Below are 144,179 nucleotides of genomic sequence, written 5' to 3'. Positions count from 1 at the left end.
ATATTATAAGTCGAGTAAATAAGTCGAGTAAAGGTTTTTCCTTTACAATGCTTAAGAGATCTATGGAACCCTTCACCCTTCATGCAACTTACTAGAAAAACTTCCCAATTAAAATTTTAAAACTTAAGTGTATACCATAAAGAAAAAATATACCCTTTCAAAATGATAAAACATGCTTTAAAAGTATAACTTTTATACATACCTTTGCTGATTTCATGTTTTATAAAATACCCTTAACACGACGAGGAAATAGTGCTGAAGATTTTTGCCTGCCCGAATGCTGGCAGCAAAACTCGCAAATGATAACTTCACGTGCGGATTCAATGCTGACCGTCTCGAGCATAGGTAAGTGAAGCCGGTTTTTAGGTTCATGTGAGGCTAATCTTGTAAAAACTGCGTTGTGTCCAAAAGGTGGCACCCTTCCTTTAACTTTAAACTCAGAAGGCATTTAAGTTAATTCTAGTATCCAAAAAGAAAAACTTAAAATAAATATTTCAAGTCTATAAATCAAGAAATAATCATGTCGTGTATTTCTTAAAAAAAAAAAATGCACAATCAAAAGGGAGAATAACTCGTATTTGGAAGAATTTCGGTTACGCATCTGCATCACAGTGCTCCATTGATGATATACCTACAAAACAAACGTCATTGAGAGATATATTAATAATTTTATATTTCTGTATATTCGATTTAATGTATAATTCTGCGTACTCTTACCCTCCTGAACAGTGCGTCCTCTTACCGTACATGCAATTCGCGCACAAAACAACCCCGAAACGTTGTGCAAAACTTCGGAAACATAATATTGCACCGCACAGTATTTCCCCAGATAACCTCACAAGTTTCCCACAACAATCACGAAAATGTACCTTATCTCAACTGCCAAGTATCAAAATTATTGTACCATACCATAATAATATCATAACGCTCGAAAATAATATTCATCGCCTTAAACTCAACAGCGTCGCCGCTCAACGCCCACGTTCCGTTGGTGACAAGCACGCACTGGCGGCTTCATGTCACTTCATGAACTCGACAAGCCCGCGTTGCTAAGCAACCGAAACAGCTGATGCGTACTCTTATCGCCCGCGTACTCTGCCGTTCAAAGGCAAAAACGCATATGTCGGGTCAGGTCATGACCCGACATATGTGTTTTTGCCTTTGGACGGCAGTAGGTACTCTTACCCGCCCTTACCCTATGCCAAAAGTACGTACGCAAATGTTCGTACGCAAAAGTTCGTATGCAAAAGTACCTAGTGTATAAAGTACGTATGCCAAAAGTACGTACGCAAATGTTCGTATGCAAAAGTACGTGTATAAAGTACGTATGCCAAAAGTACGTACGCAAATGTTCGTATGCAAAAGTTCGTATGCAAAAGTACGTAGTGTAAAAAGTACGTATGCCAAAAGTACGTACGGTTCGTATGCCAAAGTACGTAGTGTATAAAGAACGTATGCTAGAAGTAGGGTATAGTAGTGTTAGTCGAGCCACTTTTTCTTTATTGCTGCTCTGTTGCCATACTAACAGGGAACTCATGATAAATTCATATACCAAATAATATAGCTTTGTCCATTTCGCCCATTTACTCATCGATAAATTTTGCTGTGCCTTGTAACAAATGCTCATTAAATAAAGAATAAGAAAGGTATTACACGTTGATCAACTTAACCCAAGGGTGGGGTACGTACTTAATACCCTACGTGCATTTGCTATACGTACTTTTGTCCGTGACGTACTTTTGTCCACACGTAGGGTAGACCGGGGCAAGTCGCCCCGCCGAGGTAAAACACCTCACCAAAGTTTCTCGGAACTGGCAGGGTTCTGGGGAAAGATCCTCTCTTTTGTTAAATGTGCACTATATGATCATTATATGGGCAGACTGGAAAGAAATTGTGATAATTCTCTTGGTAGATATAGCCAAAAATGTGTTTGTTGAGTGATTTTTATGTTTGGTTGTCTGATTATACATAATCGCGTTCTTTTGTGGTCCACATCAGGTTAACAACTTTTATGTATTTTGAACAACTGTTGTGTAACGCTTATGATGCTGGGTTGGTTCGTGTTAAATTATGTCTTGCTGGAGCGCAAGGCGTTGTCCGCTGACCGAACTACGTGATGGGGTAAAACGCCCCAGTAGGTCGCGGGGCAAAAAGCCCCGTTGGGCGTTTTACCTCATGTGTTGTTCGGACTACCCACTTCCTAATGTTCGGTAGCTGGCGAACAAGTTTCTATGCATTTATATGTATTTTTCTCAGCAACTGTATGGCAAAGGAAGTATATTGTTAACCCGCGACCTGGTGGGGGGGGGGGGCTATTTTTTGCCCCCCCCCTCCAGACTTTTCGATATATCTCCAGAACCGCTGCGCCGATCGTCACCAAACTTTCAGTACCCTCCCGGACATCAATTTTACACATTGTGACCAAAAATGTTTCCAAAAGCTATGATAGGTTGGCCGGAAATGACGTCAGAGTGACGTCATGTTCTGCCGTTTTCGACCCAAAAAAGGGTTTCGCGGGAAGAGCTGTCAGGCCTATAGCTTTGCAAATAGAGAAAAATGTTTAGGACATAAAAGCTGTAGAATTGACAGGGCTACAACACTGCTATCTCGGATTTTTGATTTTTTTTATTTTGACCCCCAAAAATCAAAAAATAGATTTTTGGGATATAACAGTCAAAAAATCCAAAAAGTTTTTGAATTTCGCAAACACCGGAATATATGTGATAGTCCTTACCACCTTCCATCCACATACCAAATTTTAGATTGATACCTCTTTTTTTGGCGAAGTTATAGCGAAAAAACTGTTCAAAATTGATGACGTCAAATTTTCAAGCTCAATTTTTAGCAATTCTAGACCTCGTAGTGCAAAACAAAGACCACCATTAGACTCCCCGTGACGAGCTGCATCGAATCAATACCCATTTTATGCAAAAATATCAACTTTGAAATTTGACCTTTTTTGACCTGACCTTGACCTGACCTCCACCAGAAAGTGACCTAAACCGTACCTGATGGTCTTATAACCAACACCATTGGGTTGGAAATGAAAAACTGGCCATAAAACATGCATCGCACAACCTTAGTAAAGTTGGGTTCATGTGGTGACCCTTGGTGACCTTTGGTGACCTGACCTGTGACCTGACCTGGTATGACCAGTGACCTCTAATAGCAACATATGTACTAGACAACTGACGTCTTATCGCTGATTTTCGACAAAATGCGTTTTACTCGGTGTTATAGCGCTTTCCCTAGAAGCCCCGTGAACGGTGAAACATTTTATCTTTGACCTGACCTGTGACGTCATCGGTGACCCCGAGGTCAATAAAATTTGGTTTCCTTCGACAAATTTGACAGAGATATCGAACGCCGTTTGAATTTTGCGGATCCGTCCAGTAGTTTCGGAGATACGAGGGGGGGGCAAAAAATAGCCCCCCCCCCCCCCCCACCAGGTCGCGTTATAAACAGACCCCACCAGGGCGCGGGTTAACTGATTTGCATTGCAATAATTTATCATTTGGCCTTATGAGGCAGGTGAAAAACCTGGTAATACCTACAATAGTGTCATAGCTGAACACTTGATAGGATGGAAGGTGTTACCTTCAGTGCCGTGCCTCCAGCGGTCTAACGGACCTCTAATATAAGATTTAGCCAAATACCATGTTCAATCTTTAATCTAGTGTATGGGGCTTCTTGCCTCAGGCGTGGGGCGTTTTGCCCTGGGGTTGGGGCAAAATGCCCCATTTGCAGTTGCTTCACAAATCACTTCCTAGCTGGAAGTCCGATCATAAGTGAATGAATTTGAGGGGTGGAATTTAAAATCAAATGTCCAAAGAACACATTGAGCACAATTTTGGCCTTCCAGGTGATGTGAGACAAAAGAAGGTACCTATGTAGAAAAATAAATTATCTGGGGCGTCTTGCCCAAGGCTACCCTACCTTATACCCTACGTACACTCACCTACTAAGTGATGTTCGCCCCCCGACGGCCCAGCGTTTGACTGGAGTGGTAGACTGCGCCGCCTCACACCCAGGTTCAGCGGTACAGTATATCCCTCTGGCCTCACGCTCGGCACAGACGCGTTGGACTGGGTCAGGGACGCGCCGCGCTGCGCTGGCCACCTTACCACTCATTACGGAGCGAGCGAAGCGAGCGAAGTCTTACGTAGAATAACGGACATTTCTGAGTATGAGCGGCCGGCCGGCCGTGGTCACGCTTTTGCGATGCTTATATCTCAGCAACCACTTGACCGATTTACATGCGGTAATTTTTGTAGGGTAGTTTCATTCCATCTACCAAGTATTGGACTATTTCCGATGCATGTGGATGACCCCTTATGCACGTGGCACGTGCAAAATGTCAGTTTTGTAACAATTGCAATATCTCGGTAACTACTGGGCCGATTGCGCTGAAACTTGGCATGTAGGTAGGCACCCACTAGGCAATGCATTTGCATGTGCCACAGTTGGGGTGCTGCTGCACGTGCGCACGTGCAGGGGTCGTTTCCAGATCTCGAGAACGGCTGGACCGATTGCGCTCAAATTTGGTACGCGGTTAAGGACCGGTTAGCAGGGTGCCGTGCAAAAGTCAGTTGAGGCCCATTTTGCACGTCCGCACGTGTGCAGGGTGCCGCTTCCAGATCTCGAGAACGGCTGGGCCGATTGTGCTCAAATTTGGCACATCGCTAGAGACCGGTTAGTAGGGTGCTGTGCACAAGTCAGTTGGAGATACCCCTCGCGATTTCGCACGTGCAAGGCCCACCCTCTCGCTCGCTCCGTTAGTCGCCCCAAAAGGCGTTATGCTGGTTTTATTTTTATAGGTGGAATGCGTTGGCGGTTGAACCAGCACGGCTCGTCGGAAAGTCATTTCATCCACCAAAGAAACGAAATATACCGTTCGAAAGCTGACGGTGAGCTGATTCCAAAACAGTATTTTATATAGAAATCGTTCGATGGCCTTTTTAACCCACGAGCCGCTGGGGGGGGGGGCATAAAGTTGCCCCCCCCCCCTTTACGTTTTGTGGAATATCTCCGAAACCTGATGAGCTACGAACGTGAAACTTGGCATAGCTTCAAATGAATACCTAGACAATGTTTGGAGAAAGTTTGGTGGTTGTAGCACCAAAGATGACGTCACAGTGACGTCATAAAGTTTTGTCGTTTTCCGATATGGACCGTTTCTGATGACGCTGAGCATAAAACTCAACTGTAAATGAACTAGACAGCACCTGCTGTCATCCTAAAACATCTAAGCACACTTCCATCTAGTTCCTGACCAATAATCGGCTCTTTATATTCGGTCCCATACATCTGATGTATCGTGAGGAAACTGAGAGTCGCAAATCTATAATTTGACTTATGACGTCACTGTGACGTCATTTCAAATGGGATCGACACCAAATTTGGACACAACCTCGGCTAGGTATTCAGAAAGACGTGTGCAAAGTTTCGCTTCTCTATCTCTTCGCGTTGCGACGATATCGTCGCGGAAGTAAAGGGGGGGGGGGCAACTATATGCCCCCCCAGCGGCCGGCGGGTGGCGCGGAGGCCCAGCGTCCACCGGGTTAAGAAATTGCGTTTTTGTAAAATCGTAAAAATCTTTTATTTTATTAAACGAGCTGTCCAGGACAATCTTAAAATCATAGTCATGTCTTTTTTTCGATTACCAGTGAAAGCTGAATGCCAAAAGAACAATATGTAGCGAAAAAGTATTCTGAAATATTAAGATGTGTCTCTCACAGCCGGCAGCAAGGCGCAATCACACAATTCAGTGTCACGACGGATCAAAGTAAGCCACACAAAGGCGTCAAATGACCCTTATCGACGCGTAGACCCGGCGCTCTCAGCTGTCTGACGGGCCACAGAAGAGACGTTCGGCTGTCGCCCTACTAAACAGACGTCATTTTTGTTAGTTTAACAATTCAAGTCGGTACTTTTAAGCTGTTCAGGATACCTGAGAGGAAGATTCATTGCTCTGTCATTTTCACATCATGTATGAATTTGCATTTGTTTTTGTCTACTTTGCTCAACTCAGCTAGGCATTATGCCCATACAAGAAGAGTTGGCCGCGCTGAGCTGTCAGAGGCTGTATCGGCTTCAACTGGTCAGAAGTGGGGGTAGCGCCCGGCGGGGCGGGGTAACCTTCGACCGGTCGCAGGGCCAAACAGTTGTCACTGGTACAACCTCTGACAGTGAAACCCCGCTAACTTTCCCCGCGCGGGCATTGAGCGCAGCGGGACGGAGCAAAACCTCTATAAGAAAATGTAAGTTAAAGCATGTTGTAGGTCAATCTAGCAGAAGAATGAAATTTCTTCACCGGTATCCTGAAAAACTTTGATAGTGATATGGATCGTTTAACCCGCGCCCCGTAGGGCTACCGGCGGACCCTACCACCCGTAGGGGGGGGGGGGCGTTTCGGCCCCCCCCCCCTAAGATCTCGGAAAGTTACCGGCCGATTTTCAAAATTCAAACGGCGTTCGATAGCCCCACCCGGGAACTACCTTGTGACCAAATTTCATTGACCTAGGTCAAACCGATGACGTCACAGGTCAGGTCAAAGGTCAGATTTTCACCGTTCACAGGCAATTCAAGAAATGTGCTGTGAAAGCGAGTAAATTGGTAATTTATTGAAAACCATCGATGGTACATTGTTCGTAAAACACATACTTTGCTATCTGAGGTCACTGATACCAGGTCAGGTCACAGCGAGGTCAGGTCACCGGGGGTCACAATATGAATGTGTCGTGTGATACATGTTTTATGGTCCATTTTACATGACAAATGCGATTATGTGGGTTAGGCAGCCTTTGGGGCCAGCCTAGGTCACGTTTTTGTGAAGGTCAGGTCAAGGTCAGGTCAAATTAGGTCAAATTTCAAAGTTGATATTTTTGCATTAAATGGGTATCGATTCGATGCAGCTCATCACGGGGAGTCTAATGGTGGTCTTCGTTTTGCTCTACGAGTTCTAGAATTGCCAAAAATTGAGTTTGAAAATTTGACGTCATCATTTTTGAACAGTTTTTTCGCTATAACTTGGCCAAAAAACGAGGTATCGATCTGAAATTTGGTATGTAGATAGAAGACGGTAGGCACTATCACATATATTCCGGTTTTTTCGAAACTCAAAAAACTTTTTGGATTTTTTGGCGAATATATAAAAAAAAATGCTTTTTTGATTTTTGGGGGTGAAAACTCAAAAATTTCAAAAATTCGAGATAACAGTTTTGTAGCCCTGTCAATTCTACACCTTTTATGTCTTGATCATTTTTCTGTATCTTCAAAGCTGTAGTCCTGACAGGTCTTCTCGCGAAGGTCTTTTTTCGGTCGAAAATGACAGAACATGACGTCACTCTGACGTCATTTGTGGCCAACCTATCATAGCCTCTGGAAAAATTTTTGGTCACAATGTGTAAAATTGATGCCCGGAGGGGTCCTGAAAGTTTGGTGGCGATATCTCCAGCCGTTTAGGAGATATCGACCAAAAAGGACAGGGGGCCGTTTCGGCCCCCCCCCCCCTACGGGGCGCGGGTTAACAAACAAATACGACACTTGTTTAGTAGGACGAGACTCGAACGTATTCCGTGGCCGGTCAGGCGGACCTAGCGCACAGTGATGCAAATGGGGTTGACGAGTGGCTATAAATACCAAAAAGTCAAGTTTACCAAACCGAGTAAATCACTATATGGCTAACCAAATAAATGTCGCATCTTAATCACATAGTTTTCATATTTTTATCAAAACCGGCCTCGTGTATGATTGTCAGAAGTCGTGACATTTTCTATGTCGTAAAATGACTGTCAGATACTTGCAAGTTCAAACGCCGCTAGCGTGCGTTCATTTAATACTAACTGCAAAAATAATGCATTACAATGATTCCTAAAGCCTGCTGCTTCTCATGCGGGGTCACAAAAAGCCGCATCTGTTTTGGTTTGGTGGTCATCGAATCATTTGTCATCATGTTGCAATCGCAGTTTTTTACTAAAAAATATTTGCTTTCGTTTCACCTACAGCAGTCTACACAGTGTGTGCCCGTTAGTGCACCATACCATAGCATTCTCTAACCATTTCTTCTGAGTCACACCGTGCGTTAGGCGGCACGGGCGGACATCGATAGCAGCGCCTCTATCGGTCACTAGGGAAAGCTGGGCTGTAGGCGACGATATACCGGCTGAGTTGTCACACGTTAAATAGGTTTATAGACATCCGTCTTGTGAAAAAGTTGAACTTTTGCCTTCAATATTTCTACAGGCAATTTTAGAAGTGCCTTCACATATATTACAAACCGTTTAAATTATTTTTTCACTTCAAGCCATCCCTATTGTTCTTGATGATGCGGGAACTATTTCTAATTAGTGTTTCTAGCTTAGTAAAAGAACATATTGTGCAAACGATGAAAAAAGCATAAATGAAAGATTTTAAATGCAAGTTTCTGTAACAAATAATGGTAAATTATCTACACATCAAGGAAAAGGTGCATGCTAACTGATAATTTAAAGTTCTTGGGGCCAGTTGGTTTCTTCTTTTCTTACGTCGCCCCAATGGCCGCGAATACACTTGTGATAACGCCTATCGGAAATAATTAAGGCGCTAGCACAGGGCAGACCGACGCTATTGAAGTTTTTGCCCGTTGCGGTCGGGTGTCGCAGTCGGGGCGGATTGCTTTCACCGCGGATTGCAATTTCTACATACGTTTAACTTTGACCTGCTATAAGTAGGTCAAATATAGACCTTAACTCAAAAGTAGTATGCTCACTCGCGAGATCTTGTCAAGAGCAATCCGTTGGTTTTTGTCGCGAGGCGCTAGGACACTTCGTTTAGGAACAGCAGAGGGATGCACCGACGAAACCCCGCTGTGGCCGCCCGCCCGCGGCGCGGCCGCCCGGGCCGACCACCGCGCCGCGGAACCCGACCGCAACGGACGAAAACTTTAGTAGCGCCGGTCAGCCCTGTGCTAGCGCCTTCATTCTTTCACAATACGGCTCAGAAATGATTAGGGAATGCTATGGTATGGTGCACTAACGGGCTCACACTGTGTAAACTGCTGTAGGTGAAACGAAAGCAAATATTTTTAAATAAAAAACTGCGATTGCAATATGATGACAAATAGTTAAGTCAACGCCAAACCAAAAGAGATACGGCTTTTTGTGACCCTGCATTAAAAGCAGAAGACTTTGTGGACCATTGCCATATATATTTTTTGCCATTTGTATGAAATGAACGCACGCTAGCGGCGTTTGAAGTTGCGAGTATCTGACAGTCATTTAACGACATGGAAAATGTCACGACTTTTGACAATCATACACGAGGCCGGTTTTGACAAAAACATGAAAATCGTGTTTTTTTCAGACACTCCAAACATTTGCCTAACTGGCCATTTTACGATTTATTCGATAAGGTGAGCTTGAAATTTGGGCATTTTCGGTATTTATCGCCACTTGTGAGTCGTGAACCCCATTTGCATCAATGTGTAGCGGTGGGTCGGCGAGTCGATAAGGGTCATTTCACGCCGTCTGTGTGGATGACTTTGATCCATCGTGACGCTCAGTTGTGTGAATGCGCCCTGCTGCCGGCTGTGAGAAGTGCATATTAATATTTGAGGATATTGTATTGCTACATATTGTTTCTTTGGCATTCAGCTTTCACTGGAAAACGAAACAAACATGCATATGCTTTTAAGAATGTCCTGGACAGCTGGTTGAATTAATAAATTTTACGTTTTTACAAAAACACAATTTTTGGAAAAGGCCATCAAACGATTTCGATAAAAAAACACATTTATGGCATCGGCCCACCGTCAGCTTTCGAATGTCGTTTCTTTTGTGAATGATTTGACTTTCCGACGAACCGTGCCAGAGGGTTGCCATGCCGTTCATCTCATCCGGCTAGGCTACAAAACTGCCGGTGCTGCTTCAAAACGGCATCCTTCTGCCTTGCTCTCAGAATCTCTGAACATCTGAACCACTCTCATACTTATTCGAAATTTCCTTCCTAATTTTCCTTCTCTCTTTCTTATAGTATGCCTAATACGAGGCTCATTATAACTATGTTATAACTTATATGTTTATTGTAACTATGTTATGAAGAATATGGAATACCTTGACGGCTAGATTGGGCTGTGGTCCATGTCGGCACTTTGCAGCCCATTCATGGCAATATTTCACATTAATATTATCAGAATATTATCTCTATATTCTCAAAAACCCTCCGTGGTGGTCCGTAAGCGAACGCTACCTGTGGCCTTGACACAATGATCGAAATATCTGGCCGTTGACATTGGTCTAGAGAGAGAGTGAGAGAAACGGTCACGAACAGCTCCTTGGTTCTGTCAGATGCTGGGATTCGCTGACCACCGGCGCCACGCAACCACTGCACTCAGCTGTTTTCTCTGACGCGCCAGTGAACGACCTCGCGACCTTCGTTCTCCCCTGCCCGTAGCCAAGCTGTGGCTGAACAAATCCGTCAGCGCTTGAAAGAACTGCGCGGCAATGGAAAACAACCCCTATTCCGCTAAAAAAAAGAGTGAGAAAAGCAACAAACCCAAAGTCTGCTCTCACTTCTGTGTTGGCCCGTCTCTTGTGTCTTGATTATTTATCTAATTGCTTATAAAACGCATCAGTCATATATGATTGATGCGTTGATGCGATTGATGCAATTGATGATGTATACATCATCACGAGACCCACCACTGCCAGCAGCCACTCGCCAACAAACAAGTGCAGCTTTGTAGGATAACTATATAAACTTTTTAGGTAATATAGACTATAAAAACTTTATTTATATTGTCCGCGTATAAACTTCGGCCCTCGGGACCCTGCTGGTGGTTCAAGTCCCTAACTACAGGCACGTGGTTATGCCTCGGGGCTCCGTATCTCACTCACTACTGGATTTTGTGTGGGTTCCCTCACTTCGAATCGGTCACATGACTTACCTCGCCCGAGACTTGGTCAAGTGACCCAAGCGCAGACTGGGCGCTGCGGTGCCATGGGGTCGCGACCTATCGACACTGCAGCCGGCCGGGCCAGGTCAGCCCGCGGATCCGTGGCGCTGTGGTATGGCCGTCGGGCTGGTCTTTGAATGGTCGTGTGTTCGGATCGCGCGGGAGTCGTTGCTTTTCTACAGAAAGGAGATCTGTGCTATTGTAACTTGACAGCTGATTGGTTAATAGCTTCGTGTTTATCGTTGCGTGCCTTACCTGTTTAGTGTTTATGCGCTGCATTTATTACGGAGCGAGCGAAGCGAGCGTAGTCTTTCTTTAGATTAACGGAAATTTCTGAGTATGAGCGGCCGGCCGGCCGGCCGGCGCGGACGCTTTTGCGAGGCTTATATCTCAGCAACCACTTGACCGATTTACACGCGGTAATTTTTGTAGGGTAGCTTCATTCCTTCTACCAAGTATTGGACTATTCCCGATGCATGTGGGTTAACCCTTATGCACGTGCCACATGCAAAACGAAGAGGTGTCAGTTTTGTAATTGTTGCAATATCTCGGTAACTACCTGGCCGATTGCGCTGAAAGTTGGCATGTAGGTAGGCACCCACTAGGCACTGCATATCCATGTGCCAGAGTTGGGGTGCTGCTGCACGTGCGCACGTGCAGGGGCCAGATCTCGAGAACGGCTGGACCGATGGCGCTCAAATTTGGTACACAGTTAGGGACCAGTTAGTAGGGTGCCATGCACAAGTCAGTTGGAACCCATTTTGCACGTGCGCACGTGCAGGGTGCCGCTTTCAGATCTCGAGAACGGCTGGGCCGATTGTGCTCAAATTTGGCACATCGCTAGAGACCGGTTAGTAGGGTGCCGTGCACAAGTCAGTTGGAGGTACCCCCTCGAAATTTCGCACGTGCAAGGCTCACCCTCTCGCTCGCTCCGTTAGTCGCCCCAAAAGGCGTTATACTGGTTTTAATTATCAAGAATAGAAAATCATACCTATTGCAGCGACTTGCATACCTACTTAGATCCCAGATATTTACAACTGCATAGACATGCCATTTCCTAAATGTTACGTAAATGGTGTCAAAGGTGCCGCCAACATCTCTGCTCGTTGCACCAATGCAATAACAAGGACCATTTTCACTTAAAGGTAGTGTGCCACCTTTGAAAGATTTCCCATTTTATTTTTCCTAGGATAAGAAGCTTCTGTTTTTACCTAATATCGCAAAAAAAAAATCAAAACTGGGCCTGGAATAGTGCCTTTTTCGCCTAAAAGTTTTTCGGTTTTTAGATATGTATAACAACTGTAGTGGGCTCACCTGCAAACAGGCGTCGGGCAACAATCGCGAATGCGGCGCACTTGTGACAATAAGCAAAGGTCATTATAGTGTTACGACCATACGACGTACGGGAATGAGTTATCAGCTGTCTAATCGTAGACAACACAATGTCGAGCCTTAAACTGTAAGCCCGTATTGGTATTGTTTCTTTTATTTGGCTGTCGAACATTATTTATGGTTTGAAATATGATTTTATGTAAAATAATTGATATGAAAAAGCCGTCTTATAAGTTATGACCCCATTTCACCACACGCAAGTGGCAGAAATGACAATGATCAGCTGACGCATTTTTTTGGCCGAAGTCAGAGCGCGCGGCCCGACGCACCACGCGTATTAGGAAATTCCGACCTCGACGAGCATCAGAAGCCACCTAACAGGCGTGTTCGAAACCGCAGGAGATGATGATGAACGGGTTTCTCGAAACTTGATTGGATGAGCATATCGGTAATAGCGATTTCAGTGTGTGCATTTATTGTTCATAGTGGTGTGAAATGTGGTTGGGGTACGACCGACAACCCGTCGGGGCGAATTTCGCACTGGGGTACTCAAAATTTGAAGAATTTAAGACGTTTCCATGAGTTTTGAAGGTATGGATAAGTTCTAAAAATCCGGTTCTCCTTATCTGGGCCCAGAGGTGCAAAAACCTGCCAACTCGCCAACCAGAGTATGTGCCAGAGATAGCACTTTTATCCCATGAAACGTGACAGATTACGGTCAAGTAGACACCAATTAAAGTGTCAGTTTCTATATTCCATATAAATGCGAATAGTAAGATAGCTAGCTACTACGGGGCTCCACTTTTACTCATTTGTCATTTTGCTGTAAGTTTACTTTTTGCAGTAAATTAGCTGTGGATTATAATCGTAACGGCTGCGTCATAACTGTACGCATTTACGGGGGGGGGGGGGGGCTGCAAAAAGCCGGCGGATTCTGTCACGCGGCGGCTGTCTCCATTGTAAATCCCCATTGCCTGGCCGTGGAGTTGGCGAGAGGCCGGCGGATTGTCACGCCGGCTGTGACAGTTTGTGACAGTGTGTTTTGACAGAGGTCATAAAAGTCACCAACTCGTCCACACCCGTGGGTAACCAATTCAAGTCTCTCACTGACAAGCCAGGTAACCACTCAAGGCAAAGCCATTTTAGAAAAGAGGAACAAATCTTGCTAGAATATAGAGCAAACATTGATTTCCTTATCTCTGTAAAAAAGCGAGTGTTTTTTTCATATCTTCAAAAGAAAGGTGCACAGTCAACAAATTTAGTGAAAAGTGATGTCGTGTGCTACATGAGATAGCGCCGGTCTCAGGTAGCACGCTCGGCAACTTTCCTGCCACGAACATTTACACATCTAGGTAGCAAGCAAGTACAAGTACTTGGACTTAGATATGCGGAACCAAAATCTGTTCATCATGATCAGTTTGTGGTAAATTTGGAGTCTATATTTTTGCATTTATTAACGACTTTTCTTCCAAAAAAACATTAAAACAGGGATTTGTCATTCGTTTCGTTGCTCTTTTTGTGGCAATCTTCGAGCAAGTAACAGCGAAATAGAGCTGGGAAAATGCATTACTCCAACCTTCCGGCCACGGGGTAGCCACCCTGGTAGCCACCGAGAGCCAAGGGGGAGCGGCCAATGGGAACCGCCGACAGCGAGGTAGCCAGCGTCTGATTGGCGGACTGAGGCCAGTCTGGCGTCAGCTGTTTGGAAGGGTTTGAAACTACAGGCGGTGACCGTCTAATCCTGTAGCGTCTTCCCTGACTTTCTCTTTGGTGTTGCGTATATGTGCCGTGGAACATTTGAGAGTGAGACGTTGGATATGTGCAAATAAGTGCAAGGAGTGGAAGCCAAAGTTGAAGTATGACTATGCAACGAGCGAAAATAAAGCGCGGCCTTCCATATCTTGCGAAATCATGGAAGGTCTGCAGTTTTATGGCGTGAATTCGAAGAGACATCATCAATTGGTGCACAGAAAATCCTAATATTTTGACTGCTAGTGTCGGTTGCTGGATCTGGATCTGCATTTGCTTCAGGAGAGGCTCATGCTCATTGTTGTCCAGGAAACCAGGTGAGTGTTTAAGTAAATTCATTGAGAGGAGACATAATGTATCGAATACAATTAAGGTGCCTGCCACTTCAACTTAGACCTACCTATGTACCTAATTATACCAACCGAAGTTTCCATACCATGTTAAGAACTTAATTTTAGCAACATAATAATTATTTTTACAGTAGGTGATTATAGGATACCTATGCGTTTTTTCTACATTTCTACCGCAAGTTCTGCACAATTTTATTTAAACTAATTTATTTCCTACGCATGGTACCGCGCGGAGTAGCTTCTAGAATCCGTCGTCTCCCCTACCAGTAACCATGACAACCGGAGCCGCCGGAGGGAGGCCCAACGGTCAGGGGGACGCCGCCGGGCGCCGGCGGCTAAAGTCAACATTCCGGGCACTTCCGAGGCGACAGGGACGCGGGTGCGCGTGGGTCGGCGCACCGGCCCACCCGCCGTGCCAAGGGAGAGCGAATGGTGACCAGCTGACCGCTCCGGACGCTGGGGACCTCCCCGCCGCACACTGGTCGGAAACGCTCCAGCGAGAGGCCAGCGGCCTTTCCGCAAAAGTTTTTTGCTTGTTATTCCACAACTAGTGAAGCAAACTTCATAAAACTTTGCATACCTTCTCTGTCATATGTAAGCTGTCATTTGGATGTCAAGCACTAAATATATGACGTGAATCTGTTAAGTTATGACGTCATAATTGAGTATAATACAGGATCTAGCACCACTATAAGTCAACAAGGGAAATTGGGAGCTGCTATTCGGGCTCCGGGAATGGTTTCATGCACTCCTTGCAAGGTCCAGTGCTTGACTTTAGCATTGTTGACTTTGCGTGACGTCATTTATGACGTCACTAAGGTCATGTAAGTTTTTCGTCAATAACTCCTGGTCAGATGGAGCTAGAGAGTCGGGAAAGCCACCATTGGACTCAGGAAGACCTGCCGAATCGAATGATATGCAATATGACCTCCTTCAACCATTTTCGTGACCTGAGGGGCTCCGACCTGACCTTGACCCGAGGTTAACACCTTAAGTTGACTTCACCCGAACACCAAGTATAGCATTCAACGCGCCTGAGCTAGACAAACATGATTATGCCAAAATCGCGGCAGTGCGACCATTTTTGGCAAAGTAATTAACCTAAAACCGAGCCCGTGCCTTGTGGCACTTACCTGACCTAAAAGGTCACTGGCTGACCTAAGACCTTAAAATCGGGTAGTACCTAATTTTTACGTCTTATAACGGCACACAAGCTTGTTTTTTTCCGCGAGGCTCTAGCTTAATTAGAGGCGAAACGGCGAGGGAGTTGTACCAACCCTCCCCGGTCAATGTAGAAAACCAATCGGTCCGGCCAGGGTTTTAAATACCGGAATTGTGATCTAATGTAAAAAGACGGCCCAAGGTAACCCGACGTCAGTGACAGGTGTCCTATATTTGCAGCGTCTTATATTCACGAAGGTTTCAATTTCCACTTTCTTCAGCCGAGTGATGGTTGTCAATAGCAAGGCTCTCTAAATGCAAGCCGTAATCGCCACGCAATATGTGGAAGGCTCTTGATGTCAATACATACATAAATGCATACATAAAACGCGCTTTTCACAAAATTCATAAACTCAAGCGCATCTGTTTTTAATGACCAGTCAACTACTCATGGATGCGTGCAGGCCACACAGGTCAGCGTAAGCCGGGCGCTACTGTGACGCCGATTTCGGTTTTAAGCGCAATCACGTGACACACCGCAGTCACGTGACCTAGAGGTGCGCTTTCAATAGACAGAGTGCGCTCATATCGAACCGAGAGTTTTACGCAATTAAAGACAATAAACGTGCTCAGTTTAACCTGCTCTCTTCAATAAAGCGAGATAAATGTTTCATAATGCTTCGGTACCAACGATATTGCCAATCCATCAAACATTGTAGTCAGGAGACGATTTGGCATTCGACACTTTTTCGAATTAATTCGGCGTTAGAATTGCACATATTTTAACAAATTGCGCTTTACAACAACAGTCGACTGAGCCGTCCGAGCGCACCCATTCCATCTGCGCCGGCAGGCGACAGAAACCGCCAGTGGCGGAATCAGGGAGGAAGGGGGGGGGGGGGTAAGAAAGTGGGGAAGTCATTTTGTAGTTACTATCATGAAATACTCGGGAAACTTTGCCCTATTTTAGCTACTGTGGCTGTTGACGGCGTTCGAGTGTGAAACCAATGGCGTTAATGACGTAGAAGAACTTCAGTGAAAATGTCTTCCAATTACTCCAGTGACCTTGACTCCAGGGTGGTGTTTCACAGCAGATCGCTGCAGTGCGCTGCGCGCGTCGGCGCGTTGGGTTTCCATGGCAATATCAACAAACTTCACTCTGACGCTAAGCTATGACGACGTCATCGCAAAACGCTAGCGCGCCGCTCCGCCAGCACGCTAGCAGCATTCGCACCCAAACCTCTGTTCTCTTTGTACTTGGTTCCTTAGGACCTCTGTTCCAAACGCGATTCATCATAAGCTAACAGATCGCTCGCAACGTCATTCGAGTGACGTCAGGGGTATGCCTTAGCTCCCAGCGCGCGCAGCGTCGGGCGGTGAGACAGGGGCCAGGGCCCAGGACAATATTTATTAATCGGTTTATCGTCCAAGGCCGTATATTAGGGGGTTAACTCATCAGTAGTTCTGTTTACATTTGCTCAGCTGACGAAATGTCGTCAATGGTCGTCCGCCCCGCAAGGATCGGACGGCCGCACACAGTACGTAGGTGCGTAACGCGGGCACAGGCAACAATCTCATCGACCTTATCTTGATAGAAAACACAACAGTAAAACGCTCTAAGCAGGGGCGCAGCCAAGGGGGGCACACTGGGCTTTAGCCCCCCCCCCCCAAATCTAGTAGGCGCCCTCATCCAGGGCGCCGAAGGCGCCCTGGATGGCGCCTTGGATGGATGGATGGATGGATGGATGGCGATGGATCGTTTCGGGGTGCCGAAGGCGCCTTTCTAATGTCCAGCACTCTAGGCGCCCTCGACGGTTAGCCATTGCGGTACACCATGCGGCACTGGCGCCCAGGTTTACAATTTTATATCTCTTTGTGGGTGAAGATGCACCCACAATCCTGAACTGCCAGACATCCACCCCCAATCTCCTGACCATCTAGCACCCTGGCATCATCTTCAGCGCCCTTCTGTCTGTTCGGCGCCCTTCTGATCTGTCGGCGCCCTTCTCGCCATTCAGCGCGCTTATGGCCTGTCGGCGCCCTTTTCACATTCGGCGCCCTCTGGGCTGACCAGTCGGCGCCTTCATGGTCCTTACCACACAGCATCCTCCTGATCTTTCTGCGCCCTCCACACTTGCCGGCGCCCTCCTGACCTGTCAGCGCCCTCCTTATCGTATTATAGCGCCCTCCTCACCGTACAGCGCCCTTATGGGCCCATCGATAGCGCTTCGGCGATACCTATCGCCTAGAGGCTGCAATGGGGCCCTTAGCGTACGGTGTCAGACCCACCAGAGGCCGGTGTTAGACCCAAGGGTCAGCGAAGGGCCTCAAAGGGCAAAGGCCCAAGGTAGGGCCCCAGAGGCTGATGTGGGCCTTCAGAGGCAAGTGCGTGACGCCCAAAAGTAAGGCTTGAGCCCCCCAGAGATCATAATAAGGCCATCAGTGGCCGGTGTAGAGACCTCATAGGCCAGTTTGGGGCCCCTCAGAGGCTAGTGTGGGGCCTCAGGTGTCGGTATGAGGCACTTAAAGACCGTTATGGGTCCTCAGAAGCCGGCATCGATCCTTCAGAAGCCAGTACGGAGCCCTCAGAGGCACATAAGGGTCAGTTTGGGTCCCAAAGACAGAAATGGGAGTTGGGACCATCAGAGGCCGGTGTGAGACCTTTAGAGGCTGGTTTGGGTCCTTAGGGGCCAAATTAGGGCCCTCAGACCAGTACAGGACCTGCAAAGGGCAGTTTCAGACCATCAGAAACCGAATTGGGCACTCAGAGGCTAATGTGGGTCCTTACAGGCCAGCATGGGGCCCTCAGAGGTTAGCGTGGGGCCCTAAAAGACCAACATGGGCCGGCGTTGGGCCCCAGAGGCCATTAGAGGGCCCTCAAAGGCCAAGATGGGCCCTCAGAGGCCGATGCAGGCACTTAGAGGCCGGCATCAGGTCTTCAGAAGCCCGTGCGGGGCCCTCAGAGGCTAAGGTGGGTCCTTACAGGCCAGCACGGGCCCTCAGAGGTCAGTGTGGGGCCCTAAAAGACCGGCATGGGCCGGCGTTGGACCCCAGAGGCTAACAGAAGGCCCTCAAAGGCCAAGATGGGCCCTCAGAAGCCGATGCTGACCCTTAGAGGTCGGCATCGGGTCTTCAGAATCCAGTGCGGGGGGCCCTCAGAGGCTAATGTGGGCCCATACAGACCGTCATGGGCCCTCAAAGGTCAGAATGGGACCCTAAACGACTGGCATTGGCCGGCGTTGGAACCCAGAGGCCAGCAGAGGGCCCTCAAAGGCCAAGATGGGCCCTCAGAGGCCGATGCGGACCCTTAGAGGCCGGCATGGGGTCTTCAGAATCCAGTACGGGGCCCATAGAGGCTAATGTGTGTCCTTTCAGGCCAGCATGAGGCCCTCAGAGGTCAGTGTGGGGCCCTAAAAGACCGGCATGGGCCGGCGTTGGACTCCAGAGGCCAGCGGAGGGCCCTCAAAGGCCAAGATGGGCCCTCAGACGCCGATGTGGGCCGTAAGCGGCCGGCATTGGGTCTTCAGAATTCAGTGCAGGTGCCCTCAGAGGCTAATATGGGTCCTTACAGGCCAGCATGGGGCCCTTAGAGGTCAGTGTGGGGCCCTTAAAGGCCGGCATGGGCCGGCGTTGGACCCCAGAGACCAGCGGAGGGCCCTCAAAGGCCAAAATGGGCCCCCAGAGGCCGATGCGGGCTCTTAGACACCGACATCGGGTCTTCAGAATCCAGTGCGGGGCCCTCAGAGGCACTTAAAGGCTAGTCTTGGGACTAGAGAGACAGAAATGAGGCCACCAGAGGCCGGCGTGAGGCTATCAGACGCCGGTTGGGCCCCTGAGGCCAGTTTAGGGGCCCTTAACCCGCGCCCCGCTGGGGGGGGGCAGAATCTGCCCCCTCCCGTTTTTCGCCAATAACTTCTAAACGCGTTACGCCAGCGACGTCAAACTTTCAGTACCTTATCATACATCGATTTGACACGTTCCCTGACAATTTGAGCGAAATCCGTCGGAAATTTTTGAGAAATTGACGTTTTAGTGACGTCATGTTCGCCATTTTCGCCTCAAAAACGGCAAAATTTCAAACGCCGCTTACATCTTCATTTTTTAAGGAATCATGGCGTAACAAAAAAGGTTATACGTGATTCTACTTTGTCTATCAAATGGCTATCTCGTTTTTTTTTAATTTGAGTGTATCGAAAAAAACCGGAATATATGTCGGAGAAGTGGTCTATGTGCACCTACATACCAATTTTTAGAAGAATCGGTTCAAAAATGTGGGAGTTATTCAAAATTTTATGTCGTCACGACACACAAAAATTTTGAAAAATGATTTTTTTTTAAGTTCTAGACCTCGTACGGAAACCAAAATAGCACCATTCGATTCGTCGTGAAAAACTGCATCAGATGGACACCTTTTTAGGCCTTAACAACCAACTTCAAAATTTGACCTCACTTGACCTGACCTTGACCTGACCTCGACCTGAAATTCATCCACAGGTGGTCCATATCACTTATTGAGTGTGCCTATTGAATTCTATGAGTAAAATGACCCATAAAACATGTGTCGCACATGCCCTTTTCTATATTTTGTTTTTGGTGACCTGACCTGACCTGACCTGACCTTGACCTTGACCTTTGAATGACATTGTATGCAACGAATATTGTCTTGGTAGTCTAAGAACACATTTTGGGCAATCAGTCTCAGTCCATTCTTCGGCAACTACGGTGCAAGGCCGATACTGTAGAAACTTGCATTTTGTACCCTTGACCTGACCTCTGACCTACTTAAGCAAAAAAATTTGGGCTCTTAAGATCCGCCTTGTTAAGAGCTTTCGATTGCCGTTTTTCCCGTCTTTCTACGACCATCGGTTCGGAAGTTAGACAGGGGGGGGGGGCAGAATCTGCCCCCCCCCCAGCAGGGCGCGTATGGCTGAATAGCCCAGCGGGGCGCGGGTTTAAAGGCCAGTGGAGGGCCCTCAGAGGTCAATGTGGGTCCTCAGCGGTCAATGTGGACGCTTGACCGCCACTGAAGGGCTCTCAGAGGTCAGTGTAGGACCCTCAAAGACTGGTATTGGAGCTGTTAATAGCTGGCGTGGGTTTCTCGAGCCTCGTGACAATCGAATACGGGCCAGGGCCCCATACGGCCATGGGGGCCCATCGGTTGTTTGGGGGGGGGGGGGCAAATGATATGATGCTCCCCTGATTTGCCTTTGGGGGGCATGGCCCTGATGCCCCCCCCCCCCCTGCGACCGCCACTGGAGCCGTCCGCCTTGCATACACCTATGCATTCATATCTCGGCCAACACCGACCAGATGAGCGCCACACGGACACATTTGGCAGCACATAGACCAGTGCGAAGGAAATCCCCTCCGCTAATACTTTACACATAACAGGCCTAATGAAGAGGGGTCCCGCGCAAGCAACAGGTAAGTATGTGCATAGAGTAAATACAACAAAACTGATCTTTAACATCTAAACATGCTAAAGTATAGCATAAAAGGCATTAAATCCACAAAACCAGTGACTGAAGCCGCCTCTGTCAAGTAAATTGTGCCGTCAAGTGTAAGTGCAATGCGCCCAAATCAAACATGAAAGTGTCTGGAAAGGGCGCATATGCGCTCGGATCATACTGCAGAGTGTCGTTAAATGGCGCAGTGCGCTTTTATCTGACTCGGTAGTGTCGTTTTTAGGCTAAGTGTCTGATAATTGCGCCTGAAGTCGACTCGGGAAAATTATTCAAACAGGTATTTCGAGAAAAATACAAGTGTTAAACGCAAAAAAAAGCTGTCGGAATGCGTTTTGCAAACACACCTATCAATTAAAAGTGTTTGGGTCACCTTCAGGTCATTATTTAAAAAAAACTTGTGCACCGAATTCCAGCTCAACATCTAGGTAAGGTATACCACACCCACTCCGTCGTCGCGGCAAAATCCTTCATCTGAAAATTCAAGTACATATGGTTGTGAGTATGATGTACCAAATGTATGCATTATGCATCAGAAATGACGAGCGAGAAAATCTCTTTCAAATGAGCATCATTTTTTAAAGATTGGTTGCGAAATAAACGAATGAGAACAGAAAAACGGAAAGTGCTCGACCACTCAGGCTCCAACAGGACTGTTGAATACAGGCGCAATTTGCCCACGATTTGTCGCGAATGAGCGCAGTTTCACCGCATCGTTTTGCATCGCGTTTTTCTCATTTGTGGCGGAATCAAACAGTGTCCTGATACTATCACATATTCCGGGGGGCTAAATTTACCTCTTTTCATTGCAGCGAGCTTCCTAGAATGCATAAATTTGAAGATTTTGCGACATGAAAGAAATGTCGTATTTCAGCGCAGTTTGTGTGTGCAATTTGCGGCAACTGTCGCTTTTAAGCGCTGTCGTTTTATTTTGCGCAAAGTCGAATTCGAGCGCAAAAAAGTCGAATGAGAGTTGAATCGTATTCCCGGCGGCCGAGCCGAAACTGGGGCGGGGCGGGCGGTAGTTGGGTAGGAAGAGCGGCTCCTGCAAATTTTGCGCAAATATGCGCAGTTAGCTTTTATGTTGCCCTGGTGTAAATTTAAATTCTACTTCATCTCACAAAAAATCAGAGTGGAACTAGATGGGACTACCTGTTGTTTCCTTACCTAAACTTTGCAGTTATATTCCAGAATCACTGTAGGAGAGTCTTCATAAAAAAGCTATAGTACATCTTAGTTAGGAAAAAGTATACCAAACATTTTGCACTGACCAGTCGGCAACTTCATAACGAACATTTTGATGCATAATATGTGGGATTTCAATTTGGTGTCTATCAGCAATAAGACTCTGAATATCCGGCTCAAGAAACCTCTTGCTCCGCGTCAGTTTCCGAATTCTGGGATACCCCATCTTCGGGGGCTGATTACAGCTATTTTTGGTCACCCGGATTAGTTTTTCTGGCCAAGTATAATAATTTGATCAATTTCAAATCGATCTATATAAAAAATAATCCGAAACTCCGGAATCGCCCGTGGCCTCTCGTGAGGGCGTTTCCGACCAGTGTGCGCCGTGTAGAACGTCCACTATGACCGTCTGCCCACAGCAGGACTCTGAGCCGTCCAACACGGCTGTCAACGGAGCAGACGCGGACGGCCGGGTTTCTGGTCCGTCCCAAAATGATCATCTGCCATCTGCACATTATATGGTCGATGACTGCGAAATTGTAACAAATCAACGCTTTCCAGGAATCAAAACAGATTGACATTTTATGTCTGACTAACACACTGCTGACGGAAATCATACAAAAGGACTTTCTAGTTTCTAGCCCGCGCCGGGCCGGCCCGGTGCTCGGCGCCAACCGAGCCGGGCCAGGGGGGGGTAGGCCGTCTGAACACCCCTCGTCTAAACTCGGCTCCTGGGCCACGATACGACGTAGGCGAGGGGGCGGTCGAATGGATCCCCTCGGTGTTTCGCAAATAATTGGCGTAAACAGTGGCCGATTGCGACGAAACTTTCAGTGCCCTCAGGTTAATCAATTCTACATCTACTCTTAAGATTTCATTATCCTGACCCAAATGACCTTTGACCTGTGATCTATTTATCTAGACCATGTTTGACCGGCATTGCGATTCGGCGTATGTCGGCTCGCATTAGCCGCGCGCTTACAGTCCTTTCGTGGTTTCAACTTTCACGCGTACAAACATGTGATATGATGCTGGTCCCATGCATTATGGTGGGTGTCAGCTGTCAAGGTGACCCAGAGGTCAGGTCAGGTCATTGACTTTTGATGACCTCGTTTCACTTTTCGCGAGCTTTACTTGTTTCTAATCTAGCTTTTGGTGCTAATTTCGAATTTAGCAACCATTTGAACATTTACGAGGTAGTTTTGGTGCCTTCGTAACATGCTACGCAGCTGTCAGAGGCCGTTGACACCTACTGCGAATACCTGGCAGGACCGCCATTGGTTGATCTGACCTGACCTGACCTGGCCTAAGTAGATGAAAACATCATTGATTATCAAAACTAACAGGATATTCGTGATCAGCAACCCTAAAAAAGTAATATTCTCACTCAACGACGCTCTAACAGGTCCCGACTTTACCGTCGTTTGGGTCATTGTTCTGACCCGGAATGTCAACCAATGACCTTGGACCTTAAAAATTAGGTATCATCGGCTTCCTCTTGTCACGGACAAGTTCGTTTATACCGCAAAGCTCTAGTTCGATCAGGGGCCAAACAGCAAGGCGGGATCCAACGGGCCCCTCCCCCCCCCCTACCTTCGCTGCTGGCAAGACACCAATACCGGCGAGGGTTGAGTGGCATTCGAAAGAACGTCAAAAAGCAAGACGAAACATTTCGGTCATCTTTAGGTCAGGTCAAAGGTCCGGTCACCAGAGGCCATCAAAGGTAAAATGTTGCCTACTTCAACATTCTTCGAAAATCCAGTGCATACCTAACTTGGGAACCAGTAGAGCTACAGCGCTGCGAGAAATCTCATTCGATAACCTTTTTAACGCTCGATCCGTAATGTGTCCTCATAGTTGACCCCACGTCAAGGTTTAGTCTCTAGAGGGCAAAAAGTAAAGAAGCCGTTTTTACGAACTGTTTTGCTTCAACAGCTTCAATAACACAAAGGCCCAGGTAGCCACCTGGTAACAACAGGAGCGTCGTGGGTAGCCACCCGCCCACTTTTATGACCTTTGTGTTTTGAGTGTCTTAGCCGGGCTAGGGAGGTGAGGTGAGGCAGTATGGGATCCAACAGCATTACTACGGCTGCGCGGGCAAGATGTGCGGGCTGTTTGTATGCCCCCAGCATGCAAGATGTATGCTGTTGATAGTAATATTTATAGTTCAATCAGTCTTGAAGCATGTGGATGTAAGATGAAGACGAGCAATAGCCAATAACAGAGCCTTGAGGTGACATTCAGCTAAAACTCTCAGCATACAAAAACTCAGTCAGAAAATTTGGCATAAGTGTATATTGATATGGGAATCCAATTTTGGCTGTCTACCCTGCTGTCAAAATTGAAATAGATGAGCATTCAATTAGGATGCATTCACATTTTTATTTGAATCATATCAATGAAATATTTTAGATTAAGGCTGGCATCACCATTTTTGTGTGCAAAACCTTGGGAGGAAAATTAATAAAATGTTGGGCAGCTCAAATGCTGCCCCTCCGTCAACCTTCAGGTTATGTTTGCATAATAACCTGCTTTTGTTTATGCCGCAGCCTACACGTTTTACATAATCCAAATTTTTCTAATGATTTTCAGTACCTATCCAAAATGTACTTACCTTCTTTCAACTAGGCCATAGCTTTGACCATATCGTCCTGGCTTCTAGTTAGAAACTTGACAATGCTTTTGGTTTGCAGCATATAGGCACTTACCCATTTTCATGCTTTCTATTGTGTAGGGTGCCGTTGTGTACCAGGCTGTGTGTCATTTCTGCCTCTAAACCAACTTAATTTTATTTATCTCAAGTGAATTATCATAATAGTTTGTCTTATAAAAGTACTAACTATAGTTAATGCACACCTACTTACTGCATTTGCATAATCAGAGTCCGAAGGCAGGTGTTTTAATTAAGGGTTTCAATATTTGAATATTGTTGAGAAAAGAACAGTAGAAATAAAAGTCAGGTCTCAAGGTGCTCAATAAGAAGAGTGCCTAATCATTGGAACCTGTCATAAAATATGTTAAAATTCAAGAAATGATTAAAATTTCAGAGATCAGGGAAAAGTAAGTACATCCAGTCATCTCAACGTAACCTCTGTCAGCTGACATCACCTGGTGGATGGAAGCTGCGTGACAGATTCCGTGTGCCACTGGCAAAGTATGTGACAGCTGAAGAGGTTTTTGCACCTCTGTCTGGGCCATTAACTCCATACGGTCCAAGAAAGCTGGCACACTACCTTTAAGCCTGCATTTGTAAACTGTAGGCCACAAGGGCGGATCCAGCCGGCCGTCTTGGGGGGGGGGGGGGGGGCAACCGGTTGGGACTAGCCAAACCTAGGGTACCCCCAAATCTGGTTTTCTCACCGGTTTTAGGCCACTTATTTTTCACCCTTCGCCTTTTCATCGAAAAAAAAAAAACGAAACGAAAACATTTGCAAAAAGTGAGATATTTTGTCTCAGCTGAGTCAAGGAACTACCTTTTTGGTAACGTAGAATAAAGGCTTAAATCTTCCACATGAGCTGTCAAGCCAGATAAAGAGGGGGATTTTTTCTTAAATGTTTTCTTCCCTTTTCGTTTTCCTTTGTGACCCACAACCGCTAATTCAGGGAGGGCAAGCTGCCCCGACGGTTCCTAGCCCTATGAAAAGTTGTGGGGCAGCACCCCCACGGCCCCAGAGTTGTGGGGGCAGGCTGCCCCCACTGACCCCAAGCTCCCGCGCCCATGACCACAAAGTTCAGGCCCATTTCCCGGCGTCGAGCTCAAATTCAGACTCGGCAATGTTGATGGTGTGTCCGAGTTCAGACAAGCTGAGCTTATGCTGGGTTCAGCTAGGACGATTGAAGAGGTATCCTGTTGGGCTAAATGCCGGACAATCTCAAGCTCTATAATTTTGCATTTAATGCTTAATTATCCTACTATGTTGAGTGAAACCTACCCATGTGTCATTAAGTATAACTTCAAATAGTGGGTTTAGTTAGTGACATATGGTGGAGCATTAGGGGTTTTAGGGGTGCACATGCACCCCCTAACTGAATAAAGCACCTTCTCAAAATGACGCTGGAAACACTTCAAAAACAAGTACAGGTAAGGGGAAATTGTGTCTTCCTCTGTTAACCCTCCCCCATATAGGGGGAGGGGTTGAACAGACCCCACCCCACTCGGTTTTTCGCGAATAACTCGCGTAAAAACGGCTAATCGCGACGAAACTTTCAGTACCCTCGAGTTAATCAATTTTGCATCTACCCTAAAACTTTAATTACCCTGACCCAAGTGACCTTTGACCTGTGACCTATTTCTCGAGACCATGTTTGGCCGGGATCGCGATTCGGCGTATGTTGGCTCGCATTCCCTAGTAAAAAAGTCCTGTAGGACTGCATTGAAGTCCTTGAACTCCTACAGGATCCTGTAGGATTTTAAGGATTTCTCTGAAGGATTGAAGAATCCTATAGGATTTTCATGAAGGACATTTGAATCCCACACCGATGTCCTACAGGATCCTCTAATATGAAGTCGTACATGATTTTATTCCTACAGGATCCTGTAGGATTTCTCCTGTATGACCCAATCCTGTAGGATTTTGTCCAGCAGGATTCTATAGGTTTCTGTCGTTTATGATCCTGTAGGATACTGAGTGCAGAATCCTATAGGTACGACTCATGGTCCTGCAGGACACTGTTCGACTTTCCTTCGCAGTACCTTAAAGGATTTTATCCACAAGGGCCCTGGAGAACCTTTCATAAAAGCTTATAGAAATATGCCCTGTCCACTTAGGCATTATCATGTAAGATGAACGCGTCGACCGCGGATCTGCTACTCAGGCGTACGAAATGGACATAACGTGAGAGGGGCGGCCGGCTGATCATCAGCCAATGTAACGTTCGAGCAGAGTCTGTGCGGTGCTGTGGTTAACGGAAGATAACGTTTGTTAAATGTTCGTTAAAGGGACCCTCCCACCTTCAAAAAAGTTAATGAATTGGCATGAAAGTGATGTCGCTCGGTTCAGAAAGAGCAAAAACGAATATCTACCAAATTTCATCGAAAAATATTCATCGGTTTTCAAGCTATTAGACTTTTACTTTTGTTTACTTTTTGGGATCTCCGCTGTTCCTAGCGACTTTATTTGAAAGTGCGGCATTTGTTGCGCGCAAAGCAGCATATACCACCGCGTGCTACAAAACGTTCTAGTCAAACATTTAACGGACGTTCGAAAGCCTGATGACGTCATCAGATTCCCGTAATGGTTAAGAGATAGGGACCACGCTGGTCCCACCCTGCAAGTAAAGGGAAGAAATTTCTTGAACACCATAAAGCTGCGGGGGTTGCGACCAGGATAAATGGTGGTTTCTGAGCCTGGCCGCAAACTTGGCTATCTCAACTCAAAACTAATGTTAACCCTCGCCCATGTAGGGGGGGGGTTGGTGCAACCCCCCCCCTGAGGTTTTTCGGAAATAGTGCAAAAACGGCGGCGCGCAGCGCCGCCAAATTTTGGGTACCTTATGGGGCAAACCTTGCGCATCTTTTGATAAAAAAATTTGACCGGGTCATGTCAGGTCACGGAGTTATGACGTCACAAAGGGAACAGCCTCCGGCCGGATTTTCACAAACTGAGTGCCAACGCCCGAGGTTTCCTGCCGGTGGTACGGACATCGGTTGATGGATCGTGATGAAACTTCCCATGCATGTTGGGGCAAGTATTGGCTATCATATGGTATAAGAAACTTGACCGGGTCAGGTCAGGTCACGGAGCTATGACGTCACAAGAGGAACAGCGTCCGGTACTATTTTTGAAAAGCGCCCGAACCACTATTTTGCTAATTCTTGTCACCTCAATGGGAATATGCAGCAATATTAGCTTCTATAGGGAGCAAATGGACCTCCCAAATCCAAAAATACAATCAGATTTCAAAAATTTAAATTTTGATTTTTCGAATTTCTGCCGCCGACTGTGACCTTGCCGACTTCCGGCGCTCCCAACGCGCCATTTTTAGAGCTAGGGAAACGAAATACATACCAAACGATAGAGAATTGATCAAGGAACACGATAGTGAAGGTTTCAAGTCGATATCTCCCACCGTTTTGCCGCAATCGCCGCGGAAAGTTGAAAAAAGTCTATTTTTCCGAAAATTTGACCTTTGACCGGTCAAAAGTAGGTCAAATGTTGACCTAGGACCAAAAAATATACCACCAATCGCGAGATCTCGTTGAGAGCAATCCGTTGGTTTTTTCCGCTAAGCTCTACGACGCTCCGTTTTCAAACGCCAAGGGGGGGGTCGCACCAACCCCCCCCCTGCATGGGCGAAGGTGGCAGATCGCCGTTTACGGGCGAGGGTTAAGGTGGGAGGGTCCCTTTAATGGGTAGCGCCGGACCGCTGCGAGACGGTCCTCCGCACAGCCGCGCCGCCGCCGGTGGCGGCCCCGCCGGCGCGGCGGCGCGGCGGCGCGGCGCTCTCGGACGCCCCGGCCTGGCGGGCATAGCGTCTCGCTGTGGGGGGTCAGTGCTGGGTCCGGCGGGGGTGAGCCCCTCGGCCGTCCCGGGCCGGCGGTGGCGCGTCTCGCTGTGGGGGTCTGTCCGAGCGGCCGCGTCCACCTCACCGCATTCCGGCGGAGAGGGGTCAGTCTGGCGAGAGGTTTGGTGCGGTGTGCACGTGAAGTGAACATACTGGACAACCACAGGTTTGCTTTAATTATTTGAAACACCTACTATCATAATATTTTCCAGACAGGACCACACTTCAATCAAGTTGACCACCTAAAATACCATCACATTTCCATCCAAACCGCTGGATGATCAGTAATGTAATGTTGTGCTGGGGGGGGGGGGGTATAATACTCCTGTTTGAGCTGTTAACTTTGAGCATTGTCCTCATGGCTAGACGTACATATGAGGTACTAAAGCGGCGCAATGCCAGACAATTTCTCTTCAAAATGTTTGACATTATACGCTATTTTACTGAAATAATCATTTTTACATGTTTTAAAGTCATCTACAAATTCGTTCAAAGTAAACCACACTCACACGTAAAATGAGAAGGAACACAGAAGCACCGACGTGAAAACAGGCCCGTTTCATTTCACGCGGCAAGTAGAACAGGAAGCCAATATTAAGGCCGCAGCAACGCCAACGGGGCCGAGGTTGCAGCGCGGCCTGCGATGGACCAAGTGAAGCTGAACGAGATGATCGGTAAGTTTAACTGTACGCTTAAATTACTCGGTTCGCATCAGGAATGGGCTGTTAAAAAAAAAAATATTACAAACATCGTGGTTTTATAACGTATGTATCTATATTGTACCCTGGTGATGGGGAAAGTTGTACGGGTGTTAAATCTGAATGAGTCATCTTTTTCATCTTTTTTTCACAGGAAACTTAAACTAAAGAAATCGGAACTGCGTGTCATCTGCAGAGCGAAAGTCAACGACGAAACGAAGCTCCTGCAGCGCAGGACTGCGACGCGCCCGGCACCTGAGCCGGCAATGTACCTAACTAGTCCGACGGTGACCTCCAAGTGTAAAATGGGCATTATGTGGAATACATTTCGCAGTCTACGAATTTTGTTGAAGCCGATAGCTGACTGTGATTACATCATTGAAGTGGGGTGCTAAGTGCTCACGCAGAATGGCTGGTTCAGCTACTGACTGATATCCGTGAGACATACGTATTGTAGGACACCCTGTATAACAACATGTAGGTTTCATGTAGAGCACCTGTAGGGCATTATGTAGGATTCCTGTATGACGGCATGTGGGACTTGCTATAGCATCCCTGTATGAACGCATGTAGGACAACCTATAGGATTCCTGTAGGACATCCTATATAGGATTCATGTAGGATATCCTATAGGATTCCTGTAGGACATCCTATAGGATTCATGTAGGACATCCTATAGGATTCCTGTAGGACATTCTATATGATTCTTGTGGGACATCATACAGGATTCCTGTAGGACATCCTACAGGATTCCTGTAGGACATCCTACATGATTTCTGTAGGACATCCTACAGGATTTCTGTAGGACATCTTATGTGATTCCTGTAGGGCATCCTATAGGATTCCTGTAGGACATCCTATTGGATTCATGTAGGACATCCTATAGGATTCCTGCACGACATCCTGTAGGATATCCTGAAGGAGTCCTACATGAATCCTTGTAACAATTTCGCACAAGAATCATACAGGACTAATCCTTCATGATCCATGGAGGACGATCCTACAGGAATCCTATAGGACTTTTTCACTAGGGTTAGCCGCGCGTTTGTAGTCTTTTCGTGGTTTCAAGCGTTCAAACATGTGATATGATGTTGGTCCCATGCATTTGGATGGGTGTGAAGGTCACCTGAAGGTCAGGTCAGGTCATTGACCTTTGATGACCTCAGTTCACTTTTTCGAGTTTTACATGTTTCTAGGCTAGTTTTTTGAGCTGAACTCGAATTCAGCAACCATTTGAACATTTACGAAGTAGATTTGGTGCCTTCGTAATATGTTACGAAGCTGTCAGAGGCGGTTGACACGTAGTACGAATACCCGGCAGGACCACTACTGGTTGACCTGACCCGACCTGGCCTAAATGCATGAAGACATCTTCTGGGATCAACACTAACACGATATTCGTGATCAGCACCCCGGAAAACCTCAGCCACACTTACGACGCTCAAACAGGTCCCAATTTTCCCGACTTTTGGGTCATTGACCTGACCTGGAAGGTGAACCATGAACCAATGACCTAGGACCTTAAATTGGGTATCATCGTCTTCCTCTCGTCACGGGCAGCACGCTCGTTTTTTTTTCGCGAAGCTCTAGCTCGATCAGCGGCCAAACGGCAATGGGGGCAACGCCCCCCCCCCCCTATACATTCGCGGCTGACAAAACGCCAATACGGGCGAGGTTTAAATCCATATACATTCAGGCATGAGACAAGAAAGCTCCTGGTTAATAGTGTTAATGAACTATGAGGAAGCTTCAGCTATTAAGAAGCTTCTGAAATCTCTCAAGCTGAAGTTGATTATAGGTACTCAGTGTTGTTATGATCATTCCTCAGTTTTCTGACAAGAATCACACATTTGGCCATGGCAAACGTTGCAAATACCTTTTTCTTTAAAAAAGTGCCTAATGACAATCTTATTTTTCAACAAATTTGCAATTAAAACCAACCAGTACACAATACAGAACACGTGCCTATGAATGCGAATAACAATGTGATATCATGTCAATTTCTCCTACACCTTCGCCGGCACAGGCCATTTTGACTCTGGTTGGCAGAGTTTTTCACGTTTGCCCCAAGGTCACCCAATCATCAAAGCAATATTTCAGTTTTTCAGCATAGGAACTTTGAGAATGTTTATTTTTTAGTTTTCTTGACTTATGTCTGGGGGGAGGGGGGGGGCAAAAGATAGTATGGCCCCCCTTTGACCGTCTTGGGGGGGGGCATGGCCCCGTTGGCCCCCCCCTTGGATCCGCCCTTGGTAGGCCAAGGCCCTACCTGTCACACATGATCTGGCACCCCTGACCCCACGGCCGTTAGTTATATCCTTGGCTCCAGGATCTGGCTCCGCCTGTGTTTACAGTGTGGAGTCCTTCACCACCAGTCGGTCGGTCACGTGGCTGACCTAGCCCGAGCCCCGGCTGTCTGACCAGAGTGCGGGCCGCGTGCCGACTGATCGTTTCGCTCACAATTGATACACCTCCGCGGCTTCCGACAAACATATCTACTTTCAAATTGGGAGTCTGTGCCTTAGTCTGCGCGTATTCCGTGGCGTAGCAGCAGGGTGCTGGACTATGGATTGGAGGGTTGTGTGTTCGGGCCACGCTGAGGTGATTGCTTTTGTTAGGAACTTGTTTTTCCTAGCGCGGCATTAAATTAATTCTTGTCCTCCTCGGGACGAAGTCATCATGCTCCTCATGATTCCCTTTCCAGACGGCGGTCACCCCACCACACGACCGGTGCAGGTGACGGAAACTCCTCATTCGATTACACCATTTCCGGGGTGACCGTTTGAGCGGCAGGACGGGCTGTCCTATCGGGACGTTCCCATCCCACTATCGGTACGATCTCTGCCGCTGCGGCACACCCTCGTAGGCCCGCGCAGCCCAGCGTTTTACGCCCGTGGAGGTGCATCGAAGTCAGCGAAACGATCAGTCAGCACGCGGCCCGCATTTCTGTCACCCGGCCAAGCCTCGGGCTAGGTCAGTCACGTGACCGGCCGACCGGTGGTAAATGACTTAACACTGTAAACACAAGGCGGAGCCAGGTCCGGGGCCCACGACCTTTAACTAACGGCTGTGGAATGACAGCGTAGGTATCAATTACAGTTTGCAATTGCAGGCCAAAGCCTGTGTAAATGGTGGAACGTGCGGAGGTGTTGGCGGCATGCCTTGACACCACTCAGCATCCTTGATGACATCTCTCTGCAGACATAAGTAACTGGGCTTTATCTAATGAAGTCGCTGCAATATGCTTCCTTTCTATACACACTAGTAGATATAGATAATTCAAGTAATGCTACGCGTTAACAGGTAAGGCATGCAACGACATACAGGAAACTATGAGTTCATACAGCCAGCTATGAGTTCAATGTTTGTTTGTTTGTTTTGTTTTGTTGGGTTAGGCCCTTTCGGTCTAACAAGACCATTGCAGAGCCGGAAGGATGATAGGAATTAGGGGGAGACATTGGTCTGGGCAGGCACCCTAGTGAGTCGCCGGGGCTGAGCCCGTCCAGAGGACAGGCCACCCAGCCCCAAAGCACTCACTGCACCCGGCTACGGGGTGCGCTCCCCCAGGAGCAGCGGTGCCGCTCCAAGGGAGCAGCCCGCATGAGATAAAGTTGCCTGTCCAGCCCGGAGGGGGTTGCGGCGTGGAGGAGAAGGATTTCAGTATCCTGAGGATAGAAGCAGGGAACGGTGAGTTCAATGGCACGGATCTCCTTTCTGTAGAAAAGTTACGACGTCCGCAGGATCCGAACGCACCGCCTCTCAATTACAAGCCCACCTTCTAACCACAGCGCCACGGACCTGTGGTGGTTTTCGAGTGTTATCGCAGTGAAACTGTTGTTCTGATAGGTGGCGACCCCATGGCACCGCGGCGCCCAGTCTGCGCTTTGGTCACTTGGCGAGCCTCGGGCGAGGTCAGTCATGTGACCAGTTCGAGGTGAGGGCTCAGCCACAGCTTGTCTGCGAGGCAAGGGAGAACGTGGGTCGCGAGGTTGTTCACTGGCGCTTCGGAGAAAACGGTCGAGTGGTTGCGTGGCGCCGGTGGTCGGTGAATCCCGAGCAATTGACAGGTGGGCCTCTCAGCCAACGTTACCATGGTGGGGGGTGAGGGAGGGGGCCACACAAGTATTTGACCACGCATGGTTATCTCGGAAGGTAAGAAAGCAAAAAAGAAAAAGACGCAGTAAAAAGCAATCTATAGCCCACTGTTGGATTTTTCATGGGTTATTATTCCATCAGATTATCGCTAAGGTCACTGCAGGTCACCAGCATTAAAATTATCACGAATTCTGGTTCCCCATTTTGACAACTTCTCACAAGCGGCGCATAAGTCAAGTCTGGAACTGTTAGAGCTACAGCGCCGTAGAAGAGCGCATTGAATAGCTCTTTGAGTTTTTTTTTTGTGTGTATTTTCTCAGATTGGACCTAGAGTAAATGGTTTATACTCCAGAGGGCAAAAACTTTCAAAATTTGACGTTTTGCGGATAGTTTTTCTGTAATAACCTATGGCGTCATGCTTTTATTACGTTGATTTAACCGGAATCGCGTTTCTTTCGTGAAGACGCGTCAAATGAACCATACATTGAAATTTAATTTACAAAAATGATCTCAGGTCAAGCTCATAGAAAAGGTCATGTTGTGCCTATCATTCGATTCCTAGCATTGAGCTGAACGCATCGGTGTTCTTCAGCGTTCTATCATGTGTTATCTAAAGACATTGTCAAAAACTGTTAACCCTCGCCGGCACTGGCCATTTTGCGTCCTTCGACGGCACAAGGGGAGGGGGGGGGGGGGGGTACAACCCCACTCGTGTTTCGCCCCTGATCAAGCTAGAGCTTTATGGAAAAAACAAACGTGTTGCCCGTCACGAGAGGAAACCGATTATATCCCATTTTTAACCCTCGCATGTGTGCGGCGTTTGCCAGCTTCTAAAGTGTAGGGGGGTCGGTTGGACCCCCCCCTTGCCGTTTGGCTCCTGATTGAGCTAGAGCGTCGCTTAAAAAACGAGCGTGGTGCCCGTGAGGAGAGAAGGCCGATGATGCCCAATTTTAACACGCGCAGTGGAAGGGGGGGGCGGATTTCGCCCACCCCTCCTGTTTTTCGCCAATAACTCGCGCCGCAAGTACAATATCAATGTGAAATTTCGGCTACCTGTCCAGAATTGAATAGCGGATCTTCTCGTACAAAAAGTAAGAAAATCGGTTCACAACTTTTCTAGTAATAGCGGTGTAAAGTCAAACATCGTGCCGCCGCGGTGGCGCGGCGGCGCGGCGGCCGGCGCTAGCCGTTACGCGCCGCCTGAATTGTAGACTGTGCCGGGGCGGGACGGTTCCGTCTTTACATCGCGCTCCTTACCGCTGATTATTTTAGATTCGCGTCAAATTCGGTGAGAAGACTGAGAATTGTACAGGCAATCATATGGTCAAAGAATTTTGAAAATCGGCCGGTAACAACTTGAGTTATGAGTGTGTAAACACAAAATTGTGATTGCCGCGTTTCCCGCGTCGGCCGATGCCGCTTCAGCCGGCGACATCTTACCCTTAGCAGGCTTCTAACTGCCATATTTATTGTTGGATTGTCTAGAAATTCACCATACATACTCACAAATGTTTGCTCTTTCGTATAGTGAAAGTTTTAAAAAAATCGGCCGGTAACTTTTTGAGTTATCGGCGTGTAAACGCAAAAAAGTCGCTAATATGGCAGATTTGACCACATTTGACCTCATTTGACCTTGAAGATATTGACCTAGGGTCACGAAATTCACACACAATAGAGTTCCCCATGGCCCCCACCTACCCTCCAAATTTCGTCTTTCTAGCTCCAGTGGGAGCTGAGATCTTAGGGGGGGGCGACATCCGCCCCCCCCTTCCACTGGGCGTAGTACTCGCAACCCTTCCACTGCGCGTGTTAAGGCTCTAGGTCATTGGTTGAGTGTCGCTGCTATGTTTTTTTTTTGGGGGGATGCTGATCACGAATATCGTGTTACTTTTGATCACAGATGATGTCTTTAAGCATTTAGACCAGGTCAGGTCAGGTCATGTCAGGTCAACCAGTAGGGGTCGTGACGGATATTCGTAGTACCTGTCAACCGCCTCTGACAACTTCGTAACATGTTACGAAGGCACCAAAACTACTTCGTAAATGTTCAAATGCTTTCTAAATTCGAATTCATCTAAAGAAAAGGCATAGAAACATGTAAAACTCGAAAGAGTGAACCGAGGTCACCAAAGATCAATGACCTGACCTGGCCTGACCTTCAGGTGACCTTGCCATCCACCCTATTGCATGGGAGCAACACCAAATCACATGTATGAACGTTTGAAACCACGAAAAGCTTGCAAACGCGCGGCTAATGCGAGCCGACATACGCCGAATCGCGCTTCCGGCCAAACATGGCCTCGGAAAGTAGGTCACATGTCAACGGTCATTTTGGTCAGGGTCATGAAATTTTCAGGGTAGATGTGAAATTGATCAATGCGAGGGTACTGAAAGCTTTGTCGCAATCGGCTGCTTTTTACGCGAGTTATTCGCTTGAAGCCTTGGGGGGGGGGGTGCATCAACTTCCCCCCGTGCCGGCGAGGGTTACGGAGACGTATCATGATGTGAGATGACTTCAGGGGCATAAAATGGGTCAAGAGTGGAATTTTGTGATTCGGTGTGCCATTATTCACCTGTATCCGGGTGCCATCGCTAAAAAGAGGAGCATTTTGACCTGACTTTATGATGTGACCAGGTGTCAACAATTCCAGACACGATACGAAATTCATAAGCTGTGCCAAGTTTTGCGTCGCTGTGTGCCGCAGTTTCCGTTACAGACACACACAAACATTGGCAAGTGTGGCCAAACAACCCCCCCCCACACCCCACCCGGGAGAAAATAAACGATATAAATTGCTATAACTAATCTCACTGAGCTAAATGCGATCGTGACCACTTACAAGCATCATATTCGAGTCGACACAGAAAGACCAGCGATTCGCAGCAGGCCCCCTAGCCACAGATATGTGACTGTGAGCGATAAGGCAACCAGCGCGGCGCGTCCCTGACCCGGTCAAACGCGTCTGTAGCGAGTGTGAGGCCAGAGAGATATACTGTGCCGCTGAGCCTGGGTGTGAGGCGGCACAGTCTACCGTTGAGGCCAGAGGGATGTGCTGTGCCGCTGAGCCTGGGTGTGAGACGGCGCAGTCTACCGCTCCAGTCAAACGCTGGGCCGTCGGGGGGCGAACATCACTTAGTAGGTGAGTGTACATGACGAGGTGTCCAAGTGGCTTGATGATGGCTGTGTTACTGACCTCGTGATGTTTGACTTTGCCAAAGCATTTGATGTTGTATCTCACTCTATCCTTCTTCGCAAGCTTCGCATGATCGGCATTGCAGAGCCCCTCATCTACTGGATTGAAGATTTTCTGATTGGTCGATCTCTGTCTGTGTCAGTGAAAGGTGTACTGAGCAAAACTCGTCCCGTGTCCAGTGGGGTCCCACAGGGCTCGGTCCTTGGTCCGATTTTGTTTTTAGTTTTCATTAACCATATTGGTAGCAGTCTCGCATCTAGTCACAAGATTTTCGCTGACGATCTGAAGCTTTACTTGAAAGTTGCCCACAGCTCAGCAGACGCATATGATCATGCCTCCTCGCTATGTCAACAGGACATCACTGCCCTGCACCGTATTTCTTCGTCATGGGACCTTCGTCTGAACCGTGACAAATGTGTGGTCATACGTTTTCAGAGCAAGGCTCAATCTCAATCTCTTCCACCTCCAGTGTATGACATCGATAATTCCCCGATTCGAGTTGTCCCCTCCCATCCGGATCTCGGAGTACTGGTGGACTCGAGCCTCAAATTCCACGACCACATATCCGCTACTGTCCACAAGGCCGCAGGTCTTTCTCAAAACCTCCTGAGGAGCACGGTGTGCCGATCTCCGGACTTTATGCTGACACTTTTCCGTACTCACATAAGACCAGTTATCGAGTACTGCTCGTGTGTGTGGCACACTGGGTACCTGGGGGACCTGCGCGCTCTGGAGTCGGTCCAGCGTCGCTGGACCAAGCATATCGCTGGCCTGTCGAGTCTGGATTATCAGTCCCGGCTCTCATCGCTGAACTTGTACTCAACTCAAGGCAGACTGCTAAGGGCTGATATGATTCAGTACTGGAAGGTGTTCCATGACAAATGTGCGGTGTCCCCCGCTGACTTGTTCACTCTACCTCCTCAGTTAGGCATGCGCGGACATTGCTTTAAGATTTCCCATTCCCGCTCGCAGACTGATGTCAGGCGTAGGTCATTCTCGGTGCGCGGTGTGAGACTATGGAACTCCCTCCCGGAACACGTCGTAATGGAACCTAACTACAAAACCTTTAACCCGGCAGTTGCTGGGGTATTTCGCCACCCACCGTTTGCTGGGGGGGGGGGGGGCGTTAAACGCCCCCAGCCGATAACTCGAGAACCAATAGGCGCAGCGAAACGCACGAGGCGGCAAACGAAAGAACGCGACGAGACGCTTCAGATGAGTACTTTAAAGTTGAATTTTGAGGTCACAGGTCGGGTCAAGGTCAGGTCAAACACCTGAAATTGGGCTTTCAGTAGCATCGACTTCAGGACTTCGCAATGGGCGCCTCTCGTCATAAACTCTGTCAAAACGGTGCACAATCCATCATATAAGGCCTACAAGAGTGTCAGCTCCATGTAGGGGTCAGTCAAGCATAGGTCAAGGTCAAGGTCAGGTCAACCCGGTAGGCACATATCCTCGAAAATCAAAACTGATATTCGCAGCCTGTAACACATGTTTTATGGGTAATTTGGGGCGTAGAACACGATGGTGACATTCATTTTATCATATGTGTACGTGTTTGGCTAAAAAAGTTCAATTTAAGAAATGCATGTATCATGGTCGTGAAGAAGTCACGAGAAATTGCCAAGATTCAGTTCAAGATTTTGAAAAATGCGGAACGATAATCAATAATCGAAGATAGCCATTTGATTGTTCATGGTATTGGCAGTCTAATGGCGTTTACGGCATGTCTGTATGTCTATTTTATGACTTTATATGATTTTTTGAACATATGCCGTTTTTGGTCGAAAAGTCAGAAATCATGACGTCACTAAAACCTCGATATCTCAAAAATTCCGACCGATTTTTTTGAAACTTTGTCACAATAAACTTCAATCAATTCCCTACAGGTACTCAAAATTTGGCGCGCCTGCGGCGCGCCGTTTTTATGCTATGGCCCGGCGAAAAAAGTGGGGGCGTTTAACGCCCCCCCCCCCCCCCAGCAACTCGCGGGTTAAGGGTTTGCTGGCGGAAGCCCTAGGCGACGCTCTGTATGACTTTCACTAACCGCCTTGTTTTGTTCTCCGTCTTGCGAAATGTACTGTACCATGGACACATTTAAAGTAGCATTGTCTTTGTCTTTCTCCTGCATCAATTATGTACAACATAACTACTCTTGTTTGCATCTTGAACCATGCCTGTTTTCGCGCAAACATATGTGCAGGCGCTCCACTCCGGTAGCAGCAACTACTGGTGCGCCTTGTGTCTGCGGGTTCCTACTGTATCCCTGCCTACTCCTTCCTGTCTGCAGACGTGAGATTGGGAACCCCACCAGGTGAGTGAACCAGGTGTCTTGAAAATTTAATGATCCACCTTCAATCCTGGCATGAGGGCACAAATAAAATAGCTCTCTCTCCTCTTGGAATACACAAATTAAAATATTTAATGTCTTTTAGTTGGGCGCAAAATGACCTTGTAGTCGGCGCGCCCTTAAGCCCCAATAAACAACAAAAATGTCTTTTAGTGGATCGACAAGAGCCGTTAGGGTGCAGGCCCCGTGTAAAGGCGGACATTTGGCCAGATGGGGATTAGAAGAAAAAAAAACATGTTCTTGATATTATCAAGAGCTTTGGAAACTGCATACGTTCCATGCGCTTATGAGACATTTGTTGCGCAGTGTACCCTCCCTGTATATTGCCGCCAATTTCTCGGCATTTCCGGCGGTTCAAACGTTTCTTCTGGGTTTTAGGCAATTGCTTGAGTTTCCGTTATTTGAAAAAAAGGTGTTTAATCGCCCGATCAATCTAGTGGAAGGGGTGAGTCGGCCAGTGATTTCGAGGTAAGCCACCAATTAAGTGCAGCCTGCTCTTCAGTCTTCATGGACTAGACTGAGGTCACAACCCTTTCACTAAGCCTTTACGCAAGCCCTTCGTAACCCTTTCGCAGCCTTTTCATAACTTATTTGAAACAACCCTTTCGTAAACTCATGGTAACCCTTTCTCAGCCTTTTATTAGTTTATTCAGAGTAACCCTTTCATAACTTATTTTTAACTATGTGCAATATTTTCATAGCTCATTCAAAATAACCCTTTCGTAAATTATTTGCAACCCTTTCGCGACATTTTCCTGACTCATTCGAAAGAGGCTTTTCATTAACTTATTGTAACCCTTTCACAGCCCTTTCATAATTCATTCAAAGCAAATTTCTCATAGATTATTTGTGACCCTCTGACAACTTTTTCATATCTCATTCGTAAAATCTCTTCATTAACTCATTGTAACTCTTTCGGAACCTTTTCGTAACTCTTTTGAAGGAACTCTTTTGCAAATTCTTCATAACTCTTTCACAGCCTTTACATAACTCATTTCAAACAACACTTTTGTTAACTTGTTGAACCCTTTGGCAAAATTTTCATAACTCATTCGCAGTGTCTCAAAATTTGTCAATTTGGGTGGAACAAGACATCCAAATGAAAATAATTTTCCACACCCACCTCCAACTTTCAATAGCAATTTACCACTCATGAAAGAGCATCTAATTGCATGATCGCATCAGATTCTACCATTGTACAGAAAAGTGTGCAATTTTCCTTCTTCTATTCTTTATTTTTGGGGGGGGGGCGGGGCTAACCTTATCAAGAATATACCACCCTCATCCCTTTTTTGAAGAGGAATTTTCCCCTCTAACACCCAAGCATTAATATAATTTTGTGACACTGCAGTCATTCGACACTGCCCTTTTGTAAATTATTTGGAACCCTTTCACAACATTTTCATAACTTGTTTGAAGTGATTCTTTCATAACTACCTTTGACATCAGCTTCCCAAGTATGTATTGATCTTCCCTATTTAACATTGATGCAACAAGTAGTGCCTACTAAATTTATTAGTACCTATGCCATTACCACCCAATGCCATTACAACATGCTGCTGAAATCAGAACATGTGTCACTCATGTGCAGTTTCAAGAATTGTTGTGGTGGCTCTGTAGTCTGCAACCCACTTCATTAAATGGCCGCTTGTTAACTCCTCAGATAGTAGGCATATGCTTCTAGCCTGCATATATTAATTCAGGCTGCTTTGAAAAATTGACTTACTTTCTTTGAAATTGGTATCCCATTTGTCAAGTACCTAGGTAGTATGCTCTTTTTTTCTGGGCTGATTCATAGTAGTGTCAGTGTCAGTTATCAGTTTGTATTTATTGTTTTACAAATAAGAATATTACCATCAGGCTGCTCACGCATGAATGTGAAGTTTCACTAGTGGGGACCGAAATTCCTCATAATATATTTTTACCTAGGGCTAAGGGGTTTTAAATTTGAGCCTTCTGGTGAATGACAGTGACACTGAAGAAAATGTTTTTGTGACAATTTGGCTTTTCTTTCCAGATGAGTGCGACACCTACGTGCATCAACGTTTAGTGGACCTAAAGGACATCGTCAGCACCGAGATTTGCCAGCTGGAAACGCAGTGGGGCTACACGCAATGGAGGCACGCGTACCACTCGTCCTAGACAAAGAAACGTCCTCCGTGCTTCCGACGAACTTCAATCGGCGCGAAATTCCTAAACCTCGAGTCACGAGTTCATTCAGAGTAAAATAGCATGCCGAGGAAAAATCACTGTTCGGGACGAAAAGAGGAGCTCAGTAATTTAGATAAAGCCGGCCGTCACAAAATCATATTGTTCTTGTTTTTGCCCTCCTGCCATGAATTTCCTCGGCCTCCAAAGCGGGATGCAGCTGCGACTGCTACTTCTAAAGTGTGTAAAAGTCATGAACCTATAGGACGATAAGTCGTGATCTCGATTAACTTCGCCACGAGGTTGCGAACTTAATGAAAATGTTCCTGTCGGTGTTCTTGTTGTCCATGATCGGCCCGTTTTTTTCTTCGTATTCAGTTATTTCATGTTTGTGATTTAACTACTGGGCGGGCAGAATCTATGCAAGTGTTTACCCAACAACCTGTTGAAAAACAGGACGGAATGCGACATGCCTTGACGCAGGACGGCCGCCGACTGTTGAAGGCAGCTAAAAATTGTTATGTGACTTGAATTGCGAGCGAATGTGCACCTATCAAAATGTTGGCGCATCAGAATCTGGTGCGTGAGCGTGCGTGTCAAAATGTGTTTATGTGACTGCATTAGATTTGTGATAAATGTATTGATATGCTACTTGCGAAGAATATACATTCTATATTTACGCGACGTTGATTGTGTCAATATGAAGAGATTGAACATGAAAATAACTGGCCCGCACCCTGACAGGTATCTCCCATCGCCGCCATGCCTAGGTACCTACATGTTTGGATCATGCCTACTGACACTTTGATTAGGTAGTCAATTTTTAAGATTAAGTAAATTATGTTCAGGTAAGTGAAGTTCTCCAATTTTACTCTTATTTGAAACGCTTAAGTAGCCTCATTTGAAAGAAATAGCTTTAGCGTATGTCCCCTCACCCTAAAAACATTTTTGCCCGGATAAGGCCTGAGACCGCTATTGCACCCAGTGATTGGCAATGAAGACAGGGGGTAAAAGCAGCTTAGGCTAGGCGCAATGGGGGTATGGGTACCATCATTCGAATAGCAATTAATTGCTGTTTGATTATCTACTGGGGCATTAACGTAATATTCAAATTTGACTGAGTTGTAAGCATTGAAATATAGTAAAAGTGTATGTTATATCGACCGATAACGAAAACAATCGCGTCAAAAGTAGCATAAGCCATCACTGACTTGTGGCTAATATGCATTTTTAGAAAGCTTACTTTGTGGGCTTTCGTATTCCGGTGGGGCATTTATCGAAGGTGTTATTTATTCATTAATTTTATTAGTTAATTATGGTGATACCACAATTTTGCCTAGTGCTTGCTTATCAAGACACGAGAAAAAAGTAGCTTAGGGTAGGCACCATTGAGGCATGCGTAACATCATTCGAACGGCAATTAATTGATGTTTAATTATCTACTGGGGCATTAACGTAATATTCAAATTTGACTGAGTTGTACGCATTGGAATATAGTAAAAGTGTATGTTATATCGACCGATAACGAAAACAATCGCGTCAAAAGTAGCATAAGCCATCACTGACTTGTGACTAATATACATTTTTAGAAAGCTTACTTTGTGGGCTTTCATATTCCGGTGGGGCATTTATCGAATGCGAAATATGTGCAATGATATTATTAGTTAATTGAAGCGATGCAATTATTTACTAATCAAATTATCCATTAAAATACCTATTTACATCGCGAGATGTATCATGAAATTAAGCTATAATATGAAATGCATTTTTCTTAAATTTTCAGTTAAGGTTTCGTTGACGCACAACGTATCGTTACTAAATAATTTGAATTAACGTGCGATCCGTTGCGATAGTTCCGACCGGCCGCCGATGGTGGCGCTGGTGTCGCTCCGGCCGTTATGGCCGCGGCCGCCGCCTATCGCAATTACCATAGCTTCCCATCAAGTTAACTTCTGGCACTGATGAATTACACTGACACCTCTGATCCAAGATAAACTTGGAAAACCTGCCTAGTCAATCAATCATGCAACAGACGAACTTGACGTCAACATGATATTTTGCGATAGGTACCTAGGTATACATCTTGGTATACATCAACGTACTTTGCAGTTTGGAACTTTTTTGCTTATTCGCTTCATATTTTGTAACAAACGCGCAAAAACTGCAATATAACAGCACTATATGCTTCTTGACAAAATGCAATAGAAGTAAAACTTAACCCTGATGGCATTCATTCTTAACCCTATTCCTGGCGGGGGGGGGGCCTCAGGAGCCCCCCCCCCCCCTGAGGTTTTTTGGTTATATCTCCAAACGCGTTGAGCTAGGAAGCTCAAATTTTCTGACTTTTCCTAAAAGGTTTCTACGCAACATGTCTGAAAATTTTGAGTTGATCTGACCTCAGGTCAGGTCACCAGAAGCGGTTTGGTGACGCTACCTCAGAAAAGTTTGCAATCACGCCAGAGCTAGAGTTTTTGACCGATCAATTTCTTCTCTTCAGGGTTTAGTTAGGGTACCAGTATGTGCAATTTGTATATCTCGGAATTTTGATATCGGTGACCTAAGGTCAGGTCAATTTCGCGACCTCCCCATTATAAGTCAATGGGGGAAAAATCAACTCCCTGTTTTTACCACTAAAACGGGTCGGAATGGCCCCATATACCATACATGACTTCATATACGATCAACCTTCACTACCCTGAGGTCTGTTTTGCTGTTGGGCAGCTGTGAGGTCATGTGACGTCATCAAAGGTCACCAAAGGTTTTTGGCCAATAACTCCGTACAGGAACAAGATACAGACGCGTGGATGGTCTCATTGTGTTCAGCTCGTCAAGACGCATCGAATGATATACATGATGACCTCGAGGTCACGTGACCTGAGGTCAACCTTTGACCTTGACCTTTCGAGGTCAACATATATATCATTCGATGCGGATTGACGAGAGGATCACGATGATGCCCTTAGTTTGTTCCTATCTTGCCTAATTCGAAAGTTATTCGAGAAAAACTCTCTCCATATCTAGTGCCGCCATTTTGACTTTTTCGACCCCTGTGACGTCATCTTTGACCTGACCTGAAAATGACCTTAGTAAAAATTGTAGATCTTGGCCGTGCGTATCCGATGCCGTTTACCGCTTGTCGCTATCTTGCTTTGTTCTCGAGATCTCAGGGGGGGGGCCGAATCGGCCCCCCCCCCCCGCCAGTTTCTTGTCCCGGCGGAGCCCGCCAGGAATAGGGTTAATGGATATGTAATTACAAAATATTTTGTAGTAACTTTTAAATTTCGGCTGAAAACAGTGCACGGTTTAAAAAAGAATCATTCCCATGACTGTCCATTCTTGCGGTCCTGAAATCGCCACTATTTCCGTCCTCTCCAACGCAACTCGTTGTGTAAACGTAAATATGCTCGTGCACATGCAGAGCTGCGTCAGGTGCGTCAGCTGCCCGGCGAAAACACGGAAGCGTTCGCTAATCGCGCCCGTAAGCTCACGAACACTGCAAACCCAGGACTGTCCAGCAAGTATCGTGAACAACTGGCATTGGATTATTTTCTGTGCGGCCTGACCGATCTCAAACTCCAGGAGAGGTTGCATGATGACGATGCGGCGTCAACTCTCCATAAAGCAGAGGAGGTCGCTCAAAAACTGTTGGAAAAGGATCTCACTCTGACTGCTATACGGTCGTCATCTGGACAGGACGCAGCAGCGGTCGTTTCCACCAGAGAAACCCAGCACGCAGAGGAAGGCCAGACAGCAATGTTGGAGAACGCCGGTAGCAGCGGGTGGCGTCGGTAATTCGAGCACCCCAAGCAGCAGGTTCGGGTGACATGCCTGAATTGCGGGAAACAGGGCCACTGGGCTGCCGACTGTTGAAAACAAAATGACGCAACGGGAATCCAGCCTTCAAGCCACAACACAGCAAAGTGCGCATCAGGAAAGCGACCGTTGACTGGTGCTGCTAGGCGGGCATCAGTGAGAGAGGAGAAAGAGTTAAGCAGCCCTAAACGAGCATCAGTAGTCAAAATCGAGGTCGAAGGAAGAGGGGTGTGGTCCCTTGTCGACTCAGGCGCGGATGCGTCCATGATAAGCCAGGATTTCACCCAGACAGCGATCCAAGAAACTTCAATCCGTAAAGGGGCTTTTGGAGCCATCATACAGGCAGGTGGAGGGAAGATAACTGTTTGCAGCCAGGCCGAGGTCACGTTCCAGGTCCAGGCAAGGCAGTTCATCCGAACCATGATGGTTATCCTCGGTTTGATCTACCAGGTGGTGCTGGGCAGATACTTCTGCTGTCAGCACAAAACGGTTCTGGACGACAGATCGGGAGTTTTGAGGATCGGTGACCTGGAGATTCCTCACCCTACATACGCAGAGTTGCGACCACATCGATCCCGAGTGGTTACATGCACTGCGATCACGGTACCCGCCAGATCAAAACGGCTCGCTCCGATGATGGTCGAAATACCAAACGGTGGCGTAAAGATTACTCGTGAGACCACCTGGCAGGGGGTGATGGAGCCCTTACCTGTGGGAAACAATCAGGAATGGAGGATTCACCGTATCATTGGATCAGTGTCCGAAGATGCGACGATACCCGTCCAAATAACCAACGTCGGAACGCAAGCGGTCACGATCCCACCTGGCACTGAGATCGGCACTCTGTTCACAATCGAGGAAATGGAGAAGGTGTGTACGACGTGCCCAGCGCCGCTACCGCCTCAGCGGAGCCCTGCGCTGGGACGCTCCATGGTCTCATCTCCAACCTACACATCGACGCCACAGTCCTGTCTGAAGATGGAAAAGCCTCACTGAAGCGTCTGGTGACGCAGTACGGTGACATCTTCAGCAAAAATGACTCAGATATCGGGAAGACAACGGTGCTCCAGCAATGTATCGAAACTGGCGATGCGGTGCCAGTGCGTCAAAATCTTCGCAGGATTCCGATGAGACTCCGGGAGGAAGTCGAACGGCAGAAAAAAAAATGCTCAAAGAAGGAGTAATCGAGGAAAGTTCGAGCCCCTGGCGTTCACCAATTGTTTTGGCCAAGAAGAAAGACGGCAGCTTCAGATTCTGCGTCGACCTCAGAGCAGTGAACGCAGTCACGCAGGCAGAGCTTGCCGGTCCCACTCCCACGCATTGACGAAAGTCTCGACAGTCTCTCAGGAGCAAAAATTTTCTCCACACTCGACATGGCGTCAGGGTACTGGCAGGTTGAACTGGCCGAGGAGGATCGCGAGAAAACGGCCTTCAGCACAGGAAGAGGACTGCATCAATTCCGAGCCAAGCCCTTCGGTCTCAAGAATGCTGGAGCCACGTTCCAGCGACTGATTGAGTTGGTGTTGGCCGGAGTGGACTCCAAGAGATATCTCGTGTATATAGACGACATCATCGTCTTCGGAAAGACAGAGCAGGCTCATCTGAAGAACCTGGAGGAAGTTTTTGAATATATATTACTGACCGGGCCGACGAAATTATTTGGAAACGAGGTTTGCAAAATTGACGTAGGCCCGAGTGCGAAGCACGAGGGCCGGAGTCAAATTTTGCAAACCGGGTTTCCAAATAATTTCGTACGGCTGAGGTCAGTAAGATTTTTCCTACATGCCGCATAGCTAGGTTAGTTTCGACAGGTTTTGGTGACACTTTTATACAATTGTTTTGTCCATATTTTCCTAACAGTGATTGCGCTACTGCTGTGGATAAAGCCTTAAAGGAAATTTATAGAAGAAAATGCATCAAAATACCTTACTTCAAAAAGAATCACGTCTGAAAATATCAACTCAGAATGGCACAACAATTAGATATCCAAGGAACATAATACTTGAATGATTTACCACGACATAAGAACAAGAAGAAGGTATAATATTCCTAGTGATTAAACGTGAATTTACCCAGTGCTCTTGCAAGAATCTTTGCTTCATTTATGTAATCGTACTTTGTTGATATGCCCTATGGCTAAACGTTCGTTAAATACATTATATTTTCCATATTTTACATGTTTGTTTCGAAGAAAGGACTACAACTGCCAAATAAAAACGCATTAACTTAGGCCCAAGGTATCAGTGGACATATCAAACGAAGATAAGACAACAAGCGATAACGGATTTCGATTAATAGGCGTACCTACTATATCTTACCATAATTTCGGCTTTGTAACCAATACAAAATATTTCAAAACCCTTGATAAGCAGAGCAGATATTTACCAAAAAATGTTAGTTTTCTAATTTTACGCGGCAAATAATATGCAATAATGATGTCAATTATACATTCCCTGTCAATTATACCTCTGGACTAATGCGATAAACTGTAGTTTAGAGGTCATTGACCTGGGCAGTAAACTCGGACAGTAAACTTTTGTTTCCTGCCCGGCCCAAGGCCCGGCCTATCAAATAACATGGCATTTTGACACCGACAGTTTCTTGGTCATAGTTTTACTGCCCGGCTCGTGCTGTGCTTAACCCTCGCCGGCCGAGGGGGGGGGGCGGGTGCCGCCCCCCCCCCATAGGGTTTTTTTCGCGATAGCTCCGAACACGCTGGCGATAGAGAGCTGAAACTTGGCATACCTGACCTTTGATCCAAGCCGCATCTTTTGACACCAACCGCATTTTTGGGTCAGGTCAGGTCACTGACCTATGACGTCATAAGTGAACCTCTGCACGGTCTTCAGATGTCGCAACTTCGCAACGCCCTCACTGCCAGAGGAGATGTCACAGGGAAATGAAACTTGCAGGATCTAGTATCCATTATGAGTCCCACAACTTGTATATCTCGGATTTTTCCTAAAGGTCATATGAGGTCAGGTCATTTTCGTGACCTCACCATTATAAGTCAATGGGGAAAAATTCAAACTGCTATTCTGGCGCCGGGAACGATCTCCAATTATCTCAAGCACACAGAATCGTGATTTTATGCACTCCTTGCAAGATAAGATGCGTCACTTTTGCAATGTTGACCTTGCGTGACGTCATTTATGACGTCATCAAGGTCATATTAGTTTTTCGTCAATAACTCTTGATCAAATTGAGCTAGCGAGTCGGAAAAGCCACCAATGGACTCAGGAAGACCTGCCGAATCGAATGATATGCGACATGACCTCTTTCGACCAACTTCGTGACCTGGGGGTGCTGACCTGACCTTGACCTGAGGTCAACACCCCAAGTTGACCTGACCCGGACAAAAAGTATACCATTCGACGCGCCTGAGCGAGACGAACACGATGCTGCCAAAATCGGCGCTCTGCGGCCGTTTTTTGCGAAGTTATTCACCAAAAACGGAACCGTACCTTGGGGCACTTGACCTGACCTCAGAGGTCACCGGTTGACCTAGGACCTTAAAATCGGGTACCAATCTCTGCGTCTCGTAACGGCGCACACGCTCGTTTTTTTCCGCGACGCGCTAGCTCCACCAGGGGCGAAACGGCGAGGGGGGGTCGTACCCACCCCCCCCCCCTCGGCCGGCGCGTATGTAGAAAACCAATAGGTCCGGCGAGGGTTAAGACATACCCCGTCATGTAGGAAAGGATAAGAGCGGCGAAGATGAAACTAAAGCCACGAAAATGTTGCCTTGCACGAGATGAGGTGGTGTTCCTTGGACAAAAGGTCGGGAAGGCTGGCGTGCAACCCGACCCAGGAAACGTCGACAAGGTGCGTAACTGGCCGCGACCACAGAAGGCCGACGAACTGAAAAGTTTCCTGGGACTCGCAGGATACTATTCCCGATTCGTCCCCAACTACTCTGACCTCGTGAGACCCATTCGGGAAGCTGCAGAGAAAAAATGTGACATTAAATGGACCCGAGAGCTCACGGAAAGCTTTAAAAGCATCAAAGAGAAACTGACGTCTTCCCCGATTCTGGCTTTGCCGACATGCAAGGGAGAATTCAAACTCTCAACCGACACGTCGAACTCTGCAGTCGGAGCGGTATTGACTGGAACGGTGGACGGTGAGGAAAAGGTGGTGGCTTATGCGAGCAGGGTGCTGAGCAAGAGTGAACGCCGATGGCCCACTTACGACAAGGAACTGTGGGCATCCCCTGCTCGATTAATGTCGACGGAGATGCCACAGGGCGGCGGGGAAGATGGGCTGTTGAGCTGAGTAGTTACTTATGACTTTGATGTGCTTTACCGAAAAGGCAGTGATAATGGAAATGCTGATGCCCTGTCCAGGCCAGTAATCGACTTGAAGGCGGAGGAAGTCAACGAACTCATGGCCACGACACGTGACGAAGCCACGAGCGGAATAGCCGTCGAAAGCTTACGGCGTAAGCAAGAGCTCGATCCGGTTTTCGGTGAGGTCCAGAAGTGGCTAAAAGCAGGTCACCTCCCTTCAAGGAAATCTTTGAGAAAAAGAAACAAGAATCTGCGCACGATGGCTCGGTTGTTCGACCATCTGACAATCGAGCACGGTGTCATGAAGCTACAGCGTCGTGGCGAGGGAAACGAACCGGTTTTACTCCTCCCTCAAACGTACCGCGTCGCTGTATTGAAGATGCTGCATGATGATGAGACCGCTGGGCACTTGGGAACCGCTCGAACGCTCGAAAAGTAGAAGCGAGGTTCTTCTGGCCGTGAATGGCGAAAGACGTCTCGCACTATTGCGAGTCCTGCGAGGTCTGCAACGCCGGGGTCGCCCGACACCAAAGATGCAGGCTACGCTGCGAACAGACAGCTATTCGAGGCCATTCGAAAGGGTGGCCATCGATATCACTGGAATGACCATGTCTGCGCGTGGGAACAGGTACGTCCTAATAGCAATGGACTACTTTACCAAGTACGGTCTTCACCTATGCAATGCCGAACCAGACCGCCGAGACCGTGTCCGAGTGTCTCCTCGACATGGTACTAAGGCAAGGAGTACCAGAACGACTCCCCAGCGACCAAGGGCGGCAGTTTGAGTCTGCAGTCTTTCAGTCTCTTTACAAGCGTCTTGGCATAGAAAAGACGCGGACATCACCGTACCGACCGGAAAGCGATGGCATGGTTGAGAGATTCAACCGCACGCTCAAAGACGTGACTTCAAAATTCATCAAGCCACTCGGATCAGACTGGGACGATCACATAGCGTCCCTGACTTTTGCGTATAACACTTCCAAACACTCGGTGACAGGATTCAGCCGTTTTTCTTGGTGCATGGACGCGAAGCTCGATTGCCAGTCGACGAGCTGTTCAGTGCACGCCGCGACCTGTCAATGGTCGATACCTATGTCGCCAACAAGCTTCGTCAACTCAGGGTTGCGTACGCAAGGGTAGGTGAGAATTACAGATGAAGCCGCTTCCGATATGACAGAAGCACGGAGCGAGTCCTCACGAGAGATTTCATACCTTCCAGGTCAAAAAGTGTGGGTTAGAGACCATACTGCCAATGTTGGAGGCCAGCAGAAACTGGCACTGTACTACAAAGGTCCGGCGACGGTGGTGCAAAAACAAGGTACCATTGAAGAGAATGTCACTGACAGGATCAGAATACCGGGAGGAAAGGAGACAAACGTACCTCATAACCACCTGAAGCCTCTAAAAGCGAGAGAGCCGCACGTCCCAAATGCTCCTCCTGCGATCCGAGGCGCCAGCAGGGAGCAGTCTGGTCAAAACAAGCAAACTGAGAGCGAAGAACCAAGTATGATGTTAGAAGCGGACGGCTCGTGTCCGACCTTCGCGTGGATACCGGACGAGACAGCCAGCGCACAACAACCAGGACGAACTTCGAGTCCATATGTCACACGATACGGGAGGGTATCCCGGCCTCCGGTAAGGTACCCCGACCTGTGAATACGCTTGTGAGCGATTGCATTTAATGACATGTTAATCCTTTATCCTTTAGCATCTCTGTTCAACTTGCCGTAGTAATATTCATAAATATACACACGTCAGACTTGTTCGGTTGTGTGTGATCAAAGTGTGCGACATGTTCTGAGCTAATGTGTCATCGGCAGGCCTAAACCTCGAGGGGTTGAAGTGCGAGTTGGCGTCCCAGCGCCGAGATGCAGATGCGGCGCTCGATTTTTGATGCTGTCACCGGCGCAGACATCACCAGCGCCAGATGTCGCCGACGCAGACGTCACCGACTGCAAGCCCGCAGCCAGGCCGACCAGCTGATGCCACAGCTGCAGCTGAGCGCGGCCTTGCCGGTGGTCAAAGCAAGCGTTCCGTCGCGGTGCTTTACAGTACAGAGAATGAGATGCATTTTATTTAGGGGGGAGGTGTGTTAGGAAGTGTTAGTGCACTGTGCCCGGTGCCTCCTCTCGGCGCGCTGCTGGGCGCGCCACTGCGGACCGCCTCCCGCTGGGCGCGCCGCTGCCACCTGTGGCGTGTGGTCACGGCCGCAGCCGGGGGCGGCGGTCATTCTGGACCGGGGAGCCGCCATGCGCGGGTGCTGCTGTTGCTGCTGCTGCTGCTGCTGCGATACCACAGCTCCAATACACAACAGATCGAAACGCCGCCTTTCTGCCTAACAGGTCTATAGTAGCAATAACATCGAGTAAAGCACATTTTATTTAAAATCAGCGATAGGGCGTCAGTTAACTGGTACATATGCTGCTAATAGATGTCACTGATAAGTGATAATACCAGGTCAGGTCACAGGTCAGGTCACCAAGGGTCAGCACATTAACCCTATTTTACCAGGGCTGTGTGATGCATGTTTTATGGCCAATTTTGCATTTCCAACTCATTGGTGTTGGTTATATGACAATCAGGAAAGGTTTAGGTCACTTCCTGGTGGAGGTCAGGTCAATGTCAGGTCAAAAAAGGTCAAATTTCAAAGTTGATATTGTTACATAAAATGGGTATCGATTCGATGCAGCTCGTCACGACGATTCTAACAGTGGTCTTCGTTTTGCTCTACGTGGTCTAGAATTGCCAAAAATGGAGTTTGAAAATTTGACATCATCATTTTTCACCTTCCAGGCGGTAGGGGGGGGGGGCATTTTTTGCCCCCCCCTTTAGTTTTTCAATATATCTCAAGAACCGCAGCGCCGATCGTCACCAAACTTTCAGTACCCTCCCGGGAGCAGCTAGCGCACATGGTGACCAAATATTTTTTCCAAAGGCTATGATAGGTTGGCCGCTAATGACGTCAGAGTGACGTCATTTTTGCCATTTTCGACCCAAAAAAAGGTTTCGCGGGAAGCACTGTCAGGCCTACAGCTTTAGAGATACAGAAAAATGTTTCAGACATAAAAAATGTGAAATCAAGAGGGCTACAAAACTACTATTTCGGTTTTTCGAATTTTTTTTTTGGATTTTAACCCCCAAAAATCAAAAAATTGATTTTTTGAATATAATAGCCAAAAAATCCAAAAAGGTTTTTGAATTAAAAAAAGGGAATATATGTGATAGTCCCTACCTTCTATCTACATACCAAATTTGAGATCGATACCTCTTTTTTGGCCAAGTTATAGTGAAAAAAAAAAACTGTTCAAAATTGATGACGTCAAATTTTCAAACTCAATTTTTAGCAATTCTAGACCTCGTAGCGCAAAACAAAGACCACCTTAGACTCCCCGTGACGAGCTGCATCGAATCGACACCCATTTTATGCAAAAATATCAATTTTGAAATTTGAACTTTTTTGACCTGACCTTGACCTGACCTCCACCATAAAGTGACCTAAACCGTGCCTGATGGTCTTATAACCAACACCATTGAGTTGGAAATGAAAAACTGGCCATAAAACATGCGTCGCATAACCTTAGTAAAGTTGGGCTCATGTGGTGACCCTTGGTGACCTTTGGTGACCTGACCTGTGACCTGACCTAGTATGACCAGTGACCTCTTTTAGCAACATATGTACTAGACAACTGACGCCTTATCGCTGATTTTCGACAAAATGCGTTTTACTCGGTGTTATAGCGCTTTCTCTAGAAGCCCCGTGAACGGTGAAACATTTTATCTTTGACCTGACCTGTGACGTCATCGGTGACCCCGAGGTCAATGAAATTTGGTTTTCCTCGACAAATTTGACGGGGCTATCGAACGCCGTTTGAATTTTCCGGATCCGTCCTATAGTTTCGGAGATACGGGGGGGGGGCAAAAAAATGCCCCCCCCCCCACCGCGCGGAAGGTGGCTGGTAGGCCCACCGCCTGCCGGGTTAACCAGCGCCCGGCTGGGGGTCCTGGATTTCCACGCCCTGCTGGGGGGGGGGGGGGGTGTTTCAACACCCCCTTCTAACTCGGCTCCTAGGCCACGTAGCGATACGCAGAAGGCGGCGTTCGAAAGAGCGCCAAAAATAATGACGAAATCACTTCAGTCACTTTTTTGGTCAGGTCAAAGGTCAGGTCACCAGAGGTCATTGAAGGCAAAATTTCGCCGATTTTCAGGTCGAGTGTCGACAATTTCCAAGAAGCCAACGAATAACTCAGGAATCAATAGAGCTACAGTGCCGCGGGAAAGCGCATTCGATAGCCCTATTAACGCCCTTTCTGAGTAATTCTCTCAGATTTGACCTATCTTCAACGGCTTTGCCTGCAGGGAGGCAAAAACTGCCAAAATAGCCGATTTTTCGAAACCAGTTTTTCTGCAATAACTTTTGACCCAAGCATTGCACGAACTTATTTTTACCAGCATCGTGTTCCTCTCGTCAAGACGCATCGAATGAACTGTAACTTGACCTTGAAAGGTCAACTTGAAAATTTGACCTCAGGTCAAAGTCATGACCTGACCGGAAATGGTCATGTTGCACATCAGTCGATCCGTATCGTCGAGCTGAACACATCCAAGGCGTTTTCATCGCTCTAGCATGCCTCTATCAAAAGTTATTCGCGAAAAACTGTTAGATACCATCCGTGACCTGAGATGACCTCAGGGGCATGAACAGGGATCACGGATACCATTTCCATGTTCAGTATGTCTTAGTTACTTGTTATTCAGTGTTTGGGAGTGTTTATAATACCTTTCGTCCAAAAAAGCGCCTTTCAATTTTCTCCCATTGACTTATAATGGGGAGGTCGAAAAATTGACCTGACCTTAGGTCATTGATATCAAAATTCTGAGATGTACATGTTGTACATACTATTGCTCTTAGCAATCGCTGAAAGTTTCAAAGCGATCGGTCACTCGGTGTAGCTATGGCAGATATTGAAACTTTTTATGAGGTGGGGTCACTTCAAGTGACCTGGTGACCTGACCTTGAATGACCTTGGTCTGAAATTTTACAACGTCTGTAGAATTGATGCATGATAAGGTGTGCCAAGCCGCCGTTTTTTTAGATATTCGCGAAAAACCACAGGGGGGTGTTCAAACACCCCCCCCCCCCCCAGCAGGGCGCGGGTTAACAGTTTTTTTTCGCTATAACTTGGCCAAAAAGATATATCGATCTGAAATTTGGTATGTAGATAGAACATGGTTGGAACTATCATATATATTTCAGGTTTTTTTGAAGTTCGAAAAAAAACTTTTTGGATTTTTGGCTTATATTAAAAAGAATAGTTTTTTTATTTTTGGAGATCAAAACTAAAAACTTGAAAAATCCGAGATAACAGTTTTGTAGCCCTGTTCATTCTACAGCTTTTATGTCTTTATCATTTTTCTGTATCTTCAAAGCTATAGGCCTGACAGCTCTTTCCGCGAAACCTTTTTTTTTTTTGTCGAAAACGGCAGAACATGACGTCATTTCCGGCCAACCTATCATAGCCTTTGAAAAAAAAAAATTATACACAATGTGTAAAATTGATTCCCGGAAGGGTACTGAAAGTTTGGTGACGATCGGCCCAGCGGTTCTGGAGATATATTGAAAAGTCTGGAGGGGGGCAAAAAATAGCCCCCCCCCCACCAGGACGCATGTTAAGGTACTAGGTCATTGGACAGTGATTGACCTTCCAGGTCAGGTCACTGACCCAAAGGTTGGGAAATTCAGGACCTGTTAGAACGTCGTAAAGTATAGCTGCTATGGGTTTTTGTCGGGTTGCTGAACACGCATATCATGTACGTTTTGATCACAGATGATGTCTTCATGCATTTAGACCAGGTCGGGTCAGGTCAGGTCAGGTCAACAAGTAGGTGTCATCAGTCATGCCGAGTGTTCGTAGTAGGTGTCAAGTCAACCGTCTCTGGCAGCCTCGTAACATGTTACGAAGACACCAAAACTACTTCGTAAACGTTCAAAGGTTTGCTTAATTCGAATCCAGCTCCAAAAACTAGCCTAGAAACTTGCAAAACTCGAAAAGTGAGCCAAGGTCACCAAAGGTCAACGATCTGACCTGACCTTCAGGTGACCCTGTCCCTAACCCTCGCCGGCACAGGGGGAATGGATGCATCCCCCTCACGACTTTTCGCAAATAACTCGCGTAAAAAGCGGCCGATCGCGACTAAACTTTTAGTATCCCCGCGTTGATCAATTTTACACCTACCTAAAAATTTCATGACCCTGACCTAAATGACCTTTGACCTGTGACCTAATTTTCGAGACCATGTTTGGCCGGAATAGCGATTCGGTGTATGTCGGCTCGCATTAGCCGCGCGTTTGGAGTCTTTTCGTGGTTTCGAGCGTTCAAACATGTGAGTTGATGTTGCTCCCATGCATTAGGGCGGATGCCAAGGTCACCTGAAGGTCAGTGCAGATCACTGACCTTTGATGACCTCAGTCCGAAGGTCGGTTAGCTAGTTTTGATCACAGATGATGTCCTTATGCATTTAGGCAAGGTCGGGTCAGGTCAGGTCAGGTCAACCAGTAGGGGTCCTGCCGGGTATTCATAGTACGTGTCAACCGCCTCTGACAGCTTCGTAACATGTTACAAAGGCACCAAAACTACTTCGTAAATGTTCAAACGGTTGCCAAATTCGAATTAAGCTCCAAAATTAGCCTAGAAACATGTAACACTCGAAAAAGTGAACAGAGGCCATCAAAGGTCAATGACATGACCTCACCTTCCGGTGACCTTCGCACGCACCCTAATGCATGGGAGCAACAATAACATCATATCCCATGTTTGAACGTTTGAATCCACAAAAGACTGCTAATACAATCCGACATACGCCGAATCGCGATTCTGACCAAACATGGTCTCGAAAAGTAGGTCACAGGTCAAAGGTCTTTTGGGTTAGGGTCATGAAACATTTTGGGTAGGTGTAATATTGATCAACGCGAAGGTGCTTAATGTTTGGTCGCGATTGGCCCCTTTTTACGCGAGTTATTCGCAAAAAAACTTGGGGGGGGGGTGCATCGCCCCCCGTGCCAACTAGCTAACATGTAACATTTTAAAAGACAGTATGTCATTAGTTATATGCATTAGACAGACAACTCAGAAAAACACTCGAAAAAAGGTGTTTTGTGCTCAGCCAGCAAAGCCCAACCGACGCCCACAATAGGGTTGCTGAGGCTTCCCATCGTTGCACGACACATATAATGAAAAGGTAAAGGAAAAATTGTGCAAGAAAGCTGTCCATTTATATTGGCGTGTCTATATTCTCCTGCGTCCCAATTCTCCAGTCTCTCCCCTATGTGATCTTCTTAGGTACCTCACCTCTGACATTGATGCGTCTGAGCCCCTTCGGCAGATGTTTTTCCAATTGCGAGAGGTCGGTGGCGGCGACTGACAGCCGCTCCAAAGTCTCCCGTGAGCTCCGCAGCTCCGTCAGCTCGCTGAGACCGAATCCGTCCCGAAGGATGATAGTGCTTAGGCCCACCTTGACGATATCATTACCTGGAATCACGCCGAATATATAGTCTACTGGAATATTGGTCGGTACTCGGTAGTCACTGAAATGTGACAGAAACTCTGCAAAAAACGCCCATAAAATTAACTGGCATTCAGAAACATAGATGAGCATTGAGCGGTCAGTTAACACGCGCAGTGGTAGGGTTGCACTTGCGAGTACTACGCCCAGTGGAAGGGGCGGATGGCGCCCCCCCCCCCTAAGATCTCAACTCCCAGTGGAGCTAGGAAAACGAAATTTAGAGGGTAGGTTGGGGCCCTGCGGATCTCTGTTGTGTGTGAATTTTATGACCCCAGGTTAATATCTTCAAGGTCAAATGAGGTCAATTGTGGTCAAATCTGCCATATGAGCGATACAGGTACAGAAAAATGTTTAAAACATAAAAGGTGTAGAATTAAGAGTGCTATCTCAGATTTTTGAAATTTTTGGATTTTAACCCCCCAAAAAATAAAAAGGATATTTTTTAATATAATAGCCGAAAAATCCAATTTTTTTTGAATTTCGAAAAAAACGGAATATATGTGATAGTCCCTACCGCCTTCTATCTACATACCAAATTTGAGATCGAAACCTCTTTTTTTGGCCAAGTTATAGCGAAAAAACTGCTCTAAATTGATGACGTCAAATTTTCAAACTCAATTTTTAGCAATTCCAGACCTCGTAGCGCAAAACAAAGACCACTTTTAGACTCCCCGTGACGAGCTGCATCGAATCAGTACCCATTTTATGCAAAAATAACAACTTTGAAATTTGACTTTTTTGACCTGACCTTGACCTGAACTTCACCAGAAATTGACCTAAACCGTACCTGATGGTCTTATAACCAACACCATTCAGTGGGAAATGAAAAAATAGCCATAAAACATGCATAGCACAACCTTAGTAAAGTTGGGTTCATGTGATGACTGATGACCCTTGGTGACCTGACCTGTGACCTGACCTGGTATGACCTCTAATAGCAACATATGTACTAGACAACTGACGCCCTATCGCTGATTTTCGACAAAATGCGTTTTAGTCGGTGTTATAGCGCTTTCCCTAGAAGACCCGTGAACGGTGAAACATTTTGTCTTTGACCTGACCTGTGACGTCATCGGTGATCCCGAGGTCAATGACATTTGATATACGTCGACAAAAGAAACAGGGCTATCGAACGCCGTTTGAATTTTCCGGATTCGTCCAGTAGTTTCGGAGATACGGGGGGGGGCAAAAAAATGTCCCCCCCCCCCACCGCGCGGAAGGTGGCTGGTAGGCCACCACCAGTTTATACCGACGGGGGGGGGGGCGGATGACCGCCCCCTCCCCTGAGATCTCGAGAACGAAGCAAGATAGCGACAAGCGGTAAACGGCATCAGATACGCACGGTCAAGGTTTACAATTTTTACAAAGGTCATTTTCAGGTCAGGTCAAAGATGACGTCACAGGGGTCGAAAAAGTCAAAATGGCGGCGCTAGATATGGAGAGTTTTTCTCGAGTAACTTTCGAATTAGTCAAGATAATAACAAACTAAGGGCATCATCGTGATCCTCTCGTCAATCCACATCGAAATATATATATATATATATATATATATATATATATATATATATATATATATATATATATATATATATATATATATATATATATATATATATGTTGACCTCGAAAGGTCAAGGTCAAAGGTTGACCTCAGGTCACGTGACCTCGAGGTCATCATGTATATCTTTCGATGCGTCTTGACGAACTGAACACAATGAGACCATCCGCGCGGTTGTATCTTGTTCCTGTACGGAGTTATTGGCAAAAAAAAAAACTTTGGTGACCTTTGATGACGTCACATGACCTTACAGCTGCTCAACAGCAAAACAGATCTCAAGGTAGTGAAGGTTGATCGTATATGAAGTCATGTATGGTATATGGGGCCATTCCGACCCGTTTTAGTGGTAAAAACAGGGAGTTGATTTTTCCCCATTGACTTATAGGTAATGGGGAGGTCGCGAAATTGACCTGACCTTAGGTCACTGATATCAAAATTCCGAGATATACAAATTGTAGCTACTAAGTAATGACCTTATAACATCCTGCGACTTTCAAATGCCTTCGACAATCGACATCTACTGTAGCTCTGGCACGGTGACAAAGTTGCAAAAAAGTGACTTAAGGTTGGGTCATTCAAAGTGACCTGGTGACCTGACCTTAAAAGTTAGGAGGTTCAAACTTGCACACCATGTGTAAAAGTGATGAGGGAATAGTCCTACCAAATTTGCGCCGCTGTTTTCCCTCTATTTGCGAAAAACCTCAGGGGGGGGGGGGCGGATATCTGCCCCCCCGTCGGTGCGCGTGTTAACGTTAAAACACCTCTACGATGGGCAAGAAAAAACATTCCCTTGCTTCTTGCCTCGTTTACATAATCAGTCAAAAGCTCACCTAGATCATTCCAGAACACAGGGCGAAAAGTTATGCAGAAAACCCCGATATTCCTGAGGCTGTATTCAATACCATTTTTGATAGGGCAGCTCTTCCTTCATCTTTTGTGATCGGTCCCTCACATGCTAGCTTTTCTGCCTCAGACAGCCGTTCTGCGTTGTTATCAGGTACCAAATAACTATACTTATCGGGACCTAATGATTTTGACTCGTTAACCCTATTCCTGGCGGGGGGGGGCCTCAGGAGCCCCCCCCCCCTGAGGTTTTTTGGTTATTTCTCCCAAACGCGTTGAGCTAGGAAGCTCAAATTTTCTGACTTTTCCTAAAAGGCTTCTACGCAACATGTCTGAAAATTTTGAGTTGATCTGACCTCAGGTCAGGTCACCAGAGGCGGTTTGGTGACCCTACCTCAGAAAAGTTTGCAATCACGCCAGAGCTAGAGTTTTTGACCGATCAATTTCTTCTCTTCAGGGTTTAGTTAGGGTACCAGTATGTGCAATTTGTATATCTCGGAATTTTGATATCGGTGACCTAAGGTCAGGTCAATTTCGCGACCTCCCCATTATAAGTCAATGGGGGAAAAATCAACTCCCTGTTTTTACCACTAAAACGGGTCGGAATGGCCCCATATACCATACATGACTTCATATACGATCAACCTTCACTACCTTGAGGTCTGTTTTGCTGTTGGGCAGCTGTGAGGTCATGTGACGTCATCAAAGGTCACCAAAGGTTTTTGGCCAATAACTCCGTACAGGAACAAGATACAGACGCGTTGATGGTCTCATTGTGTTCAGCTCGTCAAGACGCATCGAATGATATACATGATGAACTCGAGGTCACGTGACCTGAGGTCAACCTTTGACCTTGACCTTTCGAGGTCAACATATATATCATTCGATGCGGATTGACGAGAGAATCACGATGATGCCCTTAGTATGTTCCTATCTTGACTAATTCGAAAGTTATTCGAGAAAAACTCTCTCCATATCTAGCGCCGCCATTTTGGCTTTTTCGACCCCTGTGACGTCATCTTTGACCTGACCTGAAAATGACCTTTGTAAAAATTGTAGATCTTGGCCGTGCGTATCCGATGCCGTTTACCGCTTGTCGCTATCTTGCTTCGTTCTCGAGATCTCAGGGGGGGGCCGAATCGGCCCCCCCCCCCCCCGCCAGTTTCTTGTCCCGGCGGAGCCCGCCAGGAATAGGGTTAAGATTTATCTAATAATCGGCACCGGGCACATGCTTTTAAAATTGTTTTATTGACCCTTACTGTGCTACCGTCTATCTCCTTAACCCTCGCCCGCACATGGGGGGGGGGGTTGCCACCCCCCCCAGGCAGTTTTTCTGCTCTGCACTCAACATTTTTAGAGCTAGAAGGCTGATTTTTCGTATAGCTGCTCGTCTATCCTTTCTTGATGTCCACTAAAAAATTTCAAGTTTCTGTAATTTTTAGTTTCGGAGATATGACCTTGTTTTTCAGGTCATGTCATGACCCAAATGGCCAATTCTCAACATCTTGCGTTTGTCATGGGCCTTGTGAGCTTTTGACACCCTGATTTCGGCCTTTTTTGCCAGTCTTACCTCCCACCTATCATGGAACATGTTGTTCGACGATGTACAGGGGTCAAGGTCAGGGTCAAGGTCAACCTAGGTCATCTATGATAATTGCGTTTTAGGCAAGCTGAATTTACTTTTTGTGAAGTTTTTTTGACTGCATTTTTGGTAAACTTTACCAGCTTGAAGCTTCTCAGATCATGATTTCATGTGATATGGACCCAAAAACAATCGGTGCACACATCAGTATACACACAGACACACACAGACATACAAACACATATAATTGACCTTGACCTAACTTGACCTGAAATGACCTCAGCAGCAAAATTCTGGTCGGATAGTGTGACAAAGAGGTTCTAGCTGGCTTGGCACCAGAAAACAGCATCGTCATCGGTATTTGATAAGCAGCGCACTTGATATCCAACGGTGACCCAAAACAGCAACATTTTTTAGTTTGACCTGACCTGGAAGGTCAATGACTGACCTGAGAAGGTAAAATTGGGTATCATTGGATTCGTCTTTTCCCAAAGAATCTTTTTGGTCTTTACTGCTAAGCTCTATCTCCAACAGGAACGAAATGGCGCGGGGGGTGGCACCCCCCCCCCATGTGCGTTCTAGGATGGGAAAATGGCATGTGCGGGCGAGGGTTAATCGCGGTGATATCCTTTTGAGCGGCTCGTTGTTCCACCATTCGAGTACTGTGCGTCAGTTTACTCCAAAATAGGGGATCGTGATTCCCGGGGGGGTCATCATTTTTCTCTGTGTATGGCTGTGGGCGGCTGTGGGGCCGGGGGCGGCTAGGCTGTGAAAAAAATTGCAGCCGTACAGTATATCTAAAAGGTATGTCCCCTGGTTTGGCTCTCCCACAGGAGGCGAATCGGTAACTTGGCTGAATCCCAGTTGCGGCACCCGGCCGCCAGGGTCGCTGCCGCGCGAGCGGCCTTGACCGCTCGCATGTCATTGGCAGTTCGGTCCCTCCCCATCTATACCGAGGTGGGGAGGGGAGAAGAGGGGAAGAGAGGGGAGGGAGCGGCATCCGCTCGGCACTGGGCGATACCTGGCTGACCCCGCGCTCCCTCGCTGACCTTTGTCCTGCCCTCAGGCGAAGACCGACTTCCTGGCCTGTAGCGGCCCAGTGGAAAACCGAGCTCGCGGGGCGCGACTCCATTGGCCCAATCTTATAAATGGAATGCTGTCGTATTCACGGCATTAGATAATATTAATAGTGATACCAGCAGTGGATGTGGTAAAATACAGTCCAAAACAAACGAAATCACACGATTCGTGCATAATGCGCCCTCCCATTCAAATAAGCCTGCCCACTTCGATAGATGGTGTAGTTTCTTAGGGCGTAAAAGATGCAAAACACTACCGATTTTTTTTTTTTTTTTAGCTCGGCCATTGGGAATGACAATATACAATTGACTGAAATGCATGAAAACCATTTTGCATTTAGGTAATAGCCGTTTTCTGTACTCAAACTTTAGCCAGTGACGCCCTGTCCATTCTAAAGCGTTTATAAGATTGGTCCCAGCACCCGATCTTATATGAGGAAGTCGTTCAAAAAGCATCTTATTTCTAACGAATTTATTATTATGGCCACTTTTACAGGACGTCTATAGAGCTTTGACTTTTACATTTCTTCCTCGTTCAGGAGAAACGTTTTAACCCTCACCGGACCTTCAGGTTTTCTGAATACCGAGGGGGCGTTGGGGGTTGGAAGTGAGGAAACAACTCCCTTCGCCGATTCGCCCCTAATTGAGCTAGAGCCTCACGAAAGAAACGATCGTGTGCGTCGTTACGAAATGCAGCGATTGGTCTCCGATTTAAGGACCAGGGTGAGCCGATGACTTCGGAGGTCAGGTCAAGTGGCCCAAGGCACAGGTTCGGTTTTTGGTAAATAACTTCGCTAAAAATGATCGCAGATCCGCGATTTTAGCAGCATCGTGCTTGTCTAGCTCAGGTGTGTTGAATGGTATACTTTTTCTTCGGGTGAGATCAACTTAACCCTCGCCCGTATAGAGGGCGGGGGGTCGAAAGGACCCCCCTCCCTCGGTTTTTCGCGAATAACTCGCGTAAAAAGCGGCCGATCGCGACGAAACTTTCAGTACCCTCGTGTTATTCAATTTTACACCCACCCTAAAATTGTCATGACCCTGACCTTAATGACCTTTGACCTGCGACCTACTTTTCGAGACCATGTTTGGCCGGAATCGCGATTTGGCGTATGTCAGCTCGCATTAGCGGCGCGTTTGCAGTCTTTTCGTGGTTTTAAGCGTTCAAACATGGGATATGATGTTGCTTCCATGCATTAGGGTGGGTGTCAAGGTCACCGGAAAGTCAGGTCAGGTCATTGACCTTTGATGACCTCGGTTCACTTTTTCGAGTTTTACATGTTTCTAGGCCAGTTTTAGGAGCTGAATTCGAATTTAGTAGCCATATGAACATTTACGAAGTAGTTTTGGTGCCCTCGTGACATGTTGCGAAGCTGTCAGAGGCTGTTGCCACCTACTACGAATACCCTTACTCGTTGACCTGACCTGACCTGACCCGACCTGGCCTAAATGCATGAAGACATCATCTGTGATCAAAACTAACATGATATGCGTGATCAGCATCCCGAAAACCCCATAGCAGCCACGCTTTACGACTTTCTAACAGGTCCCGATTTTCCCGACTTTTGGGTCATTGACCTGACCTGGAAAGTCAACCGACGACCTAGGACCTTAAAATTGGGTATCATCGACTTCCTCTCGTCACGGCCAACACGCTCGTTTTTTCCGCGAAGCTCTAGCTCGATCAGGGGCGAAACGGCAAGGGGGTCCAACGGACCCCCCTTATACGTTTGCGGCTGAAAAAACACCAATACGGGCGAGAGTTAAGGTGTTAACCTCGGGTCAAGGTCAGGTCACAGCCCGTCAGGTCACGAAGCTGGTCAAAGGAGGTCATATTGCATATCAATCGATTCGGCAGGTCTTTTCATGTCCATTAGTGGCTTTATCGACTCGGTAGCTTTAGTTGATCGGGAGTTATTGACGAAAAACTGATAGCCTTAGTAACGTGATAAATGACGTCACGCAAGATCAACAAAGCAAAATTGAAACATCAGACCTTGCAAAGAGCGCATGAAATCACGATTCCGTTTGCTTGAGAATTTGAGATAGTTGTATATATTTCCGGACCAAACTAGCAATTTCCATATTCCCCTGACTTTTAATGGTGAGAGACCGACCTGATCTCAGGCGACCCTTCAGAAAATCCGAGATATACATTTATACAAGTTGTGAGACCTCTCGATCATACTATAAGATCCTGTAAGTTTCATCTCCCTATGAAAGCTCTGCACTGAGGGTGTTGCGAAATTGGAACATTTTAGGACTGTGCACACAGTTCTAAAATGTTAATTTTATTAAACAGTTTAGGACAGTTTCACACAGTTCATTTTGGGACTGCTCATTTATGACGTCATAGATCAGTGACCTGACTTGACTTAACCCTATTAGTGGCAGGTTGTTTTCATCTACCCCTCAGGTTTTTCGGGAATATCTCCGAAACCGCTGAATCTACGATGCTGAAATTTTCTGACTTTTCCTAAAACTAAATTGGGCACATTCGCTGAAAATTTCAAGGTCATAACTTTACCAGGGGCGGCTCCAGAGCACTGGGAATTGGGGGGTCTTATTCGTGAAGCGAGTCATTTGGGCGAAGATCACGATGCTGATGTATTATAACTGTATGCACCAGTTTTACGAACAGTGAATGAAAGGTATCATGTGATAACATATACAAAGTTATTGTGCATCCTCTTTTGACACGTTTTTGCTATAATAGGCGGATCCAGGCGTCCAAAAAGGGGGGTTCTGTTTTACCTCCCAACATAGGTGCCCTGACACCGCCTATGCATGACCAATACAATTGTAGTCGTTCTCTCATAAGAAAATTGTAACATAACAAGACCATTACCACCCTTTTTAGAAACAGTACCAACAAAAACCTTATTTACTATACTTTTTTTGTATCCCCAATCTCAATGATCTGTATCCGCCTATGATTTTGAAAATGCATATTTTTAGGATCCATGTGAATTCCTGGTTCATTCTCTATCGATCGGCAAAAGTTGTGTTAAGATTGGTTCAGAAACCTGGCCGTGATAAACAGTCTAAAATGTATCTGCAATTTGCCCGTTTTTACCCCCCTCTATTGACATTTTTTAATTTTTATTTTTTTTAGAAATGTAGATCACGTTGAGCGAAATCGAATGCCGTTTGAATTTTGAAAATCGGCCCCTTAGATCTCGAGATATCAGGGGGGTCGTAAACAGCCCCCCTGCCACTAATAGGGTTAAAAATGCGGTTGGCGTAAAAAAATCCGACTTATCAAATCCCGACTAAAAAATCGACTTATAATCCGGTTAATCAAATTCCGACCATGTTTTTACCTGGCCATTAACCCGCGCCCTGATGGGGTCTGCCGAGCAACGCGGTCTGATGGGGGGGGGGGCATTTTGCCCCCCCCCCCTAAGATCTCGAGAACCACGCAACATAGCGACAAGCGATAAACGGCGTTGGATAGCCCCAACGGGGAACTACCTTGTGACACAATTTCATTGACCTCGGTCAAACCGATGACGTCACAGGTCAGGTCAAAGGTCGAATTTTCACCGTTCACAGGCATTTCAAGAAATGCGTTGTAAAATCGAGTAAAATGCATTTCATTGAAAATCATCGATGGGGAAATGTTCTTCAAACACATATTTTGCTATTTGAGGTCACTGATACCAGGTCAGGTCACAGAGGTCAGGTCACTGGGGGGGGGGGGGGGGTCACAATATGAAGTGTCGTGTGATACATGTTTTATGGTCCATTTTACATGACAAATGCGATTATGTGGGTCAGGCAGACTTTTGGGCCAGCTTGGGTCACGTTTTGGTCAAGGTCAGGTCAAGGTCAGGTCAAATTAGGTCAAATTTCAAAGTTCATACTTTGCATAAAATGGGTATCGATATCGATGCAGCTCGTCACGGGGAGTTCAATGGTGGTCTCCGTTTTGCGCTACAAGGTCTAGAATTGCTAAAAATTGAGTTAAAAAATTTGACGTCATCAATTTTTAACAGTTTTTTTTTTGCTATAACTTGGCCAAAAAAGAGGTATCGATCTAAAATTTGGTATGTATATCGAATAGCGCAGGGACTATCACATATATTCCGGTTTTTTTCGAAATTCGAAAATTTTTGGATTTATTTTTTAGTTTTTCTAAAAAAATCAATTTTTTATTTTGGGGGGCCAAAATCCCAAAATTTCGAAAATCTGAGATAGCAGTTTTGTAGCGCCGTTTTTTTATCTATACAACCACATAAAGAACTTTAAAATTGCTTGTTAACTGTAGAATTGGTGAGCGTTTCAAGATGTCATGTTTTTTGCTCATTTTTACTCGAACATGACCTCAGTTTGACCTCAATAACTCCTGACCTGAGGTGACCCGTGACTTGAGATTTTGTGTGAAGGTGTCAACTTGATGCCCGGTAAGGTACGCAAAATTTGGCGGCGCGCAGCGCCGCCGTTTTCTCGCTATTTAAGAAAAAACACAGGGGGGGCCAAAATGCCCCCCATCAGGGCGCGGGTTAATGTGTTCTAGCCTTACAGTTGATTGTTTGAACGCGGAAGATGCTATCTTGGTTAACCCCATACTTATCGTATGATAAAGAACGTCAGTGTTAGAAAGTTAATTAACAATTTTATTTAGGATAGTTTAATTCAAGTGGGTATAATCCGACTTGACAATTTACTAGGAGGGTTTTGCAGCGCTATTAGTTCGGCATGTAATTATAAATCATTGCTAATTTTGATCCGGATATCGTTATTCAATGCTGGCCTTTGCGTCCTCAGAAAAGTTGTTTATAGTCATGAAGGCTTGCATTGACCCATACTCCATTTTTCAGCACCATTATTCGCCGTAGTTGACCAGGTGTTTTTCTTCAGCTCTCCCCTGAATCCTTTGGCTTAGACCTGGCGTATCACCCGTGCATCGCAAGACGCACCTACCACACACAAGTTCATGATCCCCACGAACTAGAGGTGTCAATCGGAACCGAAAATTTTGGAATTCCGAAAATTTCCGAATTCCGATTCGGAAATCGGACGGAAAAGTGACAAACACATCGGACATATTCGGAAAACTAGTTGAAAGTTACAAATTTCTTGAAGAAGTTAAAATTCAAACTTATTTCAATTATCCATATGCAAATTGCAAAACATGTCATCAAAATTGGCAGGGGATAGGTGCATCATACATCATTCATAATTATAGTGCAAGATGAAAATAAACGTGATTGCATGTAGCGGGTAGCTCTGAGTCAAATCAGGTACATACCTACCTACCTATAGGTACTGTGCCAACTTTTAACTCTAAATTTGGAAATGTGTTTACAAATGGCAATAGCCATTGTTGTCAGCAAGCCCATCATTAGATAACACAGTTATGAACATGATGTACAATCATTGACCTGTGAGAAGCACTAGACACCAAAGCAGTAAAGGAGGGAATCCAAAAATAGATTTGCCTCACTTGATGTTAACAGAAAAGAGACAGAAGAAAATTGAAAATATCAAGGTGTGTCAAGTAGCACAAGAGTCCTACCTAGAACCTCCTATCATAAAGTCATCCTTTTCTACCCCTTCCCTCCAAAAATATCCTTGCCGAAAAATCAATGTTGCATAAATGCCGATAGCCTATCAATAAACTAAACAATTACCAAAAGATGATGAAATGCGGCGAAAGCGTCATAAATGTCACCTAAGGAAAGATGGCCTCCCGATGAGAATCGGAGGAGACAAAAAGTGACGTCTAAAACAATAAATACAGTCATTTTGCTTTACAATTGAATTATTTTTGACAATTTATCATATTTTGCAATACTAATTGAATTTAAATCAAACAACTAATGGTAAGTGCACTTCAATAGGACAAGTTATATGACAATGACGTCATATTGTTGATTTTCTTTCACCTCATCGACTCAAAGCCGGATACCCATGTTCCATGCTACCAAGAATGGTAGCATGAAACGTGTTTTTCATTCTACCAATGATCACAACCTCTTTTTGCTTGTGAATTTCAGTGAATTTGTGTAAAATCATAGCAAGTATTTTTGTGATCGCTTATTCTTTTGGATATTCAGAGATGTGTGGCTCAGTGAAGAGCACGTTATTTCCAGATGTACCTATCTCACACGTTTCTTCTCACATGAACTATTTTGCTTTTGCAAGAAGTGTTCTACTTTACATCTCAATCCAAGTCTCAGTCTCAGCCAGTGTGATATAAGATCAAGATATGCACAATTATTGTAAGTGACTAGCTTCTTGCATTATTGCTGTATTAATTCATCATCAAGTGGCTTACTGTCAAAGGGATGTGGCAAGAAGTCAATATTTGAGAACGCAGGTTGGAGGGATAAGGCAATGCTTTGCATTATTCCTGCTTACTCAGCTTCAGTTGTAGGCTGTAGCACATTTTAAAGCAGAATAGGCTTGTCTCAATATGCTGTGTTTGTGTTATAGGTATATCAGGTTAGGCCTATTGCCCAAATGCCCACCCCCATTCCATACTGCATAATATGATATTGCTTCAATATTTTTGGTGCACTCAAAACCAGATGGCAACTATCTGTTATTTAGTTATCATGTAGTACCTACATACAAACATATACCTAATATAGATCAATTTACGCATACTCCCTTTCCATATCCAGCTTTCGGACAGTTTTCGGACAAATCCTTGCTTTGGACATTTTTCGGACAGAAGTGAGCTAGGATTTTGGACATTGGACGGACATCGGACAAGAAATTTCTGAAATTGACACCTCTACCACGAACCCACATCAGCGTCCGTTCGCTTGGTGTGTGACCCCTTGACCTTTGGCCGCGACAACTGCCAGCTTGCTGGAACACCCCTCCCTACACGCGCTGCCCCGCCCGCTCCCCTTTCTCCCCCCCCCCCCCCCCGGGGTCGTGTCACGAAGGTTCGGGCTTACGCTACTACCGGCCGCTGCGCAGCTGTCACCTAGCGCTTGGGAATGTGTGGTCTGGTGCGGATTCAGCCAACTACCGGCTCGCGACACCAGCGCCACGTAGTGGCGACGGTACATTCTTTTTAGACATACTGTACAGACCTCTCGCTAAAACGGACTACTTACCAGTGTAGAACAAGCATATGCTTCGTTTTTCGCGATGGTTTTTCGCTGCCTCCCACACAAGCACCAGCAGAAGAGGGAACTTGTCGATTATGTAGTCGACCAGTCCACTCCGGGTGTCGCCCACCATGCGTCGTCCTTCTTCAGGTACCTCATCGAAGTGGTGGAGCTGCACAAAAAAAGATGCAACGCTGCTGATTTGTGTGTTATACGAACGTAACCATCTACAGTATAGTAAAACGCCCAAACTTAACCCGCGCATGACTGTGGGGGGGGGGGGGGCTCTACAGAGCCCCCTCCAGTTTTTCGGCAATATCTTCTAAGTTCTAAACCGTTTGACGGATTAACACGAAACTTGAGGACCCTCAGCGACATCAATTTGACACCTTGTGCTTAAATTTCAACTTTCTAGCTACCATAGTTTGACCGGAAATGACGTCAGAGTGACGTCATGTCGGCCGATTTTGATGCAAAATATTGAATTACGGCAAACACTCTCAAGAGCTCAGTTTTAAAGCTAGATCCAATTTATTTGCATGAGTGGACTACAAATACATGTAGCTATCAAACTGTTATCTCGAATTTTCGAAAATTTAAAACTTTTGAAAAATATGTATTAACAATTAAAAAAAAAACTTTTGATTTTTTTTCAAAAAGCTTTTGATTTTACGCAAAAACCGGAATATATTTGATAGAACACACACTGATAAACTACTCTAGCAAGTTTTAGCCCTATATCTTCAAAATGACCAAATTATTTGCATTATTGTCAAATATTTGCAATTCTATATTTTTGAAAACCATTTTTCAGTACGTTTTGACATCGTACATCAATATGAATGACACCATCGTGTTTCTGAGCTCAAACTGCATCTGATAGGCACCTTTTTTGTTCAAAAATTTCTTTTTTCAAAATTTGACCTTTTCTGACCTGAAGGTGACCTGACATCCGTTTAAATTCAGCTGAAAATGACCTCAAATGACACAGACGACATTGTTTTCGAAATATACGAGGAAAATGGACCATAAAACATGAGTCACGTGACTGATACATGATATACAATTTACGTGACCTAGGATGACCTGGCCTTGACATGAAAAATTCAAAGTAAAAGTTCGGTACCCTCAGGGTATCTAAAGCATATATCAAGGAGTGAGAAAACAAAAATGAGCCTGATCGGACTTGTCAGCCGGCGGTCAGAGCCTAAATTGTGAACAAGCAAAAATGCGGATAATTTTACTTTGACCTGGCCTGTGACGTCATCAGTGACCTCGAGGTCGATGAAAATACTTTCGCTCGACAGTTTTTCCAGGGCCATCAGACGCCGTTTGAATTTTGACGATCGGCCCAGTAGTTTCGGAGATAGGAGGGGGGGGCTGGAGAGCCTCCCCCAGTCACTCGCGTTATGGAAAATACCCCAGTCAAGCGCGGGTTAACCCTCGCCCTGGCAGGGTATTTTTCACAACACGGCCTGGCAGGGGGGTGGGGTCGATGCGACACCCCCCCCCCCCTCGCGATTGTCTCCTATGGCACCTAGAAACACCCAATTTTGTAGGTAGGTGAACCCCCTGGAGTTCTCGCCCCTGTGCAAATTTGGTTGCTCTAAGTCAATATTTAGGGGGGTTTTGGGGGTATAAATGTAAAAATTTCGCTAAAAGCAGGTCAAAAGTTTTTCGCTTATAACTTTTGATCTAATTAAGGGTGCGTTAACTTCGGAGGTGGCTCCGCTCAGCGTTGGTGTCCGAGCACTACTACTCTGATTCTCAGCCAGTAGATGTCACCAGGGTAGAGCGCTTTTTTCCCACGTTAATGACCTTCTCCCCCTCCTCATTTCACGGCCCTTACGATAACGACGTTTGGTTACTGCGCCGGCGCGGCGGGCGGCGCCGACTGAGGGAGATCATGGTGTGTAAACACCGCGCGGAAGGAACACGTCTCTCGACAGGCCTTCCCGGCGCCGTCCTTAGCCTGGTGTAGGTACGTCCTACCCAGTTAGAACGAAACTGATTATTTGATATGGATACATGTTATCGAATATTGAGTCTGCCGCAGCTCTAGTCACAAGAATGCGTCTGATATCCTCACATGATTGACCTGACGGCATTGTTTTAGTGAAATGCAGTGCTAGATTCACATTGCTACACATACTACCAGTAAAACGCCTTATAGGACGACAAACGGAGCGAGCGAGAGGGTGGGCCTTGCACGTGGGAAATTGTGAGGGGGTACCTCCAACTGACTTGTGCACGGTACTCTACTAACCGGTCTCTAGCAATGTGCCATATTTGAGCGCAATCGACTCAGCCGTTCTCGAGATCTAGAAGCGGCACCCTGCACGTGCGCACGTGCAAAATGGGTCCCAACTGACTTTTGCACGGCACCCTACTAACGGATCCCTAACCGCTAACCAAATCTGAGCGCAATCGGTCCAGCCGTTCTCGAGATCTGGAATCGACCGCTGCACGTCCGCACGTGCAGCAGCACCCCACATGAACTGTGGGACATGAAAATGCATTGCCTATGTGGGTGCCTACTGCTTACCTACATGCAAAGTTTCAGCCAATCGGCCCAGTAACTACCGAGATATTGCAATTGTTACAAAAATGACTCCTCTTCGTTTTGCACGTGGCACGTGCATAGGGGGTCACCCACATGCATCGAAAGAAGTCAAATACTTGGTAGATGGAATCAAGCTACCCTACAAAAATTACCGCAAGTAAATCGGCCCAGCGGTTGCTGAGTTTTTTTTTTTAGCCTTTCAAAAGCGTTACAGCCCGGGCCGGGTCGGGCCGGGCCGCTCTTACTGAGATTTATCCGTTATATTGAAAAGACTTCACTTGCTTCGCTCGCTCCGTAACAACAACGGGAAGTTCAGCATCTATTTTCTCATTTGAAGCTAGGCCCCATGCGCACAATCTTATCTTAATGGAGCAGACTATGAGCTGGAAGATTCGTATTCCATTTTTCATCTATTTCTCATTTGAAAGGATGTCGTTTGAAGCTAAGCCCCATGCGCATAACTTTATTATATCAAGTAGACTCTGGACTGGATAGGTAGGTACAAACTACAAACATTACAAAATATCAATTTTACCTATAGGTACACGAGGCATTGGTAGGCTTGCTTGCTTTTATAGCAAGCTGCATTTTATGGACTGCAACCATGTAATATGTTCCTTGGGAACTTCACAGAAATATCTATACCTACTTACTATCCACCTTTTTCAAACGGCTGCTATACTTATGGAAGGGATGATAATTTAACTTGCTTCTCCAGTGCCACTGCCAGTGCTCTACCTCCTCCCCCTCCCCTCCCCTCCCCAACAAAAGTAGAAGTCTTGTTGCTTACGTACGACGCTACCAGCAACCTAGCCGAAAACTTGATGTCGCAGGTGGCAAAAACCCTCGGCGGTAAACGGGTAAACCACTACCAGAAACGTGGGTAGGTACAGGGACCCGCAGTTGCTACTGTATAGCGACCCTGAGTAAATTGTCCCAGCACCCTCACAGGGAACAACGATAAGCTGTCAGAGGGTACTCACAGGAAACCTCAGCTGCTCTTGTACAGGGACCAGCAGTCGATATCAATGTTATCGGTTGTTACTGGACAGGACAGACGGTTAGACTTGGGGTTCGTGTACAGTAGCAACTGCGGGTCCCCGTACCATGACCGCTGTGCCGCAGCAGCTTTAGCCTTCCAGTCCGGCAGCCAGATGCACATCGATGTTTTCAAACAAAAATATCAAAAAAGTCCAACAAAGATCATGAAAAAATGTCAATGTCGCTCAAAAGAAACGTCTCCAACGTCCCAACGATCCGGCCAAAAGGGTTAGCAGATACGTCCGGCGTTCTCTCGCGGGGACAGATGGGGACTATGGACCCGGCTGTGCTGCACCCGACTTAGAGGACCGCGATATTCAGCAATATCAGCTCAAAACAAAGGAGTTCTTAGACAGCCGAAGCACTGCTGTGGAGCGTGCCCAAATCGCTGAGAACACTGCTGATGACAAGGAAGAGTGGCACCGCGAGCGACGCAAACGCGTCGCTGCGACAACCTTTCACCAAACAGCGAATATGCGAGACTCAACGTCAAACAAAAACATCATGAACAGACTTCTTTACGATACAACAAAAGATTTAGATACACCTGCTCTGCAGTATGGCCGCGTCAACGAGGAGCTAGCTATACAAGCATATGAAAAGCAAACAAACACTGAAGTGAAAAGACCAGTTGGGCTGGTAGTGCACCCGAAGCATCCATTTTTGGCCGCCACTCCTGATGGAATCGTTTCTGATGACATCACATCATAGTAGAAGTGAAATGTCCCAAAAGTGCAGAGAACACTTCACTGGAAAGACTGCAGCTGCGTCTTCTAGTGGACTAACTATAACTAACTAACTATAGTTTTTTTTTCTTGACGACAAACTTGAGCTAAAAAAGAGTCACCAATATTACACCCAAGTTCAGTGCCAGTTGGCTTGCACTGGTGCAAAGTTCTGTGACTTTTTTGTCTGGACAGCAAACGAAACGTCATGTCAGCCCATAGCTGCTGACGAAACGTTCATCGCAAACAGACTGGAAAAAGTGAAGGCATTTTATGATGAGTGCATCGTGCCTGAAATGATAGATCCCCGCAAAGCACGACACATGCCGTTCCGTGAGCGGTCAAGGTATAGGGAGCCCAAGGGCAAAGACGTGAAGAAAAAAAAACATACAGGATGAGGCGACTAGCCCTGCCACACATCTAACAAGCGGAAACTTTTTTTGTCACTCATCCCATCATGGCAAAACGGGTAAAAAGGGGAGCGACTCACAACAGTGAATGAGACTTTGATGTAACATATCATTGGCTCAGATGTCCACCACGCATCAGCTAAGGTAATTTCAGCAATCGTGTCAAAACTGAAGCATTCGCTCAGCATCATGCCGATCTCATTTTGTGCTCCTTGTTCTGTGTCAGTTTCGTGTCATGTACGAATGCAATATGTCAATGCATGCCATGGATGCAATATTATGTACCGGTTATACTGGTATGTTTTCATTGGCTTCGCCTCTGCACTGTGTCAGCAGAGCAGACGCCATACTGGGGATTTATGTGTGATGCATCGCTGATGTGCAACTACTGATGCACTGGAGGTGAGCTATGGATAGTTTGAGCATAATTATGAATATTATGATGGTAGAAAATGACCTTATGCTCATGATACAATGAAATGATATTAAAATAAGTCCAAAAAGTATTATGATATATTTCGACTTGCGTCGTCTTCAGAATGTACATTTCCAGAATTGTCGACGAGCAAATTCAAATCCTTTCAAAATAGCGTGCAACATTTTTGTGAGATCTCTGGCTAACAAATTACAGTCAGGTCATACCTATAATAAATTTTAACAGCGTACAATACAATGAATACAATATCACTGAATAATAATTGGATAAATATTGTCAATGCTACACAATACCTAAAAGTAACACAGGCATATGTTATTTTGCAGCACGCCAAACTCGCGAAAATGCATAACCTATGCAGAGTGATTGACAGGATAAGATGCATTCATACACTTAATTACACATGTTTCAGGTGCGTACAACTAATACATACACACAGCAGAGTAAACATGACACCAGTGTAGAGCTCGCTGAGGTGGTGTACGAGTGGGGGGGGGGGGACGCTGTCAACTGCGTCTACCCTAAATCAAATTAGTACAAATGGCGATGAAAGACGCACCTAACAAGTACAAGTACTTCAGGTGAGACAAATAAAAAGAATGGATAAACCAATAGAGACATGCTGACAAAAAAGAGGACGGAAGGCCAAGCATAGAACATTGCCTATGTGGGAGTGTAGGGAGGGGGATGGAGAAGGGGCCAGGATGAGGTTTGTGTGTTTAGGCATGGTTTTTGGTTTCTTATTTCAACAGATTCTGCTATTTTCAGATCAGCCACATCTTAACATACTCTCTCTATGCTAATTTTGAATGAGGATGACGATATACTACATGATGGGTGGTTGAGGTTGACATGGTCTCCGAGAGGGGTGTTTTTGGTCTTGTTTTTAGCATCCCGTAGATGCTCATTAAATCTTTCGCGGACTCTCCTTTTTGATTCACCTATGTACACAGCGGGTTTCTCATCACACAGGTTACATGTGATTTTATATACAACATTTTTGGTATGACAGCGGCTACGAAGGCCTGCTTCACAGGTGTGACATCTCTTTGATCCAGCAGGGCACGGAGGACTTTCGAGACCTGACCGTATCATATGCTTGGACACCGTTTTCCCGCTGACCCATGCGACCTGTGCCTTCAGACCAGACGAGCGCACCGCACCGTTCACTCGGCGCGCTAGTGTTTCGTCAATGTACGAGAGCGATATGTAGGTCGTGTCATTTTTGTTGCGTCCAGTGGTGTTGTGTTTGTGACCTTTCTGTGTGTGGTGCATGATCTTGTGCTTAGTTCTCTGTATGAGTTTGTTGGGGTATCCGTTGTGTCTGAAAAGTGTCTCTACGACCTTCATTCCTCGCTCTTTTGCCTGTCTGTCTGAACCTAGCCGTTTAGCCCGCAAGAGTTGTGAGTGGAGTACTGATCGTTTGCATTGCATTGGGTGTGCTGATGTGTAGTGAATGATGATAGGTGCAGCCATAGGTTTGATGTACAACTCTGTGCTGTAGGTGCCGTCTTCATGTACTGTGATGATGGTGTCTAGGTAGGGTATGCTTCTATTTGGTGTTCTGTCAGTTCTTTCGATAGTGAATTTTAGCGCTGGGTGGAAGTCGTTCATAAACTGGAAATACTCGTCAAGCCTGTCTGCCCCATGGGTCCAAATGCCTAGCACATCATCGATATAACGCATGTAGGTCACTGGCTGGTACTGAGAATTTTGAGAAGTCAGGATCAGGGATTCTACAGCATTCATGAACACTATGGCTAGTGGGGGAGCAATCCTAGAGCCCATCGCTACTCCTACTGTCTGTTTGAAGAACTTTTGACCGAACCGAACATAGTTATTACTAAGACAGTGCTGTAGGAGCGTTTCGATGTCTTCAACAGAGAGTCCAAAAGTGTCAATTTTGTCCAGATGCTTTTTGATGAGGTCCAGGGTGGCTGTGACAGCTTCGCTAGTGGGGATGTTGCCGTAAAGGTTCGTCACGTCTACAGAAAATACTATGGCACCCGCTGGGAGTCCGTGGGGAAACTGTGTTTTGGAACGGATCATAACGCAGCTCCTTGCATTTGTGCCAGCGCACCTGACTAACACAGACGATTATTTACACCGGCTTAGGACACAGTTTCCCCACGGACTCCCAGCGGGTGCCATAGTATTTTCTGTAGACGTGACGAACCTTTACGGCAACATCCCCACTAGCAAAGCTGTCACAGCCACCCTGGACCTCATCAAAAAGCATCTGGACAAAATTGACACTTTTGGACTCTCTGTTGAAGACATCGAAACGCTCCTACAGCACTGTCTTAGTAATAACTATGTTCGGTTCGGTCAAAAGTTCTTCAAACAGACAGTAGGAGTAGCGATGGGCTCTAGGATTGCTCCCCCACTAGCCATAGTGTTCATGAATGCTGTAGAATCCCTGATCCTGACTTCTCAAAATTCTCAGTACCAGCCAGGGACCTACATGCGTTTTATCGATGATGTGCTAGGAATTTGGACCCATGGGGCAGACAGGCTTGACGAGTATTTCCAGTTTATGAACGACTTCCACCCAGCGCTAAAATTCACTATCGAAAGAACTGACAGAACACCAAATAGAAGCATACCCTACCTAGACACCATCATCACAGTACATGAAGACGGCACCTACAGCACAGAGTTGTACATCAAACCTATGGCTGCACCTATCATCATTCACTACACATCAGCACACCCAATGCAATGCAAACGATCAGTACTCCACTCACAACTCTTGCGGGCTAAACGGCTAGGTTCAGACAGACAGGCAAAAGAGCGAGGAATGAAGGTCGTAGAGACACTTTTCAGACACAACGGATACCCCAACAAACTCATACAGAGAACTAAGCACAAGATCATGCACCACACACAGAAAGGTCACAAACACAACACCACTGGACGCAACAAAAATGACACGACCTACATATCGCTCCCGTACATTGACGAAACACTAGCGCGCCGAGTGAACGGTGCGGTGCGCTCGTCTGGTCTGAAGGCACAGGTCGCATGGGTCAGCGGGAAAACGGTGTCCAAGCATATGATACGGTCAGGTCTCGAAAGTCCTCCGTGCCCTGCTGGATCAAAGAGATGTCACACCTGTGAAGCAGGCCTTCGTAGCCGCTGTCATACCAAAAATGTTGTATATAAAATCACATGTAACCTGTGTGATGAGAAACCCGCTGTGTACATAGGTGAATCAAAAAGGAGAGTCCGCGAAAGATTTAATGAGCATCTACGGGATGCTAAAAACAAGACCAAAAACACCCCTCTCGGAGACCATGTCAACCTCAACCACCCATCATGTAGTATATCGTCATCCTCATTCAAAATTAGCATAGAGAGAATATGTAAAGATGTGGCTGATCTGAAAATAGCAGAATCTGTTGAAATAAGAAACCAAAAACCATGCCTAAACACACAAACCTCATCCTGGCCCCTTCTCCATCCCCCTCCCTACACTCCCACATAGGCAATGTTCTATGCTTGGCCTTCCGTCCTCTTTTTTGTCAGCATGTCTCTATTGGTTTATCCATTCTTTTTATTTGTCTCACCTGAAGTACTTGTACTTGTTAGGTGCGTCTTTCATCGCCATTTGTACTAATTTGATTTAGGGTAGACGCAGTTGACAGCGTCCCCCCCCCCACTCGTACACCACCTCAGCGAGCTCTACACTGGTGTCATGTTTACTCTGCTGTGTGTATGTATTAGTTGTACGCACCTGAAACATGTGTAATTAAGTGTATGAATGCATCTTATCCTGTCAATCACTCTGCATAGGTTATGCATTTTCGCGAGTTTGGCGTGCTGCAAAATAACATATGCCTGTGTTACTTTTAGGTATTGTGTAGCATTGACAATATTTATCCAATTATTATTCAGTGATATTGTATTCATTGTATTGTACGCTGTTAAAATTTATTATAGGTATGACCTGACTGTAATTTGTTAGCCAGAGATCTCACAAAAATGTTGCACGCTATTTTGAAAGGATTTGAATTTGCTCGTCGACAATTCTGGAAATGTACATTCTGAAGACGACGCAAGTCGAAATATATCATAATACTTTTTGGACTTATTTTAATATCATTTCATTGTATCATGAGCATAAGGTCATTTTCTACCATCATAATACTGATGCACTGTTTTATTACTTTCCGTGAGCATTACAATACATAGTAGTACTTGTTGCTCCTTCTTGGTCTTGAGCTTCACCATGTGGTTGCTATATACCGATACCACATTATTTGCCGACGTGTTGTGAATTGTGATCGCTATACAAATGCAGCTTCAGAGTAGGTACTATGCGATTGTAATATTACTGACGTATAGACAGATTGGCCACAATCAAATTCAAGCATGCCATCACAGTTCACATGCAATACCAATGTTTATTTAGGGGAGAAGGTAAAGTATAGGCGCCAAGGTTGGTAGTTACTAGTTGGTAACCTGTGTATCGATATACTACTTATATAAAATCCACTACTGTTAACGCCAGACCCCTTGAGACCCTAATTTTTCGCGATTACTTTTAAATGCGTGAAGGAATTTCAACCAAGCTCAGGACATGGCCGTTTCAAGACAGGCCGAAACTTTTACAATTTAGATATTTTATCGCCATTTCAATATTTCAGGCACTTGTCATTGACTCGTAATGTTAACTGTTTTTCCATCCTGGATAGAGGCTTTCTACGTCATATGACATTAGGCTCCGCCCACGACTGCGGCATTGACCCGTGCCCATCAGCGACCTCTGTACAAACGACACCCCTGCCATCTGTGAAGGACTATGAATTTCGCTGACGCTTCACGTGCTATGAGTCAATTGCAGCAGACGGTCAAGTAAATGTTAGGCTCTTGTTGACTCTTGTATATAGGACCAAGAGGACCATCACTCCTCAACCTACTACTCAGTCGTGCTTCGAACAAACGTTAACAATTCCTAACAAATACGATTTTCGATGTAGGGTATCTGTTTGAAATACGAGCGAGCCGTATGATGTGAAGCTCAGGCAATTAACTTATTATTGCGTTGTTCGATGGTTGCATAGCGATGTACAAATCGGCAGCTACTTGGTGACATCCGACATCCCATTATCGCATTATCTGCAACGCCATAGGCTTTAAATACAGGTGAATATTTCCTAACCTTATGTCAGTTATATGCCATCTGCCCGTCATATGCAGCTTATATATATAAAAAATATCAGCGAACATATCAGCATTGTAGAAGCAATGCGCATTGAGCATTTATGACTCCTTAGTCATCATGTCGCTCTCTGGGCACTGTCAGCCAAGACGCTACGCACAACTCCGCCGGCTTTCGGCACCGCTCGACCGTCGCCCGTCCCCGCTCCCCGCCACAGCGAGAGTGACCGCGCGCCGGCCCGAAACCGCCGCAGGCCAAGACCACAGAGGCGGGGCTTAGCTGTGACGTCATAACGTATCACAGACTGACTGGTGATAGCCTCTACACACCGGATGAAAATCTTGCTCGAAATTTAACATTACGAGTCAATGACAAGTGCCTGAAATATTGAAATGGCGATAAAATATCTAAATTGTAAAAGTTTCGGCCTGTCTTGAAACGGCCATGTCCTGAGCTTGGTTGAAATTCCTTCACGCATTTAAAAGTAATCGCGAAAAATTAGGGTCTCAAGGGGTCTGGCGTTAACCCATTTATGCCCAGGAATATTGACCATCATGAAAATCGACGAAATCAAAATATGTTATGCTCCTACCAGGGCCTTGTATGGAATCGAAAATAATTTTTGCCTGCAGCAAAAGTTTCTCGAGAAAAACGTAAAAAACATGCGTTGCGAAATCGCAACGAAGGGCACACCGGGCGCCATCAGCGTTGCGAAAACGCAACGACGGGCACATCAGACGGACATAAAGTACACTGAACTGCCGTATATGCTAATATATTTTGACAAAACATCAATCAACTGTTGAGAACTATTGCTTGAAAATGCGGAACCCACATCCGTCATGCTCTATAACCCGCCTAAGAGCCTCAGTGAGGAAGCATAACTTCATGATTCGCGAACGGGGAGAAGGCAACACGGTCATTATCAACCATCTACGTTGTCCATTGCTGTTCATTTAAAGTTGTGGTCGACACGTATCCAGGGTGATGCTTTCTTTTTGGAAGCTAGACAGATCCATTACCTCCACCTATCAGACCCTGCACAGTGCACACTGAATACAATTAAACGGAGGATTGGGAGTAAACCAGTGCCTCTCGTATGCGCGTATATCCGCAATCATTTTTAACCACCCTCCTAGGAGTAAAGTTAAATTCCATTGCAGGTTAGTCGTACCCACTCTCAGCAAAAAGAAAAAAGGACCGATCCGGCTCTAACAAATTACCCGCGTAAGGCGTAGCGCATCACAACAAATCGACTCCCAGTTTATCATGTTTACACCTAATCCAAAATTTTCATGGCCCCACTCTCAGCGACCTTCACGTGTAACCTCTTTCTCGAGACAATGCCAGGACAGAATGGTGATTCGACGTCAATCCGTCCTTTCCATCTTCAGGATAGTTGAATCATCCTCCACGCCTCATCCCCCTGTTCCGGGCTGGACCGGCAACGTATATCGCAATCGGGCAGCTCACATAGGAGCGCGCCTGTAGCCGGGTGCAGTGAGTGCTTGGGAGGGGGGAAGGGGGTGGGTAATGGGTGGCGGCTGCCCACTGGCTGGGCTCAGTCTCCAGTCTACGATTGACCGTGTCCGGTCAGACAAATGTCTCCCCTAATTCCAATAATCCTGCTAGCTCTAAAAATGGTCTGATTAGATAAAAAGCCTATCAAAGTAAGAAAACAGGCGTATACTCCACATCAAGCAGCTTATGAATCTATGCGAGTTATGAATCCTAAAAATTATTATTTTCCCATGAGTCCGCCCTCATTACCCCTGCCGAAGGGCTCAGCTACCCTCAGAGGGGGCCTATCCCACTATTTGCCGACCCTCAGTTATCTTTTCTAACGTAAATGCTGGTAGTCAGCAGATTCTATCCAGAGAATGGCGATGCCTATCTGTCGCCTGATACCAGAATACATCCCCGTTATTCATTATTTATGCACAATGTACATAGTAGATCCAATTTCCAAAGGACCTAATTATCTCTCAGCTCCGTTAGCATCGCCGACCGTTTGATGCATGGGTCTTTTTCCTACCATGCGATTTTCAGATGCATGGGAACACATTGCTTAGTGAACGAACAGCCCGAGGCCGAAAATCTGCGAGAGTGTTTGTGGCTGTTTGAGCCAGCAAATATGAAATGTGTCGCAACATTTTACGTGCAAACGCACCTTGCACTAAACATACCTATATACGTCCCTCATGGCATAGTCGGCGGAGCGGGGGAAGGGGCACCGGGGCACCGTGCCCCCTTGATTTTGCCATTTTAACATTATCCCGATAGGCGTTGCATGGAAATGGAAATGGAAAGAATGAGACCAAAAGTCAGCAGTGCTCCCCCCCCCCTTAATTGAAGATGTTCCGCCGCTACAGCCTCATGGCTACAAAATGAGAGAGAGAAAGAGAGAGAGGGGGGAGAGAGTTGGGGAACGAGGAGGAGAGGGAGGAAGATGGGGGAGAGAAAGAGAGAACCCACAGCGTATCACGAGTGAAGTCTATGTACTGTTGATATTCATACTTCCGCTACCCTGCCAATGTGCCCATCGTTGCGTTTTCGCAACACCGCTGTCTTTCCGATGTGCCCTTCGTTGCGTTCCCGCAACGCGACCGTAGTCATATTCGAAAATAGTCACAAACCCTTTTTGTAGCATTATTTCTTAACAAAATGCATATCTACGCTATTGTAGGGACTCTGCAGAATATGTTTACACAATTTTCATTACGATATTATTAAGCACTTAGCCTTCTTATCTTGGTTTTCGTGACGTCATCACTCACAAAAACTTCGACTTCCCTCTGGGAGCTCTAGGCAGTAACTTACCGGACGCACAGACTTGTAACTGCGTAGTATCATGCGCACAACCATGCTACACACGCTGAAACTTGTCTCATCGGTTAGTCTCTTTTACACACTTCTCAAGCTTCGATCACGTCGACGCTTGCTTGCGTTGCGAAAACGCAACGAAGGGCGTAAATGGGTTAACAGTAATCTCATTCAATCCACCCACCATCCGCATTTTCCTCCGACAACCCCGAGTTCGCTTCTGTTCCGGCAGAGTTTCACGGCCACCGGCACACGCGGGAACCCCAGACCGTAAATCACCGTGTGTTGACAGTCCCTCCCCGCCGGTCGGCGCGACTAGCGGGTTTTATTACATGGGGGAACGGCAGGGACCGAGGCGGAGACCCATACGACATCTAGCGGCACTCCCTTGAACCAACAAAACCGTCAAAAAGTGGATATGAATCGGGCTTAATTCAAGTCACAGTTCAGATATTTCTGAAAAGTAAACTTCATTTTCGTGTGAAGAAATGTTCTGTGCACATTTCTATGTAGCCGGTTTTTTGTTTTATGCCTCACACAAAAAATGAAAGATGAGCAAAGTTTAACTTTCATTTTTTGCAACATTGCAAAAAGAAAATGGAAAATCGGAGTACATAGAATTGTTGTCCACTTTGAGGAGATGCGGGTGCCATTCATTTTTTGCGCCTAGTTTGAATGACATTTAATGAATTTCGGCTCAAACTTTTCAGTTTTTCCACCTTTATCGTGCAATATCAACGTGAATATTGCACGGAATCAAACAACTTGTCCAAAGTAGGCTTCGTATACCCATGGAGCAGGTACATGCCAAATTTGAGGCTAATATCTCTATCGGTTTTCAAGATATTGCGGTTTTTCACCTCCCATTGACTTAACATTAACATCGCACCCTTAAGATAGAGCAAAAAAGAAAAGCACCAGTGAACTCAGCACGTCAAGGCGCGTCGAATGATATACTTTTTAGCTTGCTTAAGTGTACTTAAAGTTTTTTCCTTAAATTTTAAGTAAACTTAACCCGCGCCCCACTGGGGTCTGCGTATAACACGCCCTACTGGGGGGGGGGGGGGGCTATTCATAGCCCCCCCTCCTAACTCCGAAACTTCTGGGCCGATCGTCAAAATTCAAACGGCGTCTGATAGCCCCGGAAAAACTGTCGAGCGAAACCTAATTTCATTGACCTCGAGGTCACCAATGACGTCACAGGTCAGGTCAAAGTAAAAATTATTAGCATTTTGGATTCTTCACGTTTTGGGCTCTGGCCGCCGTCTTACACGTCAGATCAGGCTCATTTTTGGTTCACACACTCGTGAACAGATGCTCTAGATACTCTGAGGGTACCAAACTTGTACTTTGATTTTCAGGTCAAGGTCAGGTCATCACAGGTCACGAAAATATTATATCATCCGTCGGTCACGTGACACATGTTTTATGGTCCATTTAGGACAAACATTTCGAATTTGATGTCGTCTGTGTCATTCGAGGTCATTTTGAGTCAAATTTAGCTCAGGTCAGGTCACTTTCAGGTCAAAAAAGGTCAAATTTTGAAGTTAAAATTTTTCAACAAAAAAGGTGTCTATTGGATGCAGTTTGAGCTCAGGAACACGATGGTGCTATTTATATTGGCGTACGATGTCAAATTCGTGCTGAAAAATTGATTTGAAAAATTAATAATTGTGAATTATTTGCAATAATGCGTATAACTTGGCCATTTTTGAAGATATTTAGCTAAAACTTGCTAGAGTTAGTCATAATAATGCGTTCTATCACATATATTCCGGTTTTTTTCAAAAAGTCAAAAAGTTTTTTTAAAAAAATGTAAAAATATAAATTTTGAGTTTAATTATATAAAATTTTTCGAATTTAGCAGTTTGATAGCGCAGTCTATTCTGAGTCCTCTCATGCAAAGAAATTGGATCTAGCTTAAAAACTGAACTCTTGGGAGCGATTGTCGTGGTTCAATGTTTTGCGTCGAAATCGGTCGAACATGACGTCACTCTGACGTCATTTCCGGCCGACCTATGGTAGCTACGAAGTTCAAATTTTGACACAAGGTGTCAAATTGATGCAGCCGAAGGTACTGAAAGTTTGGCGTCGATACGTCAAGCGGTTTGGAAGTTATTGCAGAAAAACGAGAGGGGGGCTATAAATAGCCCCCCCAGTGGGGCGCGGGTTAACCCGCGCGGGGCTGGGGTCTCCAGCCGAACGCGCGGGGCTGGGGGGGTAAATTTTACCCCCCCTGTTATCTCCCGAACTAACGGTCTGATTTGGAAAATTTAAACGCCAATCGAAAGCTCTCATCACGAACTACTAAAAACATGTACTTAATTTAAAGTTTGAGGTCAAGGTCAAGGTCAGGTCAAGGGTACAAATTGCAAGTTTCTACAGTATCGGCCTTGCACCGTAGTTGCCGAAGAATGGAGTCATGGACTGAGACTGATCGCCCAAAACGTGTTCTTAGGCTACCAAGACAATATTCGTTGCATACAATATCATTCAGAGGTCAAGGTCAAGGTCAGGTCAGGTCAGGTCAGGTCACCAAAAAACAAAATATAGAAAAGGGCATGTGCGACACATGTTTTATGGGTCATTTTACTCATAGAATTCAATAGGCACACTCAATAAGTGATATGGACCACCTCTGGATGAATTTCAGGTCGAGGTCAGGTCAAGGTCAGGTCAAGTGAGGTCAAATTTTGAAGTTGGTTGTTAAGGCCTAAAAAGGTGTCTATCTGATGCAGTTTTTCACGGCGAATCGAATGGTGCTATTTTTGTTTCCGTACGAGGTCTAGAACTTCCAAAAAAGTCATTTTTCAAAAAAAATTTGTGTGTCGTGACGTCATAAAATTTTGAATAACTCCCACATTTTTGAGCCGATTTTTCTAAAATTTGGTATGTAGGTGCACATAGACCACCTCTCTGACATATATTCCGGTTTTTTCGATAGGCTCAAAATTTTGGATTTTATAATGATTTTTCCAAAAAAGTCAGTTTTTTGAAAAAAATTAGGCCAAAATCCAAAATTTTCAAAAAACCGAGATAGCCATTTGATAGACAAAGAAAACTTACGTATAACCTTTTTTGTTACGTCTTGATTCCTTTAAAAATGAAGATGTTAGCGGCGTTTGAACTTTTGCCGTTTTTGAGGCGAAAATGACGAACATGACGTCACTAAAACGTCAATTTCTCAAAAATTTTCCGACGGATTTCGCTCAAATTTTCAGGGAACGTGTCAAATTGATGTGAGAAAAGGTACTGAAAGTTTGCGCCGCCGTTTTTGAGATATCGCAAAAATTCGCGAGGGGGGTAAAATCTACCCCCCCCCCCAGCCCCGCGCGGGTTAAATTAATGAATTAAGTTCAAGTTAACCAAATTGCATCATATTGCATATCATTCGATTCGGCTGATCACCAGGAACACAATGATACCATTTTTAAGCTGTAGCGTCATTATGTGCCAAGTTATTGGCAAAAACGTAATTTGACCTCAGTTGACCTCATTTGACCTGACCCATGGATAAGTACACCAAACAAAGAAGCACCAAGTGACCTGCTGTTAAGTACTGTGGTTTCAAAGCACACAAGTGATAGAACGAAGCGGATATCTCCAGTATTTTCCGAATTTAGTATTTTCCCATAGGCTTAACATTACGACGTAATGACCTCTAACTGACCTCAGGTCAGTGACCTAAAAAAAACGAACTATATGTTATACAACTCGGTGAACTTAGCACATCCTGAAAGTTTGAAGGAAATCAGTCCAAAACTGTGAGTGGGACAGGTGCAAAAAGAAAATTGAAATTTAACCATGACCTTGTACCTGTTTTTCTGATCTGGTGACCTGACCCAAGGTCACCCGGACCTGAAATTTTCAGGTCATATGTCAAAAGGTTGCCCCATAAGCTGTGCCAAATTTGGCGGCGCGCAGCGCCGCCGTTTTTACGCTATCTTCGAAAAACCTTGGGGGGGGGGGGGTCGCATCGACCCCCCATGCGACCCCCCCTATTCGGGGCGGGGGCTATTCATAGCCCCCTCCTAACTCCAAAACTACTGGGCCGATAGTCAAAATTGAAACTTTGTCAGCCCCGTAAAAAATCTGTCGAGGGAAACCTATTTTCATTGACCTCGAGGTTACCGATGACATCACAGGTCAGGTCAAAGTGAAAACTATCGTTGTTTGGCTTCTTTGAGGTAAGCTATGGTATTTCTGAGCATGATTGATAATGTAAATAGAGTGAATAACCTTATGCTCATGTTATATGTTGCAAATTGATATAATTAAAACTAAATTGATATATTTCGATATTGCACCGTCATCAGAATAAGAATAGCAATTAAGCAGCGAAACAAAGCCGATTCAAACGGAATACAAAACGTGCATCTTTTGATATGGTTCTCGTTGGATAAGGTCGATCAGTACGTACAATCATTCAAGTGCGTGTCAACATTTGCACATTATACATGGTAATGCCATGCTTTCAAATATACATAATGTACATAATGCCAAAAATACATATACGTTTACAATATACATACTTTACATAATAGATGGATACATGGATGGATACATACTTTACATAATATATGGATACATACATATACACATACAATATACAATATGCATAATAGATACATACATAATATGTATATACAATATACATAATACACCTAATATATAGTTGTCTATTGTTACTCATACATATACAAACACATGACATATGACAATGTTAAACAATAGGTATTCTACAATATTGTATGCTACACTGGAGCTACCGGAGCCACTGGGGGTGTGTATGACGGGGGATTGAGGAGAGGCCATCACGAGGTTTGTGTGTTGAGGTGGGGCGCTGGTTTCTGATTTCGATTGACTCGGCTATTTTGAGGTTTGGTACATCTTTACAAACTTTTTCGATCGACACGCTAAACGACTCGGGCCCTACTATGCTGGTTGGGTGAGTCCTAGCTACATGATCTCCGAGTGGAGTGTCCTTAGTTTGGTTTTTTGCGTCCCTCAAATGCTCGTGAAACCGCTCCCGGATGCGTCTTTTAGTTTCTCCTATGTAAATACTAGTTTTGTCTTGGCACATGTTACACACGATTTTGTACACAACGTTTTTGGTGTGGCAGCGACCAGGCAGCCCCGCCTCACAAGTGTGACATTTCCTTGTACCTGCCGGGCAGGGAGGACTTTGCATGGCTGACCTGGTGAGGTGTTGTGCTAGTGTTTTTCCACTGGTCCAAGCGACCCGCGCATTCAAACCCGAGCCCCTGAAGACCCCATCCACCCGTCGTGCTAGGGTTTCGTCGATGTATGGGAGTGTGATATATGTAGGTTCGTTTTTTGTTCTGTTTTTTGCTCTGTTTCTGCCGTTTTGCTCACTACTAAATAGAACCCGATGCTTAGTTCTCTGAATGAGTTTGTTCGGGTACCCGTTATGCCGGAACAGCGTTTCGATCTTAGCCATACCCCGCTTTTGTGCCGCCTTGTCAGATCCCAGACGTTTAGCGCGAAGAAGCTGTGAATACAGGACGGATCGCTTACACTGCATGGGATGAGCTGAGCTGTAGTGCACTATGATCGGTGCCGCCATTGGCTTGATATACAGCTCTGTGTTGTACGTGCCATCGTCACGCACACTTATGGTGGTGTCGAGAAAGGGTATTTGTCCACCAGCTGTTTTGTCGGTCCTCTCGATGGAGAATTGGAGCGCTGGGTGAAAGTCATTTAAGAAGCGGAAATATTCATCGAGTTTGTCTGCACCGTGAGTCCATACTCCTAGCACGTCATCGATGTATCGCATGTATGCGACGGGCTGGTACTGACAGTTGGGGGACGTTAAAAGCAGTGACTCTACGGCGTTCATGAATATGATTGCTAACGGAGGGGCAATTCTTGAACCCATGGCTACACCCATGGTCTGTTTGAAGTATTTATCACCGAACCTAACATAGTTGTTGTTTAGGCAGTGTCTCAAAAGTACTTCTATGTCCTGGCGGGTCAGACCGAATGTGTCCACATCATCGTTATGTCTGTCGAAGAGCTTAAGCGTAGCTTCTATGGCCTCAGTGGTGGGGATGTTGCCGTACAAGTTCGCTACGTCTACAGAGAACACGATAGTGCCCTCTGGGAACTTACCATCAAATTGGGACTTAAGTCTCTGCAGATAGTCCTGAGTATTTTCTAAGTGTGCTGGCACAAACGCTAGTAATTGAGTGGTTATTCTCTCTAGTAGCCATGTGAGCTTATCCAGCGGATCACCGCAGGCAGATACGATGGGGCGTAAGGGAGCATCAGGTTTGTGTGTCTTCGGGAGCCCGTATAGTTCGGCGGTCCGAGACCCAGAAGGCAAAATGCTTTTTGCTACCTTGTCGGGCACCTTACCTGCAAGTGTAGTTTTGATTAGCCTTTTTGTTGTTGCTTCGAGCTTTGGGGTGGGATTTTTCTCAACAGCCTCGTACGTATCAGTGATCGTTTTAGCTTTTTGCACGTATTCAGCTTTTGACAGAACCACTAAGCCCTTGCATTTATCTGACCGTTTAACCCTATTCCTGGCGGGGGGGGGCCTCAGGAGCCCCCCCCTGAGGTTTTTTGGTTATATCTCCCAAACGCGTTGAGCTAGGAAGCTCAAATTTTCTGACTTTTCCTAAAAGGCTTCTACGCAACATGTCTGAAAATTTTGAGTTGATCTGACCTCAGGTCAGGTCACCAGAGGCGGTTTGGTGACGCTACCTCAGAAAAGTTTGCAATCACGCCAGAGCTAGAGTTTTTGACCGATCAATTTCTTCTCTTCAGGGTTTAGTTAGGGTACCAGTATGTGCAATTTGTATATCTCGGAATTTTGATATCGGTGACCTAAGGTCAGGTCAATTTCGCGACCTCGCCATTATAAGTCAATGGGGGAAAAATCAACTCCCTGTTTTTACCACTAAAACGGGTCGGAATGGCCCCATATACCATACATGACTTCATATACGATCAACCTTCACTACCTTGAGGTCTGTTTTGCTGTTGGGCAGCTGTGAGGTCATGTGACGTCATCAAAGTTCACCAAAGGTTTTTGGCCAATAACTCCGTACAGGAACAAGATACAGACGCGTGGATGGTCTCATTGTGTTCAGCTCGTCAAGACGCATCGAATGATATACATGATGACCTCGAGGTCACGTGACCTGAGGTCAACCTTTGACCTTGACCTTTCGAGGTCAACATATATATCATTCGATGCAGATTGACGAGAGGATCACGATGATGCCCTTAGTTTGTTCCTATCTTGACTAATTCGAAAGTTATTCGAGAAAAACTCTCTCCATATCTAGTGCCGCCATTTTGACTTTTTCGACCCCTGTGACGTCATCTTTGACCTGACCTGAAAATGACCTTAGTAAAAATTGTAGATCTTGGCCGTGCGTATCCGATGCCGTTTACCGCTTGTCGCTGTCTTGCTTCGTTCTCGAGATCTCAGGGGGGGGCCGAATCGGCCCCCCCCCGCCAGTTTCTTGTCCCGGCGGAGCCCGCCAGGAATAGGGTTAATAACAATCTCGGGATCTTTGCCAAGTTCCTTTAGAAGACCCAAGTCACTAGACTGGTGATTAGGTTGTTCTACTGTCTTGTGGTTTTTAAAGAGTGTCATCACTTTTTGTTTTACAGTTTTGAGGGCCTGCTCAGTGTGGACTCCTGCGGTCGGGGCAGCTTTGGAATCGGTGTCACTGAATCTAGGTATCAGTGTCACCTTGCGTTGGGCAATCGGCGCTTCATCCGGGCTGGGGCGGTCCGTGTGAAGGTTGTCATCAGCATTCGATGTGTCGTCAAGACAAGATGAAGGGCCTGCATGGTACGACTTAGCTTTCTCTATAGATTCCCTCCAGCGGAGAGCAAAGGCACCTCTCTCCAGACCTAACTCTACATCTTTAAGGGTATGACTATTCACGGATCGAGAGAGAGCAAAATTGGGGCCTTTGTTTAACAAGTTGACAAGCGGCTCTGGGAGAATTCTGTCAGTCAGATTCAAGAATCGCTCTCGATCAGCAAAAGGATCATCAGTGGTCTCGTCGCCTGACCGTGAAGGGCTGTCAGTCGCGCTGGCTCCGAGGGTCTCTGGTTGGTCTGCAGTCACCATGTTGTCAGCATCGCCGGCGTTCGTTGGAGTGTCTTGCAGGTGAGTGACTGCTACTCCGCGGATTTCTTCACTGTTGCGGTCCTGTAGTGTTGTAGATGCCACGCTGACATCAGCGGCAGCCTGGTCATGGCGTCCTTGAGGTTGTGAGGTCACATGCACGTTGACATCTCTATCTTCTCTCTGGTCCGGCTCTTCGATAGGATCATCTGGAGCTGAGACGTCTCCAGGAGGCACAGTGTTACCTCTTAAATTGGCTTCTGATGACACATTCTTCTCACGATATAGGTTGACAAACTTCTTGCTTAGGGTGGCAGCTGACAGCAGCCTGGCTTCTTCATATACTTGTTGCGCTAGGGCCTCAACTTCGTAATGCAGGTGATGGTGAGCTACTTCCTGATAAAGACGTCTGCTTTCTCTCAGTCTGAACGCTCTGGTGCGGAAGGCGTCCTTGATCGATTCATTGAGAAGTGTGCGACAGAAGTTATCCCGGTGTTTTTCGACGACAGCACTGTGCCTGTACACGTATGATACGTTTCTCACACTGTTAGTTATAAATCTTGGACATATTGATGCTCGTCTGCATTCCAGAAGGAATCGGATTCGTTCGTCTGCTTTCGCTTGTTTGTCGGCGTTAATGATGGTTCGTACCAAAGCTTCACGGCGGTTATAATCTTGTTCAACTTCTTGGAGGTAAGCTATGGTATTTCTGAGCATGATTGATAATGTAAATAGAGTGAATAACCTTATGCTCATGTTATATGTTGCAAATTGATATAATTAAAACTAAATTGATATATTTCGATATTGCACCGTCATCAGAATAAGAATAGCAATTAAGCAGCGAAACAAAGCCGATTCAAACGGAATACAAAACGTGCATCTTTTGATATGGTTCTCGTTGGATAAGGTCGATCAGTACGTACAATCATTCAAGTGCGTGTCAACATTTGCACATTATACATGGTAATGCCATGCTTTCAAATATACATAATGTACATAATGCCAAAAATACATATACGTTTACAATATACATGTTACAGGGAGTATGCGATTTCAGTTAGTTTGCAACGACCCTAGGGTGGTTGTAACCTCCCTGAACGAGCAGTTTTTTGCAACGACCCTAGGGACGTTACAAAATAACTGCTCGTTCCGGGACGTTGTAACGAAACTAGGGTCGTTGCAACCTCCCTAGTTAGTATGCAACGAACCTAGGGTTGTTACAAAATAACTAGGGAGTTTAAGAATTCATCGAGTCTCGTTTCACAGGAGGGCCGTCAACAATCTTGTCCAATGAAAATCGTGTTCAATCTAGTTCAGTTTAAAAGAAAAGGGGAACAAAATTTGAACATTCAACTCAGGAGCATATGTCGTGCCCGGGACAAAGCACGTAACTGTGATAATTTTGGCTGCATTATATCGCCAGCATATGCTTACATGTAGAAAATATAGTTACTGGGGTAGGTGTGATGGTTATCCGTCGCTATCCGTGTGCGGGTTATCCCTCACACTTTTAGGGGTGCGGACCGGATAAAATCCCTCGTTTTTCGCGATTATCTCGCGCTAAAAGTGGCCGATCGTGACGAAACTTTGAGTGTCCTCGGACTATCTACGTTACTGGTTACACATTCGCTACACAGTTAACCCGCGCCCCGTAGGGCTACCGGCGGACCCTACCACCCGTAGGGGGGGGGGGGGGCCGTATCGGCCCCCCCTAAAATCTCGGAAAGTTACCGGCCGATTTTCAAAATTCAAACGGCGTTCGATAGCCCCACCCGGGAACTACCTTGTGACCAAATTTCATTGACCTAGGTCAAACCGATGACGTCACAGGTCAGGTCAAAGGTCAGATTTTCACCGTTCACAGGCAATTCAAGAAATGTGCTGTGAAAGCGAGTAAATTGGTAATTTATTGAAAACCATCGATGGTACATTGTTTGTCAAACACATACTTTGCTATCTGAGGTCACTGATACCAGGTCAGGTCACAGCGAGGTCAGGTCACCGGGGTCACAATATGAATGTGTCGTGTGATACATGTTTTATGGTCCATTTTACATGACAAATGCGATTATGTGGGTTAGGCAGTCTTTGGGGCCAGCCTAGGTCACGTTTTTGTGAAGGTCAGGTCAAGGTCAGGTCAAATTAGGTCAAATTTCAAAGTTGATATTTTTGCATAAAATGGGTATCGATTCGATGCAGCTCGTCACGGGGAGTCTAATGGTGGTCTTCGTTTTGCTCTACGAGTTCTAGAATTGCCAAAAATTGAGTTTGAAAATTTGACGTCATCATTTTTGAACAGTTTTTTCGCTATAACTTGGCCAAAAAACGAGGTATCGATCTGAAATTTGGTATGTAGATAGAAGACGGTGGGCACTATCACATATATTCCGGTTTTTTCGAAACTCAAAAAACTTTTTGGATTTTTTGGTGAATATATCCAAAAAAATGCTTTTTTGATTTTTGGGGGTCAAAACTCAGAAATTTCAAAAATTCGAGATAGCAGTTTTGTAGCCCTGTCAATTCTACACCTTTTATGTTTTGATCATTTTTCTGTATCTTCAAAGCTGTAGTCCTGACAGGTCTTCTCGCGAAGGTCTTTTTTCGGTCGAAAATGACAGAACATGACGTCACTCTGACGTCATTTGTGGCCAACCTATCATAGCCTCTGGAAAAATTTTTGGTCACAATGTGTAAAATTGATGCCCGGAGGGGTCCTGAAAGTTTGGTGGCGATATCTCCAGCCGTTTAGGAGATATCGACCGAAAAGGACAGGGGGGGCCGTTTCGGCCCCCCCTACGGGGCGCGGGTTAATGATCCTGAAACCAATGACCTTTGACCTTTGATCTGATTTCTGAGACCATGGCAGACCGAAATGATTTGTCGTTTATGTTAGCGCACATAAAATTGCGTTTCCAGACTTCTATTGGGATTACATATAAACGTGCCAGCATGTGAACTGATGGTTGTCCCATGCATCGTCATGGGTTTCAAGTTGACTTGTCAGTTGTCTGCCAGGTCAAGGTCATTGACGTTTGGTGACTTCGGGTGACTGTTTCAAATTTTACGATTTTAAGGGATTTTTTTTTAGCTTATTTCGAATCCAGCATTCGTTGAGACAGTTGAGAAGTACATACGTATAGTTGTGGTGCCAATGCAACTTGCTACGAAGCTGTCGCTGGTGGTTTAGGTACACCTGCTATAAACAGGTGGTGCGGGTGGGACGCCTACTACTTGACCCAAACTTACCTAACCCAGCCTAGCTTAATCCTCGTCTCCCCTAGTTTTTTTTTCGCGATAGCTCCGAACATGCCAGCAACAGAGAGCTGAAACTAGGCATACCTGACCCTTGATTCAAGGCGGATCTTGTGACACCAACCAGATTTTCAGGTCAGGTCAGGTTACTGACCTATAACGTCATAAGTGGACGGTCCTCAGATGCCGCAACTTCGCAACGCCCTCAGTTCCAGAGGAGCTTTTACAGGGGGATGAAACTTAAAGTACGTGCATCTTCTAGAAGCCTCACAGCTTGTACCTCTAGGATTTTTTCCTAAAGATCACATGAGGTCAGGTCGGTCACGTGACCTAACCACTATAAGTCAATGGAGAAAAATGAAAACTGCTATTCTGGCGCCGGGAACGATCTCAAACTACCTCAAGCACACGGATCGTGATTTCATGCACTCCTTGCAAGGTTAGATGCTTCAATTTTGCAACTTTTCGTCAATAACTCCCGATCAAACTGAGCTAGCGAGTCGGTCAAGTCACCAATCGACTGAGGAAGAGCTGCCGAATCGAATAATATGCCACGCGACCTCCTTTGACCAATTTCGCGACCTAGGTGTCTCTGACCTGACCTTGACCCGAGGTCAACACCTCAAGTTGACCTCACCCGAACAAAAAGTACCTATACCATTCGACGCGCCTGAGCAAGGCGAGCACGTTGATGCTAAAATCGCCCTCGGCGACTGTTTTTTAAGAAGTTATTAATCAAAAACCGAACCCGTGTGTTGGGTCACTTGACCTGACCTCAGAGGACACCGGTTGACCTGAGACCTTAAAATCGGGTACTAATTGCTGTGTCTCCTAACGGCACACACGCTCGTTTTTTTTTTCGCGACGCTCTAACTCCATCAGGGGCGAAAAACGACGAGGGGGTCTCGTACCAACCCTCCCCCGGCCGGCGCGCATGTAGAAAACCAACAGGTCCTGCGGGGTCAACTCTCGCCTTTAGTGGTGTTTTGCTAGCTGCAAACGCACAGGCCGGGGCTAGGTTATTGGTTGACCTTCCAGGTCAGGTCAGTGACTCAAAAGTCGGGAAAATCGGGACCTGTTAAAGAGAGTTAGGTTGTTACGAGGTTTTTCGGGGCGCTGATCACGAATTTCATATTAGCTTTGATCACCGATGATGTCTTGATGTTTTTAAGCCAGGTCGGGTCAAGTCAGGTCAGGTCAACCAGTAGGCGTCTTGCTAGCTGACCATATGAGGTGTCAACCAACACTGACAGCTTCGTGACCGGGTACGAAGGCGCCAATATTACTTCGTAAATGTTCAAATGGATGCTAAATTCGAAATCAGCTCCAAAAACTAGCCTAAAAATATATGAACCCAGAAGAAGTGAACTAAGGTCATCAAAGGTCAATGACCTTGACCTGACCTTCAAGTGACCTTGACACCCACCATAATGCATGGGACCACCATCATTTCACATGTTTGAACGTTTACAATCACAAAAAGATTGAAAACGAGCGGATAATAGCCGTTTTTACGAAGGCTTCCTGGCGAATGCCCATCTAATTTGAACAAATCTGCACCAAATGTGCACCTAATCTGCACAAAATGAGTACTTGATGGCCGTCGTGAAATACACCAGAGCTGAATGTTCAAATTTTGTTCTCCTTTTCTTTTTAACCTTCGCCCCAGTGGGGGGGGGCATATGTTACCACCCTGTCGCGTTTTTTGCGTGTGAATAAAAAACCGCGGCGCGTAGCGCCGCGCCGCTTGGGGTAGCTTTTGGTACATCAATTTTGGATAATGTGTGAAATTTTTGACCCCAGGTCATGTCAGGTCAGGTCACCAGGTCAAGTTAACTGACCAAGCCTAAAAAAGTTTGCAATCATGTCCAGCCTGCAGTGTTTGTCAGAAAGGTTTCAAACTTGGTGGATTGCATGCTGTTATGGGCGCCTACAATTTGTTTATCTCGGATTTTTTATATCCGTGACCTAAGGTCAGGTCAGTGGCGTGACCTTTCCATTACAAGTCAATGGAGAAAAATGAAAATGCCTCTAGATCCGTGTGTACGCATAGGAACAGTCCAACTATTTCAGAATCACAATGATTTAGTCCACTCGTGATGACCAAGGTGTCATTTTTGCTGATAGTCTCTAGACAGGTCATCCGAGGTCACTTGAGGCTACAAACAGTTGTTTGCCAATAACTCGCGATTGGAAAGAGATAGAACGCTGGGGATGGTCTCATTGTGTTTGTCTTGTTGAGACCCATCGACTGATATGCAACATGACCTTTTCCGGTCGGGTCATGACCTTGACCTGAGGTCAAATTTTCAAGTTGACCTTTCAAGGTCAAATTATAGTTCATTCGACGCGTCTTGGCGAGGGGAACACGATTCTGGCAATAGAAATGTCATGGCTTTTTGTAGTCGAAAGTTATTGTCGAAAAACACTTTTCGTAAAAACAGCTATTTTTGGAGTTTTTGCCCTCTGGAGGCTAAACCGTTGACCTGAGGTCAATATTGATAATGACCTTTTCAAAAGAAGAGTTCAAAAGCTATCGATTGCTTTTCCATGCGTTTTTCTAGCTACCATAGTTCATGAGATAGCGGCATGTTTTCTGAAAAAAATATAATGACAATTGGCAAATTTTGACCTTTGATGACCTCTGGTGACCCCAATATTGCTCTAAGGTGAAAAATGACTGAAATACTTTCAAACGTACGCATTGAGGGCTATCGACTGCTTTTTACCGCGTCTTTCTAGAACTCTTAGTTTTTAAGTTAGAGGTGGGTGGTAACATATGCCCCCCCCCCCCCCCCCCCACTAGGGCGAAGTTGGCCGAGACCGCCACTGGGGCGCGGGTTAAATGAACTAGATTGAACAAGATTTTCATCGGACAAGATTGTTGACGGCCCTCCTCTGAAACGAGACTCGATGATTTCTTAAACTCCCTAGTTATTTTGCAACAGCCCTAGGTTCGTTGCATACTAACTAGGGAGGTTGCAACGACCCTAGTTTCGTTACAACGTCCCGGAACGAGCAGTTATTTTGTAACGTCCCTAGGGTCGTTGCAAACAAACTGATCGTTCAGGGAGGTTACAACCACCCTAGGGTCGTTGCAAACTAACTGAAATCGCATACTCCCTGTAACATACATACTTTACATAATAGATGGATACATGGATGGATACATACTTTACATAATAGATGGATACATACATATACACATACAATATACAATATGCATAATAGATACATACATAATATGTATATACAATATACATAATACACCTAATATATAGTTGTCTATTGTTACTCATACATATACAAACACATGGCATATGACAATGTTAAACAATAGGTATTCTACAATATTGTATGCTACACTGGAGCTACCGGAGCCACTGGGGGTGTGTATGACGGGGGATTGAGGAGAGGCCATGACGAGGTTTGTGTGTTGAGGTGGGGTCGCTGGTTTCTGATTTCGATTGACTCGGCTATTTTGAGGTTTGGTACATCTTTACAAACTTTTTCGATCGACACGCTAAACGACTCGGGCCCTACTATGCTGGTTGGGTGTGTCCTAGCTACATGATCTCCGAGTGGAGTGTCCTTAGTTTGGTTTTTTGCGTCCCTCAAATGCTCGTGAAACCGCTCCCGGATGCGTCTTTTAGTTTCTCCTATGTAAATACTAGTTTTGTCTTGGCACATGTTACACACGATTTTGTACACAACGTTTTTGGTGTGGCAGCGACCAGGCAGCCCCGCCTCACAAGTGTGACATTTCCTTGTACCTGCCGGGCAGGGAGGACTTTGCATGGCTGACCTGGTGAGGTGTTGTGCTAGTGTTTTTCCACTGGTCCAAGCGACCCGCGCATTCAAACCCGAGCCCCTGAAGACCCCATCCGCCCGTCGTGCTAGGGTTTCGTCGATGTATGGGAGTGTGATATATGTAGGTTCGTTTTTTGTTCTGTTTTTTGCTCTGTTTCTGCCGTTTTGCTCACTACTAAATAGAACCCGATGCTTAGTTCTCTGAATGAGTTTGTTCGGGTACCCGTTATGCCGGAACAGCGTTTCGATCTTAGCCATACCCCGCTTTTGTGCCGCCTTGTCAGATCCCAGACGTTTAGCGCGAAGAAGCTGTGAATACAGGACGGATCGCTTACACTGCATGGGATGAGCTGAGCTGTAGTGCACTATGATCGGTGCCGCCATTGGCTTGATATACAGCTCTGTGTTGTACGTGCCATCGTCACGCACACTTATGGTGGTGTCGAGAAAGGGTATTTGTCCACCAGCTGTTTTGTCGGTCCTCTCGATGGAGAATTGGAGCGCTGGGTGAAAGTCATTTAAGAAGCGGAAATATTCATCGAGTTTGTCTGCACCGTAGGCAAAGCAATTGTGCGAACGAGCCTAACAGATCTTGCAGATATGCTTAGAACGTTGCCTTCTTTATCGCTTTGTTTCGCTGCTTAATTGCTATTCTTATTCTGATGACGGTGCAATATCGAAATATATCAATTTAGTTTTAATTATATCAATTTGCAACATATAACATGAGCATAAGGTTATTCACTCTATTTACGTTGTTTGGCTTCTTCACATTTTGGGCTCTGGCCGTTGGCTTACAAGTCAGATCAGGCTCATTTTTGGTTTACACACTCGTGAATAGATGCTTTAGATACCCTGAGGCTACTAAACCTGTACTTTGATTTTCAGGTCAGGGTCAGGTCATCACAGGTCACGGAAATCTTTTATCATGTATCGGGCACGTGACACATGTTTTATGGTCCATTTAGGCCATATATTTTTATGTGGGCGAGGATGGATGACATGGTTATGGTTAATATAAGGAGGCTTGAAATGATCTCACGCATGTCAAAGTGTTTTTATTTTAGGCAAAATAAATATCAAAAACATGTTAATTTATTCAAACTTGATGATGGCGTAATGCCGAAAGCTTGTTTTACCGTTTTATATATTTATTTTGCCTAAAATAAAAACACTTTGACATGCGTAAGATCATTTCAAGCCTCCTTGTATTAGGCCATATATTTCGAACTTGGTGTCGCCTGTGTCATTTGAGGCCATTTTCAGCTGAATATAGCTGAGGTCAGGTCACTTTCAGGTAAAAAGTCAAATTTCAAAGTTGACATTTTTCAACAAAAAAGGTGTCTATCAGATGCAGTGTGAGCTCAGGAACACGATGGTGCTATTCATATTGTTGTACGATGTCAAGTACGTACTGAAAAAATTGATTTGAAAATTTTATGATAGTGAAATTTTTGCAATATTGCGTATAACTTGGCTATTTTTAAAGATATCTGGATAACTTGCAAGAGTATATCAACTGCATGTGTTCTATCACACATTTTCCGTTTTTTTTTTCGAAAACTCAAAAACTTTTGAAAAAAAAATAAAAATTGAAAAAAATAAAAGTATTTGTCCTCCCCGTGGCCTAGTGGATAAGGCGTCCGTCTCGTAACTCGGTGGCAGCGAGTTCGCGGCCGGGGAGCTCCACGTCGTTTGACCCGCGTTACTATATTCGGCCAGCTGGCAACTGGCGAGAAAGGGCCACGCTAGACCCGGGAGGACCGTGCCGCCATCTACCTGCGGCACGTTAAACTTTCGATCCAAATTATCACCGGTGAACCAGGCGCGGGCGAGGTTGGGTGGTGGGTCCGTGGTGTCATTCGCAACAAGCACTGCTTAGCGTGGCACCCGGGCCCAAAGCCACCCATTCAACCATTCGAACAAAATTTCTAAAAAAATAAAAAAAAATACAAATAATTTACGAAACTTTCAAAAATTTGAAAATCCAAAATACCAGTTTGATAGTACAGTGTATTCTAAATCCTCTCAAACAAAGAAATTGGATCTAGCTCAAAAACTGAGCTCTTGAGAGCAATTGCCGTAGTTCAAAGTTTTACGTCGAAATCAGCCGAACATTAGGTACGTCACTCTGACGTCATTTCTGGCTAACCTATGGTAGCTACGAAGTTTATATTTAGACACAAGGTGTCAAATTGATGTAGCCAAAGGTACTGAAAGTTCGCGCCGATACGTTTAGCGGTTTGGAAGTTATTGCAGAAAAAGCAGAGAAGGGCTATGAATAGCCCCCCCCCCCCCCCCCAGTAGGGCGCGGGTTAACCCGGCACCGCCTGGGCTATTTCCGTACCCACGACAGCCTGGGGGGTCGGATCCAACCCCCTGTTATCTCGAGAACCAATGGTCGTATCGAGCCCCGCGAGGCAGCGTTCGAAAGGTCTCTACGAGACCTTTCCAAATCACTCTTAAGATTTTTAGATTGAGGCCAACTTTCGGGTCAAGGTCAAAGGTCAATTCTGGGGATTTGCATAATTAGGCTTACGGACAGCGGAATCGATAGCTGCTGCTCGAAACTCACCAAAAATGACCTCAAAGGCCTAGTGAAGGTACCATGTGCGTTTAGGGGTCATACTAAGTACGGGTCAAGGTCAGGTCAGGTCACGAAAGGTCACGGTTTTCACTTTCTGCTACATGGGCGTGCGACACGTGTTTTATGGCTTATTTTTCACGCCGAATCCGATGATAATGCTTATATGTGACCCAAAGTCACTGTGCTGGTGATAAGTGTGCATTGAAAGCAAAAAAAATCGTTTATACCATACATAACTAAACGAGGGCTAAGACAAAAGGTCAATTAGAACGTCCGAAATAAGGAAGAAAACACTTCGGTCATTTTTTGGGTCATGTCAAAGGTCAGGTCAGCAGAGGTCACCAAAAGTAAAATGTTGGCTGTTTCAACATTTTGGAAACTGCCAACGGCTAACTCGGGAACCGATAGAGCTACAGCGCCGCGGAAAATTGCATCCGATAGCTCTTTTAACCCTCGCCGGCCGAGGGGGGAGGCGGGTGCCGCCCCCCCCCCCATAGGGTTTTTTCGCGATAGCTCCGAACACGCTGGCGATAGAGAGCTGAAACTTGGCATACCTGACCTTTGATCCAAGCCGGATCTTTTGACACCAACCGCATTTTTGGGTCAGGTCAGGTCACTGACCTATGACGTCATAAGTGAACCTCTGCACGGTCTTCAGATGTCGCAACTTCGCAACGCCCTCACTGCCAGAGGAGATGTCACAAGGAAATGAAACTTGCAGGATCTAGTATCCATTATAAGTTTCACAACTTGTATATCTCGGATTTTTCCTAAAGGTCATATGAGGTCAGGTCATTTTCGTGACCTCACCATTATAAGTCAATGGGGAAAAATTCAAACTGCTATTCTGGCGCCGGGAACGATCTCCAACTATCTCAAGCACACAGAATCGTGATTTGATGCACTCCTTGCAAGGTTAGATGCGTCACTTTTGCAATGTTGACCTTGCGTGACGTCATTTATGACGTCATCAAGGTCATATTAGTTTTTCGTCAATAACTCTTGATCAAATTGAGCTAGCGAGTCGGGAAAGCCACCAATGGACTCAGGAAGACCTGCCGAATCGAATGATATGCGACATGACCTCTTTCGACCAACTTCGTGACCTGGGGGTGCTGACCTGACCTTGACCTGAGGTCAACACCCCAAGTTGACCTGACCCGGACAAAAAGTATATCATTCGACGCGCCTGAGCGAGATGAACACGATGCTGCCAAAATCGGCGCTCTGCGGCCGTTTTTTGCGAAGTTATTCACCAAAAACTGAACCGTACCTTGGGGCACTTGACCTGACCTCAGAGGTCACCGGTTGACCTAGGACCTTAAAATCGGGTACCAATCTCTGCGTCTTGTAACGGCGCACACGCTCGTTTTTTTCCGCGACGCGCTAGCTCCACCAGGGGCGAAACGGCGAGGGGGGGTCGTACCCGACCCCCCCTCGGCCGGCGCGTATGTAGAAAACCAATAGGTCCGGCGAGGGTTAACCCGCGCCTGGCTGGGGGTCCTTGATTTCCACGCCCTGCTGGGGGGGAAGTGTTTGAACACCCCCTTCTAGCTCGGCTCCTGGGCCACGTAGCGATACGCGGAAGGCGGCGTTCGAAAGAGCGTCAAAAATAATGACGAAATCACTTCGGTCAATTTTTTGGTCAGGTCAAAGGTCAGGTCACCAGAGGTCTTTGAAGGCAAAATTTTGCTGATTTCCAGGTCGAATGTCGACAATTTCCAAGAATCCAACGCATAACTCGGGAACCAATAGAGCTACAGCGCTGCAAAAAAGCGCATTCGATAGCCCTGTTAACAGTTTTTCTGGAAATTCTCTCAGATTTGACCTAACGTCAACGGTTTTGCCTGCAGGGGGCAAAAACTGCAAAAATAGCCGATTTTTTCAGAAACAGTTTTCCGCAATAACTTTTGACCCAAGCCTTGTACGAGCTTACTTTTACCGGTATCGTGTTCCTCTCGTCAAGACGCATCGAATGAGCTATAATTTGACCTTAAAAGGTTAACTTGAAAATTTGACCTCAGGTCAAAGTCATGACCTGACCGGAAAGGGTCATGTTGCATATCAGTCGATCCGTATCGTCGAGCTGAGAACATCTAAGGCGTTTTCATCGCTCTAGCATGCCTCTATCAAAAGTTATTTGCGAAAAACTGTTAGATACCATTCGTGACCTAAGATGACCTCAGGGGCATAAACAGTGGTCACGGACACCATTTTCATGTTCAGTGTGTCTAAACCACTTGTAATTCAGTGTTTGGGAGTGTTTATAATGTCTTTCGTCCAAAAGAGGCGCATTTCAATTTTCTCCCATTGACTTATCCCTCGCCCGTATAGGGGGGGGGGGTCGAACGGACCCCCCCCCCTCTCGGTTTTTCGCGCATAACTCGCGCAAAAAGCGACCGATCGTAATGATACTTTCTGTACCCTCGTTTGAATCAATTTTACACCTACCCTGAAAATTTCATGACCCTGCCTCAAATGACCTTTGACCTGTGACCTCTTCCTGGAGACCTTGTCAGGCCGGAATCGCGATTCGACGTGTGTCAGGGCACATTAGCCGTGCGTTTGCAGTCTTTTCGTGGTTGTTGGGGGTTTCAACATGTGAAATGATGTCTGTCCGATACAGGTGGGTGTCAAGGTCACTTGAAGGTCAGGTCAGGTCACTGACCTTAGATGACCTGGGTTCACTTTTTCGAGTTTTACATGTTTGTTGGCTAGTTTTTACTGCTGATTTCAAATTGTGCATTCATTTAGCGATTTTCTTACTATTTTCCGCTACGTGTGACCTTTGACCTCTTGATGAGGTCATGTCAAACCAACATGAGAGTCAACGGATCTCAGTGCTAATTACCATTACGTTTCCACACCGTGTGTGGCATGGACATGCTTATTGATGAACATTTGATATTGCATTGATCGATAATTCTATGAATTATCGATGAAAGAAATGTCACTTGAAAGTAAGCTTAGGTCACTGACCACCTATGACGTCTTTTGACATTTGTGTTTTACTGTTCTGAGGTGTGACTTTAGTTTGCGGTTAGCCTTATCTGTGTTGCTGATAACGACCAGAGGAGAAGAAAATGCAAAACATGATCGGAAGATGTTTTGATGAATGTGAACACTTCATTGGTGCCTCTCCCGCCCTCCCCTTTCCCACCCCACCGCGATGGGCTGCTAATGTCTCAGGCAATAATGTCGTCTCTGAGACATTGACAGTAATGTCAATAATGTCTGGTGAGGGACGGTGCGCACCTGCTCGGCTGGTTTGGGTGACGGCTCCTTTTATCTGCCCGCAGTCTTTATCGTTATCAGTCAAGTCGTTATCTCCCCTCGCGATCGTTAGCTGCATCTTCGGCACGGGCGGTCATCTGTCTAAGTAAACAGTCGTGTGAAAAATGGAATTCCCACCCGGGAGAACTCCCCTCCCATCGGACCTGACCGCAGACGGTGTTTGATCCCTGCCGACACCTGCGTCTCCAGATGTGGGCGGAGCCATTTTCACGCAAATATACACGCCGAATACGCAATATTCGGGTATAAAACCTGTCATAAGCGCATCTCTTTATCAGTAGTCCTGAGGCTCTCAGGAACGACTGAACACAGCGATTCACGATGCCACGACTGCCTGCTCGCCGCGAGCTGAGAGCAGACGGCGCGGCGCCAGGACCGAGCTCTAAACGGATTCGCGCCAGGCAGGCTCTTGACACCGCGGAGATTCAGCGTCTTATCAACCAACAAAAAAACAGCGATGGAGATGACCAGCTGGAATCAGGCTTGTACGACAACGAGGCCAACGAGGCGATCGCCGCTTTTACTGATATCGACAACGGCGCCGGCTCGGCAGAAGCAGTTGGGGACGACTCGTCCGGGAGCGACTCTGACAGTGATAGAGATGAAAGACAGCCGTCTGACTTTGTCAGAGTACGCCGAGAGCCAACTGCGTCTGCTAAGGCCAGGTCAGGTCGACTTTGGGCTACGGAGCCTCCAAACCATCGAGTACGTGCTGCCAGCGCTAACATTATGCGCGGCACGCCTGGCTCGAAGGGCGCCGCCAGGCACGTAACCAATCCAGTAGAGGCTCTTGCCCTCTTCCTGCCCGACTCTCTCCTGGAGAAGGTGGTACGCCACAGCAACGAAGAGAGCGAGAGAGTGTCAGCTTTGAAAGAACAAACCAACGCGCCTATCACCATCCAGGAGCTGAAGGCCTTTATTGGCCTGCTTCTTCTACGGGGCTGTGAAGTAGACCAGACGTCAGACCTGCAGGACCTGTTTTACGGGCCGTTTGCCCGTCCGTTCTACAGAGCGACCATGCCCTACGGGCGGTGCCGACACCTCCTGAGCACTCTCCGCTTCGACGACAAAACGACGAGGGAAGAAAGACAGCGGAAAGACAAGTTTTCGGCCATCCGAGAGGTGATGAGCGAGTTCAACGAGACGCTGACGCGCCACTACAACCCATCCGACTGCATTACGGTCGATGAGACCCTCCGTAGCTTCAGAGGGCGCTGCGGCTTTGTAACCTACATGCCGAACAAGCCATCGAAATACGGTCTGCTGATACGTGATGCTCGCCGATGCTCGAAGCCGCTACATGCTTCGCATGCTGCCGTACGCCGGTGTCGCCCAAGATCCAGACCCCGACCTGCATGTGACTGGCGCAGCGAACATCGTGAAACATCTGGTGGCGCCGTTCAAGAACAGCGGCCGGAATGTGACTGCCGACCGATTCTACACAACCATCGCTCTCTGTGAAGAGCTTCTGGAGCAAAACCTCACCTACGTCTGCACGGTTCAGGCGAACCGTCGGGACCTGCCAGAGGAAGCGAAAACAACGACCGGCCGCGAGCAGTACAGCACGCAGTTCTACTGGTCGGACGGCATCATGATGGCCTCCTACAACAAGAAAAGAGGCAAGAACGTCCTGATGCTATCCACCCAGCACGGTCAGCCACTGGTGGACGCAGGAGCGGCTGGAAAGAAGAAACCCGAGATGATGCTGTACTACAACTCCACCAAGGGCGGCATCGACACCATCGACCAGATGCTGGACACATACACTTGCAGAGTCTCGACAAGGAGGTGGCCGATGGCTATCTTCTTCTTCATACTTGACGTGGCGGCACTCAACAGCTGGGTGGTCCTCTCCGAGGCCACAGGCCAGTTCGCGGACGCCCGACATGGTGGAAGGAAGGCCTTCCTACAAGAGCTCGGCCTGTCGCTCATCCGGCCGCTTGTCTGCAGCCGGCCGACAGACAACATGGTGATGAAGACCAGGCTGGCCGTTGAGGTCATTCTGAAGGAGAAGACGGCACCGCCTGCAGCACCCCAGCGGACGGTGGCACAGCGCGCCCGCTGTCACCTCTGCACTGTCAACCAGCACGGCAACGGGTACAAGAAAGCTCGAAGCAACAGTGTGAACAAGACGAAAAAGATGTGCGCAAGGTGCCGCAGGTCGATGTGCGGCACTCATAGAGTTAGCCACCTGGTCGTGTGTGAACGATGTGCTGAGTAGATGTGATCACTGATCACTGAACTAGTGAACATGCGAGAAGAAGCACTGAATAGACCACGATGTCATGTGTCATGTCACGTGTCATGTCACATCAGCATTATCAATGCACATGTTCATTGGCCATTTGTGGATTTGTATCGTGATATGTTGTATTGTGCAATACAGAATTACGTTGACATGTAAGCGTCCTTTCTTTGCAGCTCGGAGCCTGAATTGCTGACCTGACTTGACCTGTCCTACCAGACATGCACAAATGCACTGCTATGGTTCAAAATCGATCAACAACAAACACAATGCCTGCATTGTCCGAAAACAGGGTTTAAATAAAATAATTTGTAAAAGGTCAAAATAGGTCAATGACCTTGACCTTCCAGGTCACTTATAATAACGTTAGAATGCTTACTGAATACTAAATACTGAATACTGAACACAAATAACCACAATAGTTGAAAGCATATCATCCCAAATCATTTGGTTTATACGTTCGCATTTAGATGGTTCATAGTGAAAGCAAGTTTGACCCGATATGACCTCTAAACCAGTCAAAGGTCTTCAGAATGCTTGCATGTCACTGTTGCAAGTCACGCAAGCTCATAAAAGTCGTAATCTTAATCCACTTTATCTGTTTTGTCCCGTGAACCTGTCAATATGAACGCTGACATCCATTTCTTCTTGAGGTTCCGGTCATTGACCTGACCTGGAAGGTCAACCAATGACCTAGGACCTTAAAATTTGGTACCATCGGCTTCCTCTCGTCACGGGCAACACGCTCGTTTTTTTCCGCGAAGCTCTAGCTCAATCAGGAGCGAAACGGCTGGGGGGGGGGGGGGTCAAACGGACCCCCCTATACGTTAGAGCTTTAAAAAGGCAAATAGGGGCGAGGGTTATAATGGGGAGGTCGCAAAATTGACCTGACCTTAGGTCACCGATATCAAAATTCTGAGATATACATTTTGTACATGCTATTGCTCTTAGCAATCGCTGAAAGTTTCAAGGTAATCGTGCAGTCGGTGTAGCTATGACGAACATTCTAATTTTTTTCTGAGGAGAGGTCACTTGACGTGACCTGTTGACCTGACCTTGAGCGACCTGGTTCTGAAATTTTTACAACATGTGCGGAAAAGATGCACCAACAGGTGTGCCAAAAACGGCGGCTTTCCGCGCCGCCGTTTTTGATATATCTGCGAAAAACTGCAGGGGGGTGTTCAAACACCGCCCCCCCCCCCGGCCCGGCGCGGGTTAACTGGCAGGAAATGTTAGACAGTACATTGTAGCATGTTGTGAATCGTGGTACTGATTAGCTTGATATAACTACAATAAAAAAGTCAGGGGACTTGCGTGTCTCCGACACTCACCTTATTTCGAACCAACCGCAGCAGCTCAGATGTGGTCTCCTTGTAGCTCCGTTGCCTTTTAGGATCTTTTTCCAGTGAGGAGAGGTTGATTATTTTCCTCCAGTCCTTGGGCTTGCCTTGCTCCTCTCCGAGCACCCGAGTGGGATCCACATTGACAGCGGCTTTCAGCTTTTCGTCTTTTGCCGTGATGAGGTCACTAATGGCCTGAAAACAAAGCCAGATATGCATGTAAGGCTTTCCTTGTTCCTAGATACCTGAGCCGGTTATGTTTTTCGAAAATAGTTATCTTGTTCTGTTTCAACTTCAGATGAATTAACCCGCGCCCTGGTGGGGTCTGTTTATAACGCGACGGGGGTGGGGGTGAGGGGAGGGGGCTATTTTTTGCCCCCTCGTATCTCCGAAACTACTATCCGCAAAATTCAAGCCCTGTCAAATCTGTCGAGGGAAATCAAATTTCATTGACCTCAGGGTTACCGATGACGTCACAGATCAGGTCAAAGATAAAATGTTTTTTTTTTCGGTCACACTGGTCTTCTACGAATTCCTGATGGTCCTGATGGTCTTATAACAAACACCACTGAGTTGGAAATGAAAATTTGGCCATAAAACATGTACCACACAGCCCTGGTAATATCAATGACCTCTAATAGCAACTCAACCTCTAGGCAACTGACACCCTGTCGCTGATTTTCGATTAAAATGCCGTGCGTTTTACTCGATGTTATGGCGCATTTCGTAGAAGACCAGTGACCGGCAAAACATTTTATCTTACCGCATCTGTGACGTCATCGGTAACCCTTAGGTCAATAAAATTTGATTTCCCTCGACAGATTTTACAAGGCTTAAGTTTTGCGGATCCTTCCAGTAGTTTCGGAGATACGAGGGGGCCAAAAATAACCCGCGCCGGGCCGGTGCTCCGCGACTTCCGCGCCGGGCCGGGGGAGGGGTGTCTGAACCCCCCCCCCCCCCTCCTTCTAACTCAGCTCCTGGGCCACGTAGTGGCATGCAGTAAGCGGCATTCGAAATAACGGCCAAAATCAGGACGAAAACACTTCAGTCATTGTTTAGGTCAGGTAAAAGGTCAGGTCACCAGAGGCCACCAAAGGTAAAATGTTGGCTATTTCAACATTTTGGAAACTGCCAACGGCTAACTCTGGAACCGATAGAGCTACAGCGCCGCAGAAAAGTGCAATCGATAGCTCTTTTACAGGCATTTGCGTAGTGTTCTCAGGTTTGACCTCAGGTCAACGGTTTAGCCTCCAGAAGGCAAATACTAAAAATAGCAGTTTTTTTACTAAAAGTGTTTTTCGGCAATAACTGTTGACTTAACCCTCGCCCCGTTGGGGGGGCCAATTTGCCCCCCCCCCCCCTGTGGTTTTTCCTGAATAGCAAGAAAACGGCGGCGCGCAGCGCCGCCAAATTTTCAGTACCTTCCCGGGCATCAATTTGACACCTTCACACCGAATTTCAAGTCTTAGGTCACCTTAGGTCAGGAGTTATTGAGGTCAAACTGAGGTCATGTTCGAGCGAAAATGAGCAAAAAACATGCAATCTTGAAACGCTCACCAAATTTACAGTTACCAAGCAATTTCAAAGTTCTTTATATGATCTAGTAGACAAAAAGCGGCGCTACAAAACTGCTATCTCGGATTTTCCAAATTTTTGGTTTTTGACCCCCAAAAATTCAAACAATTGTTTTTTTTAGAAAAACTAAAAAAACAAAAAAATCTGATTTTCGAAAAAACCGGAATATATATGATAGTCCCTGGGCTCTTCTATATACATACCAAATTTCAGATCGATATCTCGTTTTTTGGCCAAGTTATAGCGAAAACACTGTTCAAAAATGATGACGTCAAATTTTTTAACTCAATTTTTAGCGATTTTAGACCACGTAGGGTAAAACAAAGACCACCATTGGACTCCCCGTGACGAGCTGCATCAAATCGATACCCATTTTATGCAAAAGTGTCAACTTTGAAATTTGACCTAATTTGACCTGACCTTGACCTGACCTTCACCAGAACATAACCTAAACTGGCCCCAAAGGCTGCCTGACACACTTAATTGCATTTGTCATGTAAAATGGACCATAAAGCATGCAGCACATTACATTTTTCATATTGTGACCTTCAGTGACCTGATCCATGGGACCTAACCCGGTATTAGTGACATCAACTGGCAAAATATGTGTTTGACGAACTAGTCCCCATCGAATATTTTCAATGACATGCATTTTACTAGATTTCACGACACATTTCCTGAAATGCCTGTAAACGGTGAAAATTCGACATTTGACCTGACCTGTGACGTTATCGGTTTGACTGAGGTCCATGTCTTGCTTACAGTACCGAGGCATTGCTTCCAGGTCCGTTTCGGCCCACAACCATGTGATAAATTCGACACCGCTGCCCTCTTTGTTTTGTGTCGCTGTCGTCGCGCGGAAGCCTGTTGGATCTCTGCGGCCAATACCTGGTTTTACCGGTGAGTTGTGCTGTATGACCATCTTTTTATGTTTAGTATGACCTGCATTTGTCTAGCCTATGTTTGGAAATACTTTTTGTACTTTGTTTCCACGTCTTCCATGGGTGAGAGAGGTATTACGCCACCGAGATACCCGGCCGGATGTTTTTCTGCTGGCCGGGGGAACGGAGATTGGGTGGAGTTTGCGAGAGACGTCGGTTAGTGGCACGATGGCCGAGGGAATAGCACCCCTGCATTGGGAACATGAGTGACCGGAGGGGGCCGGGTCCGAAGCTTGCCACCGACGCTTTTCATGTCGCATCCTCTCTTGTAATGACAACGCTTCAATGTATTTTGCATTGGTCTACTCCAATGCTAGGGAGAAAGCAAGTTGGGAGTAAGGAATCGTGTCCGATTTGCATGCAAATGGAGCCTGCTGACAGCGGGCATTGATATCTAAGAACGGGAAATGCCTAAAAAAAAAATCGCCATACTTTACTGTCATGCTGCCAATCGGACAAATGTCTGACACCTCCCGTTCCACCCGCCAGATGCAGCGATGTCTCGTCGCGTCCGTATCCTGACACGCGCCGAGATAGCGGCACAGCTGGCGGAGCCTGACAGCAGTGATGAAGATGCCGTTGACAATCCTGAGGACGAAGAGGATCAGGTGCACGTTTTTGAGGAAGATGAAGGGGACTCCGACGAAGGCAACGCTGGTGGAGACAATGATGCCAGTCTGACATCCCACATCAACCCAGCTGAATTTACAAGATCTCAGGACATTCTGAACCAGGCAGATCTCCGCCTGGTATCACCGCGAGATGCCGGCCCTTACCGTGTCCGTGGTGCGAGGGGAGCTGAGGCTACCCTCTGGGAGACAAGTCCCCCACCTCCGACCCGGCGCCGCTCCCATGCTAACATCCTCCGCGAGACAGCTGGAGTCCATGGACGAGAGGCCAAAGCTGCCGAAGATGGTGTGACGGCTTTCCGTCTGTTTATGACAGACGAGATGGTGGCCGAAATACTGCGGCGCACGAACCAGAAGCTGCGACAGGAGCGGGAACTCCAAGCCACGCTGTACTCTCCTGAGGCAATGGCCAAGGTCATGGAACACCGAGTGGCGGATCTCACAGAGTCGGAGCTATGGGGCTTCATAGGCCTCTGCCTTCTCCGTGGATTCTACACAGTCCCGGTCTCGGACCTCTTCAACCCAGCCAGGGGGCCGGCCATGTTCGCCGCCACTATGGGACGCTTGCGCTTTGAGGCCATCCTCAGGCACCTGTCCTTTGATGATCGCCAGACACGTGCTGCGCGGCGTACCGGCGACGCATTCTGCCATCTTCGCTGGTTCGTTGACGCCTTCAACGCCGCCCTGCGCCGCCAGTTCCGTCCATCTGAGTCGGTGACGCTGGACGAGAGCCTCGTGCGGTTTCGCGGCCGCTGCGCGTTCCGCGTATTCATGAAAAGCAAACCAGGCAGGTATGGAATACTCCTCCGTACTCTGGCGGACGCAAACCATCGATACATGCTGAAGGTTTGGCCATATAGCGGAGGCTATCCTCAGGAGCCTGAGCGAGGCCCAGCACACGTGCACTTCGGCTCAGTCCCGGACATGGTGAACTACATGGTGGAGGAACTGATGGGCTCGGGCCGAAATGTAACCATGGATCGGTTCTTTACTTCGACTGACGTGGCTGAGAACCTCCTGAACAGCAGGCTGACCATCGTGGGAACGATGGACCGGCGCCGACGGATGCCTGAAGAGCTGAAGGATCCTCGAGGACGAGAGGAGGACACAAGCCTCTTCGCCTTCCACGGCGAAAAGACGGCTGTGTCCTGCCCGAAGAAAGGAAAGCTCGTAACGGCGCTATCCACGCAGCACCACGAGCCCCTGGTGGATACAAAGACCAACAAGCCCGAGATCATCTTGTTCTATAATGCGACAAAGAGTGGAGTAGATGTCCTTGACGCGATGGTGGAAAAGTACCTCCACAAGCCGCCGCTTCGCCGCTGGCCAACCACCGTCTTCTTGTACCTCCTGGGCATCGCACAGATCAACGCATCAACAGTGCTCATGATGAACAGGGGCATGACGGCTGGTCAAGTGAAAAAGAACGTGCGAAGGGAGATCCTCTACTCCATCGGTGAGACCTTGGCAAGGCAGAGGGTGCAGGAGCGATCTCTGGCACCTCGCGGGCTGAACCGCATCAGCCTCGCAGCCATCCAGTGTGCGGTGGAAAACACCGCCAGCGGTGAAGAGGGTGGCGACGCAGGCGTCGGCGACCCCCAGCGCTCGAGCCGACGTCCTGTGGAAGGCGGCGCCAGTCGCGGTGGTCAGTCCCAGAGAGCCACTGAAGAGCAGGCAGGAGCCAGTGACGAGCCCAGTGCGCCTCCTGGTGTGTCCCATGCGCAGGCTGTTGAAAGTCATGGGAGATGCCATCTATGCCTGGCTGAAATCAAAGGAGAGGGGTACAAAGTGAAAAAGGGTAAGCTGACGAGGAACAGCACGCCCTGCGACACTTGCAAGCGCTACGTGTGCACCCGACACTGCTCAAAAATGTGTCAGGAGTGTGAGTAAGTACTGCCGTGTGGCGGTGCTAACGTACTGTATCGCATTTTAGTACAGGGAACAGTACACACTGTTGAATAGCCCAGATGGTCTTTCATCATTTGTTTTTATCATTTTTGCCTATCATTTCAAATTGTCTTCATTGTTTTATTGTTCGTGTGTAAGTAATGGAGAATGAAATATGAAAAATGATAATGAGGTATCTATGTATGTGCTTGATCTCTGGTAAAACGAAAATGCCATACCTTTCTTTCGTAATTTCATGTGAAAAAGTCAAGGGCAGTGTTCAAAGTGGGCCACTGGCAGTGTCATCGGGCACTGCAGTGACCAAGACCTGGCTCGAGCTCAGATGTTAGCTCGAGAAATGAAAGGCAAAGAAGAGCGACCACCCATGAAGCTTTTCATGCGAGATGTGGGTTATCACAGATGACATAAACTAGTCTCGTCAGTGGCCGTTAGTTGAGCACCAAGAGTTGGAAACGGACAGTCATTGTTGTGTTCGTGAAATAAAAGCATTTGTCGGTAGAAACGTTGATTTTTTTTCTGGCATGGAAGTGGAAGTAAAGTTCTTATTATGTGTGTATTCAAATATATTTGGTACCAAAGTTGACCTTTGATGACCTGACCTTGACCTGACCTATGTTCTTCGACCTTAACTTGTCTTAGATATACATTCAAAACACTAACAAGTGAATTATGTATGGAAAAGACCTAAAAACATGTGCCTCATGACTATCTTTCTTCACTTTGCAAAGTTGACCTTTTGTGACCTGATCTTGACCTCACTCATTCATTTTGTCGCTTAACCCTATTCCTGGCGGGGGGGGCCTCAGGAGCCCCCCCTGAGGTTTTTTGGTTATATCTCCCAAACGCGTTGAGCTGGGAAGCTCAAATTTTCTGACTTTTCCTAAAAGGCTTCTACGCAACATGTCTGAAAATTTTGAGTTGATCTGACCTCAGGTCAGGTCACCAGAGGCGGTTTGGTGACGCTACCTCAGAAAAGTTTGCAATCACGCCAGAGCTAGAGTTTTTGACCGATCAATTTCTTCTCTTCAGGGTTTAGTTAGGGTACCAGTATGTGCAATTTGTATATCTCGGAATTTTGATATCGGTGACCTAAGGTCAGGTCAATTTCGCGACCTCTCCATTATAAGTCAATGGGGGAAAAATCAACTCCCTGTTTTTACCACTAAAACGGGTCGGAATGGCCCCATATACCATACATGACTTCATATACGATCAACCTTCACTACCTTGAGGTCTGTTTTGCTGTTGGGCAGCTGTGAGGTCATGTGACGTCATCAAAGGTCACCAAAGGTTTTTGGCCAATAACTCCGTACAGGAACAAGATACAGACGCGTGGATGGTCTCATTGTGTTCAGCTCGTCAAGACGCATCGAATGATATACATGATGACCTCTAGGTCACGTGACCTGAGGTCAACCTTTGACCTTGACCTTTCGAGGTCAACATATATATCATTCGATGCGGATTGACGAGAGGATCACGATGATGCCCTTAGTTTGTTCCTATCTTGACTAATTCGAAAGTTATTCGAGAAAAACTCTCTCCATATCTAGTGCCGCCATTTTGACTTTTTCGACCCCTGTGACGTCATCTTTGACCTGACCTGAAAATGACCTTAGTAAAAATTGTAGATCTTGGCCGTGCGTATCCGATGCCGTTTACCGCTTGTCGCTATCTTGCTTCGTTCTCGAGATCTCAGGGGGGGGGCCGAATCGCCCCCCCCCCCCGCCAGTTTCTTGTCCCGGCGGAGCCCGCCAGGAATAGGGTTAAACATCATAGATACACTTTTCAGACCATTACAAGTGAAATCCTCTTTGAAAGATGACCTAAAAACATGTGCCGCATGACCATATTTCTTCATGTTTGAAAGTTGACCTTTTGCGACCTGACCTTGACCTGACCTTTGCAAAACACATTCCATGGGCACATAAGTACCTTGCTGTGCCTATCTAAAGACCGTCCAGAAACAAAAAACAACATTTATAGAGGTTTGTTTGGCCTCAGCAGGCGCCACGGCAAAAAGATGTAATATTTGACCTTTGACCTCAATTTGACCTGACCCGTGACCTCGAGTTAAAAAAATACATGCCTTAGAGAGGTCACGCCAAGGGCTATCCAACGGCGTTTGCCGCTTGTCGCTAAGTTGCGTGGTTCTCGAGATCTTAGGGGGGCCAAAATGCCCCCCCCCCCCCAACGGGGCGCGTTGCTCGGCAGAGCCCAACGGGGCGCGGGTTAAAAGAGCCGCGACATAACTTTTGCTAGCATCGTGTTCCTCTCGTCGAGACGCGTCAACTGAACTATAATTTGACCTTGAAATGTCAGCTTGAAAATTTGACCTCAGGTTAAGGTCATGACCTGACCGGAGAAGGTCATGTTGCATATATCAGTCGATCCGTAACGTCGAGCCGAACACATCTACGGCGTTTTCATTGCTCTAGCATGCCTCTATCAGAAGTTATTAGCGAAAAACTGCTATAAAGTTCGTTTTTTTTTAGTTCGACCCTCACTGTAATCATCTCTTTAAACACAGCGCGTGAATTGCTAGCTGAATTATTGAGAAAACTGGTTGGCGCACATTGATTTCACAGACGAATAATTTTACTCAAAATTATTTGCTTCTGGCTCTTATTTTCCAGACTCCTAGCTCGTATTTGTCTTTATCTACAGCCCCACAGGGATATACGTCTTGTTATAAATTATAACTGAACTGATCAATAGATCGCACGGCGTTTAACACAACGGTATGTCATCGGTGTTAAAAAGTTATTTGGAAAATATTATTTATGTCTCCAGTACAATGTGCGCTAACCAGTTTTCTAAGTAATTCAGCTAGCAATTCTCGTGCTATGTTCAAAAAGATGTTTACAGTGAGAGTCGAACTTAGAAAAAACGAACTACAGATACTCTTTGTGGCCTGAGATGACCTCGGGGACATAACGAGTGGTCACAGGTGCCATTTTCCGGTTCAGTGTGTCAATTTTACATGCATCTTGACCCGGCCGGGCCCGGGGGGTAATCCCAACCACCGCAGCCTGGGGGGGGGCGTTTTTCGCCCCCCCTGTCTAACTCCGTAAATAAGGGAGCTACGGAAACACAAGCGATACCAAACGAAAGGTCCTTACGAGACGATTCTAATGCACCTAAAATTTTTGACCTCAGGTCAATTTTCAAGGTCAGAGGTCAAGGTCAAAGGCCAAAACCGGCACATGTGTAGTGATCTCAAAGTAAGCCTTCTAGAGGACGGCAGGCTGCATCAAACCGGCAAAATTGGGTGTCAAACGAAAGAAGAGAATCTGAGGATTCTGAAAATGTGCTCCAAATCAAAGGTCAAGGTCAAGGTCACGCTCAAAATTGACCTCAAACTTGGCACTTTTTCGCACATCTTGCGTGCTAACTTCCAAGATGTTTTGAAATGTTTTGAGGCTTATCAGTTCCCTATTTGTGGTTCATCTTACGATACAAGGCTGCTCAAAGGTCAAGGTCACAGAAGAGTATCCCTGCTAGAGGCTATTTCACTGATTCAAGTTAGTAATAATAAATAAGACAATTTTGCCATCCGGAAGCTCTAAATGAAGGCTTAGAGGAAAATAGATGCCAGATTCGTGATCAGCGGGTACAAATCCATCATAAACGACCTTTCATGTGTCAAGGTCAACCAGAGGTCATTCGAGGTCACATGAGGTCAACATGAAACTTGACCTTTTCCGAACAAAATATATATCATTCGACGCGGCTTGACAAGGCGAATGCGATGGTACCACTGCCGAAGCTCTAGGACCATTTTTGTCGAAGTTATTTGCGAAAAACTAAAACCACATTTCGGGGTCGTTGACCTGACCTCTGACCTCAGGTCACCAAAACTATTTTTCTATTTTTCTCCAGGTCAAACGCTACACAGCCGTGCTCGTAATTTGTCTTTATCTCTAAAACTCTATTTTTAGCAGCTATTTGAAGTTTGCGTCTGTGACGCCGATTTTTGCCGTGCAGGGGTCTAGGAAAATGGACCTTGTGACGTCATCAAGGGGGCTAGGTCCAAATTTTTTACTTCAGAAGATGTCAAATTGATGGGAGAAAAGGTACTGAAAGTTTCGCCTTCCTATCCCTAAGCGTTCGGGAGTTATCGCAAATATTCGCCAGGGGGGGCGAAAAACGCCCCCCCCCCGGGCCCGCGAGGGTTGATGTTTGAGAGCGTTTTTAGTGGCGTTCGTGCAAAACAGACGTTTTTCAATTTCCTCCCATTGACATACCTAATGGAGAGGCCGCAAAATTGACCTGACCTGAGGTCACCGATATCAAAATTCCGAGATAACCGTTTTATAGATACGGTTACTCTTATGAATCGTTGAAGGTTTCAAGACAATCGTTCACTTGGTGTAGCTATGGCGGGCATTCTAATTGTTTCTTAGGTGAGGTCACTTTGTTACGGGCGGCTGTGACCGCCCGTTGTGGCGTGCCTGGCGGCGCCCGTGGCGCCTCCCCGACTGGCCGCGCCCGGCGCCGCCCCTGCCGCGTGGCCCTGGGGCGGGGTCAGCGGCTGGCCCTGGTTGGACGGGCGGCGGCAAGGCCCTAGCGGCGGCCGGAAGAGGCAGACGGATTGCGGTGATGAGCGGTAAGCTCCGTTGTTCTTGTTTTTGCCTGTGCAGATACTATAGGGAAGCATCGAGTTATAGTGTGATTGGCTCCCGCAACATTTGGCGCGGTCGGTAGGACTGGTGAGTGCTGACGGCAATGGTGAGTCCATTTTGCTAATTATCTTTGATAATGGTTGCGTTTCAACTCCGGTCGATTGATTAATCGTTGCGAAACTGAGCGGCCTGCTCGTATCACTGGTTGATAAGTGGACAGTAGAGGTATCGCAGGTAAACTCTTTTTTTCGGGCGGTTAGCCTGAAGTTATATTATTTAACCCTCGCCGGCCGAGGGGGGGGGGGGCGGGTGCCGCCCCCCCCATAGGGTTTTTTCGCGATAGCTCCGAACACGCTGGCGATAGAGAGCTGAAACTTGGCATACCTGACCTTTGATCCAAGCCGCATCTTTTGACACCAACCGCATTTTTGGGTCAGGTCAGGTCACTGACCTATGACGTCATAAGTGAACCTCTGCACGGTCTTCAGATGTCGCAACTTCGCAACGCCCTCACTGCCAGAGGAGATGTCACAGGGAAATGAAACTTGCAGGATCTAGTATCCATTATGAGTCCCACAACTTGTATATCTCGGATTTTTCCTAAAGGTCATATGAGGTCAGGTCATTTTCGTGACCTCACCATTATAAGTCAATGGGGAAAAATGAAAACTGCTATTCTGGCGCCGGGAACGATCTCTTACTATCTCAAGCACACAGAATCGTGATTTTATGCACTCCTTGCAAGGTTAGATGCGTCACTTTTGCAATGTTGACCTTGCGTGACGTCATTTATGACGTCATCAAGGTCATATTAGTTTTTCGTCAATAACTCTTGATCAAATTGAGCTAGCGAGTCGGGAAAGCCACCAATGGACTCAGGAAGACCTGCCGAATCGAATGATATGCGACATGACCCCTTTCGACCAACTTCGTGACCTGGGGGTGCTGACCTGACCTTGACCTGAGGTCAACACCCCAAGTTGACCTGACCCGGACAAAAAGTATGTCATTCGACGCGCCTGAGCGAGACGAACACGATGCTGCCAAAATCGGCGCTCTGCGGCCGTTTTTGCGAAGTTATTCACCAAAAACTGAACCGTACCTTGGGGCACTTGACCTGACCTCAGAGGTCACCGGTTGACCTAGGACCTTAAAATCGGGTACCAATCTCTGCGTCTCGTAACGGCGCACACGCTCGTTTTTTCCGCGACGCGCTAGCTCCACCAGGGGCGAAACGGCGAGGGGGGGGTCGTACCCGCCCCCCCCCCCTCGGCCGGCGCGTATGTAGAAAACCAATAGGTCCGGCGAGGGTTAACCCTCGCCCGCACATGCCATTTTCCCATCGTAGAACGCACATGGGGGGGGAGGGGGGTTGCCATCCCCCCGCGCCATTTCGTTCCTGTTGGAGATAGAGCTTTGCGGCAAGATCAAAAAGATTCTTTGGGAAGAGACGAATTCAATGATACCCAGTTTTACCTTCTCAGGTCACCCGGACCAAAAATTTTCAGGTCATATGTAAAAAAGTTGCCCCATAGGCTGAGCCAAATTTGGCGGCGCTGCGCGCCGCCGTTTTTACGCTATCTTCGAAAAACCTTAAGGGGGTCCCATCGACCCCCCCCCCAGCAGGGCGCGGGTTAATTTCGAAAATGCTTTGCATTTTCGAGTGGGGAGCTATGTTGGATTTGTTATTCACTGTGATTCGTGTCATTTAATTTTGTAAGTTTCCACCGTCCGTTCGGTGGTCGCAGTGTCGCGCGGCGGTGTAGCGGTGTGCACCAGTGTTCGAACGCGACTAGCGCTGCGGGGCGCGGCCGCTCCACTCCCGCATACTTGAGACGTGTGTTGTCACGTGACTGCGCCGAGCCGAGGCCGGGGTCGCTCGCCGGCCGGTGAGTCAGTCGGTGTTCGGCGCCCGCTCGCTCCTGGTCTCCTTTGTCTCCCTTGCCTTGTTGCACCCTGAACAGGTATTCTCAATCTGCACAGGTGTCCTTATCCCGCCGATATGTTCACAACTTATTAATGGCTCTTGCGGTTTTCATGTTTATACGCAATTTGCAACCCATGTTGAAATGAATACTGAGCATATCGCTGTCACACAGTCACACATAGCCAACACAGTTTTTTTATCGCTGCAACTTCATCTCATGGTACAGTCCACTAGCCTGAAATCGTAACAGGGGGGCTGTTTCTGCCCACCCCACCCCAAAGATCTCGGAAAGTTACCGGCCGATATTCAAAACTCAAACGGCGGTAGGTAGATAGCCCCAACAGGGAACTACCTTGTGAAATAATTTCATTGACCTCGGCCTAGGCGATGACGTCGCAGGTCAGGTCAAAGGTCGAATTTTCACCGTTTACAGGCATTTCGAGAAATGTGTTGTAAAATCAAGTAAAAAGGAATACCATTGAAAATCATCGATGGGAAATTGTCCGTCAAACACATCTTTTGCTATTTGAGGTCACTGATACCACTTACCAGGTCAGATCACAGAGGTCTGGTCACCGAGGGTCACAATACGAAAGTGTCGTGTGATACATGTTTTATGGTTCATTTTACGTGACAAATGCGATTATGTGGGTTAGGCGACCTTCGGGGCCAGTTAACCCACGAGCCGCTGGGGGGGGGGCATAAAGTTGCCCCCCCCTTTACGTTTTGTAAAATATCTCCGAAACCTGATGAGCTACGAACGTGAAACTTGGCATAGCTTCAAATGAATATCTAGGCAATGTTTGAGGAAAGTTTGGTGGTTGTAGCACCTAAGATGACGTCACAGTGACGTCATAAAGTTTTGTCGTTTTCCGATATGGACCGTTTCTGATGACGCTGAGCATGAAACTCGACTGTAAATGAACTAGACAGCACCTGCTGTCATCCTAAAACATCTTACTACACTTCCATCTAGTTTCTGACCAATAATCGGCCCTTTATATTCGGTCCCATATATGTGATGTATCGTGAGGAATATGAGAGTCGCAAATCTATAATTTCACTTATGACGTCACTGTGACGTCATTTCAAATAAGATCGACACCAAATTTGGACACAACCTCGGCTAGGTATTCAGGAAGATGTGTGCAAAGTTTCGCTTCTCTATCTCTTCGCGTTGCGACGATATCGTCGCAGAAGTAAAGGGGGGGGGGCAACTTTATGCCCCCCCAGCGGCCGGCGGGTGGCGCGGAGGCCCAGCGGCCGCCGGGTTAAGGTTAGGTTCCGGTGAAGGTCAGGTCAAGGCCAGGTCAAATTAGGTCTAACTTCAAAGTTGATACTTTTGCATAAAATGGGTATCGATTCGATGCAGCTTGTCACGGGGAGTCTAATAGGGTTCTTTGTTTGGCGATATGTGATCTAGAATTGCTAAAAATTGAGTTTGAAAATTTGACGTCATCATTTTTTTATTTTTTTTTATTTTTGGCTATAACTTGGCCAAAAAAGAGGCATTGATCTCAAACTTGGTATGTAGATAGAACATGGTGGCCGTTCTCACGACGGAGCATTCGTGGTGGAACCTATTTGATGCCTGGAAAGTACCAACCCTTTAACCCTCGCCCGCACATGGGAGGGTGGTTGACACCCCCCCCCCCCAAAGTAGTCTTTCTGCTCTGCACTCTACATTTTTGGAGCTAGAAGACTGATTTTTCATATCACTGCTTCTCTATCCTTTCTTGATGTCCACTAGAGGTGTCAATCGGATACCAACTTTTTGGTATAACGATACCAAACCGATACCAACTTGGTATTTGGTATTTCAAAGCAAGTGCATTTGGTATTTTGTTGGTATTATGAATCTTCACTAATGTAAAAGAGGTTGAGAATTTGGTAAAAAGTTGGTATTATCCTCATATTCCCAAGTCGGTTCGGTATCGGTATTTTTCCATGGATAATGTTGGTATTTGGTTTGGTATCGGTATTACGAGTTTCCATAATTGACATCACTAATGTCCACTGAAAATTTCAAGTTTCTGTGGTTTTCGGATTCGGAGATATGACCTTGTTTTTCAGGTCATATCATGGGTGTCCGGACAAATTGCCGAAAGGCGATTTACCGAATGTCATTTTGCCGAATGCATTTCGCCGAATGTCATTTTGCCGATGTGCTTTTTGCCGACGTGTCAAAAAGTCGAAATGTTAAAAGTCGAAATGCCATATGCCGACATGCCTTTTTGCCGAAATGCCAATTTGCCGAAATGCTTATTAGTCGAAATGTAAATTTGCTGAAATGCGATTTGCCGAAATGTCGATTAGTCGAAATGTCAATTAGTCGAAATGTCAATTAGTCGAAATGTCAATTTGCCGAAATGTCAATTTCCCGAAATGTCAATTTGCCGAAATGTCAATTTGGCGAAATGTCAATTTGCCGAAATGTCAATTTGCCGAAATATCAATTTACCGAAATGTCAATTTGCCGAAATGTCAATCTGCCGAATTGGCAGTTTGCCGAAATGTCAATTAGTTGAAATATAACTTCGCCGAAATGTCAATCTGCAAACCTAGGTTAGGTTAGGTTAGGTTAGGTTAGGTTAGGTGGTGTTTATTTACTTAGGACCGATCACCAATTTAATTTTGGTGCAATCCCCAACCCCAAGTAAGAAGCAAATCACATGATAGGTATTCTTTGACCTCCTGATTTCATAACTAATAATTAGGTATTCATGGCACAGGCAAGTTTAAAAGCACCAATACCATGTGGAAATAAACATCAAATTGCTCGTGGCCAAGCAGTGCAGTGCCGAAGGCAGTGCCTTAGGAGAGATTACAGGCAAAAGTAAGCCAAATATTTTTAGGTTAACCCTCGCCGGCCGAGGGGGGTGCGGGTGCCGCACCCCCATACGGTTTTTTTCGCGATAGCTCCGAACACGTATAGTATAGTATAGTGTATTGTTGAGACCATCCAGGTAAGGTTTGGTTATGTTTTTCTTATACTTTGGTGACATGTAACTTGTAAGTGTAAAGTGGGTTTTTTACCTTTGAAAAGTGAGTCGGTCCTAAAGTTAATACTTACAGGTCACGTTAGGTTAGGTTAATTTCGGCTAATTGGCATTACGGCAAATTGACATTTCAACTAATTGACTTTTCGGTAAATTGACATTTCGACTAATTGACACTTCGGCAAATTTATATTTCGACTAATTAGCATTTCGGCAAATAAGCATTTCGGCGAATTGACATTTCGACTAATTGACTTTTCGGCAAATTGACATTTCGGCAAATTGACATTTAGGCAAATTTACATTTTGACTAATTAGCATTTCGGCAAAATAGCATTTCGGCGAATTGACATTTCGACTAATTGACTTTTCGACAAATTGACATTTCGGCAAATTGACATTTCAGCAAATTGACATTTTCGACTTATTGCACGTCGGCAAAAAGGCATGTCGGCAAATTGCATTTCGACTTTTAGCACTTCGCCCTTCTGACACGTCGGCAAAAAAACACGTCGGCAAAATGCATTCGACATATTGACATTCGGCGAATAGGCATTCGGCAAAATGCAGTTCGGCAAATTGTCCTGTAACCCATATCATGACCCAAATGGCCAATTCTCAACATCTTGCGTTGGCTATGGGCTTTGTGAGCTTTTGACACCTTGATTTCGGCCTTTTTTGGCAGTCTTACCTCCCACCTATCATGGAACATGTTGTTCGACGATATACAGATGTCAAGGTCAGGGTCAAGGTCAACCTAGGTCATCTAAAATAATTGCGTTTTAAGGAAGCTGAATTTACTTTTTGTGAAGTTTTTGACTGCATTTTTGGTAAAAGCTTCTGGGAGCATGATCTCATGTATTATGGACACATAAACAATCGGTGCACACATCAGTATACACACAGACACACACAGACATACAAACACATATAATTGACCTTGACCTAATTTGACCTGAAATGACCTCAGCAGCAAAAACGTGGTCGGGTCGTGTAACCTGACATACTGATTTTTGCCGACCCGTGGATAAGGAAGAAGATACTCACATGAATAGATTGCAGACAATGATAAGTCAATTATTTTTAGGTTAAGTGGTTGTGCATCAGGTTTCAGGCCTTCGGCCTGAAGCCAGATACACAAAAATTTAACCCTCACCGGACCTATTGGTTTTCTACATACGCGCCGGCCGAGGTGGTAATTGCTGAAAGGCGATTTGCCAAATGTCATTTTGCCGAATGCATTTCGCCGAATGTCATTTTGCCGATGTGCTTTTTGCCGACGTGTCAAAAAGTCGAAATGCCATTTGCTGACATGCCTTTTTGCCGAAATGCTTATCAGTCGTTTCGCCCCTGGTGGAGCTGGCGCGTCGCGGAAAAAACGAGCCTGTGCGCCGTTACGAGACGCAGAGATTGATACCCGATTTTAAGGTACTACGTCAACCGGTGACCTCTGAGGTCAGGTCAAATGCCCCAAGGTACGGTTCAGTTTTTGGCGAATAACTTCGCCAAAAATGGCCGCAATTTTGGCAGCATCGTGTTTGCCTTGCTTAGGCGCGTCAAATTATATAATTTTTGTTTGGGTCAGGTCAACTTAGGGTGTTGACCTCAGGCCACGGTCAGGTCAGCACCCCCAGGTCATGAAGTTGGTGGAAAGAGGTCATGTCACATATCATTCGATTCTGCAGGTCTTCCTGAGTCCATTGGTGGCTTTCCCGACTCGCTAGCTCAATTTGATCGGGAGTTATTGACGAAAAACTAATATGACCTTGATGACGTCATGACATCACGCAAGGTCAACATTGCAAAAGTTACGCATCTTACCTTGCAAGGAAGGCGTCAAATCACGATTCTGTGTGCTTGAGATAGTTAGAGGTCGTTCCCGGCGCCAAAATAGCAGTTTTCATTTTTCTTCTTGACTTATAATGGTGAGGTCACGAAAATGACCTGACTTCAAATAACCTTTAGGAAAATCTGAGATATACCGGGTGTTCCGAGCCCCCTTCTAACTCGGCTCCTGGGCCACGTAGCGATACGCAGAAGGCGGCGTTCGAAAGCAGGGTTGTATACGACTCAATCAATAGCAATCAATTCAATCACGACAAATTTGGGAAACCAATCAAATCAATCAAGTCAGAGCAGTTTTCGGGAATTGATTCAATCGACTCAAACGCGACAATGAAAGGAATCAATCAACTCAATCAACAACTCAAACCAAGACATACATTAGGTTTTTTGCCCCACCAACTTGGAAAAGTGTCCATAGCAGTCTGGTGTACCTACCTACCTACCTACCTACAGAAGAAACATCAAAATATTGTCATTTAAAATTATAAATTGCCATGCCATTCAAAGATTCTATGTAATAAGGAAGGATACCTAGTGATGGACAGGTGGATCATGATATTGAGGTTCAATGGGTAGAATTGGAGCAGAAGTTTCATTTAATGGGTGCAAAATAACCCAGTAGTTGACTCGCCCCTTAACCCAAATCACCACCTTTCACCTAAAAGTTGTCATTTTAATTTTGGCCATATTCCAGCTAAGTCATCAGGCCATCTACCCCATGTAAAGCCCCTGTCTGTCTCTTATGTGAGTTATGCGGAGCTCTTCTGAAATGAACCCTAAACATAATGAACCTAGCTAGGTTTCATGCCACACTGACACCATATCAATATGAAAGTGTTGAAAATGTACTACAAATTTGACAACTTCATTAGGTATGCTTTATGAAGACAGCAGGAAAGCAGGTAGGTACCTACTTACCTGCCTAGATGTGTCACTGGCTACCAACATTACCAACGAAGGTAGATAGGTTATATGTGAAGAATTCAAAACATTTTATTGCAATACAATTTGAAACTGTTAGGACTGGGGGATAGGGATGAGGATTAAAAATATATTTAAAAGGAAATGGAGAGGACAGGGACTCTGGAACCACAGGATAAGTTAAGGACAAAGGAAGTAGGAACAATTGGAAAATTAAAACGCGAAAACGGCACGGTGCGACTGCGAAAAAACAAAGAAAACGTTTTGCCAACAAGTATGCTAAGCTTTTATAAATGCTTATTCTACGTCTTTGATTTTTTGGTAAGATGACGTCAATGATAATCATGTAGTATGGTAGATTATCATAAAATAAATCGGTTGTAAAACACCAATTTCGTTTTAATTATTATTTCATTTGAAATAAAACCAAATATTCGGTAAAATATTTTAGGGAAAATGAAATATATTAAATATGTTATGCTTAGGCTCTCAGGAGAAAAGGATCAACAAACGTTCTGCTGTAAATTAAACAATGCAGCAAATTTAGCGAGACGAAAACGGCGCCTTTGTTTCAGTTATTTTTGTAGGGGTTTCAGATAATTATAGAGTTCAGTGGGTTGCAAGGCTATATAGTGGGTTGTTTCTGAGGAGATGTGGAGATGTGAATTATTAATTAATCACACTTTATTAGTATATAGGGCCTTGCACTTTATCATCTGGATTAAAAAACGTTTCCTGCTGAGTGCAGAAAGGTAGGTAGGTGCATCGCCAGGTTCTATCACCAGGGTTGGAGCAGTTATTGCAGTTTAAAGTCAAAGTTGGCTGTTCATGTTTAGGCCCTGTTCTTTATTTGGCCATCTACCCCATATTGCAGTTGTGATGACAAGCAGTTTTCAGTGTAGTTTTGTGATCTTTGATGTCATCAATTGGTGTCATTATTTTTCGTCAACTAAAACTTATTTGAGCTTTCCATTCAATCGACTCAATCATACGAGTCACTCTAATTTTCGGGAATCAAATCAGTCAGCCAGTCGCTAAAGTCAAACGAGTCAGTCAACCAGTCATCTCGAAAAGTCAATCGACTCAATCCAATCAACTCAAAATACGCGTTGAATCAAATCAATCAATTCAATCGACTTGATTGGTATACAACCCTGTTCGAAAGAGCGTCAAAAATAATGAGGAAATCACTTCGGTCAATTTTTTGGTCAGGTCAAAGGTCAGGTCACCAGAGGTCATTGAAGGCAAAATTTCGCCGATTTCCAGGTCGAAGGTCGACAATTTCCAAGAAGCCAACGCATAACTCGGGAACCAATAGAGCTACAGCGCCGCGGAAAAGCGCATTCGATAGCCCTATTAACGCCCTTTCTGGAAATTCTCTCAGATTTGACCTAACGTCAACGGTTTTGCCTGCAGGGGGCAAAAACTGCAAAAATAGCCGATTTTTTCGGAAACAGTTTTTCTGCAATAACTTTTGACCCAAGCCTTGTACGAGCTTACTTGTACCGGCATCGTGTTCCTCTCGTCAAGACGCATCGAATGAACTATAACTTGACCTTGAAAGGTCAACTTGAAAATTTGACCTCAGGTCAAGGTCATGACCTGACCGGAAAGGGTCATGTTGCATATCAGTCGATCCGTATCGTCGAGCTGAACACATCTAAGGCGTTTTCATCGCTCTAGCATGCCTCTATCAAAAGTTATTTGCGAAAAACTGTTAGATACCATTCGTGACCTAAGATGACCTCAGGGCATAAACAGGGGTCACGGACACCATTTTTATGTTCAGTGTGTCTAAACCACTTGTAATTCAGTGTTTGGGAGTGTTTATAATGTCTTTCGTCCAAAAGAGGCGCATTTCAATTTTCTCCCATTGACTTATAATGGGGAGGTCGCAAAATTGACCTGACCTTAGGTCATCGATATCAAAATTCTGAGATATACATTTTGTACATGCTATTGCTCTTAGCAATCGCTGAAAGTTTCAAAGCGATCGGTCACTCGGTGTAGCTATGACAGACATTGAAACTTTTTATGAGGTGAGGTCACTTCAAGTGACCTGGTGACCTGACCTTGAATGACCTTGGTCTGAAATTTTCACAACATGTGTAGAATTGATGTATGATAAGGTGTACCAAAAACGGCGGCGCTCCGCGCCGCCGTTTTTGAGATATTCGCGAAAAACCACCAGGGGGGGTGTTCAAACACCCCCCCCAGCAGGGCGCGGGATAAAGCACACAAAAAACGCGTCCATGCACTATTTGTTCCGTGTTTTTCTCTTTGTCTCTATCAATATACAAAGAAACTACTACATTTCCTGAGCTATCAAAGGACCAAACAGGAATTTATTAGGTATCCGCTATTCCGTCGTGAAAACGGCTGGTATGAACTACCAGTATAACGCCTTTTGGGGCGACTAACGGAGCGAGCGAGAGGGTAGGTCTTGCACGTGCGAAATTGCGAGGGGGTACCTCAAACTGACTTGTGCACGGCACCCTACTAACCGGTCTCTAGCGACGTGCCAAATTTGGGCACAATCGGCCCAGCCGTTCTTGAGATCTGGAAGCGGCACCCTGCACGTGCGCACGTGCAAAATGGGTCCCAACTGACTTGTGCATGGCACCCTACTAACCGGTCCCTAACTGTGTACCAAATTTGAGCGCAATTGGTCGAGCCGTTCTCGAGATCTGGAAACGACCCCTGCACGTGCGCACGTGCAGCAGCACCCCAACTCTGGCACATGGATATGCAGTGCCTAGTGGGTGCCTACCTACATGCCAACTTTCAGCGCAATCGGTCAAGTAGTTACCGAGATATTGCAACAATTACAAAACGGACACCTCTTCGTTTTGCACGTGGCACGTGCATAAGGGGTCACCCACATGCATCAGGAATAGTCCAATACTTGGTAGAAGGTATGAAGCTACCCTACAAAAATTACCGCGTGTAAATCGGTCAAGTGGTTGCTGAGATATAAGCCTCGCAAAAGCGTGACCACGGCCGGCCGGCCGGCCGGCCGGCCGCTCATACTCAGAAATTTCCGTTAAAGGGACTATCCCACCTTTAACCCTCGCCCGTAAACGGTGTTTTGCCACCTTCGCCCATGCAGGGGGGGTTGGTGCGACCCCCCCTGGCGTTTGAAAACGGAGCGTCGTAGAGCTTAGCGGAAAAGACCAACGGATTGCTCTCAACGAGATTTTGCGATTGGTGGTATATTTTTTGGTCCTAGGTCAACATTTGACCTACTTATGACCGGTCAAAGGTCAAATTTTCGGAAAAATCTAACTTTTTCAGATTTCGGCGCCGATTGCGGCAAAACGATAATAGATATCGACTTGAAACCTTCACTATCGTGATCCTTAATCAATTCTCTATCGTTTGGTTATATTTCGATGTCATAACTCTACAAATGATGCGTTGGGAGCATCGGAAGTCTGCAAGGTCATTTGTGCATTGGGTCACGTCAGGCGTGTGACGTCACTGACCTGACCCTGACCCAAAATGAACTACAAGAAACAGCCGACGATGCCTAAAATGGATAGCAAATTCGAATTCAGAGCATCAAAATACCCCGAAAAGGCATACAAGTGCAAGAAGTCATTACAGGTCAACCGAGGTCACTGACCTTACCTTGACCTTTAGTGACCTTCAAAATGTCAACGGACATTGTGCCAATGTCAAATCAGCCAGCTGTGATTCTAAAACAATCCATCAGTGTGTCAGGTCAGTCGGCATTTATACCAATGTGAAGCAATCTCCGATTTAGCGTAAATCTGGCCGGAGGTTGTTCCCTTTATGACGTCATAACTCCGTGACCTGACATGACCTTGACAATTTTTTTTACCAAAAGTTGCGCAAAGAATGCCCCAAAGGGTGCTGAAAATTTGAGCAGGCTATCTGAAACGGTTCGGCGTGTAGCTAAGAAAAACCTCAGGGGGGGTTGCACCAACCCCCCCCCTACATGGGCGAGGATTAACATGGGGTTTGAGTTGAGATAGCCAAGTTTGCGGCGAGGTTCAGAAACCACTATCTATCTAGGTTGCAACCCCCGCGGCCTCTTGGTGTTGAAGAAATTCGTTCCCTTCATTTGAAAATGGGCCTTGTACAAGGCCCTATCTTCAACATGGAGCGACCGTTAGTGTGACGTCACCTCGTTTAGTCATTCTGATTTAAATGGGTTTGTTCGTTGAAAAATCGCTTAAAACTTGGTCTGAACTTTGTTGTGGTGCCTACAGAGTAAAAAGAATCAGCTTTATGACAGTAATGTGGTCTGGGGAAGGAGGTAATTTTGGGCTGTGACGTCACATATTTGAAAGTTTGTGTTTGGAATATGGGAAGCCTAAGATGTTTAATGAAAAATAAATGCCAGAACCGTGTTCCTGGTCATCCAATCTATAAAGTCGGGCGCAAGTTAACTGGTTTTAACAACATTTTAGAAGGTGGGATAGTCCCTTTAATCTAGGGAAAGACTACGCTCGCTTCGCTCGCTCCGTAATCATATCCCTCGCCCTGGCAGGGCATTTTTCATATAACGGCCTGGCAGGGGGGGGGGGTCGATGTGACCCCCCTCGTAATTGGCTCCTATGGCACCTAGAATCACCAAATTTGATAGGTAGGTGGGCCCCGTGGAGTTCTCGCCCCTGTGCAAGTTTGGTTGCTCTAGGTCAATTTTTAGGGGGGTTTTGGGGGTATAAATGTAAAAATTTCGCTAAAAACAGGTCAAAAAGTTTTCGCTTATAACTTTTGATCTAATTAAGATAGGGCAAAACGAAAAGCACCAGTGAACTCAGCACGTCAAGGTGTGTCGAATGATATACTTTTTTGCTTGCTTAAGTGTACTTTAATTTTTTATTTTTAGGTAAACTTTAATTAATTAATTAAGTTCAAGTTAACTAAATTGCATCACATCGCATATCATAAGTCGTTATGTGCCAAGTTATTGGCAAAAACCTCATTTGACCTTAGTTGACCTCATTTGACATGACCCATGGATAAGTACACAAAACAAAGAAGCAACAAGTGACCTGTTAAAACCCGCGCCGGGCCGGGGGTGTTTGAACACCCCCCTTGCGGTTTTTCGCAGATATCTCAAAAACGGCCGCGCGGAGCGCCGCCGTTTTTGGCACACCTGTTTGTGCATCTTTTCCGCACAAGTTGTAAAAATGTCAAACCCAGGTCATCTTAGGTCAGGTCACCAGGTCACGCCAAGTGACCTCAACTCAGAAAAAAAATAAGAATGCTCGTCATAGCTACACCGACTGAACGATTGCCTTGAAACTTTCAGCGATTGATAAGAGCAACACTATCTATAAAATGTTTATCTCGGAATTTTGATATGGAAGACCTAAGGTCAGGTCAATTTTGCGGCCTCTCCATTATAAGTCAATGGGAGAAAATTGAAAAGCGTCTGTTTTGCATGAACGTTATTCTAGACACTCTCAAACATCGATATGTAGGTAAAATTGACACACTGAGCCGGAAAATGGCAACTGTGACCCCTCGTTATGTCCCCGAGGTCACCTCAGGTCACGAACAGCATCTAACAGTTTTTTCGCTAATAACTCTTGATAGAGGCGTGCTAGAGCGCTGAAAACGCCTTAGATGTGTTCGGCTCGACGTTGCGGATCGAATGATATGCAACATGACCTTTTCCGGTCAGGTCATGACCTTGACCTGAGGTCAAATTTTTAAGTTGACCTTTCAACGTCAAATTATAGTTCATTCGACGCGTCTCGACGAGAGGAACACGATGCTGGCAAAAGTAATGTGATGGCGCTTATGAGTCAAAGGTTATTGCCGAAAAAACGTTTTCGTAAAAACGGCTATTTTTGGAGTTTTTGCCCTCTGGAGGCTAAACCGTTGACCTGAGGTCAAATCTGAGAGCATTGGTCAGAAAGGTCTGCAAAAGGGCTATCGAATGCGCTTTTCTGCGGCGCTGTAGCTCTATCGGTTCCCGAGATAGCCATTGGCAGTTTCCAAAAGGTTGAAATAGTCAACATTTTACCTTTGGTGACCTCTGGTGACCTGACCTTTAACCTGACCTAAAAAATGACCGAAGTGTTTTCGTCCTTATTTTGGACGTTCTTTCGATTGCAGCTTACCCCGGCACCGCCTGGGCTATTTCCGTACCCACGACAGCCTGGGGGGGGGGGTCGGATCCGACCCCCCCCCCCCTGTTATCTCGAGAACCAATGGTCGTATCGAGCCCCGCGAGGCGGCGTTCGAAAGGTCTCCACGAGACCTTCCCAAAGCACTCTTAAGATTTTAAGATTAACCCTCGCATGTGTGCGGCGTTTGCCAGCTTCTAATGTGTAGGGGGGGGGGTCGGTTGGACCCCCCCCCTTGCCGTTTGGCCCCTGATCGAGCTAGAGCTTCGCGGAAAAAACGAGCGTGTTGCCCGTGACGAGAAGAAGCCGATGATACCCAATTTTAAGGTCCTAGGTCATTGGGTGACCTTCCAGGTCAGGTCAATGACCCAAAGTCGGGAAAATCGGGACCTGTTAGAAAGTCGTAAAGTGTGGCTGCTAAGGGGTTTTTCGGGGTGCTGATCACGAATATCGTGTTAGTTTTGATCACAGATGATGTCTTTAAGCATTTAGACCAGGTCGGGTCAGGTCAGGTCAGGTCAACCAGTAGGCATCGTGACGGATATTCGTAGTACGTGTCAACCGCCTCTGACAGCTTCGTAACATGTTACGAAGGCACCAAAACTGCTTCGTAAATGTTCAAATGGTTGCTAAATTCGAATTCAGCTCCAAAAACTAGCCTAGAAACATGTATAGCTCGAAAAAGTGAGCCGAGGTCACCCGAGGTCACCAAAGGTCAATGACCTGACCTGACCTTCAGGTGACCTTGACACCCACCCTAATGCATGGAAGCAACATCAAATCACATGTTTGAACGTTTGAAACCACGAAAAGCTTGCAAACGCGCGGCTAATGCGAGCCGACATACGCAGAATCGCGATTCCGGCCAAACATGGTCTCAGAAAAGAGGTCACAGGTCAAAGGTCACTTGGGTCAGGGTCATGAAATTTTCAGGGTAGGTGTAAAATTGATCAATGTGAGGGTACTGAAAGTTTCGTCGCGATCGGCCGCTTTTTACGCGAGTTATTCGCGAAAAACCATGGGGGGGGGGTCCATCCGACCCCCCCCCTACACATGCGAGGGTTAAGGTCAACTTTCGGGTCAAGGTCAGGTCAAAGGTCAAATTCAGGGGTTTTGCATGATTAGGCTTACGGACAGCAGAATCGATAGCTGCTGCTCGAAACTCACCAAAAATGACCTCAAAGGCCTAGTGAAGGTACCATGTGCGTATAGGGGTCATACTAAGTACGGGTCAAGGTCAGGTCAGGTCACGAAAGGTCACGGTTTTCACTTTCTGCTACATAGGCGTGCGACACATGTTTTATGCCTTATTTTTCACGCCGAATCCGATGGTAATGGCTATATATGACCGCAAGTCACTGTACTGGTGATAAGTGTGCATTGAAAGCATAAAAATCGTTTATACCATACATAACTAAACGAGGGCTGAGAAAAAAGGTCAATTTTTCAACTTTTTATATTTGACATAAAAATGCACTTTTCTAGACGAGCTTTGTCCCAGGAATCTAGTGGTGCCATTTGTTTTCACATGCGATGTTCAGAAGTGCCTCTAATTCTCGAAAATGCTTATGACGTCACCATGCACTATGCATGTTGGAGCTATTGTTTTGCAAATTGGGGGTCAAAAATCAAGATAGAAAGTTGAAATTTTGGGCACCTAATGTTCTAATAGAGCTCTACAACATATATTCCTGTTTTTTGGAAATTCCCAAAATTTTGGATTTAATTAGCTGTTTTCCGAAAAATATAGTTTTTTGAATTTTTAGGGGTGAAAAACGCATTTTATGGAAAATCCGAGATAGCCATTTTGAAGAACTCGTCGAGGTGCGTCTTTTCATGTCCCTAATTAGCAATTTGCTTTAAACCCTGATTTTTGGCGATTTTTTAAACATTTACCACTTTTTGACTAAAAACGCCATGTAGTAACATCACTAAAATCGATATATCTCAAAAAAAATTTGGATTTTTTTTCTTAAAAGTTGCACAGGAGACGTCAAATTGATGGGGAGAAGGTATGCCAAGTTTCAAGTAGATAGCGAAAGTGGTTCATGAGTTATTCAAGAAAAACGGAGGGGGGGGGGGGTCGGATCCGACCCCCCCCCCAGGCGGTCGCGGGTTACCGCGTGTCGCTACGTGGCCCAGGAGCCGAGTTAGAAGGGGGGTGTTCAGACACCCCCGCGGCCCGGCGCGGAATCTCAGAGCACCGGCCCGGCACGGGTTAACCCGGCAGTTGCTGGGGTATTTCGCCACCCACCGTTTGCTGGCGGGGGGGGGGGGGCGTTAAACGCCCCCAGCCGATAACTCGAGAACCAATAGGCGCAGCGAAACGCACGAGGCGGCAAACGAAAGAACGCGACGAGACGCTTCAGATGAGTACTTAAAAGTTGAATTTTGAGGTCACAGGTTGGGTCAAGGTCAGGTCAAACACCTGAAATCGGGCTTCCAGTAGCATGGACTTCAGGACTTCGCAATGGGCGCCTGTCGTCATAAACTCTGTCAAAACGGTGCAAAATCCATCATATAAGGCCTACAAGAGTGTCAGCTCCATGTAGGGGTCAGTCAAGCATAGGTCAGGGTCAAGGTCAGGTCAACCCGGTAGGCACATATCCTCGAAAATCAAAACTGATATTCGCAGCCTGTGACACATGTTTTATGGGTAATTTGGGGCGTAGAACACGATGGTGACATTCAATTTGTCATATGTGTACAAGTATGGCTCAAAAAGTTCAATTTAAGAAATGCATGTATCATGGTCGTGAAGTAGTCACGAGAAATTGCCAAGATTCAGTTGAAGATTTTGGAAAATGTGGAACGATAATTAATAATCGAAGATAGCCATTTGATTGTTCATGGTATTGGCAGTCTAATGGCGTTTACGGCATGTCTGTATCTCTATTTTGTGATTTTATATGATTTTTTGAACATATGCCGTTTTTGGTCAAAAACTCAGAAATCATGACGTCACTAAAACCTCGATATCTCAAAAATTTTCCGACCAATTTTGTTGAAACTTTGTCACAATAAACTTAAATCAATTTCCTACAGGTACCTAAAATTTGGCGCGCCTGCGGCGCGCCGTTTTTATGCTATGGTCCGGCAAAAAAGTGGGGGCGTTTAACGCCCCCCCCCAGCAACTCGCGGGTTAAGTTCTGTGGTTTCAAAACACAAAAGTGATAGAACGAAGCGGATATCTCCAGTATTTTCCGAATTTAGTATTTTCCCGTAGGCTGAACCCGCGCCCCGTAGGGCTACCAGCGGACCCTACCACCCATAGGGGGGGGGGGGCGTTTCGCCCCCCCCTAAGATCTCGGAAATTTACCGGCCGATTTTCAAAATTCATACGGCGTTCGATAGCCCCACTAGGGAACTACCTTGTGACCAAATTTCATTGACCTAGGTCAAACCGATGACGTCACAGGTCAGGTCAAAGGTCGGATTTTCACCGTTCACAGGCATTTCAAGAAATGTGTTGTGAAATCGAGTAAATTGGTAAGTTATTGAAAACCATCGATTGTACATTGTTAGTCAAACACGCTATATGAGGTCACTGATACCAGGTCAGGTCACAGGTCAGGTCAAAGAGGTCAGGTTACTTGTGGTCACAATATGAAAGTGTCGTGTGATACATGTTTTATGATCCATTTTTCATGACAAATGCGATTATGCGGGTCAGGAAGCCTTTGGGGCCAGCTTAGGTCACATTTTGGTGAAGGTCAGGTCAAGGTCAGGTCAAATTAGGTCAAATTTCAAAGTTGATATTTTTGCATAACATGGGTATCGATTCGATGCAGCTCGTCACGGGGAGTCCAATGGTGGTCTTTGTTTTGCCCTACGTAGTCTAGAATTGCGAAAAATTGAGTGTGAAAATTTGACGTCACCATTTTTGAACAGTTTTTTTTCGCCATAACTTGGCCAAAAACGAGATATCGATCTGAAATCTGGTATGTAGATAGTAGACGGTAGGTACTATCACATACATCCCGTTTTTTCGAAACTCAAAAACTTTTTTGAGTTTTTAGCTAATATATCCAAAAAATTGCTTTTTTTGAGTTTTGGGGGTCAAAACTCAAAAATTTCAAAAATCCGAGATCGCAGTTTTCTAGCCCTGACAATTCTACACCTTCTATGTATTGATCATTTTTCTGTATCTTCAAAGCTGTAGGTCTGACAGCTCTTCTGGCGAAGGTCTTTTTTCGGTCGAAAATGGCAGAACATGACGTCATTCTGACGTCATTTGTGGCTAACCTATCATAGCCTCTGGAAAATTTTTGGTCACAATGTGTAAAATTGATGCCCGGAGGGGTCCTGCAAGTTTGGTGACGATATCTCATGCCGTTTAGGAGATTTCGACGGAAAAGGACAAGGGGAGCCGTTTCGCCCCCCCCCCCCTACGGGGCGCGGGTTAACATTACGACGTAATGACCTCTAACTGACCTCAGGTCAGTGACATAAAAACCCGAACCATATGTTATACAACTAGGTGAACTTAGCACATCCTGAAAGTTTGAAGGAAATCAGTCCAAAGCTGTGAGTTGGACAGTTGCAAAAAGAAAATCGAAATTTAACCATGTCCTTATACCGTTTTTTTCTGACCTGGTGACCTGACCCAAGGTCACCTGGACCTGAAACTTTAAGGTCATATGTAAAAAGGTTGCCGCATATACTGTGCGAAATTTGGCGGCGCTGCACGCCGCCGTTTTTACGCTATCTTCGGAAAACCTTAAAGGGGTTGCATTGACCCCCCTGCCAGGGCGAGGGATATGTATACCGGTTTTCTCGAAATTCAAAGAAGCTTTTTGGCTTTTTTGGCCATTATATAAAAAATGTTTTTTTAATTTTAGGGGGTTAAAATCAAAAGAAATTTAAAATTCGAGAAAGCAGTTTTGTACTACCTACCGTTCATCCTACACATTTTATGTCCTGATCATTTTTATGTATTTTCAATGCTGTAGGGCTGACAGCTCTTCCCGCGAAACGGTTTTTGGTGTCGAAAATCATTTGCGGCCAGCCTATCATAGCCCCTGGAAAAAAAAAATCTGATCACTATGTGTACCTAAAATTGATGCCCGGAGAGGTCCTGAAAGATTGGTGACGATATCAGAAGACGTTTGGTAGATATTTACGGGCCGTTTCGCCCCCCCCCCCCCCTTACGGGGCGCGGGTTAAGATGATGTCGCTAACTTTATAAAGCTCTGTCGCTTTTCGTCACCAAGCGTGAAAGGTAACGGTAGAATATCTTACCTGGATGAACCTGCTTCTCTTCTCATCGTCCCAAAAGGTCGGATGTTTGGCGACGTATTTGCTCGATGGCCTTTCTTGTGGTTTTAGCTTTATCATTTCTTCGATCAGCTTCTTTGCTGAACCATCTTTGACCTTGTCCAGGCTGAAAAAGGTTATAATGATTAGTGTTCTATCCCACGCCCATGCATGCGTAGGATGCAGGGATGAAAAAATGTCTCAGACTATCACCGACGGAAGGTCCAACTGACTCAGGCCAATTATTTGACATTTGTGTATAGCCAAATGACTTTCAGGAATCGCTTGAGACCTCAATATAAGCACATAATGAAAACAAATCATATTTTTTACAGTCACATAAATCTAATTCAGTGATTGGAATCAATAGCCATTAACCCCATATCAGGCGGGGGGCGGGGCCTTTAATCCGGCAGGCGGTGGGCCTCCCGGCAACCTTCCGCGCGGCATGGGGGGGGGCATTTTTTGCCTCCCCCGTATCTCCGAAACTACTGGACGGATCCGAAAAATTCAAACGGCGTTCGATAGTCCTGTCAAATTTATCGAGACAAATCAAAAAGCATTGACCTCGGGGTCACCGATGACGTCACAGGTCAGGTCAAATATACAATTTTTGACCGTTTACGGGTCTTCTAGCCCTCGCCCGCACATGGGGGGGGGGGGTGGTTGCCACCCCCCCCAGGTAGTCTTTCTGCTCTGCACTCAACATTGTTAGAGCTAGAAGGCTGATTTTTCGTATAGCTGCTCCTCTATCCTTTCTTGATGTCCACTGAAAATGTCAAGTTTCTGTGATTTTTGGTTTCGGAGATATGACCTTGTTTTTCAGGTCATGTCATGACCCAAATGGCCAATTCTCAACATCTTGCGTTTGCCATGGGCCTTATGAGCTTTTGACACCCTGATTTCGGCCTTTTTTGCCAGTCTTACCTCCCACCTATCATGGAACATGTTGTTCGACGATGTACAGGGGTCAAGGTCAGGGTCAAGGTCAACCTAGGTCATCTAAGATAATTGCGTTTTAGGCAAGCTGAATTTACTTTTTTTGAAGTTTTTTTGACTGCATTTTTGGTAAAAGCTTCTCAGATCATGATTTCATGTAATATGGACCCAAAAACAATCGGTGCACACATCAGTATACACACAGACACACACAGACATACAAACACATATAATTGACCTTGACCTAACTTGACCTGAGATGACCTCAGCAGCAAAATTCTGGTCGGGTAGTGTGACAAAGAGGTTCTAGCTGGCTTGGCACCAGAAAACAGCATCGTCATCGGTATTTGATAAGCAGCACACTTGATATCCAACGGTGACCCAAAACAGCAACATTTTTTAGTTTGACCTGACCTGGAAGGTCAATGACTGACCTAAGAAGGTAAAACTGGGTATCATTGGATTCGTCTCTTCCCAAAGAATCTTTTTGGTCTTTACTGCTAAGCTCTATCTCCAACAGGAACGAAATGGCGCGGGGGGGTGGCAACCACCCCCCCATGTGCGTTCTAGGATGGGAAAATGGCATGTGCGGGCGAGGGCTAAGGAATGCGCTACAACATCGAGGAAAACGCATTTTGTCGAGAACGTTAGGCGGCACGGGCGGACATCGATAGCAGCGCCTCTATCGGTCACTAGGGAAAGCTGGGCTGAAGGCGACGAAATACCGGCTGAGTTGTCACACGTTGAATTGGTTTATAGACATCCGTCTTGTGAAAAAGTTAACTTTTGCCTTCATTATTTCTACAGGCAATTTTAGAAGTGTCTTCACATAGATTACAAAACTGTTTAGATTATTGTATTCACTTCAAGCCTTCCCTATTGTTCTTGACGATGATGCGGGAACTATTTCTAATTAGTGTTTCTAGCTTAGTAAAAGAACATATTGTGCAAACGATGAAAAAAGCATAAGTGGAAGATATTAAATGCAATTTTCTCTAACAATTAATGATAAATTATCTACACATCAAGCAAAAGGTGCACGCTAACTGACTGATAATTTAAAGTTCTTGGGGCCATTTGTTTTCTTCTTTTCTTACGTCGCCCCAATGGCCGCGAATATACTTGTGATAACGCCTATCGATCAGCGATAGAGCGTAAGTTGTCTAATACATATGTTGCTATTGGAGGTCACTGATAATGCCAGGTCAGGTCACATGTCAGGTCACCAAAATTCAGCACATGAAACCAACTTTACTATGGTTGTGCGATGTATGTTTTATGACAATTTTTTTTTTTTCATTTCCAACTCAATGGTGTTGGTTATAAGACCATCAGGTACGTTTTAGATCACTTCCTGGTGGGGGTCAGGTCAATGTCAGGTAAAAAAGGTCAAATTTCAAAGTTGATAGTTTTGCATAAAAAGGGTATCGATTCGATGCAGCTCGTCACGGGGAGTCTAATGGTGGTCTTTGTTTTGCGCTACGTGGTCTAGAATTGCTAACAATTGAGTTTGAAAATTTGACATCATCAATTTTGATTACTTCTTTCGCTATAACTTGGCCAAAAAAAGAGGTATCCATCTAAAATTTGGTATGTGAGTAAAAGTCGATAGGGGCTATTGTAGCACGCTACATCTTGACCATCTAACGTAGTATCTTTTCGGCACGGCCGGCCCGGTGACGCGCAGCGGAGCAGAGCGCTGCCGCACGCTTCCCTCCCTTGTCATTATTCCCTCCCTCCTCCCACCAGTCCCCTGGTCCGCCCTCCCCAATCATTTCTCACTGTCCGCACAGAATGGGCCGCCATTAAACTCCAATTAAGACAAGCACCTCTGAAGACAGTCACATCAGGATGAGTCATTGGTAGTCATTACAAAGCAGCTGAAGCTACAAGCAAACGTCGGCACACTGTGAGACCACGCGCAGGCTTAAAGCACGTAGCACATTGGGTCTCACGTAGCCATGGTAGCACAACAGTGCGTCATCCTGCAACGGAATCTGCTGAACTTAGCAAACAGCCTCCGAAACAGACGTAGTTCAGGACGTCTCCACCGCGGACAGAAAGCGCTGTTGTCCGAAACAGACGTAGTTCAGGACGTCCCCACCGCGGACAGAAAGCGCTGTTCTACTGACCCTCCCAACCAAGATGACGTCAGTGGGCGGAGCAAGAGTGACGTCACAAGGGGCGTTGCCGGCAGACGAAACGGAAGGAAACAAAAGTTTGAATAAAATGAAATTGAAGACCCAAAATTAAAACTCGAAAATCACCAACCTTTCGGGGATTGGTTTATGCCAGCGACTACTAAGATGATAAAGCACTCAACACGAAGACCATTCGACGGCCAAAAATTGCAGACACAGAGGAGCAAGGTGACTAAACAGGACAGAGGGCGCCATCTTACGGGCCCACCCACAAGAGGAAGGCAGAGGAAGATGACGGCGCAAGGGCGTGGCAGTCACCCCCCCCCCCCCCCAACTATAAAAGGGTGCGCCACCCAACCAGAGACACAGTCACAGTCGAGCAACCGGGAGTCACAGTCCACAGCTGGAGCCGGAGACACCACCTGGAGGCCGCCGTCGGTCCGGGGTCACCCGCGAGAAGCCTCTTCAGTTCGACCGACCAGAGCCGGAGGACAACCGCCGACGCTTGTGACCACACTGAGAAGCGGAAGCGCAGAGGAACTCCAGAATGTGAGTGTTGTTGAAAAGTCTGCTCAATCCCTGACCCTTGCCCCCCCCCCCTCTGCCCAGCCTACCGTGCCTTGACGACTGCCAAACATTTTCGGTTGCCATAAAATGCACTCTCAATTGGAATTGGAAAACTTAAATTACTTTGAACTTATTGGTCCAGACACCCTAGTAGCACATTAGGATCTGAATTTTGAGGTCATGTCAGAGCCGCCAGTAGGGGAAGTTGGGGCAATGCCGGAGTTGGGGCAAAGCCGAAATTCGAGATATTTCTAAAACCGTAAGACATGGATGCCACCTGTCAGTGATGCTCTGAAGCTTAAGTGACTACAATTATCGCATGTTTGTTACGAGTCGTCATTCGGAATACTTCGGCTGTGAGGGCGCCAAGAGCGTTTTCAAGGTACGCGTTCCTTGTACTACATGCGCCTTTGAAGCCGCATTTCTTACTCATTATGCTACCGTTTGTCTGGCCAATTCGGTCAAGTAATCTTCAGCATGTCTTTGCATAAGTGTGCTGCCTATTTGAAATTTATACGGCACGTTGAAAAGTTATGGGCCTGCAAATGAAAGTATGGCTGGCTGGGGTAATGCCGAAAACGTGCAATTACGCACGTTAAAGCACGCTACGTGGACTTTACTGCTGTAGAATAGCAACGCGAATTTTAACCCGCGCGGGGCTGGGGGGGGGGGGGTAAATTTTACCCCCCTCGCGAATTTTTGCGATATCTCCGCCAAACTTTCAGTACCTTTTCTTACATCAATTTGACACGTTCCCTGAAAATTTGAGCGAAATCCGTCGGAAAATTTTTGAGAAATTGACGTTTTAGTGACGTCATGTTCGCCATTTTCGCCTCAAAAACGGCAAAAGTTCAAACGCCGCTAACATCTTCATTTTTAAAGGAATCAAGACGTAACAAAAAAGGTTATACGTAATTTTACTTTGTCTATCAAATGGCTATCTCGGTTTTTTGAAAATTTTGGATTTTGGCCTAAATTTTTTTCAAAAAACTGAATTTTTTGGGAAAATCATTATAAAATCCAAAATTTTAAGTCTATCAAAAAAACCGGAATATATGTCAGAGAAGTGGTCTATGTGCACCTACATACCAAATTTTAAAAGAATCGGTTCAAAAATGTGGGAGTTATTCAAAATTTTATGACGTTACGACACACAAAATTTTTGAAAAAAATGACTTTTTTGGAAGTTCTAGACCTCGTACGGAAACAAAAATAGCACCATTCGATTCGCCGTGAAAAACTGCATCAGATAGACACCTTTTTAGGCCTTAACAACCAACTTCAAAATTTGACCTCACTTGACCTGACCTTGACCTGACCTCGACCTGAAATTCATCCAGAGGTGGTCCATATCACTTATTGAGTGTGCCTATTGAATTCTATGAGTAAAATGACCCATAAAACATGTGTCGCACATGCCCTTTTCTATATTTTGTTTTTTGGTGACCTGACCTGACCTGACCTGACCTTGACCTTGACCTCTGAATGATATTGTATGCAACGAATATTGTCTTGGTAGCCTAAGAACACGTTTTGGGCGATCAGTCTCAGTCCATGACTCCATTCTTCGGCAACTACGGTGCAAGGCCGATACTGTAGAAACTTGCAATTTGTACCCTTGACCTGACCTTGACCTTGACCTCAAACTTTAAATTAAGTACATGTTTTTAGTAGTTCGTGATGGAAGCTTTCGATTGGCGTTTGAATTTTCCAAATCGGACCATTAGTTTGGGAGATAACAGGGGGGTAAAATTTACCCCCCCCCCCAGCCCCGCGCGTTCGGCTGGAGACCCCAGCCCCGCGCGGGTTAAGTCACACAAATTACACTTTCAACCGACACAACGGCCTGTTACCTATAAGGAATTATTTACCTGGAATTTTCTTATTATATCACACAATTATAACTTCCAGTGTGCACCAAGCGTCCTCAAGCTCTTAAAACGCGTGTCAGCTTTGATAAATTCTGGATAAAGTTTGAGATAAAGTGGCAAAACATCAATGTCGGCATTCCCGTAGATCATTTCTCCCATTTTCGGCTTTCCCCGCAGTCCGGGGCAACGCCGAAAAAGTCACTTCTTTGATATTTTTAGTTTGTGCGCTTAACGGTATGCGAATTCATCAAATGCGCCTGGTATGTTTGAAAGGCAAAAGACTGGCCTCTCGAATGACGCCAACAAGAATAGCTTATGTTGTCTACCTTGCGTGCTACGGGCGTCAGAAAAAAAGTATTCGGCGTTCCCCCAACTTCCCCTAAATACGTTATTGTCAGTTGGAGTTCACGATTAGGCCGAGAGCGAGATACTAAAATTTGAATAAGCATTGCATATGTCTTGGTCTTTGGTCAAACTGGTTCGTTCGATTTATTATCGGCGGTTGTCAGGTGCGATTTGAGGTTGGAATTCGTTTGTGAAATTAAGGGTGTAGATTCGTGCTGTACTCACTAAAAGTTGCATCGCGAAATCATCGCAGCGATATTTTACTAGATTCACACCCACTAACACGTCCGGTGAATCTACCCGGCCAGAAGAGACAACACGCACGAGTACTGTACCGCGAGTGTTGACGCGCCGCACCGCCCAGCCGCGCGACCTTGGCTGTCGGGGGCCGGCGACGACGATCCACTGCCCGGCCAGTCAGACACGCGTCGGTCGCGACGCGGAACCGTGCGCCGCTAGATGGCATGAGAGCAGCGTCGGGAGTGGAGCAGCGGCCACAATAGGGGCAGTGGGTTAGCCGTAATTGGGGCGAAGGTCATCGTATAGGAACATGGTTAGTTGTGGAAAGTTGCCACGGGATAAGAACGCAAACAGTTAATGCATAATTTTAAATATGACATGCTATATGATATCTAGGACTGTTTGATGTGCATTGTTTACTGCTGATGGGATGATTTAAATTAGATTTTCAATGAAAGGCTAGGGATCCCTATGACAATATTCTGGCACTCTATAAAGATAATTTGTACATGTAACTAGTAGCCCATCAGAAGCTATCGAACGAGTTTCAAGGAGTCATTTCCGTTTGAGCACTCAGTAATTTACTATGATACGGCGGTCACAACCAGACGACAGATCCGTGCGTACTAATTGGTTCTAGATCATCTGATTAACCCGCGCACCGACGGGGGGCGGATATCCGCCCCCCCCCCCTGAGGTTTTTCGCGAATAGCGGGAAAACCGCGGCGCGAAATTTGGTATGACTATTCCCTCATTAATTTTACACATGGTGTGCAAGTTTGAACCTCCTACCTTTCAAGGTCAGGTCACCAGGTCACTTTGAATGACCCAACCACAAATCACTTTTTTGCAACTTTGTCACCGTGCCAGAGCTACAGTAGATGTCGGAGGCCTTTGAAAGTCGCAGGATGTTATTAGGTCATTAGTAGCTACAATTTGTTTATCTCGGAATTTTGATATCGGTGACCTAAGGTCAGGTCAATTTCGCGACCTCCCCATTATAAGTCAATGGGGGAAAAATCAACTCCCTGTTTTTACCACTAAAACGGGTCGGAATGGCCCCATATACCATACATGACTTCATATACGATCAACCTTCACTACCTTGAGATCTGTTTTGCTGTTGGGCAGCTGTGAGGTCATGTGACGTCATCAAAGGTCACCAAAGGTTTTTGGCCAATAACTCCGTACAGGAACAAGATACAGACGCGTGGATGGTCTCATTGTGTTCAGCTCGTCAAGACGCATCGAATGATATGCATGATGACCTCGAGGTCACGTGACCTGAGGTCAACCTTTGACCTTGACATTTCGAGGTCAACATATATATCATTCGATGCGGATTGACGAGAGGATCACGATGCTGCCCTTAGTTTGTTCCTATCTTGACTATTTCGAAAGTTATTCGAGAAAAACTCTCCATATCCAGCGCCGCCATTTTGACTTTTTCGACCCCTGTGACGTCATCTTTGACCTGACCTGAAAATGACCTTTGTAAAAATTGTAGATCTTGACCGTGCGTATCCGATGCCGTTTACCGCTTGTCGCTATCTTGCTTCGTTCTCGAGATCTCAGGGGGGCGGTCATCCGCCCCCCCCCCCGTCGGTGCGAAGTTGGCGCAGACCCCCGTCGGTGCGCGAGTTAAATCAAGAGCGGTTCAAGGTCTGCTAGGGTTGTATACGAGAACTGATGATAAGGTTCACGCGTACAGCAGCAATAAGGACTTGAGATTACAATTTGGTTTGGATAAATAATGCGTTTTGTTCTTCGCGTTCTTGCGAGTTAGCGCCAATAATTACTCCACCAATATTGGCACAGGGCATTGTGAGGCACAGACGGCTTGTTTGTCCGTCTCCTATGGCGTAATTTTTACCAGCATGACTGTATGAGACACAGATGCACTTCTTTAAACCCACGTCCAGACCGGAATAATAAGAGGGACACACCGTCACGTACGCAGGGCATATGCACGTTTTCCGCCAGTGGTACCGGCCACTGTTAATTTCCCGCTTAGGTAATACTGGGTAACGAGGCAGTGAGAGGTTTCTATGGCAGAGGGAAGGGGAAGACTGGTACAGTGCAGTCGGAGAGTAAGTTGGAGCTATGCCAAAGGTAAGAAGCCGAAGGTCAGGGGTGAGTCACCCAAAGGGCGGATAAGGCAAGCTGTAGTGTCCCGAATAAGTCCTCATACTTATTTTGTAAAGGTACCTTAATCGGTACTGGACAGCCTCAGGGGAGGGAAAGATGTACTCCAGGACACGTAAGGCCTTGAAAGTAAATCCCAGGGTTTAAGGAGAGTTCCTGAGGAGAGTTCCAGGATATGAACGGTGGTCCCTGGGTCGTGAACGGAGGTGTTACACGCGGACCGGAAGAGGGCATAGGTAATCTCTCCCGGATAGAGAGATAAGTCGGATGTAAATCGCGTATGTGTGTACCATAAGTTTATCGGACGTGTAGTGAATCCCATAAAATGGCAGGGTGGATATTTGTGCATAATTATTCTGGACGGCCCTGCGATAAGTATCTTTGTCGCCGGTTAGCGGAGCATGCATATGGATTTCGGAAAGAGACATTTATCTCGCCG

The 144,179-nt window shown here is 46.1% G+C and overlaps 1 protein-coding gene and 1 long non-coding RNA gene across 2 annotated transcripts; one reads left to right on the top strand and one right to left on the bottom strand.

The window, feature by feature from the left end:
• Positions 1 to 39,400: 39,400 nt before the first annotated feature.
• LOC122364886 lies at positions 39,401 to 41,527 on the top strand. The gene is made up of 2 exons (XR_006253647.1): positions 39,401 to 39,481; positions 41,031 to 41,527. It is a non-coding gene; the product is annotated as an uncharacterized LOC122364886 (long non-coding RNA).
• A 15,057-nt stretch (positions 41,528 to 56,584) lies between these two features.
• Positions 56,585 to 138,394, bottom strand: LOC122364885 (serine/threonine-protein kinase/endoribonuclease IRE1-like). Its single transcript, XM_043335690.1, has 5 exons — positions 138,387 to 138,394; positions 135,478 to 135,619; positions 106,751 to 106,954; positions 68,963 to 69,128; positions 56,585 to 56,790 (listed from the first exon to the last, which is right to left on the bottom strand). Exons 1-5 carry the CDS (start codon positions 138,392 to 138,394, stop codon positions 56,585 to 56,587), a joined length of 726 nt encoding a protein of 241 aa, XP_043191625.1.
• Between the last annotated feature and the right edge of the window lie 5,785 nt (positions 138,395 to 144,179).

Source organism: Amphibalanus amphitrite, unplaced genomic scaffold, assembly GCF_019059575.1.
Source record: "Amphibalanus amphitrite isolate SeventyFive unplaced genomic scaffold, NRLGWU_Aamphi_draft 000705F_arrow, whole genome shotgun sequence".
NCBI lineage: Eukaryota > Metazoa > Arthropoda > Thecostraca > Balanomorpha > Balanidae > Amphibalanus > Amphibalanus amphitrite.
The sequence above is the reverse complement of the archived record's forward strand: the minus strand, read 5'-3'. Positions and strand labels throughout refer to the sequence as shown.

Coding starts and splice junctions, on each gene's coding strand:
- LOC122364885 (XM_043335690.1), bottom strand. Junction 106,955..135,477: donor AGAGAAGCAGGTTCATCCAG/GTAAGATATTCT, acceptor CTTTGTTTTCAG/GCCATTAGTGACCTCATCAC. Junction 56,791..68,962: donor CATATGCTTGTTCTACACTG/GTAAGTAGTCCG, acceptor GCGTGATTCCAG/GTAATGATATCGTCAAGGTG.